The following is a 111,817-nucleotide window of genomic DNA, read 5'->3' as shown; positions in this document are numbered from 1 at the left end:
GAGCTCCAGCTGCCCAGAAGGGAGTATACCGTCCCTGGTTAGTTATACAGGAATTAGGTGACCAGAGCCGTGGGGAGTAGTCACCTTAAGCACCCAATATATACTCAAGAATAATTTGAGAGCCAAATACATTCATGACACAGTGAAAAAATCAGGTTTGAAGTGTTAGCAAGCTTATTCTTTGCCTGAAAGCTATATTTTGCCACAAAAATGCTCATTTAGCACACGATTAGTCAAACTATCTGCTCTTTGCTGCTTGATACTACATGCCTTTTATACTCCCAAACCTTCCAAACAAAGTCTCACTATGGCCACTGTAGCGCACTAGACGTCAGAAGCTCAGACCCTATACAGATTAAGGCATGACAACTGGAAGATAAGGGATTTAGGGGGTAGAGTCGGTACTCAAATCTAATCAAAAGATAAGGTAACCTTGCAGAGCCATACCTGATGAGTCAGCTGTTAATTTGCTATTGAAATCTGACAAACTTGGACTAGGATAATTCGAACTCCCCATTAACTCAGACTGAGTTTGATTTTGCTTTTATATTAGAAATAGTATGAACAACATCCTAAAGTAAAATCAAGTATGTTTTCAGGTCAAAAACCTTAACCTGAGGTGCCCCACTACACTTTCTTTCATTAATTATTTTTTAGCCGAACAAAAGGTTTTTTTTTTCAAATAAAGTTTAAAAACAGTCATTACTTCTTTCAAAACCCCTTGAAATCCTTTAATTCAACACAAAGAAAATTTAAGAATTTCTTGTGATGTTTGAACCCAGCATTTCAACTTGCAAACCTTTGCAGCAGGTTCACAGTATTTCAAGTTTTGACACAATAGTACAGCTTTCCATGGTCCATTCTAAAGCTTTTGATGGAATTTGCAAATTCCATTGCAAATTTCAAATTTTTTTGAATTTCATCATTATTAACAATATATTAAGCCATTTTGTCATTTCCTTTGCAATTTCCCTCCATTGTTATTCATATTCTTTAGAAATTTACAATTTTATAGTACCCAATCTTTCTTTATTATTAGAAGTATAGGACATTGTACATTTGCAATGTAAATGATTAATTTGAAGTTTATTCTTTAACATACAACTTGTAAAAATATTCCATAGTATTGAATACATTAAAAATATTAAAAATAATTCTCACAAATGTACTCTCTGATCCTCAGACCATCTTCTGGTCCCTCATAGGGGGGGGGGGGGGGTACATCTGGCTGATCATCCTCAAAGACAACCCAAAGGGGCGGATTGTAAACATCATTCCTCATAATTGCAATGTTGTGCAATACTGCACAGGCCCCTATCAGGAGGGTTGCCTACAAGGGAGCCATCCTGATCTCTGTATGCGTGAGATGGAATCTCCGCTTAAATACGCCAAGTGTCTGTTCAATCTCCACCCTTGTCTTTCCCAGTGCCTCATTGTAGGTGGGGGTGAGGGAAAGAGGTCATTAAAAAAGGCTTGCAGCCATACCCACTATCACCAATTAAAACACCATCTTCAATGCTCTTGTACTCTGCCTGAAGTTTGTTGTGTATTCCACTATCTTGAATAATAAAAGAGTCGTGGGCATTTCAAGGCCATTTGGTTACAACATTGGTGAATAGAAAAAGTGAAAAACAAGGAAATTAAAAAGTATTCTTTCTATTTATTACAAAGGATCTTTTTTCATCTCTTATAATAAATTTTCTTTAAAATAAAGATAGTTCATTTGACAGTAATCTTTGATCATGGAGAAGTAATGATATAAAATACCGTAATTACAAAAGGGTGACCAATTAGGGAGCAGTATGGGGATCTGATCTAATGAGGGCTGTTGTATCCAACAAAATTTAGTCACCCCTTTCCCTATACATTTATATAAAGATTTTGCTCATTAACTTTCTTTACTCACATTAAACTTTATTTGAAATGAACATTTAAAATAAAACAATAAAAAGTGAAGCAATATTGGATTATATGAAATTTCATCTGCAGCTGAAGGAAGGACCCTCCCCTCCCGACTACCCTTATTTATACCAATCTTTACTCACCTTTGTTGTCACAAACGGCTTAAACGTTGATGGAATGGAAGCCTTTCCTGCTGACAAAATGGTTCTCGTTCCTGAGAGGTCCTTGAATGCGAACATTTGTGCCGTCGATGCAGCCTATCACTCCAGAAAAACCTTAGTGTGCGAAAAACGCCTCTTTGATTGCTGTTTTTTCCTCGTTACTTTTCGGCCAAACAATAAACTAGTCGTTTTTGGACACGTCACGTCAGTGATACAACGTGAGACTGTAGACTTTGGAAGTCCAAACGTGTCACCAATAACCTGTCAAGAAAAATTACCAGATGCAAAGTACCGAAGAGCAACGAGAACTTGCAAGGTCGGACTCAGTGCATGGTTTCGCTTTGTGCTTCTCACTAATTGTGGCGAAAATAGGTAATCATCTAATTCTATGCGGAAATGACGGAACCGACGCGGTTGAGCAGGACTTCCGGCAAGATTACCAAACAATAACATGTCCGCCGTTTTGTTTGTTGCTTTTATTCCCGGAATAGCGAGTTATACCCTTCTCGCTAGGTGGTATAAAATTATGCCGATTTTATGCCTGGATTAGCGCTATTCCTGCCTTCAGGGACGCGATGTAATCCTGGTTTTAATCTATGCCTAGAATAGAGCAGATTTATGCCTAGATTAGCGCTATTCCTCTTTCCAGGAACCGGCCCCTGGTCTCTGAAAGCCATGTAGAGAGGCACATCAACAAAACTGCTACACAGCTTTTCAAAACTAGATTAGCTTTTTGATGTTTTTTTTACCCATGAACCCATGAAATAGATGTATTCTAATTATTCTTTTAATGCAGGACTTTAAATCATGGAGCAGAAGACTTAGTCTTGATGACATTGAAAGGATGTCGCAGCTACACCTTGAAGAGACCATGGCATCCAGATGACATGACTTGGCTACACCTTGAAGAGACCATGGCATCCAGATGACATGTACTTGGCTACACCTTGAAGAGACCATGGCATCCAGATGACATGACTTGGCTACACCTTGAAGAGACCATGGCATCCAGATGACATGTACTTGGCTACACCTTGAAGAGACCATGGCATCCAGATGACATGTACTTGGCTACACCTTGAAGAGACCATGGCATCCAGATGACATGACTTGGCTACACCTTGAAGAGACCATGGCATCCAGATGACATGTACTTGGCTACACCTTGAAGAGACCATGGCATCCAGATGACATGTACTTGGCTACACCTTGAAGAGACCATGGCATCCAGATGACATGTACTTGGCTAAACCTTGAAGAGACAATGGCATCCAGATGACATGTACTTGGTTATACCTTGAAGAGACCATGGCATCCAGATGACATGTACTTGGCTACACCTTGAAGAGACCATGGCATCCAGATGACATGACTTGGCTCCACCTTGAAGAGACCATGGCATCCAGATGACATGTACTTGGCTACACCTTGAAGATACCATGGCATCCAGATGACATGACTTGGCTACACCTTGAAGAGACCATGGCATCCAGATGACATGACTTGGCTACACCTTGAAGAGACCATGGCATCCAGATGACATGTACTTGGCTACACCTTGAAGAGACCATGGCATCCAGATGACATGTACTTGGCTACACCTTGAAGAGACCATGGCATCCAGATGACATGACTTGGCTACACCTTGAAGAGACCATGGCATCCAGATGACATGTGCTTGGCTACACCTTGAAGAGACCATGGCATCCAGATGACATGTACTTGGCTACACCTTGAAGAGACCATGGCATCCAGATGACATGTACTTGGCTACACCTTGAAGAGACAATGGCATCCAGATGACATGTACTTGGTTATACCTTGAAGAGACCATGGCATCCAGATGACATGTACTTGGCTACACCTTGAAGAGACCATGGCATCCAGATGACATGTACTTGGCTACACCTTGAAGAGACCATGGCATCCAGATGACATTAACTTGAAGCTATTAGATAATTCACTCTAGCTACAGCTTGAAGAGACCATGGCATCCAGGTGACATGTTTTCGGCTACACCTTGGAGAGATCATTGCATCCAGATGACATGTACTTAAAGCTAGATGACATGTAGTAAAGCTATTAGATAATAGTGCTATGTTAGGCTCGTAGCCAGGATTTTGAGCGGGGGGGGGGGGGTGGGGGGGGGGGGGTTCGTTTACCCATTTAGCGGACCATTTTCTGTTATGTAGCTCGTCCCAGCTTGCAGTAGTATGTCCACCCTAGCTTAACCTTGAAGAGACCATGGCATCCAGATGATATTTACAAGCCATAAGATATTTGTGCTATGCTTTCTATAGCTGCACTGAAGAGACCATGACAATCAGATGACATTGTAAAAAACAATATACACCCGATACGCCTGTATGAATAAAAACGTTTCTTGGCATTGAGCAAGACGCTACTCGCTTACCAGTGTTGATTGAGCAAGATGGCAATTAAATTTTATTTATATTAACGGAATTCCTAGGTCGTTTGTTTTTAACCTGATAGAGAGGGAAGCGGGGTAGGGGAGGGGGGCATTTAATAGAAGTGAGGTGCGTTTGTTAAAGAGTGGCGTTCAATACAATCTTGTAAGCTTAAGCCCTGTTCAAACTGCACCCGCCAGCATTGCTGGCCGTTAAGCCGGTGTGCAAACTGCCCCAACAGCATGTCGGTTATAAGTTCACGTTTGATAAGTTCACGTTTGACTTGCGTTTGATGCATGACGGGACAAAGGCAACCCAAGACTCCATCATTTTACTTGTGTTTTCTCAAGATTCCGCTGGATTCCGGTTAAATTCGGGTATATTTCGTCCCTTGATGTTGTAGCGGTCGTCGACGACTACAAGTGATAAGAGGACGATAAAAACAATTGGATTGTGTACTGTACGATACATTTCAGTCATATATCGGTTTCACGACCAAAAATTTGCGATGTTTTTTTTTTTATTTTAGATGCGGTAACGTTTATTCTTTTAGAAATGATAGCATAATTCGGACGGAGTTATTTTTTTCTATGCAAACGATGCAAATGAGCCCAGCATTGATGGGTTCGTGTGCAAACTGCGCCGGCTACGCTGTGATATGCTCGAATGACCACGAGACAAATGAAACGCTGGCCAAATGTTTGAACTCAATCAAAATTTCGTCAACACTCGGCACCAGCCAGTACCTCCCAACACAGTGTTAAACAGTGGGCTAACGTCTTGCCAGCGTCAGTTTGCACGGAGCTTAGGGGGCGTTCATTGGATAGGAGGCGTTCTTTAGATAGCGGGCGTTAAATCATTTACCATATTTTTTTCCTTAGCATTAGACAATCGTGTTATCCAGGCCTTTGCTGGACGTCGTTACCCCCCCCCCCCCCCCCCCAGTGGGTTAATTCGGAAATTCCTGTTTTGGGGTAGCGGATTTTTTGCGACTCGGGGATCCTGAACAACGAAAATACACAGAAGAGCCGGCTTGCAGGGTATTCTGAAAGTAGATGTAGAACTTTGTATCGATTTTACAGTTTATTTAGGAACACGACACCACGTTTAGAGCCCCCCAAAATTAAAAATTATTTTGATGAATTATATTTTAATTGATTAGTATTATATTTTGTAGCCTTATTATATATATTTTATTATATTTTAATTGATTAGTATTATATTTTGTAGCCTCCAGAAATAGCGTAATTAAAACCGTTCGTTTCTTAGACTTGAAATTTGATTTAGAAACTCGACACGTCATTGAGAACCAATTATAAATCCTTTGGTAGTCTAAATGATACATTAAGTCATGCGTGCAGAACCTTTCCCTTTATTGCGTGCCTTTCAAATTTGATTTCTATAGCGGGGAGGGAGGGGGTCGGGGGCGTTTTGTGACACATGACAGTTGTCAATTTGCGAACACGAAGGTAACGATTTCAGCTCAAGGTCAAAAGCTAGCCCATCTTCCATTTCTATACTGATCATATTCAGCCATAAATACGCATAGTTTTTAGTACCCCTCTCTGTTGACATGTCAAAAGGCACTTTGCGGTGTTATTTATTGTCATATTATATTTTCTCAAAAGCACTCGAAGGGGCAATAATCGTTAATTGCTTACTCTCTTGGTGCCAATTGATTATACATGTGATAGCATTGTCCCGGTTAGCCCTTACTGATTATTTAAGGACCCTGTTGTCCCGGTTGATTGGACAAAGGTTCTCGCGACAAGGCAGGAAACAGGCCACGGAAAAAGAAGAGAAGCTGTTGAATAAGACGGTAAGAGAAATTTGGATATACATCCAATTGTAAGTGTTGTTATGATATTTTCTATCTAGTGCACGCTATAATTGAAAACGAGACAATTTAAATCACAAGAAGTTTTGGAAGTATGCGTCCGCCCCTCGCCACTGAGCGTTTATCTTATGTTTTTTACCCATTTTATTAACAACCTTAATTGCTGCCTGACAAATAACACATACAAAGTTTCTATAACCTTTTTATCTCCGTTAAACAAGCACCCTTAGTTGTAATTAATATCATGGTAACGGTTATGAAAGAGTATCATTACACTTGAGCCTTGTGATTCACGAAGTCTCCTTAAACGAACGCTCTCTTATCCTCTTTTAAAAGTGTTAATAAAAAAAAATAGATTTGAAGTTTTTTGGCAAAAGAATATTCAAAACCTTTTTAAGGGTTACTTTTTTCACTTTACCGTAAGGAGGATTCATTTCTCGTCTCTAGGCAACTTTTATGGCAACCAATTATTTGCAATAGTCTTTGTTTGAAAAATTTTGAGACCTTTATTCTTCTTTCTCACCATAAATTTATTGACCTACATTTAAGTTGCCTGTATCTTGCAACAGACAATTCTCTTTCACCTACATATTAACAGGGTGGTAAAGGGTATTTTCGTGAAACGAGATTTGGCTTTTTTCACCCTACGAGAAATGTGAAAACGTCCATTCCGACGTCCGTGAAGTGTGATTTCACTATTTAAAAGGCCATTTTTCGTTCCGTGAAACGTGAAAAAGACATTTTGCCCGGTCCGTGAAACGTGATCCATACCCTACCCTTTACCACCCGTATCAAGTTCCCAAATGAGGAATTGTCTAGAACTCTTAGTTGCTTGCATCACACAAAATGCAACTGTTACTGCTTTCATTTATAAAATCTTCAAAAGATCTACGCAAAGGAAGACTCTTAATTTAAACTATGCGAACTGCATAATTTGTTACGAGGGGCGTATTGTAAAAGTTAAAGATTATTTAAGAAGACTGTTTTGGGGGGTCGAGTTGGGGATGTGCACACCTCTATGCGCCCACTCCTATATCGTCACCCCCTGCTAACAGCTAGGGGAAAATACGATACGGATAGAAAGGATGCTTGCCGTGCAGAGCCGTAGCTTAGGCTTTTCTTCAATAACGCTCAGTGGTCACCCCCCCCCCCCCCCAAAAAAAAAATTATATATATATGTTCCAGAACATTTATTTGATTTTAGGTATCCACGCCGCTGCCGTGGTAAATTGAGGCCAATATTTATCAATTTTTATCTATTCAGATGCATCTCACTTTCATCTTTCCTGCATGGCGATGGTAACAATTTTTATCTATTTAGATGCATCTCACTTTCATATTTTCCTGCATGGCGATTGTAACGTTAATCAACGTTGCCTCAAGCAAAGTCGTCAACGATATACTGCACGGAAAGTTAGGCAAGCAATTTCTTCGCTCGTCGATCATTCAAGACGACGGTGAGGAAGAAGACCGAGAGGGAACAAAGGAGTTTGCTCGAGAATGCGCCCTGCCTAAGCCCTCGCCCCCGCAGCCAGCACCGAAACACCCATGCGCCAACAGCAACAAGACCCACACGGTGGTCACACCAGACGGGAAGAAAATCCAGTGCATTGTACCTGATGAGAAGGAACTCGTCAAGAAGTTGGAGGGAATAGGTGGATACAATCGGCATTATGTGGCGGTCACACTGGAAGAAGCAGAGGAAAACTTTGATGACCTGCTCGAAAGCGAGGTAAGTATAACTCTATTTGCCTTATAGAAAACAACGTGATGCGGTTTGGGGTCGTTACCTTTAATGAAGTTAGTAAATAATCGGGCAAAATAAAGAAAAATAGCCTTCTGACGGTCGAGGGGGGTAGCCTATGCGCCCCACGCGACTGATTTAAAAAAAGTGGGGTAGGAACACAGACAAAGTTCTTTGTTATAATTTCATTGCCACTTTTCCCCAATTAAACTTGTGATGGTGGAATTATGGGTAGGATATGTGAAAAACTTTGGTTCTTTTGAACGACCCTCTATTAGGGAGGGTAGGGATAGAGAGACAAGAAGTTCTTTGTTATAGTTTCATTGCCACTCTTGGGGTGAAATTGTTTCTTAAAACTAGGGATAGAGGGTCGGTATGAAAAACTTTGGTTCTTTTGAGCGACCCTCTGGTCTATTTCCCAACGTCAGACACAAAGCAATTTTTAATAGTATACTTTTTTAAATACATCCTTACCTTTTTAGAGTACTGAACACAAAAAAACAAAGAAAATCAGCAAAAATTTCTGGAGCGTGATGGTCCGAGAATTGCTCTCCGTGAAAAAAAAAGTCAGCTCCGTGCTGAGAGGCAAGCGGCAAGTTTCAGTCAACTGCCGTATGATGACCACAGCTAAAGGTACACACCTCTGCCCCGCCTGCCAACATGTCACCAGGCTTGATGAAAGCATGTTTCCAAAATACATCAATGAGCTGAGCTGTGCTAAAAGCAATCCTGCCGCATACGCGGACAGCATCCGATGCTTCTATAACATGGGCAAATGCTACCAGGAATCAATGAGCGTCGACCTTCTTACACGCACTGGCAACTTCATCCCCCTGGGAGACAATAAGTACCAGGAAGAGTGGGTAAAGAAAACGCAGAAGATCAAGACTTGCTGTGAATGTGTGCGGAAGTCTTAGATTTAACTGGAACTCATAGTTAACGCTTTGCAATGCAATTATACTAAAAAAATGTCACTTTAAAATTAGTGGAAAGTGAAAGCGATTGGCGTATTTCCACGCACCGATTTGTCTAGCCAGAGCATTTACAAGCTGCGACTTTTCGTGTCCAAGATGCGGTCTAGAAGAAAGACCGACAACGACCTGAGTCGCGCCATAATTTCAGAAGGCACTGAAAACAAACACACAAAATCGGCCTGACAAATCGGTGATTGTAAACAAGCCTTTGCACTACCCAGAATGCTAGCCGCTCATATAAAATTATTATAACATAAATAAAAACACATAACTATCCTATTGTTCTCTTTCATTCTGACAAATGTTTCGAGTGAAATACAGTGAAATTTGATTTGCTGAACATATGAACATCCATGTGCGACTGGAGTTCAACTGCCAAGTGAGTGGTAATACTCAGCACCCTATCGCTAGACTGGGCATTACCTGTAGAACTCCACAGAGGAAAGACGGTATTCTTGCTATGTAGCGCGTTTCCTTTGTGGGTACCTATGAATATGAAAGGACACTCAGATCAAACGGAAACTTCCATAAGGGGCACCCACCTGGTAACATTGGCTTGGTTGCTGTAAGCATGCTGTCTAAGGGACTGTGCAATAATTATCAGGAGGGGGGGAGGGGGGCATAAGAGAACTTTGAATAATGAAACATTACGTAGGAACCCCCTCCAACAGCGTCAAGTTTATGAGTTTAGCTTTGACACCCCTCATGTTCTTAAAAAATTACCTCTCCCCTCCTACATTCTACCTGTATCCACTTGCTTCCTAATGCATAAGGATAAACATCAGCACCGCATAGGGAAAGTTGCTGAATAATAATTTCCTGTCTATATACAGTTAAGTACCTACAAGCGCAAAGCGTTTTATTGGAGAATCTGAGAATTTTCTTTTTCTGGAAATGGTCCAGAGTTGGAATTTTCTTTTTTTTTGTCTAATAATTAAAATGGATCGAGTAATATTTACCTAAAAATAGTTTAACACAGGCCCATAGACCTGCGATTGTTATTACGCGGCGGTTCGTTTTGTTTTATCTAAAAGATACCTCCACTTCAAGAGTGATGAATCTTATCCATTTGTCGTCTTGGGATGGGATGAGAGATATGTAGTGATTAATAGAACAGGGTGGTCCTTACTGAGACTGAAAAATTTACGTCGATTCTGTGCTTAAAGGGATAGGTGACATTTTTAGTCATTTGATAGATACAAAACAAACATTTTGATGTCAATTTAAGTAAGCCCTTACCCCCCCCCTCCCCCTTAATAATTATTGCACAGTCCCTAATCCTCTTCCAACTTCTCCATCCGAAAATTCGGCTGCCTCTTAAAGACATTTATAAATAAATGCTTCATTTTAGGCGATAATTTGACAAGAACTATAGTAATCCACCGGATGCCTGACAGACCGGTTGCGTGAGCTTACCCTCCGGCGCAAGACTGTGTCGCTCGTTTACTTTGCTCGTAAAGGCCCTGTCACACGTAGACTTTTCGGCTGCAACTTGTCTCGCAAAAAAAATGTTGCAGGTCTCACGCGCGCGCTGTCGCACGTGAAGTGTGAAATGAAGTGAGAAATGCAAATCAAGTTGCAAAATGCGCGTGCAACCTGCAACAGTTTTTTTTTTGCGAGACAGGTGGCAAGAGAAAAAACGTACGTGTGACAGGGCCTTAAACAAGCGACACAGAAAGCTCTGCGCAGGAGGGTAGCGTGACCTTCACCGTACAAAAATCCAGGAAAAAGTAGCTGTGATTTGTGGATTTGCAGGTTGATTCGGGCCGTGGTTGCGAAAGCATGGAGCGATTCGGAAACACGCTCTCAGATCCCCCTGTCAGCCCTGTATATAAGAACTTCCAGCCAGAGATTTCAACAAATGTTTATTAGTCTAATGCATTCAATAATATTTAAGATATTATTGCTATTGATGATTTGTGTAATATCTTCCATGACTTATATATGAATAATTTTACGCTGTGTCTACTTGCACGGCTTCCGGTAAAGGACGAAAAAAAAAACTAGCTGCACGGCTGTCTCCCATTTTCTCGATTTTTAGCCTAAATAACAAATTTTTGGCTTTGAAACACTTCCACGATTATTAAGAACAGTCAAGAGATGTTTTTTAGCTTGAAAAGCTGTGCATTGAGTGACCCGCAAATGCTCGGCACAGTGTGAACGAAGCGTGGAGTTCGACACCTAGTTTTCGCCATAACAGCTGTGCAAGGAAAAAAAAAGTAGATGCACTAGGGGGGGACTGGGTCATTTCATAGAACGGGCTGGGAGGTGCGCCACGCCCCGCCGAGCCCCCCACCCCCGTTTCAAGGCTGGGAGGCGCGCCACGCCCCGCCGAGCCCCCCACCCCCGGCTGGCCCCCTTGTGTGGTAACATGTGGGAACCTTGCAATTAGACCCTCGTCTGTCCTATAGTATACCGAGCATCCAAAGGATGAAGCGCGGAAAAGATTACTGCGGGTGGCTAAAGGTCGGCCATGCAAACACGTGTGGCCAGAGGTGCATGGACACCTACTGCAAGGTGCACCTCCAAAGGCTCCGTAAGGGCAGCCCCCTCCCCATGCCGTGCAGGATCTGCGGCATAGGGACGCAGTCGGAGACGCGGTTGTGCCGCCCCTGCGGAGCGAATCGTGTAGGGCAGAGGATGCGCGGCACCGAGAGGCGCGCTCGGGAACAGTTCGCACTCGTCCTGTCTGATATCGTAGCCCGCGATACGGGCAATTAGAGACTGGGTGGCAAAAGGCATACCCAAACACTCGTCCTGTCTGACATCGTAGCCCGCGGTACGGGCAATTCGAGACTGGGTGGCACAAGGCATACCCAAACATGGACGCTTACATAGAGGAGATTCTCAATAGCATGCCTGACAAAGAGGCGCCTGCCGCACTAGCAGGGTTGGTCCAGAACATCCTGGACGAGGACATCCCCGAGAATTTCAGGCACAAGCTGCTTAAGCCGCTCGTTCCGGCAGAAGCGCGTCGGCGAGAAGCTGACGAAGAGGCCGCGAAGCAGGAGCCGTGGCGCGAGTTCGACCCGCTTCTAAAGCAAAAGGGCCCAGAGGGTTTAGATCCCGAGGAGTACTATTCTCTCTTCGTCGGCGGCGCCCACCTTCGGTTCCCAAGCGTGGATGCCACTCTTCGGGGCCTAGACATAAGCGACGGTGTTTACCAGGAGATACGAGATCTTGGTGGAGCAGGAGTCATTGCTCCAAAGCCGGTTATGCGGGGGACTGATATCGATGACGATGGCTCGGTGTGGTGGGTCTCGCACGAGCGAGTCTCTGCGGGCAAACGCAGTGTTGCCACCGGTGCTTGAGATGGTAGACCCTGACCGGCGTTACAGACTCTTTACGGACGTTGTTAAGGCCCCCGCAGAGCCATTGGCGCCAATCACAGAGGAGGAAGGGCGCTCGGAACACAAGATTGGTGGGTCATTAGTCAAAAGAGGAGACCAAATCGCAGTCGGCGCCCTGGAAGGTATCGATGCGGGTATTTGGGAGAAAGGACGAGAGTACCTCGTTTACGTGAGATACGAGCTTAGCCCTTAACCTGAGCAAAATGGGGAGCCTGGGCCAATGTTTGAGCGAGAGGGAGTGACGCCTTCGCTAACTGTGTTGTGAGTTATGTTGCCGGCTTTTTGAGGAATCGCAGTACCTCACGCTCCCTTGGTCTAACCAAGACACGAGGCAAGATCCCCGATCCCCGAGCGATTGGACAAGAAGCTGGCTACTACGGTATGCACCAAAGAAGACCTCTTTGAGATGGAAAAGAAGCTCGAGATAAAGCTAGTAGCCGTGGACGCCCTGGGCAACGTTATGTGGGACTCGGGGAAGTACAAGACTAATGCGAGGTTCACTGTCCCTTGCCACAATAACCACGCCTGGGCGGAGCTTTCGACTGAACCACCTGCGATCACGAGCGTCCACGGCCTAGACTTCGAGGCTGAGGATGAGCTTCGTTCGCTACGTCAGGAGAAGGCTTAAACCAGTGCCGCCACGAAAACGCGCGAGGCAAAAGTGCGAGAGGCGCTCATTCGCTTTATAAACAGGGCGATCCCCAGAAGCACGAGGATCTGGATATGCGGGCGCGTTATAGTCACGCACGAAGGCAAACTGTACCGATCGGAACGGGACAGCGTGGCTATCGACAGGGCGTTTACAGACGAGACGGGACATGATCCTCAATGGCTCCCAGATGATCACCCAGCCTACCAAGAGTACATCGAAGCTACGCACTCGATGGGTGGCGCAATAGGGTATCGTTTCAAGAAGTGGATCCAAAGAGAGAACATCAGGCCAACGCCTCTTAAACACAAGCGGCGCAGGTTGAGTCCAAAGTGTGGAATAGCAAGGAAAACTTAGGGGCGCAGACTCATGCGCACATCGAAATGCGTGCGGCGTACCTAGGATGCGAGGACAGTGTCTTCGGCGGCGCCTCGGACGCCGTTGACCTGGTACGGAAATACGGCTTCCCTACGAACGTGTATCGTATCGCGGATGTTGTGGGACGGCCATTGAGCGAGCGAGGTTCTTCAACTAACCGGGGTCATTCAGCTGACCGAGTGGGAGTTCTCTGAGTTCTCTGAGGCCTGCCACCCCTACACTTCCGGGAGGGTAGGGCAGCACTTGGAACAAAACGAGGGCTGGATCACCAAGCCAGAGCTCAAGGACCTGTTAGACTCGGGTGACCTCGTCATGGCCACGGCAAGGGAGGTATTGGATAGCGTCGGAAAAAAGGACTCCATCAGGTTCCCCCACTCTAGCGCGAGTAGCGAAGACTCGCAGTATCCTGAGGTCGAGATCTCGCTGTCCGTTTCGTAGGCAAGTGCGCTCGCCATGGCGACGAGTCCTCGATCGTAGTTCGCGACCGTGAAGAAGCAGCGTATCTGACAAACCTCCTTGCGGGCACCGACCACTTACTTAACTTCGAGCATGCCGACGGGGCCCATCTGATCCAATACAAAGACGTTGTCCGACGCTCACAAGGTACCATATCAGGGCCTTCGTCTTGGCGTACACAAACATAGCGTTGCGACGCATGTTGAGGCGGATTCCTCGCGAAGACGTCCTCCGGGTGTGCACAGATGCCATATACGCAAAGGCGGTGCCCAGTGGTGTAAAGCTCGTGGAGCGAAATCCGAGGTATGGAGAGTGGCGCCACAAGAAGCCTGGGTACGAGGCGGCTTGGGATCCGAAGAAGTCGGTGAGCTTGGCCAAAGAGCATGTGTAGGCACTTGGACTTATGCGCAAAAAAGTAGAAAAACGGTCATAAAAACGCTGCTGCAAGATATTTCCTGAGTTCTGCCAGACGTCAAGCGAATTCCTACCCCAAAACCGCATCCTGACCGTCATGCATCGCGCGGCGTCTGGGTACGAGACTGAAGCTGAAAGGCTTCAAGCTGGCGATGTGGTCAGGGGAACACAGAACGAGTCCAAGAGCTGCAAGGGGTGGTAACCACAGACAGGCAGACCATCGACGACCCTAACACGTCAGAGAGTCGCCGCCAAGAGGCCCGTGAGCGCAACGAGGAAAGGCTATCCGAGATCGACGAACTAGAACGCAAAAACCGAGAGCTCGAGAACCAAAAGCCGCTCAGAGAGCGCATCAAAGCCATTTTCAAAAAGTACGGCTTTACCGTCACCGCTATCGGGTTGGCCGTAGCGACGACGATCGCGGCCATTGTGACGTCGCTCGGCAAGTCGCTCTCCTCCGTGGCCAGAGGGGTTGGTAACGGGCTTAAGGCTATCGGGAAAAAGCTAGGCGAGCATCTCACTGGGCTAGCAGGCGGCATCGCGAACTTCGTGTTTAAGGCTGCTGGAGAAGCGGTGAAATTCCTTGGCGAAAATGCGTGGCTGCTCATTCTAGCCGTAGCCGCATTCTTGGTCCGTCGAAAGCAAAGCAATTATCGGAACAAGTAATACGCCGCGGTCACCGCGAGTGCCGACCCCCGCGATAGAGGAACGGACGCTCACCTGCGCTCCAAGCACTGTGTAGACGAACGCCTCGACCGAGCGATCGAGTCTTCCTAGCCCTGCTTTTGTCAACCCCTCACCTTTGGGAGGCGAAAACCAGCTATATTTCACGCCCCCGTGGTCGTCGTTGCGTATGAAACCCACCTGCTTCCCACTATTGTACGTCCCACCTTTGTCGCTAAACAGATTGAGGTGGCTCGGGTACTCGTCCGCCGCCGTGTCGTAGCCACGGATCACGTGCACGTTGCTACCCCGGGTAGAACACAATCACATCGCCTAGCCCGTGGTTCCGCCCGCCTTTCCATCGGAAGCCCGGCTTACGCGGCAAACCGAACTTTATGCATAGACGCTAGATAGCGGCTTTCTTGTAGGGGTTATCTTTTTGCGTGAACGGGCTGTCGCCAGGCAGGGGGGCGCCGAGCTCGTAGAGTATCCTCCGCGTGGTAAAGTAGACGTGAAACCTTAGAAATCCCCTGATGACAGAGGGGAGCGTGGCGAAAGCGGGGTCGGTTAGGGACACCCCGCATCCAGCGGTTGCGCACCAGACCACAAAGTTGAGTTGCTGTGGCCAGTACCCATAGGAAGGCTCCGATAGCCACCAGCGAGACTCCTTGGCGGACTTGTTCGTGACTACCGTCTCTTTGAATATGTCCTGGACCCTAGTCGTGAATGATTTGTCCTCAGCCACGTGTATCTCTAGCTGCGTGAGTAGTGGGGTGATGTCTGAGGCCGTGCTCTCCACGGGGGTCGCGGGCACTGCGTAGAGCAGCTTTTGCCCGAGGGTCAGAGATCTAGGGAAACCGGGTTTTGCGTGTTTGATTTGTTCGGCTATAGCGTGTTTGATATGTTCGGCTATAGAGGCTCCCGTCGCAGTTCTTGCCTTTTTCGTCTCTTCCGTCCCTTTCGCCTCCTCGTTCAGCATCCGCCAGCCTTCCCAATCCATGCTCAGTCCTATTAAACACGAAGGCGGGCGGTGTTCAATACAATGGTGGTCCTACATACTGTGCTCACCAAAGGCGAACAGGCGCTCTACTTCGAGCGGCCGATAAGGCACCCACGCTTCGTGGCGCTCCGGCACGTCTCGCTGTTTAACAGCTGGTATAATCTCGAGCGGGAGCATCAGCTTTCGACTATATCCGCCCTCCCGCCCATCGCTACTCTGCCAGCCGGACACCACACGGCCGAGTCCATCGTGGAAACGATCAACCGCGCTGAAAGCAGGATTCTGACCGCGAAGCTGGATCTCCTCACCGGGAAGATCGCGCTTATGTCCAATGGCGTTGCGTTCCTGAATGCCGAGCTTTGCGCACTATTTGGCCTAGAGGCTGAAGACAATCAGTTGGGGGAGCGGGGCCTCGCACTGCTCTTGGAGGGACCCCCACTTAAGGTGGCTTTGCCGAAAATAGAGGCCCTCTACATCTGCTGCGATATCGTAGACCGCACGCAATGCCTCGCCTTAGACGAGCCTTCAAACGTTCTCGCTTGCTTAGAAACCCGCGGGAGGCCGCACGAGAAAGTTGTCTATGGGCCTGACATCCCCGTTTGTGTCGCAGCAACTTCCTCTGAGTTTGTCTCGAGTATCCAAATATGGATAAGGGATAACTACGGTAGACGGGTGGACTTTAAGGGCAAGCCCGTTCGCCTTGTATTAAAGCTAACCTAGCTCCGACGTAACAAACATGGCAAACAGCGACGTTAGCGGTGGTGCCATATACCCCTCGCTTCCCAGTATGCACAGCGGCGGCGACGTGCAAAGCTTCCGACTCCAGAAAATATGTGACACTCAGGCGGTTCTAGACAACGAGATAACGCATCATCGACAGGTGCGGAAAAAGTATAAGCGCGCTTTTGCCGTTACCCATGCTGTGTCTGTGGCATCCGGCATCGCTGCAGGGGCGCTTTCCAGCGCCGGGGTAGGGGTCTCTTTGAGTGGGATAGGGTTCTGATCGGCGGTCCGCTGGCAGGGGACGCTAGGCTGGTCGGTGTCGTGGGCGTAGGCGTAGGCGCAGGGATAGTCTCTAGGAGTCTTACGAGCAAGGTGGCTAAACACGAAGATACGATGGTTTTATCGGAGAGTAAGAAAAACTCGATCAGCGAGCTGGTCTCTAAGGCTCTGCAAGACGGGCATATCTCAGACGAAGAGTTTCAGCTAATACTTCGGGAACAAGAGAGATACTACGCGCTCAAGGCCAATATCAGAGCTCGACACGGCCTCGCATCGCGTGAGAAAAAAAGCAAGAAAGGGACCCCGAGAAAATCTCTGGAGACACGTGAAAAGATGAAAAAGAGGCTGCGAGAAATTCGCGAAGAGTTCGGGAGCGAGGTGTTCGAGGTGCTCGGCAAATAATGAACGATGCATAAATGTCGAACTCCACGCTTCGTTCATACTTTGCCGAGCATTTGCGGGCCGCTTGTTGCATAGCTTTTCAGGCTAAAAATCGTCGCTTGGCTGTTCTAAATAATCGTGGAAGTGTTTTAAAGCCAGAAACTTGTTATTTAGGCTAAAAATCGAGAAAACTGCAGACAGCCGTGCAGCTAGGTTTTTTTCCTCCTTTACCGGAAGCCGTGCAAGTAGATACAGCGATAATTTTACCTTTTCCAAGGAGTTTTGAGGGGAAAATAATTATTACAGAAAACTGCTTGACGTGAAACAGGTAACGGGTAAAAATACCCGAAGAAATCGATTTTGGTCCGAGTTTTGAGTTGCTTAGGGCTCGATGGTCATTTTTAGTTTCATCAACTAAACTGTGATAATAAAACATGCAGCTCTAATAAAACTTTGGTAAGCGTGGCGTTGTGTTGTTGTGATTTTTTTTTCTGAAAATAAGAAGGCTCAGAATAGGAAAGTAAATTTAACAAATTTGTCTTTTTTTTTAATTGACGGAGTGTTGAACGGACGAATATTACTATTATAGAAAAGGAAAGATGACTTGAGCCGTATGCGCCTCGTGCATAATTAATAACATGTTGGGAAATGGTTCAAGCCTTTATCGATATGTTGAGCTTCACAGAACCGCAAAAACTCGTTGTCTTTTTACTAGATGAAAAAAAGATAACATTCGACTCATTTTTACTTAAAAATTATTCATTGAGGCAAGAAATATTCCGTATCCTTTATCCCATTTTATTGAGACAAAAGAAAAAGCCAGCTGTTAAATATTCACTGCTCTGAATTTAATTGAATTTCAGGCGGCGTTCCAATTGGCTAATATAAACAAAATAACATTTTTATAGCTTGTGATTGGTTGAAAATGACAAACTTGAAGGATGATTGACGTATGAAGTATGTGCGTGCAAGCTGTGTATTCCAGCTCGTTTGTGAGTGGTGAAGAAGAGTGTCGAGCAGCCAGTGGCGTTCGATTTACAACTCGCGTTTTCGTTGGCTGTTCCAACTCAAACGAAACACCGGTTAGCCAACTAAAAATCGAGAAAGGTTTGTTTTACCTTCACGCCCTCCACCAATTGCAACTTAGCTCAAGAGATCTTGTTCTTTGGGGAAATTTAGGCGGGCATTTATGCGTTTATCCGGTTCGCTCTTTTATATTTACTTCACTAAGTTGATCAAGCGGCAAACGCCATTGAAGCTTTTCGCTTTTCTCGCTTTAAAACCCTGTTTGAGTCGCTGTTTTTCGCTATGTAGGTGCCTTGATTCACCATTCATCGACTAGAAGAAGAAGTTAATTTAAAAGTTAATCAATAGTATAACTATTTTCTATTCCTTTTTGAAATGTCTAGGAGTCTGATTGTTTGCCGACATGGAATCGGCCGTAGAGGAAAGAGAGGCAGAAAGGCTGAATACGAGCGTCCAAGACACACAGGGACCTAATTTCGCGCCAACTGCATTGCCCATTTACACCCAAGCTGGACCAGTGGCCAATGGCACTGAAGTAGCGATAGGTACTGTACCACAAGTGATAGAAAGTCATCCAGAGCAAAGCGATGGGAATCAAGGCGGGCTGAGCATTTCTAGCGCGACCGCAGTACAAGTCGCAGTGGCTGTGTCTTCAGGGGATGGAGTGAGAGCTGAAGATGGTGGTGGCGGCCTTGTCACCGCTATACCGGCGGAATATGGACTCGCAGCTGGTTTAGCACCACAATACGTGATACAACATGACAGCCCAGCGGATGGTAAGATACTTATTTTATTTTGTGAATGTAATTTTATTGGCATTAGCAAAATTGAGGTCTGTATCACAAATTTATTATGGTTTATTCTAATTGGTCAGCTACCAATTAGATATAAGGAGTACATCCCTACTAGGAAAATAATTTTACTCATTATTGTATTTATTTTTTATTGATGTGGAACCCTGCTTTAAGGGAACTATTTAGATTTGAATGAGTATAAATTTGTTATGACTAATCCAGTCCATGCTCCACACAAAGGGTACATTCAGTGCAAGGGGTGGGCACAAAGGGTACATTCAGTGCAAGGGGTGGGCACAAAGGGTACATTCAGTGCAAGGGGTGGGCACAAAGGGTACATTCAGTGCAAGGGGTGGGCACAAAGGGTACATTCAGTGCAAGGGGTGGGCACAAAGGGTACATTCAGTGCAAGGGGTGGGCACAAATGGTACATTCAGTGCAAGGGGTGGGCACAAAGGGTGAATTGCACCCCTGGACTACAAAAGAAATGTTCTTTTTATATTGAAGAATCACCAAATCTTAAACTTTTTGTAATGGTGTCTTTTTTTAATACCCCTTGGCAAATTCTCTATGCCCATCTCTCAATTGTTTATACCCTAACAAATAGTTGCAATGTCATCTGGCCCTAGTAGGTAAGACTTAAATGCACAGTGAGTGGGGAAAGGCCCTATGATTGTCAGGTGTTGCTCAATCACAATGTAGTGAAGAAGACTTAAGAAGCCATTTTTGTCATTGCTTTTCTTTTTGCACTGAGATATCATTTTGCTACCACAAGGGAAGAATCTATTATCTTTTAAATATCCCAGGCAGATGAGTAAAAGAACCATGAGCCATTCATCAGACTAGCTGTTGCCTCCTGTTAGGGGTAATGTTGAGTAAACCCTGGTATTCTGAGGATGTAGCTCCTTTTTACTCTGTGTAATTGTATTCATAAACTTGTCTACTATTAGAGTCATGTATAGTGATGGTTACTGTATCTATTTGTAAACATACCCTACCTCATGGTAAGGACAAAGGACCCCCGGTCAACTATGGTCTGTTTCACATTCTGATAAAAAAACATGAATTATATAAATGTTCCTCATGGAATGGGATTTAACAATAATCATGAATCACACACAGGTTGTGAATTTTCATGGGGAAATTTTGTTGGAATGGATAAGAGAAATGGAAAAAATTTTCCTGAAGTAAAGGTCCAATATTTTTGCAACATACATTTATAATCCCTATAGCACTCACTATTTTGTGCTTTCAATTTGAAACTTCTGCACAGGTACAGTAACCTTAGTAACCTCAGTTACCTTATTTGAGAGTTTGCTGTGGTTTGCGCTCCCCTTCCCCCATTATGCCCCCCTAGGGAGTAGGTAGACAGTGTTCTTGTTTCACTTTAAATCAAAGAAAGCTGGTGAATGGAGTGTTTCCTTTTTTTTTACATCCCAAAATTCTTTTGTAAGTTTTATGTGATGTATCAAAGTGACAAATCAAAATTGAATATAAGTTCTATGTAAGTTCTATGTTGATAATCTGTTAACCCATCTTTCTTTATATACCCACAAAGGGAATCTTATTATAATATTATAGTTTCAATGAAATTGCATATTCCACTTTGATTTAGCAACAGCTTGGATAAAAAACTGATTTAGTTTTTTCTACCTGAGCTTATAAATTTTTGATTACCCCCCATTAATGCTCAGCATAGAGCATTAATATTTAACTATCATTTGTTTTGCTACACTAGTTGAAAACTGTTATCAGCTAAACCATAGGAAAAATATCACCTTATTCTTTATTTTTCAAGATTTATCCATAGACAAAAATTATTTTTATAGACAAATATTATTTTCAGGTTACTTTTGTCCAACCAATGTTTTCTTGAATATATGCCTGTGTGTCGTTTTCTAACCAGCCATGCTCAATAATGCATGGGGCAGTTGAAGATAAAGAGTGGTCCATTGCTCCAACATAAATTTTCAACAGATTGGCCAATCAGAAGTCCTTTTTTCATTGTCCTAATAAAAGCTTATCATTAAAAACATACTCTAACAAGGGGCCCCTGAAAGAATTATCCACTAATTAGGCAGCCATTTATTAGGAGTTCTAGGCTATATGAAGATTATACACATGACAAGAGACATGAATATGAACATGGGATATGGAATGCAATATCCTCCACTGGGCTATGATACTGGGTTTATTCCTCAATTCAACCAGCTTTCATTCCCAAAAGGTTGGTTGACACAGTTTGTTGGAGTTTTAGAGAATAGTGGAATTTATTGAAGAAGCTAGATTTAGAAGGTGCTTAGGGTTTCTTTATGATTGGCTGGGGTTATAGATGAGTTTGTCTGGCCTACCAATAGTCCCTGTAAAGTTTTTATACTTCCAATCATTGTTAATAGCTTCTTGTTCTTTAAGATTGACAATATAAAAGGATTCCACCCCTTTGGCCCAATAGAAAGATAAATTTTCTAACTTTTCCAATCAAAGCAATGAAATCCCCAATAAAAGGAAGTTAAAATCATTTTGTTCTTTCAGCCTATGAAATATCTCTGCTCTAAGTTGATTTAGACTGCTTTCTCCCCTTGTGAGGGTATTATTTGTGATGTTTCAATCTAAATCACTTATCCACCAAAATCTACAGAGTTCATAGGAAAATACCCTTAGAAATGTTATATATGAAGTGCTGTTAATTCCTTACAGAATGATATAAAAGTTGTAACTAGTATGATAACATACTTCCTCTTAGTGAATTTCTATCCTCCAGTAACTTGTCAGAATTATAAATCACTTAGAATTCACATGTAGTTGAATTTTTAGGAGAAATTATCTATGTATTTTTCTAGGCATATGTTCAGGGAACTTTTTATATAATGGTAGACTTTGTGTAAAATGATATTTGTTGCCTTCAACCTATTTTTACCTATTTTTATGTTTTGATTCAGAAAATAAAAGTGCTGGAGCGGTAGCATAAAATTTTCACTATGCCAGAGTCCAAATTAATTAGTTAAGCTACGGATCTAAAGTTTTTATCTGCGTGCCAGAAATAATTATTTAGAAAACACTATGTTTTGTTAAGTTTATTTTCATTACCCATTGCATAAACACTTAAAGTAAATGGTAGTTGAAATGTTAAACATTGTTTTTTTATTGCATGACACTTGTGTTGATTGCCTCCCTAGTGTCCAATTGCAATTATTTTTAACCATTTTAAAAATTGTTTCTTCTACTGACAGCATATTTAGAATTAGAGTCCTTAGTTTTTATCTTAAGATAGCTTGGTGATATGGTAGGTACCATATCACCAGGCTAGATTTGAACACAGTTTACCTGAGAAAAAACATACAAAAAGGGATCCTATGTACCCTACATTTTTTTTTTTCATTGTTTAGGAGGCACACATTTCTAATATAATTTTTTTGTGGCTTTAATTTATTACACATGTTTGAGCAAACCTTGATTTTACAGTATTACCTCTCCATTGTCTCATTGTCTTCATCCAAATAGAGAAGAGAAGTACAAGTAAGAAGTTGTAGTTTTGGGAATGTTAACTCAAAACACATTCCTGCTTACTTTGAAATCTCTAGCTGACATCTTTTATCAAGTCAGCAGGATTACCTATATGATTGACTTATCATAATGAAATGCCATCCGAGGAAAGGTTTGCCCAGGAGGCTTAGACCATATCTTTTGATTGAACTCTCAGTGTACCACTGCAGTATTAATCAGTTTGACACATCAAACATTAAAAACACCCTCTCAATGTACAGTAGCCTGAATAACTGAGCAGAATATTTCTCCTGCTAAAACCAACTGGCAATCAAGATCATTTGGGAGCTGGCAGAAATATCACGAAATTTTTATATAACATATCTAAAATTGTTATCGGATCTCAAAATCTAAGTGATTTGTACAATGTTAAATGTGAGGCTACTGTAAATTCTGTGTTCTCTTTTAGGGTTTGTGTTTGGATGCTCCATAGAATCCTTGTGTTTTTTTTCCAGGGGAGGTCACTCTGTAGAGGCCGCCCACATGTGAGGTTTGGGCTGTGGTTGGTTGCCCTTTAGAGTTTGCCCACTGCCCTGTATTAGCCTGTCCACATGTAAATGTTTAGGCTGTGTTGGGTTTCTCTGTAGAGTCAGTCCTTTTTAAAAGGTTTGGTTTGTGGTTGTTTTTGAGAGAGGGTAGCTCTGTAGAGTCAGTCCACATGTTAAGGTTTGGTTTGTGGTTGTTTTTCAGAGAGGGTCGCTCTGTAGAGTCAGTCCACATGTTAAGGTCTAGTTTGTGGTTGTTTTAAAGAGGAGATCACTCTATTAAGCCTTCAGCATGTCAGAATAGGTCAGGATGAAGAGAGGATACTGATCACAAATTATAGATCTATTTTTCAGGCGTTCATGGACAATTTTAAATTGTACATTATAAGAAAAGCACCAAGTTGAAAATCGTGAATCATGGCACTAAAAATCATAGATCATGAATTTATTGACCATGAAATTTTTGTGATTGCAATTGGTTAAATTGTACAGCATCAGAAAATGACAAAGTTGAAAATCGAGAATCATGGCAGTAAAAATCATGGATAATGAATGAGGCAGCTATCATGAATCACAGCCTTCAGTTTCACCATTTTCACAAATCACAATCCTAAATTTTAACTGATCACTAACCATGAAATAGCTCTTCACCTTTACTGTACACATAAGGTTTGGGAAGGTTGTGGTTGTTTTCTAGAGGAGGTCACTTTTTAGAGTCTTTCCACATCTAAGGTTTCTGTTGTGGTTGTTTTCTAGAAGAGTTAATCTTTATAGTCCATCCACATCTAAGGTTTCTGTTGTGGTTGTTTTCTAGAAGAGGGAGCAGTAGGGGATTTAGATGGAGACGATAAGGAATCAAGAGAAGAAGTTTTAAGAGAACAGGTTAGTTAAGGTGCATGACTAGCCTCTGAAAAAGGTTGAAAACTTTTGTCACGGAAGGATTATGTGTACGTGTATGTGTATGTGTACCCCTATGGTTGCCTAGATTACATCAGAAAATGGTCTTTATTTCCTGCTAAATGCCTATCATAAACATAGGTTGTCAGAAATGGCATGAAGACATTGTGATATATTTTTTTACCTGATATGCATCCATTTTCTACAGAATTACACTTATGTGTTTTAAGTAGGTATTGATTGTTTTGATTCGAGAGAAAAGGTGATGTAAAAAAGTCCAACTGCTGTATTCACTTTACTTATATTTATTACATCTTTTTTATTTCAGGATCGTTTTCTTCCCATTGCAAATGTGGCTAGGATAATGAAAAAATCAATACCTAAGACTGGCAAGGTTTGTACCTACTGTTTAACTTATGCTACCAAAAGGCCAAAGATACTGTACAGTACTTAAAAACAAGTGATACAGTACCTAAAATGCTGTGTTACTTAATAAAAGTGCTAGTTTTCTCCTAGTTTTTATTGCAGGCATTCATATTTTAGAGGGAACTTGTTACTTATTCACTGATAGGCTACTCTTTTGAATATTTGTACAATTAATTTCAGCTATTTACAGTGCAAGAAAATGACAAAATTCTCAACAAAACATGCATGTTTGAAAAAAAATTGTTAGGAAAGAAATTTTCCGGTGAATGAATACAAAATGCATTACTGTGATTGCTTTATAGGTCTATTGTGTAAATAGTTATCAAACATCTGTTAAATCCACAGATTGCTAAAGACGCCAAGGAATGTGTACAAGAGTGTGTATCAGAATTTATTAGCTTCATAACTAGCGAGTATCCTTTGCATTATTACTGTACTTTAATCATCATAATTATTATTATTATTCAGCAATTTGAATAGCAAATTGTTACATCACAAAGCATCAGTTAATTATTATAACTGGCTGTCAGTGATGATGATAATAATAATAATAATAATAATAATAATAATAATAATAATAATAATAATAATAATAATAATAATAATAATAATAATAATAATAATAATAATAATAATTATTTATTTAAACACAGTAGGAATTACAGCATAGCTGATTTGGTTGCGTAAACAGCGGTTAGTAAACCAAAATGTTAATCCCAATTAGGACAAGAAATTCACTAAATATGATCAAGAATTTAAAGTTTACAGTACTAGTTAACTAATACAGTTAACTTTGTAGAGCTCTGGGAATATCAAGGCTAAGGTTTGTTGCGTCACCAAATTCTTTGTCTGATCTAGAGGTGATACTTAAATTGGACGTCAGATCTAACGGTGCAGTGGTGATTGATGACATAGATCTAGAGCTGCTAAATGAAATACATAACTGATATTGAAAAAAAAAACCTGCCTTTACACTGTATGCTGAGAATCCTTGACCAAATCTCCAGAGCAAGTGAGCGGTGCCACCAGGAAAAGAGAAAGACAATCAATGGTGAAGATATATTGTTTGCAATGCAAACACTCGGCTTTGATAACTACGTTGAACCACTCAAACTCTACTTGCAGAAGTACAGAGAGGTTTGTATAGCACTGTACCATATTAGGAATAAAGTAATCAATTAAGTAAATTTCAAAAGGGGCTGGCAGAATCCCCCTCCCTCCACTCCTTAAAAACAGTGTGTAACATGCTACATTGGCCACTATTTTAGTTAGAGTGGTTTTGAAGATCCTGTGCAACAAAATGTTATTGTTAACGTATAATAGTCAAGCCAGTACTAAATAAACTAAATAGTATTTCACAGGTTTTTGAAAACCACTCTATTTGGGAAATATTGTAAGTATGCAACAAAAATATCTACTATCTGACTGACATGGTCTTGATTAATGCTGAACATCCGGAAATATTGTATTCCACAGGTTTTTTCACAGTCTGTTTTGTAGGTTCCTGAAAAAAGCTCTAAAGCTAGGCATTTATTTTTATTTCTAGTCAATAAAAGGTGACAAGTCATTATCATCAACAACAGAGGGAAGACAGGAAATGGAGGATGAGGAGCATGTACAACAGTTCCAAGTCGGTGAGTCTCGCAGCCAGTTATGTACACTCATCTACAGCTCCACCCACTACTGAGCGCGCACATAAGCTGGTTTGACAGCTCAGCAGCACAACCAGGCCATATCTAGTTGTACATTTTCACCCCATCTTTTCAGTAGCTAGCACCATCAATAAGTATAATATTGTAAATGATGATGCTTCATATATATTTTGAATGCTATTGCTTCATATATATATATATAATATATATAGCATTCAAAATATATATGAAGCAAAATCATTCACAATATTATACTCATTGATGGTGCTAGCTACTGAAAAGATGATACTACTTAAGCTTCATGTATATTGTGTATACTCATGCTTCATGTATATTGTGTGTACTCATGCTTCATGTATTATATTGTGTATACTCATGCTTCATGTATATTCTGAATACTCATGCTTCATATATATTCTGAATACTCATGCTTCATATATATTCTGAATACTCATGCTTCATATATATATTGTGTATACTCATGCTTCATGTATATTGTGTATACTCCTCATGCTTCATGTATATTGTGTATACTCCTCATGCTTCATGTATATTGTGTATACTCCTCATGCTTCATGTATATTCTGTATACTCCTCATGCTTCATGTATATTGTGAATACTCCTCATGCTTCATGTATATTGTGTATACTCATCCTTCATGTATATTGTGTATACTCATCCTTCATGTATATTGTGTATACTCATGCTTCATGTATATTGTGTATACTCCTCATGCTTCATGTATATTGTGTATACTCCTCATGCTTCATGTATATTGTGTATACTCATGCTTCATGTATATTGTGTATACTTATGCTTCATGTATATTGTGTATACTCCTCATGCTTCATGTATATTGTGTATACTCCTCATGCTTCATGTACAGTACCGCTCACGAACATAGGGACAACGTTCGCGAAATTCGCGAACATATAGACTGTTCGCGAACAGATGCAAAATAAACGGTTTGACGAACGGTAACGTGTGATCCAGGGCTTAATAACAGCTGGAACAGCGAGAAGCCATTTATTTGACAAAGACTTGTATTAGACAAAGAATTAGTTTGGGGAATGAATGCCGATCGCTTGATATTCCTTGAAGATTTTCGAATGTGTGTTAACTGCTAGCGAATACTTTTAAACAGCGGGAAGCCATTTATTTGACAAAGCAAAGACTTGTACTAAACACGGGAGAATTAGTTTGAGGAGGGAATGCCGATCGCTTGATATTCTTCGAAGATTGTCGAATGTGTGTTAACTGCTAGCGAATACTTTGAAAAGCGGGAAGCCATTTATTTGACAAAGCAAAGACTTGTACTAAACACGGGAGAATTAGTTTGAGGAGGGAATACTACGGAGCCCGGGAAGGGACATTTGAAAAACCTACTGCAATTTTATTTCGTGCGGTATACTTTTCGCGTCGTGAGGACTAGTTTTCAATTTTGCGTGTCTTTTTTTTTCGTGAGTTTATTATTTTTTTTCGTGAGTTTTAATTTTTTTCGTGAGTTTTATTTTTTTCGTGAGTTTTATTTTTTTCGTGAGTTTTATTTTTTTTGTTAGTTTTATTTTTTTCGTGAGTTTTAATTTTTTGTGAGAGTGTTAACACTTTATTTTCATTTGCATGAATATTAAAAATCAGCAAGCGTAGTGGGCCTACAAGATATTGTTCTGGATTGAATCGTAATTAGAAAGTTTCACGTTCGCCGTCTGAATTCTTTATGAGCGCAATTAGGAGACAGGCTAAGGGAAAAGGTAAAAAGAGGTACCCTCAGGCTAGACCCAATTCAGGGAGGGTTGGGGGGTGGGGGTTGACAGCAGCCTACCACCTAGAATTAGAAAAAATATATTAAATATTTTGAATAGCTCTTAGTTATGAAACTAAATTCGACGAGAACCACATCAAACAATTCCCATCATTTTATCTAATGCTCTCAGATTTTACACAGCACTTTTAGAAAAAAAAGTAAGGTGTTCAAAATCAGAGGGGGTGTGGGGTATCAGACGGTGACCGTCACCTCCTTCATCCAAATTGCAAGTGTTTTAATCTGCTCCCTAATATGCTTCGTTCCACACAGAATTTTAAGAAACAAACGCTGCGTTTCCATGTGGTAACAACATTTATTTTAGTAAGAACAAAATCGCGTTAAGCTTGTCTTACATTTTTCCTAACACAATCAGAACCGCGTGTAAAAACTTTTGGGTTCAACTGGAACGCAAATACCGACAAAATGTAATGGAATATCTTCTATCAGTAAAACGAAGTGGCCTACTTAAGTGAAGAAAGAATAGTCTATTTCCATAGGCTGCGGTAACAATGTACAACAAATTACTCGCGTCTGTGCGGAATGATTTAAACTGGAAAACAGCAGAAAGTTACATTATTCTTTCAATCTCGTGGATAAGAGTAAGATACAAAGCTCGTGCATCATTGCCATTTTCTGGCATTCTTAATCCTTCTTCCCTCATGATCAGTTCAGCAAGTTCAGTAAAGTCGGGTGATGAATTTTGGGGCAAATCATGGCAGCAAAGTTCTCTGGCAACATCTAAATCATCGGCGTCAACATTAAATCTGCATTCTTGACCTCCAGTCATCTCGGGATAGTGGTAAAGAAAGCAGGGTCGACCAGGAGGGGAAATGTTGCTTCTTGTTGAGGGTCGAATACGATGGATATTCCACCGTCTTGCTACACTTTGAAGTTCGCGTTGGAGCACTCCCATGTAACAAAACTTTAGACACTCTACGTGTACAGCATCCGCGTCACAAAAAAGACCCCTGTCTCTTAAATCCTTGAAATGTTGTATCCACCACTCAGATGAGCCCTTTCTTAATTGTCCCCACCACGCCTCGATCCTCTGATTAGAAACCGATCGTCCATAAAGGAAACTTTTTTCTCCTGACCAACTATCTTCGGCCTCATCCTGTAAAAAGCGCTGAATAGCAGCTACTCTGCCATTCTCAGTACCCATATCTCCACGGACAATTCTTGCCGTCCCTCCTACACTTTCAACACAGTCAAGAAAATAACTTGCTACGACACCCGGATGGTTATTCGTACGTCCAACTTCTAGCCACATGATTCTTCTCGAGTAACCGTCGATGCAGCCATGTATACAAAATCCGTAAGGTTTAAGCTTATCGTAACCATCCAGGTGCCAAAAGAAGTTGGCCCCTTTAGCATGATACTGCCGTCGTCGAAGTCTGTTTCTCGAGCGTCTCTCAACGCCATCCGGATCTAATATGAGTAACGCGTTCCTCACAAATTCTTTGCTAACAGACAGGTGATGGTCAACTATTAGTTTCTGCCACATAGTTCGGTACCCGACAATGCTACCGCTTCCTTTAAGCTCGTCCTCAATTGTTTTTATTATGTCGTCGAAGTCACTGAAACGCCGTCTTCCGAGGCTTTGCTTTGCTAAAATTCTTTTAATCTGTCTTTCGCTAAGCTGAATTCCATGGTCAAACAGCAAGCAACTAGAAATCTCCTTGCAGCTGAAGCCCATATGAAAATATTCCTTTATAAAACCGTCGCGGAGATTTCTCAGTGCAGCAGCCATGTTGCGCGTTTACGTCTATATAATGCTTTTTTCCACCTATCACCTGACCCACAACGTGACCTACAACAGAAACTCGCTAAAAAATTAAAACTCATAAAAAATATTTAAACTCACGAAAAAAAAAATAGACTCACGAAAAAAATTAAAACTCACGAAAAAAATAAAACTCACGAAAAAAAATAAAACTCACGAAAAAAATAAAACTCACGAAAAAAATAAAACTCACGAAAAAAATTAAAACCCACGAAAAAAAATAAAACTCACGAAAAAAATTAAAACTCACGAAAAAAAATAAAACTCACGAAAAAAAATTAAAACTCACGAAAAAAAATAAAACTCACGAAAAAAAATAAAACTCACGAAAAAAAATTAAAACTCACGAAAAAAAATAATAAACTCACGAAAAAAAAAAAGACACGCAAAATTGAAAACTAGTCCTCACGACGCGAAAAGTATACCGCACGAAATAAAATTGCAGTAGGTTTTTCAAATGTCCCTTCCCGGGCTCCGTAGAATACCGATCGCTTGATTTTCTTCTAAGATTTTCGAAATGTGTCAGAAAACTGCTAGCGTAGACTTAATAACAGCAGAAAGCCATTATTTGACAAAGACATGCAATAAACACAGGAGAATTAGTTTGAGGAAGGAACGCCGATCGATCGCTTGATATTATTCGAAGATTTTCGAAATGTGTGAAACCTGCTAGCGAAGACTTAATAACAGCGGGAAGCCATTTATTTGACAAAGACATGTAATAAACACATGAGAAATAGTTTGAGGAGGGAATGCCGATCTCTTGATATTCTTCGAAGATTGTCGAATGTGTGTTTAATGCTAGCGAATACTTTGAAAAGCGGGAAGCCAATTATTTGACAAAGCAAAGACTTGTACTAAACACGGGAGAATTAGTTTGAGGAGGGAATGCTGATCGCTTGATTTTCTTCGAAGATTTTCGAAATGTGTGAAAACTGCTAGCGTAGACTTAATAACAGCGGGAAGCCATTATTTGACAAAGACATGCAATAAACACAGGAGAATTAGTTTGAGGAAGGAACGCCGATCGATCGCTTGATATTATGGCTTTCCGATGTTCAAAATTCTTCGCTAGCAGTTTTCACACATTTCGAAAATCTTCGAAGGATATCAAGCGATCGGCATTCCTTCTCCCGTGTTTATTACAAGTATTTGTCAAATAGAATTTCAAAATTCTTCGCTAGCAGTTTTCACACATTCGAAAATCATCGAAGAATATCAAGCGATCGGCATTCCTTCCCCAAATTAATTATCCCGTGTGTAATACAAGTATTTGTTAAATAAATGGCTTCCCGCTGTTCAAAAGTATTCGCTAGCAGTTGTCACATTCGACAATCTTCGAAGAATATCGACATTCCTTTATTCTTCGAGGCAAGCTTTTCAGAATAAACTAACTAACTTTTTTGCCTGTGTCTGCCCTCGTAAACCCACGGTCGAATCCTTCGCATGCTTTGGCTTTCATCCGCCATCTTTATCGTCTTTATTTCTCAAACTTGTAAGTGTCTTGTCTTGATCGTCTACAAATAATTGAACTGAAGGCATATCAGACTATAACTGAATTTGTTGTTTCTGATTTTAACGATAACCATAGCTCTCAGCTGACTTTTACACGAACAATTTATTTGAATCGCTCGCAGAACTCCTGTATGTATTTTAAGTGAGTATCAGTACTGTAAGTCTTCGGTTACACGGTACGAGTTCCCGTTTGTCAATCGGTTTGTCCCGGTCTGTTCGCGAACACTGTGTTCGCGAACATCAGCTGTTCGCGAACGTTGTTCGCGAATTTCGCGAACGTTGTTCGTGAATTTCGCGAACAATTTCGCGAACATATGTCCACATGTTCGAGAGCGGTACTGTATATTGTGTATACTCCTCATGCTTCATGTATATTGTGTATACTCCTCATGCTTCATGTATATTGTGTATACTCATGCTTCATGTATATTGTGTATACTCATGCTTCATGTATATTGTGTATACTCATGCTTCATGTATATTGTGTATACTCATGCTTCATGTATATTGTGTATACTCATGCTTCATGTATATTGTGAATACTCATGCTTCATGTATATTGTGTATACTCCTCATGCTTCATGTATATTGTGTATACTCCTCATGCTTCATGTATATTGTGTATACTCCTCATGCTTCATGTATATTGTGTATACTCATGCTTCATGTATATTGTGTATACTCATGCTTCATGTATATTGTGTATACTCATGCTTCATGTATATTGTGTATACTCATGCTTCATGTATATTGTGAATACTCATGCTTCATGTATATTGTGTATACTCCTCATGCTTCATGTATATTGTGTATACTACTCATGCTTCGTGTATATTGTGTATACTCATGCTTCATGTATATTGTGTATACTCATGCTTCATGTATATTGTGTATACTCATGCTTCATGTATATTGTGTATACTCATGCTTCATGTATATTGTGAATACTCATGCTTCATGTATATTGTGTATACTCATGCTTCATGTATATTGTGTATACTCATGCTTCATGTATATTGTGTATACTCATGCTTCATGTATATTGTGTATACTCCTCATGCTTCATGTATATTGTGTATACTCCTCATGCTTCATGTATATTGTGTATACTCCTCATGCTTCATGTATATTGTGAATACTCCTCATGCTTCATGTATATTGTGAATACTCCTCATGCTTCATGTATATTGTGAATACTCCTCATGCTTCATGTATATTGTGTATACTCCTCATGCTTCATGTATATTGTGTATACTCCTCATGCTTCATGTATATTGTGTATACTCATGCTTCATGTATATTGTGTATACTCATGCTTCATGTATATTGTGAATACTCCTCATGCTTCATGTATATTGTGTATACTCCTCATGCTTCGTGTATATTGTGTATACTACTCATGCTTCGTGTATATTTTGTGCTCCTCAGGTCACATGCACCCTACCATGATAACATCTGATCAAACTCCGACCACAATTTACAGCACACAATACCAGACGGCAGTAAGTACAGTCATTCCTTTACTAGATTAAACTCATGTACACCAGCCTCTTTTTTGTTACTGTTTGGAATATTCCTAATTCCAAAGTTTTCAAATAAGCCCCCTTCCTTCCCCTTAAATGCACATCAAATGTAACAAAACGTAACATAAGCAACACATACTGTAACATTTCATTTGCCCCGAGGGAGCTTATTAGAGCTTTTAGGGTAACCATATTTTACAATTGATGTCATATATTCTAGTAATGATATCTTATGAGCTCATCTCGTTTAAACGAGCCAATAAAAACGTTGTGGAAAAAGTCCTTCTTGGCAATACTTAGTGTAATTAAACAAAAAGATTTCTCGTTGCTTCATTTTAAAAATTTAAAAATTTCTTCTGACTGTACAACTCTGTATGTTTACATATTATTATTATTTTTTTTTCTAGATGCCCCAGCAGCTACACTTCCAGTAGAGGTTAGCGTAGAGAACTTGTAAAAAGTACGGCTGCTTGTACATATTATAAGCTTTAATATTATCTTTATTATATATTACTAACAACCATGCTAAGACATGTTTTTACATCTACGTGTGCTATCTGATCAAAGTTGGTTTTCAGGTCGCAACACACTTTAATTCAATTGTTATTTGTTTGTTTCTTATTAATATTAGTGGATCAAGGGAATGAATAAACATACACACTATTTTAAAAACCAAACCGATACAGGGTTCAAAAAAAAAATTTCAATCTGATAGATTTTGCCGAATTTGTGGATTTTGGTGAAAAAAAGGCCTGAATAAAAAGAGCCGGCAAAGACTAGAAAACAGCCGGCTAGCCGGCCGCTATTTTGAACCCTGGACTAATAGTCCGATCATGACTGGGAACAAAAGAATCTTTCTTATCTTATATTTTGTGGGTTTTTATTTTAGTGGCAAATGCCCTTCAGATTGTCGCGTTAGATTTCATGGACACTTTTTTTTATCCTGTTAGTCGGGTGTCCCTTGCGTTTTTTATGTGATGCTTGTTGTGTTTCACCCCAAAGACAATCATAATCTGATATCAGACTAGATTTGTCGACGGCCTGCCGATGGTAGAGATGGCCCCATAACCCCTCAAGCGCTTTCTGATTATTAAAAAAACATTATGAAAACTTGGACCACTGAAAAGCATTTTGCAGTGCGACGCGTAAGAAAGTTGGCCAATTAAAAATTCCATCGTGCTTTCATGTGCACCGGAACGCCGATGCCAATCAGATAGTATGTTTCTCCCATTGGCTTCCCCGACAAATTGTGGTGGCCACGGTAGCGTGCAGTCGTACAGTCGTATTTTTACAATACGACGAAAAGAGTACAAACATTTCAGTGAAAACCGCAACTCTTCACAGAGCTTAAAACGTTTTATTTTTCGTTTTCGGCTGCTGTCATCCCCAATAGTCCAGTTTCGAGTTCCTTCGTGCCCGGTGGACATAGACACTAAGGACGCATAATCAAACCTCGGTTTGAGGCGAACCGTACGCAAATACCACGAGATCATAAAGAAGTTTTTACATTGTTTTATTCTAAGCTCCAAGGAAGTCACGCTGGTATACGCATACAATTTGTCCTAAACCGGGGCTCGCATTGTATTTATACGTTCTTAGTCTTTCTGTTCAGCGGGAATAGCAGAATTTAAAACTGGCAGCGGCGTAGCCAGGATTTTTAACAGGAGGAGGCCCAGAAGAGACTTTTTCAAGGCATTTTCTCCTGTATTTTAGATAATGTCTCATACATTTACAGTATTTTTGGCTTCTAAAAGGGGGCCCCGGGCCCCCTAGACCACCCCCTGGCTACGCCCCTGACTGGACCGTTAATGTTTTTAGTTAAAAAGCACACATATATCTAAATAGAATAGAAACTACTATCTAGCGTATTGTTTATTCTGGATAAGTTGTAAAAAAAACTTGAAAATATCAGTATTGCTATGATAAGGATTTCGAGTCTTTAATTTATATACAATAGCACTCTTTAACCAATATCCTACTCTTTAACCAATATCATTATCGATACTCATTTTAGAAGTAAATGAGAAATAGCTTAACATTGAAGATTGATGTACATTTATAAAACTCGAGTACAAAAAAGCAAATGGAATAAACGTTAATAATCTTTTCTGTACTCTCATTTCAATCTTCCATGGTATTCCAAGGGACAGCGATAACTACCGTACATGACGTAATAAACGCCCGGGCCGGCCAGGATCAAAATTATAGCCTGCGTAGCAAGCGTTTACCGTGCGACAAAGGCAATGATTTAACGGTGCAAGTATGCGGTAAACGTAAACGAGAATTAGGCCTTGTTATTCCTGAATGCTACACTGCGAGGACAAAACGAAAGAAAATTGCTGACATCCTAAGCAATGGGGTCAGGAACGTTAGAGAGCGGTACCCTCATTTTGGACTTGATATTGAACGATACGCTACTCGCTTACCAGTGTTGATTATGGCAATTAAATTACCATTTATATTTCCAGGGGAGGGGAGGGGGCGTTTATTACAAACTTGTAAGCTTGGGGGGGGGGGGGGGGGGGCGTTCATTAGATCAGAGGCGTTCTTTAGATAGGGGGCGGTTATTAGGTCATTTACGGTAAATTTGACAGGTTGCGAAGTAACATAGTACTGAGTAACTCTAGAACCTAGATAGATTAGCGAAAAATTTAAACACATTTTATGTATTTATTAAATTGCAGTGTGAATTGAACATATTCATTCACCAAATGATGTGATGCAGTTTGAACACGTATGTGTCCTTCAATGTGTGTATACGGGTTGGAACTTTATCAGTGGTAGTAGGAGAAATAGAAAAAGTAGAAAAGGTTTAATAATGTGCATTGTTGGGTAAGGCTTTAAATGTATTAGGAGCAATTTACACTATTAAGAGAAGTAAAGAACAAATGAGTCCAAGTGTGCACATTAAACAACATGGATAAAACAAACCACTGTTATGCAGTCTTGTTTTTACTGATAAATTTTTATTACATTAATTTCATTCTCTTTAATCTATGTTTATTTAACCCCTCGACTAGCCTGAGTATCAGGCGATTTTATTTTTCAAAATTCGGAGAGGAAAAATAAAAGTACGCCTGACACAAATACTAGACTCAAAGCCTGCCGCCCCTTTTCAGGCCACTGTCAAAATACGTCGGCTGTCAATTTTCCAACGACTCGCGTCGTGGCACAATCAAATGCCCAAATCAAATTATAAACAGCATTTATGTAAAACAAAACTACATTGGTGTTATATGCAAGGGTAATAATTTAAGTAACGACGAACTCCGGTTCGCTTAATGATTTGAAACGCAAAGATAGTTCACGGCTCAGGAGATTTACGATTTAAGTATATGACTGCAGATCCACACCACTAAATTACTACCGGATATTCACATCACCAATTTACTACAGGCGTTTTCGTCTAAATAGACAAACCGCTGCTTGAACACAAATGCCATTATTTGATAAGCTCACAAGTCGCGGGAAGTGCCGCAAACAATCTTCGTGCTCTCACAGACAAATTTCTCGAATATTCGGCGCCTGGTCATGTCTAAAAATTTGATAGCTACTACTAATAATGACCGTAGAATTAAGCAACTTCTATGACATCCAGTGCCTTTGATATAACTAGTAGATCTTCGCTTCGAAAACGGATACCAATGAGAAATAAACATACGCAATGAACGGCCTGGGCAAAACATTTGAACATGTAACCTGAGTATCAGGCGGGATTTTTCCGAAGAAAATGTTAATTAATGTTATAGAAAACGATTTCTCTGATTCTGCTAACGCAAGGTCAAAAGCACTTTTGATGTCCGCCATTACTCTGAGAACGAGCAGTCGACGGGTTAGGGCACTATATATAGCTGAACCAATCAGCGCGTCCCATTCGAGTATCCTTAGTTTTTTCGACCAATCTGGAGCCATGCCGGAATCCGGCATGAGAACATGCGATTTGAACAGTACTTGTATCAGGCCCTTGTCTTGTTTCTAGCCGGTGCGATAGAAACATAGGAGGGCCTGATACTCAGGTTACCCCTCGACAGGCCTGTTAGGTGTGTAATAAATGACCGTTTACCAATAAAATCCTCCTTCTGACAGAAAATGTAGGGGAAGAGATCCACATATTCATCTTTTTCCAATTTATATATTGGGGCCTCCCCCTTCGGAATAGTGACCCCCACCCATTCGAAAAATCTTGGATCCGCCCTGACATGGTATAAGACTCGACAGAAATTATCAGGGGTAAACCCCTTGTGGTTGGCTCGTTCACAGATGCCCATCTACAATGGGATAGGCAAGGCTTGGAGCATCTGGAGCATTGAGGATCACTTGGATGCCGTACTTGCGATCACATCGTCCTCCGTGTTCGCCGAGCAGCGCCCGTCATCTTCCGAAAAACACGCTGAACCAAAGAAAAACAAACAAGCTATAAAACATCAATAAACAAATTTAAGTTAAGAAACACACGGATAAGTAAACCCTACCTACACTGCTACCTCGCAGATACTGAGAACACCCTTACTTTGCATGGCAAACACTGCGACTTCACAGATACTGAGAACACCCTTACTTTGCATGGCAAACACTGCGACTTTACAGATACTGAGAACACCCTTACTTTACATGGCAAACACTGCGACCTCACAGATACTGAGAACACCCTTACTTTGCATGGCAAACACTGTGACTTCACAGATACTGAGAACACCCTTACTTTGCATGGCAAACACTGCGACTTCACAGAAAAACACCCTCGCCTTACCTGGCAAACACGGCGACCCTCACAGATACTGAGAACAGCCTTACTTTGCATGGCAAACACTGTGACTTCACAGATACTGAGAACAGCCTTACTTTGCATGGCAAACACTGTGACTTCACAGAAAAACACCCTCGCCCTACCTGGCAAACACGGCGACCCTCACAGATACTGAGAACAGCCTTACTTTGCATGGCAAACACTGCGACTTCACCGAAAAACACCCTCGCCTTACCTGGCAAACACTGCGACTTCACAGATACTGAGAACACCCTTACTTTGCATGGCAAACACTGTGACTTCACAGATACTGAGAACACCCTTACTTTGCATGGCAAACACTTCGACTTAGCAGATACTGAGAACAGCCTTACTTTGCATGGCAAACACTGCGACTTCGCAGATACTGAGAACAGCCTTACTTTGGCAAACACTGCGACTTCACAGATACTGAGAACAGCCTTATTTTGCATGGCAAACACTGTGACTTCACCGAAAAACACCCTCGCCTTACCTGGCAAACACTGCGACTTCACAGATACTGAGAACACCCTTACTTTGCATGGCAAACACTGCGACTTCGCAGATACTGAGAACAGCCTTACTTTGCATGGCAAACACTGCGACTTCACCGAAAAACACCCTCGCCTTACCTGGCAAACACGGCGACCCTCACAGATACTGAGAACAGCCTTACCTTGTCTGGCGAACACTGCGACTTCACAGATACTGAGAACACCCTTAACTTGTCTGGCAAACACTGCGACTTCACAGATACTGAGAACACCCTTACTTTGCATGGCAAACACTGCGACTTCACAGATACTGAGAACACCCTTAACTTGTCTGGCGAACACTGCGACTTCACAGATACTGAGAACAGCCTTACTTTGCATGGCAAACACTGTGACTTCACCGAAAAACACCCTCGCCTTACCTGGCAAACACTGCGACTTCACAGATACTGAGAACACCCTAACCTTGTCTGGCGAACACTGCGACTTCACAGATACTGAGGACACCGTCGCCGATTTTCTGTATCGACACATATCTTCCCGCGAGAGGAGGCGAGCATTGCGATGTCCACGTCTCGCCTCTCTTGACCTGTCTGAGCCGGTCACCGCACATCGGGTTGGTGTTGAACTTGGCCCGCTCCATCCCTACCCGGGTCTCGACGAGCGTCAGCATCGACCTCTCTTCCTCTGAAGAAAATTAGCCGAATTAAAAGCACAACCGAATACCGTTAAAAAAACATGGTCAATCTAGTTGGTAGCTCTGTCGCATTGTTGCTCTTTGGCTGCAGCCCCAAACTTGCCGCCAAAAAAAATACATCGAGCAGGAGAAATATCAACAACCTGGCAAACGGGATAGTTCTTTAAATGGTCGGGCCCTGACTAGGGCCGATGGGCCTTCCACTACATCACGTACCTGCAATACTGACATCTGTAACGATGTACTCGCGCTGTAAGTCCACTCGCCACCAGGGATCCGTCTCTGACTGGGTGGCTATACACGAGCCCTCACTCAACGACGAGGACATGTCACCATCCACAGCCCGGTCAGCGGTCATGGCGGTCGGGGTAGCGCCTTCCTTTAACGCTATGCTTGCTATGCTCGATTGTTCTGATGGCTTGTTGAACGCAATATCTATAGAAACGCACGAAAAATGATGTAAATGATATTATTTCAAACTCTTTAGGCTCAAAGAAATTTAAGAGTATCGTTAGGCTATTCACAAGCTTTATAGTGAAAACGCCTGAATGCATTTTGCATTTTGAAGTGACGTTCACGTAAATAGAAATTATATGGAAAGTTTTGTTTGGTGGCTTGTCTCTCTCACGTAAAGCACGTCTTCGTTCCGTCTAACGATAGAGAAAAAATTACGGAATTTTACAGAAAAGGATAATGTGGCTACCGATTTCTTAAATCCTTGAGCTAAACCCTTCCTTTTTTGTGACCTAAAACGAAAACCACAAGATAACAATGCTTTTCTAATTATACTGATTTTGTATTGATACGACCCATCCCCTCATTTTAGACCCTAAAAATACAGCGACCATCCCTGTACAAAAAATTAGGGAGTATCCCATCCCCTCCTCGTCACAGGGAGAGCAGATGCTGCTGTGTCTTGTCGTGGTCGACGCCATTGTAGTGAGCGTTTTTCTAGCGATTTAATATAATTCTAAGCACGACTTTATCAGTGGTCTATAAGCATGTCATAATTCTTGCTTGCACTTTTTATTGTATCAACATTTGTACGTCTCATTCGAGCGCAGCGTTAGCCCTATATATTAGACCCACGGATAGCGTTCGTTCATTTTTCTTTCGTACGACACTCGACCGTTTGATGGCCTAACGCAACACACCTGGAACAAATCTGTCGCAAAGGCTTCTTTGAGCGGGGTCTCCTTCGATGCTCCAGCTTTGGCGATCAGAGATCTCCTCATCCTCATCATCGCATGCATCAAGATGAATACTCGAGACGTCATCGATATCTTCTTTTACTGAGAGATTGGAAATGTATAATATGAAACTTAGATATAAACAATTGGGTTAAAAAACGACATTCAATCCCTCCATGGTTTCCAGCGCCTAAACACACAAAAAAGGGGGCAAAGTTGCAATAGGAAAAATAAAGAAGACGTGCACCCCCCCCCCCCTCCCCCTCCACCCCCTTGTGCGCTATTTCGGTGGCGTTGCCTTCAGAAGGCCATGTAACACGAGGCAATTACTCCTGCAATTTTTGTTGCGTTACGAGTGTCATGAAAATTTCCGTGTAACATCTTTTTTCAACTTGCAATACATTTTTTTTGTTGTGTTACGAGTTGCAAGAAAAGTAGAATTCGTTTCTACTTTTTCGCAACATTGCGGGAAAAATTATCTTGTGTATCATATTTATACAATCTGCATAATTTATATTCATTACGTCTTCTGCTAAAACAGTCTACAAATGTGGCCGCTTTATTACGTCTAAAACTTGCAGTTTTTAAACAGCATAGAAATATACAAGGAGAGGTACCTGTTTCTGTAAGGCATAAGGTCTTGTCTTTTCTAGGCATGACGCGTTTCCCATTGCATATGAACTTCTGACTTTTGGCGTTCACCTTGCATTTGGCGAGCTCTATACTCTCGATGGACTCGTCGAATGTGAGGCACTCGCCAGTATTCAGATGCTGAGCGAAGAATAAAGCAATAGAATGATATATATATATAATCTCATAATCCAGGTTTAATCGTACGAAACCTTGGGGGGGGGGGCACAATACAGAAACATTAAATAAATATTAATACTAAATAAATATTAGTACTAAATAAATATTTGGGGGCACAGCGACGCCCCTACTGGTCATTTCCTTATAATATTTTAACATATTGGGGGGAGGGGGGGGGAACGTGCACCCTAAACACTAAACACATTGTCGTATTAGGCAGATGCACGCAAAGTTTTATGTCGTATGGTCTGTTTTTTATGTCGCATATTTTTTAAACGACAGATACAATGAATCCCAGTGTTCCCGGTAGAAATGGCTGACCCCTCACCATAAGTGCCCCGGTAAGGGTGAACGCCCATCCCGTGGATGATTGCTCGCAGGGTTGAAGTATGGGCGTCTTGCTCCTTGCCGCGTAAGCACTGGTCGCCTCCTTGATTCCGACACATTTGCGGCTCTCAATACTCATCAGCTTTATCTCCCCTGAAACAAAATGCTTTATTAATCAAACCTTGCCAGAGAGTGCAGTTGTTCAATGTCATATGGTCTGAATATTGTGTTCACTAATACCATATATGGTGTAGTACCGTGCTCTCAATTCCATATATGGTGTGGATACCGTGCTCACCAATACCATATGGTAAGAATACAAACAAAACAACATTCAAAATCATATTTCTTGCATATGTCTTGCTTTTTCTTTGTGTGTGATGCGTACCTGTTTGATTTTGTACTAGTCAATTTGCATTATCGCTCGAAAATGCGCGAAAATATCCATGGCAGTAATTCTGGCAGCTTACCCGATAATAAAAAGTCTGATTTTCCACTTGGTAGGTCATAGCTGGGCTTGGAAAACCTCTTACTGAACAATTCCATAAAGTATTCCAGTGCCCTTTTACCGAGCCTCATGGCGTTCTCGAGGATGTCCTCCAAATTGATCTCAAAGTCGAATTCACGTCGCGCCTGGAATATCGTAACATCAGCAGACCCGTTGACCCTGGAGTCGATACTGGGCGAAGCTTTGATGTAAAATGACAGGCGATGAATGTATAGGAGGTTCTTTGTGATGTGTGGAAGCGCTTGCTGCACCCAGTAAGCCGAACGCTCGATCGCGTACAGAGCACCGTGCGCCAAGTCCAAGCTATGGCACACGCCCTTCGTGATGTGGCCCGCTATGCTACAGGTCCCTAAAGTCATGATCAAATGGACGCATAAGCAATTCATATTTAAGTCTCCCTGAAGAAGTATTATCATAGGCTTATCAAGAGCCGTAGCAGGCCTCGAAATATTTGGGAGGGGGGGGCACAATACAGAAATATTGAAAACATTTGAGAGGGCACGGCCACGCCCCTACTGGTCATTTCCTTACATTTTTTAAAATTATTGGAGGGGCACGTGCCCCCAGTGCCCCACCACTTGCTACGGCCCTGAAAGACGACAATTTGGCAGAGTTGAGTAACAGTTTTTGGTGAATCCTATTCATATCAGCAAAGCATTAGATCCAAGCTATAGCATACACCCATTGTGATGTTGCTCGCTATGCTCCAAAGATTTACGTGATCAAATGAATGCAAAAGCTATTCATATTTAAAGAGATGGTATAAGATTACATTAGTATAGTATAGTAGACATAAGATCCAAGAATGGAGCATACCCTTCGTGGTACATGCTACAAGTCCATAAACATTGAAAGATCGTGGGCGATAATGGTACCTTTATTACATTAGAATGAAATTTGGAAAGTGCCTGGAATATTAAGATTCCGCTGAATGAACGTCCGTTATGTGAAGGTTACATATTGTATTCATATTTAAAAAAATAACATATAATACACATAAAGCTCAACCAAGCAGCTTTACCTTCGCAAAGATCTTGGGATATGCTGAGGACTTTCCCAAGGAACTTATCACAGATGAGTTTACTGATGAAGCGTCTCCTTCTGACGAGTGTCGCACCACCTCCTTTCCTTCGCAGTAAGTCAATGTACCTCTTTGCTCTTGAGCGTAAGAACGCGGCTTTAACTTGCCTGCCTATTGCTCTCACCTTAGCGCCTGGCAGGTAAGGGCAAAAATGTGAGTATTGAGCAGTGTCAGTTTGATGAGGTTGATGGTTGGGATACGTAGTAGGGGACGGGATAGATAGTGGTGATGAGGGGGTGCATCATTAATAGAGTTGTCGGTTGAGGGTTGTGTAGATGTCTGATGAAATGCCGGAAATCACTGATCGGGCCGCCAGCCGTTGCCTTGCATATGTCGAAAGCTGTTACATCCTCCTACAGAGAACATCAAACCCACTGTACCTGTCTTTATATACTCTATGCAGTTTTCTATGTATGTCGAATATAACCGAACCGTGAGGGTACTTGTCTTGTACATGTTGTATGTAGACCAGTCAAAAGTAGTTTCTTACATGTATGTCGGAACTCGCCGAACTTGTCAACTGTGCTTGTCTATACATATCGCATATCGATAGTAGTTTCTATGCATGTTGTCGGGACTCGCCAAAATTGTCAAAAGTACTGTATATAGATATCGCATATCGATGGTAGCTGTCTATGCATGTCGCATGTCGGAACTCACCAAACTTGTCGACAGAAGCCCCAAGGAAATGCTTGAACTGATCCATAGCTACCCTACACTCCTCTTGTATTTGACTCTTTGTTATTTGCTCGCACACATCACAAGCACCCGCGGCTTTCTTCATACAAGTCTGCTTCGCGTCTTTAATCCTGCCTTTAGCATCCTCTATTCTCTTACGGGCAAACTCCAGTTTCCCTGTCAGGTATTCCGTGGCATTCTTCATTAGTTCCTGGATATCAGATTTGATATCAACACTTGCCTCCACGCCCGTACTCGAAAGACTTCGCCCGTACCCGGCCGATAGGCGCACACGGGTCTTAAGGTATGAGAACAGGTTCAAGTAGAAATCCGCTTCGATCTGCTCCATCGTCAGGTTGAACTTGGTTTCCGTCTCAGCGCCAAAGATCTTGAGAGCCCCATGAATGTATACCTGGTAACAGCAACATTATAGAGATTCTGTCAGCTCGTGTCATTTTGCAACCATGAGCCACTGGGAAAACATAATCTACAATCCTTGGGAAATTGTGAACAGCTGGTGAACGGCTGAACTCAGCCTTTATGTGCTAGCGTAGTGTCCCGTAGCTTATTTTGTGAAAAAAAACCCACAAATTTTGTGGATGCAATTGCTCGCGCTTTGTGGTACTTGTCTATAGCAGAAAGGGGTTCCCCGGATAAATTATCAAGAAGAAAAATGTCTCATTTAGGCATCAAATTTTTATACGACATAAAAGGCGTCAGTGGGACGTGTCAGACAGGCAGACACCCAAAGGGTGGGTACCGGACAAAAAATATGTATTTGCATTATACCTGAAAAATGGTGGCCGCGGACGGTTAATGTAAGAGTGACACAATGTTCAATGCGTGAAATCAACTTGTTTTTGCTAACGTGCTGGTTCACAACACTTTTATTTTATTTTATTTTTCGCAGATAATGCGGCCTTTATTACGATTTCTATCATATGACGTTTAAAGACAAATTTTCGTTGTTTTTCCAAGTAATGATTGAAATATGGATAAGGGGACGACCCTATAGCAACGAGATGTATTCTTTTATAGAAAAAACCTAAATCAAAACCTTTAACAAAACTACGAAGGTGACCGCTTATAAAAGATGCGTTGTATCACCTGCGCTTGCAGCGGTTTACGAGTTGCGTTGACTACGATCTTTGGTCCCTGCTTCATGTCCTTTAGTGACCGTAAGATGTGGATTCCTCCGGCAAACCTGACTGGATCTAGTTCAGCATCAAAGAAGATTGCCTGTCAAGACCAATTTTAGAATCATCAAACACGGCACAGTGCTCAATCGGGCTTTCTTTTTAAGACATCATCCAACTTGGCTTTCATGAAAAAATCGTTCAAATCGAGGAATTTTCAAACAGGATTTATTTCTCAAAAATATAATCTAAATAGAGACAAACAGGCTTTAATTAAGGGTGAAAACATAACCTTAACGGTTTAGGGTGTTTTTTCAAGACTCAAAACAAAATGAAATAGGAGTGGTAGGTTTGCTCGTTTCGGCCAGTTTCTCTTTAAATGATGGTAGATAAATAATACAAACTAGAGTATGAGCGTCATTTAATGATAATGGTTGGACACATGACAATAGTTTTTCCGTGATGTAAGCATCCTTTAGTATCGGTGAGCATTTTGTACCTCTTCAGTTATCCCGATTTCCAGTTTTGGGGTAAACCCCAAGATGTTGACCATTCCCTTGAAGTATATTCCGCGTCTTAAATTCTTTATTGCACCATTATACTTGACGTCCTGATTTGTGGAAGACGCCCAGATCTACGAGTAAGAAAAAGATTAACACAGCATTAGCAACAGCAGGCCCGTACCCAGGGGGTTGCAGGGGGTGCGAACGCACCCCCCCCCCACCAACAGAGTTTGTTTACTGAGTTTCTCAATAGACAAACTCAGTAGACAAAACTATAAAGCAAAAGCTAAATCACTCTGGTATGTAGCCAAACCCGACAATAAACGTCCCGTGGAGATAAAACTGCAAAGACATGAAAAATCCCCCCTAAAAAAATCCCTCTACCACCCCACCCCCCCCCTCCCGGAAAAATTTGGTCCACTTTCCGTCTCGGATTTCTAGAACCAGCCCCCCCCTCCCCCCCCTAAGATAAATCTTGGGTACGGGTCTGTACAGTGTCTCTCTGTTTACATTTTGCTTCCTCGCGGCATAATGGGAAACACTTGCACATGGTACTGCATACAATACTATGCACTAATACTGTCAAGCAGATTTTGGCACAGCAAAATTCGACCTGATCCATTTTGGCACATATATACTTTAAAAAGGGAGTCGCATCAAGTTAACAAAATATATTTGATTTAATATTTTGTTCGCTTTAGCTTTCTATGCACTTGAAGGAATTGTCTACCTTATGAGAAGTGGGCTTATTTGAAGCTTTTTCCGTCATTTCCTTCCTCGCCAGTGGATTAAATGGTATCTCCACACGAAGTCATATGGTAGTTCCTTATAATTTCTCTGTTTGATCATAGCATAGTTTACTTACAACAGCTCCCTCTGGAAAGCCGCTGTCCGCCACCACTTTAGGTATTTGCAACTTCGATCCAAGCATCCTGAAAATCTTGCCAACAGTTAGAGCAGAAAACTCGGCAAAGAAATAGTCTTTGAGTGGATTAACGTTTACTCCAGCGATCACTCCCGCTCCCAAGCACTGCCCATCTTTGTCAAATGCCTTAGATCCATAGCAATTAGTGCCCAGCTCCAAGCGGCCCTTGATTTCCAAGGCTTGTGGAATCCCGTCAGCTAGTAGAATAGTCACTCTGTACGAGAACAACATGAGACATGCGTGAAGATAGGGACAGGGTCTGGTGGTGCGCGCAACTCCTCGGCCACCAAAAAGCGTTTTGTTCCCATCGGAAAATCGCTGATATTATTTTAGGTATGTTTGTGCACACTCTTTGCAAAGCCTAGCAACGCACCTTCGAGGGTTTCCGCCGGGAGAGAGGGATGTGAATGCAAGACAAACATGTAGTTGCTGGTTTTGGGATAGGGATGACAAGGACATGTACGCTATGCCAGTAAAAGTCAAATCAGTACAGCAGTAATAAACAAGCAATGGTGAGCTTATAGGAGAAATAAGGAAAATAAGTCAAGATATTGCCCTATCCATCAATTGCATTCAATTAAGCTAATCAAACGTATGGTTTGCCAGCAACACCCACCTGGAAAATGTATAGCGGTCTCCTTACCCTATTTTAATGTCACTGATGGATATGAATGAGATCCCAAACACACTTTCCCACTTGCCATCCATGTAGACTTCTCCTGTAAGTGAGCCGAGTCCAGAGAGCTTAAGGGTCCCGCCCACGTACAACTCGCCTTTACGCTCCACGCGGCCATCACGGTACGTGTTGCCCTCGACAGGGATGGCGAGCTCTACCGTGAAGCCAAATACCGGAGGGGAGGTCAGCTTGTATGTTATCTATGGAAGAGCATATAGAATTAAACACAAAAGTTGCCAAGTGTCCGGGGGCAAGATGCCCGGGAATCCAAATACCGGAGGGGATGTCAGCTTGTATGTTATCTATGGTAAAGCTTATAGAATGAAACAAAAGATACCAAGTACCCGGGGGCAAGATGCCCGGGAAGCCAAATACCGGAAAGGAGGTCAGCTTGTTTGTTTTCTATGGAAAAGCATAGGATATAAACACAAAAGGTGCCAAGTTCCCGGGGGCAAGATGCCCGGGAAGCCATACCAGAGGCCAGCCTTTGTGTCATCTATAAAGAACAAGATAGAGAATTATAGCGATAATGGCTATAAATAAAGCTAAGGCGCAAAATAGCTAGAAAGAGCCAAAAAGCTTACCTCCATAAATAGTTCAATCTTGCTGAGCCTAAACTTGCCCTTGTTAGACCCCTCATTCCGCTTGGTCACGCGGCCCAGTACCTTAATCTTTGACGACCATATATTTGCCATGAACTCAATGTGAGTATTCTCGCCGAATAGCTTGACAGCGCATTTACACAGGACGTCCGTACCGCAGTCATCTGGGAGCTTAGCGCTAATGGCTATCACGAAGCTGTTGGTAACCTCCATACCTAGCATTGACTTAAGGGGGTCCCGTGTGAAGTGCGTGGCATCAGTGAGCTTAAACCCTTCTTGCGCAAACGCGAAACCGATCTGTAAGGTTAAGCTCATGTTAACATTGTCATATAAATGATAGCTGCGGTGATGAAAAAAAAATATCATCATACTCGTTATCATCGTTGCCATCATCCTCTTCGTAATGTTCGTTATTCGCACCATCATTACCCTCGTCGTCATCGAATTAGCTTATCGTTATATTAATTATCATCTTCAGTTTCATCATCATCAACAACATACTTATTATCTTCACCATAACTCAACATCACCATCGACGTTGTCGTTTCAACCTCATTATCGTCATTTTTATCAAGTCTTTGTACTTTTATCATCATCGTCACCATCACCATCACCACCACCACCACCATCACCATCACCATCACCATCACCATCACCATCACCATCACCATCACCATCACCATCACCATCACCATCACCATCACCATCACCATCACCATCACCATCACCATCACCATCACCATCACCATCACCATCACCATCACCATCACCATCACCATCACCATCACCATCATCATCACCACCATCATCATCAATCATTCACCTTTACTAACACTAACATCCTCTATATCATCACTTCAACTAACATTATCATCATCATTACCATTAGCATCGTCATCATCCTGATCGCCATACTTACTGCTGGGTCTCGTAGCTTTCCGAAAATGTTTATCTCCCTCTTGAAGAGCTTTTTGGTAAGTGCGCCAACTTGAGCTCTATCCACCGTGATACCAACAGCAAATATCCCTTTCTTTACTATCTCAAAATGTATGGCTGCTTCAAAGCCTAGAATGGGCTTAGCGGTTCCTGTCGCCCTGACTATTGTGCTATTCTCCTGCACGTTGATCCCCAGTGATGCGTTCTTCACACTCAAAAGAGGTAATCCCATCGTCTTTAAGGAATTGTATACATAGCCTTGAATATCCGCTCCCTGGAAGAAGCTTATAATTCCGGTTTCTTTCTTCTCATCTTTTTCTTCGTCTTCTTGTGCTAGGCCAGTTTCGCTCATACCTCTAACCCTTTTCTCTTCCTTGTCTTGACACAATGTGTCTCCAGCTTCGTGGTAATTGTGGAACTTCCTCTGGAACTTCCTCTTTCGTCTCTTGATAGCATCGTCTTTAGATGGCAAAACTTTACACGGTCTACGGGACTTCTTTTTGAAAGATGGCTTCGGTCGTATGAGCTTTGCGGGTCGACGGCTGTCTGCGTGCGCTGTTGAATTGCTATCGAAATTCCACTCTTCCTCCTCTAGCCCCGACCCTTCTCCCCAGTCGATATTTCCCCAATCGATGTTATCTAAGCTCCCCTCTCCATCAGTCAGAAAAATATTTTCTTCTTCTTTGTCCTCGAGCGTCGGTGCGGCGAGAGCTTCCTCCAGACGGGCTGGAATAAACATAAACGATAGCATAAAATAATTGGCTGTTGATGTTTATTTCACCCTATGGGCAGGCCCGTACCCAGGATTTTTCTTGGGGGGGGGGGGGGGGGGGTTGCGAAATCCGAAAAGTTCGTTCACACCCCCCCGTAACCCCCCTGGGTACGGGCCTGATGGGATCACTTTAATCAATTTTCAAAAGACAATAAATAAACATTATAAAAAAGAGAATGGCACCGTCGTTTGACTTTTAATGCCATATGTACGGATGTAAAGATGCACTTTTCTGAAATCTTTGAAAAGCTAAAGGTGTTGTAACAAAGATCGCATCCACCAAGGTTACAATTCTAGTAAGGTAAGAGCCTTAGCCTGCGTGGTGGCCACATAGCAGTACTGGCCTTACGCCCACATAAGGGTACGCGGAGAAATATCTCAACCTTTGCCCCTATAAAAAATGGCCAAAAGCAATACATGACGACAACCTACCTGCCGGTACGGATTCCTCTGTCGTCCCGACAGCCTCCAGTTCGTCGTCACTCACCGCTGATACCTCCATGTCAAACTCGACTTTTGCCACCGTCTTGAACCCTCGCACGTAAAACCGCTTGAATTCCTTCGTAACTTGAAAATACAACTCCGCATTATCGATCAAGAATTCCTTGGGTGAGTACTCATCGGCACTGTCGAGTAGGAAGTTCCCTGTGACAAAGCATAGAGCATTTAATAATTATATCCTAATAACATATTATTGAATTGCTGAGTCCCCCCTCCCCAATGTTTCTCTATCGTGTCCCCCTCCCCAATGTTTCTCTATTGTGTCCCCACTCCCCAATGCTTCTCTATTGTGTCCCCCCTCCCCAATGTTTCTCTATTGTGTCCCCCCTCCCCAATGCTTCTCTATTGTGTCCCCCCTCCCCAATGTTTCTCTATCGTGTCCCCACTCCCCAATGCTTCTCTATTGTGTCCCCCTCCCCAATGTTTCTCTATTGTGTCCCCACTCCCCAATGTTTCTCTATTGTGTCCCCCCTCCCCAAGGTTTCTGTATTGTGTCCCCCCTTCCCAATGTTTCTCTATTGTGTCCCCCTCCCCAATGTTTCTCTATTGTGTCCCCCCTCCCCAATGTTTCTGTATTGTGTCCCCCCTCCCCAATGTTCCTCTATTGTGTCCCCCTCCCCAATGTTTCTCTATTGTGTCCCCCTCCCCAATGTTTCTCTATTGTGTCCCCCCTCCCCAATGTTTCTCTATTGTGTCCCCCTCCCCAATGTTTCTCTATTGAGTCCCCCCTCCCCAATGTTTCTCTATTGTGTCCCCCCTCCCCAATGTTTCTCTATTGTGTCCCCCCTCCCCAATGTTTCTCTATTGTGTCCCCCTCCCCAATGTTTCTCTATTGTGGCCCCCCTCCCCAATGTTTCTCTATTGTGCCCCCCCTCCCCAATGTTTCTCTATTGTGTCCCCCCTTCCCAATGTTTCTCTATTGTGTCCCCCTCCCCAATGTTTCTCTATTGTGGCCCCCCTCCCCAATGTTTCTCTATTGTGGCCTCCCTCCCCAATGTTTCTCTATTGTGTCCCCCCTCCCCAATGTTTCTCTATTGTGTCCCCCTCCCCAATGTTTCTCTATTGTGGCCCCCCTCCCCAATGTTTCTCTATTGTGCCCCCCCTCCCCAATGTTTCTCTATTGTGTCCCCCCTTCCCAATGTTTCTCTATTGTGTCCCCCTCCCCAATGTTTCTCTATTGTGGCCCCCCTCCCCAATGTTTCTCTATTGTGTCCCCCCTCCCCAATGTTTCTCTATTGTGTCCCCCCTCCCCAATGTTTCTGTATTGTGTCCCCCTCCCAAATGTTTCGGTATTGTGTCCCCCCTCTCCCCAATGTTTCTGTATTGTGTCCCCCCTCCCAAATGTTTCTGTATTGTGTCCCCCCTCCCCAATGTTTCGGTATTGTGTCCCCCCTCTCCCCAATGTTTCTGTATTGTGGCCCCCCTCCCCAATGTTTCTGTATTGTGTCCCCCCTCCCCAATGTTTCTGTATTGTGTCACCCACCCCCAATGTTTCTGTATTGTGTCCCCCTTCCCCAATGTTTCTGTATTGTGTCCTTCACCCCCAATGTTTCTTTATTGTGAACCCCCTCCCCAATGTTTCTGTATTGTGTCCCCCCTCCCTAATGTTTCTTTATTGTGCCCCCTCCCCCCCAATCTAACGTGGCCTGCTCTGTTCTCGGACTTGAAAATCGCAGTTTTGGCTGTACTTAGCTCTTTAAGCACAAATTCAAACAAACAACGCGAAAACCCAGAGACGCGAATCGGCAAGTACTAAAACAAAGATGAATGGAAATGTTTGCTAGCATTTTAATTGCAAATTAACAACTGAAATTGGATTGAACCGTAGAAGATCGATTGACAACGGTGACAAATGTAAGCCGCATGCGCACTTTCAACCCACATGGAAGACTTCTCTGATAAATCTGGCTTATAAATACTTTACGGCTATACTCAGCAATGACCGTAGTGGTCACAGGTCGATTACAAAACCCTTTAACAGTTTATAGTACTAGGCTTTTTAACCGGAAGTTGAACAGCGAAAGTTAACATATGGTCTAAGAATTGCTGTGTTGCTAAAGCACAGAAAGACCACAAAAAGTTTACAGATGATCGATCCGGCCATCCAACTATCCGATGATCAAGTGACACAAAAAGTCTCTCCAAAAACTCGTATTAACTCGAGTTAAAAAGGACGCCGTTTTTTTTTAGCAATACAAAGTGCGCGCCGTTCCTGATTCTTTTTACCTGAAATGAGCTTTTTGTCAAGCGTAAGATGGAAGAACAGGATGGGGATCTCGTAGTCGTCATCAGGCAGAGGAAAGTCCGGCAGAGCTGGGAGATCACGGGCGTCAGGATAAATCTTCTTCAGCTCAGCAAATGTGATCATCTCATCAGGCTCGATGCAGACCTTGAGCTTCTTGCCCTTCTTTAAATTTTCTACTGCAAAGTACCCTTCCTTCAGGATTGGAAAAATCCTTTCGAAATTTTCATCGTTCAGGATAACTTGGACTGTTTCATCTTGGGATTTTGAGACTCGGAATGCTTTCCCTTCACCGCATGCGTAGTAGAGTTCACTGTCTTTTTCGATCTCTTTGGAAAATTTATCTTCTTTTGGGACATCTGAGAAAAAAATTATTACCATGGTTACATCATAACCTTCATTAAGTTTTATGTATATGATAACATCATTGTTACCCTTTGGGCAAGAAATAATCATCATCATCACCACTACTGTATCATAATCTTCCCCATATGAAATTTCTAATACCATCACCACCATTATCTCATGGCCTGCCATTTACCTATGCAATTCTCTTTGGGACACTCTATAGATTCTGAGTTCAGTCCAGGGCACTTATCTCCTCCATCTTTTGGCTTGGGACTGTTGCATTTTCTTTTTCGGACTTGATCTCCCTTGTTGCAGTACTTATGCTCTGTACACTCACTCCATTCTCCCCAATCTCCCCAATTACCATTAACCGCATCTGAAAAAAGAGAAAATGTGAATTAATTTCATTATCATTGTCGACGTAGTTGTCGTTGCCATCATTATCATCGTCATCATTACTTACAACCAAATAGTCTATGGCAATGTATTTTTTAGCGAGAACCGTGTATATTGCTTTAAATCCCTATAGCAAAGCGTTGACGCAGAATCAAGTATGCCTAATAATTGCGAAATAAACATCTTATTATCGTGGTCATAATTATTGTCGTTATCATCATTACAATCATCAACACGATCATCAAAATAGTCATCATCATCATCATCAACACCACCACCACAACAACTACCATCATTTTCATCATCAGCAACAGCAGCAACAACAACAACATCATCATCGCCACCATGATTATCATCACAAGGAGCGATCTGATCAACACTTACCGGGACATTTGCGTATTTGACAAGGCTTCACATCTTTTCTGTCCCCTTCGCATTTCTCCCCGCCGAAACGTCTCTTGGGATTGTCGCACTTGCGCCTTCTGATGAGTTTTCCAGGTCCGCAAGTCTTGCTACACTCGGCCCAGGCCCCCCACTCTCCCCAGCCGCCATCAACTGGATAGACCATACGTTTATTAGACAAGAGGGTAAAGCTGGACATGGCACTTGGTCAGGCAGCCTCGTACCCAGGCTACCCTCGGTCAGATTTTCTCATAAAGACGAAAGCAATGTACTAACTTGGTCAGGATTCGAGGAAAAAGCAATGTAAAAACTTGGGCAAGTTTCTTGGCTAACACAATGTAAAAACTTGGGCAAGTTTCTAGGCTAAAGCAATGTAAAAACTTGGGCAAGTTTCTAGGCTAAAGCAATGTAAAAACTTGGGCAAGTTTCTAGGCTAAAGCAATGTAAAAACTTGGGCAAGTTTCTAGGCTAAAGCAATGTAAAAACTTGGGCAAGTTTCTAGGCTAAAGCAATGTAAAAACTTGGGCAAGTTTCTAGGCTAAAGCAATGTAAAAACTTGGGCAAGTTTCTAGGCTAAAGCAATGTAAAAACTTGGGCAAGTTTCTAGGCTAACTTGGGCAGGGTTTAAAGCTAAAGTAATATACTAACTTGGACAAGGTTCGAGGCAATCTTGAGCCGTTTCTGTATCATCGCCAGGACAAGTCTTGCCGCCACGTGCCGGCTCTGGATTGGTGCATTCTCTTGACCTCGATATGACGCCACCACCACACGTCACGGAGCAGTGAGACCATTCGGACCAATCAGACCATTCCCCGTCCCGTGGTCCGGCTGCATGAAATAAATAGCATTGCATGGAAACACTGTAAATTATCACAGGGTAGGGGTGACGACGGGGTCAGGTGGGATGGGAAATATGGGGGGGAGTTAATATACAGCACTACTTTTCTTGGAAATCTTTGTGGAAGAAAGAGGCGCAAAAAAGGCGCTGGAGATTTCCCTGATTTGTAACAGAGGGATGTGCAAAATCACTCACTTTCACAAGGTTTCGTGCAGTCTTCCTTGGTCTCCTTGGCGTCAGATGGTTCGCAAGGCTTCCCGCCATTACTAGGCTCAGGACTATTGCACTCTCTCGTCCTTGTCACCACAGCTCCCCCGCAGGTTTTACTGCACAGTGACCACGAGGTCCACGCACCCCACCCCCCATCAACTGCGGATGAATGACACTGATATAGATTGTGTGCGCAAGTAGCATGGAATTGAGGCTAAAAAGTGTACGTGAACACGAACAAGAAGAATCGAGTTTTTGTTATCTTTTGTCCAACAGCTAGAGCATGGCAAGAGACGTTTAAAAAGAGCGCCCAATCAAAGGCACGCCAAGGTGCGAGATACATAAAAAACACAGACAAACAGAAACACTCATAGAGACGACAACAACAAAGTTGTCGGCAATGACAAAAACAACATAAACAAAAAGAAGGGAAAAAAGCAACAGTAACTTAATTATACATAATCTAAAAAAACAAATTTAGAAATTACAAAAAAAAACACACAAAATAACATCAAACAAGGACACAGCATCAAACTGTCCGCCTCCAAAGTAACATGAACAAAAACAAAAACAACAATATTAGAAAGATCTTAAAATAATCTTACCAGGACAATTGATTTCTTCAAAAGGCTTTCCTTCGCATGTTTTCCCTCCTCCTGATGGAGTCGGGTCGGTACAAGACCTCGTGCGAACTTTTTTACCCCCTCCACACAGCTTGAAGCCACACCCACCCCATGAAGACCAAGTGCTCCAGCTACCATGTACTGAAAGAAACCAAGAGACATAAACAACTATTTACGCTCAAGTACAATAAACAAACAAAACGAGACTGTTTGTTCAAGGAACCTTCATTGAATGATTAGAAACATCTTAATTAGTAGACGTTTAAAGCAAACTCTTAACGCCTATCCATATACCAATCCTAAGAGCTTTACAATTTAGACTTTAAAAGCACACTAGCATACGCACATTGGCATCAGTCGGCCAAGACGGGACGCTAGCACAGTCTATTACCCGTGCAGTTTCGCAACCATGGACAGCTGTCGTCCTTATTAGGACTCGTCAGCATGGCATAGCCGGTTTGCCTCAGTTAAACTTCATCGGCAATAAACTGCAGGGCGACTTCGACTCGAACGAAAGTCCATGGTTGCCGAACTGCAACTAGACTGTGCTAGCGTCCCGTCTTGGCCCGACTGATGCCAATGTGTGTATGCTAGTGTGCTTTTAAAGTCCACATTTACAATTAAGGGTGCAAGGAATGTCACTTTAGAAATTTCATATTTTGCGCTTTTTGGTGCGCTTATCGGAGAGGGGGGGCTGTAACGAGCATTCACGCTATATAATTTAGCGTGATGATGAGGTTGATATGAAGATTGAAGTCTAAATAACGAAAGTTCGTTTTACCCTGTGGCTCTGCCAGGATCACCACGCCTTTGTTACTAATCCAGTCATTGTAGGGAAAGGTGTAGACAGGCCCTTCATTACGATCTTGTAGGACCAGTGTTACCTGAATGAGAATGTGTGAAAGTCAATAAAATATACAACGGTACCATTATAAGCTCGCGACAGCCATAACAAACAACACTCAGAGCTGTTGATAAGTAAGAGCTGAAGAGCAAGTGTTTTGTGCGGGTTCCTCGAGATCACACAGTTGGCAGATGGGCTGTGGAGGGTGAATACAACATGCGCAAGAATGTGTGCGTCGTGTTCAAGGAAGGGAGGGTGGTTGTGTCAAATCAGGCAAACCCCTCATAATACCTTCTCTAAATACCACTTGTCTGGCAGGAACTCTTTCTCTTTACGAACGCTGATCTGTATTGGTTTCCCGATGGTTCGTCCGTACACCTCGGCTCTGTGAATACTGAGACGACGCAGTTAAAACTCAGTTAAAATTAGTGAGGTCATGATATATAAAGCAACGAAAAGTGGTTGCAACAGTAGCAAATCTTTATTGGGGGACGGGAGGGGGAGAAGGGGTGGACGAACATGAATGCAGAAAATATGTTGCACCGTGTCAAGGGGAAGATTGCCAGCTTCTTCTACGATTCTTCTTAGGACGCTTTCCTATGAAGTGAATATGGTGATTCTATTATTTGAGTTATTTTGTTATTAATCATTTTATGGTTGAGGAGACCGTTTTTATATAGTTAAGTTAATTTTTAAATTTAGTTCGTTAGTTCCTTACGCTCATTATGTTATCTTATGGTAAGTTAGGCTGGTAATTATGTAATTGTAATTATATAATTGTAATCAAACATGTTTGTGAGCCTCTAGTTTGCACTCCCCGGTATTCCGTATCCGGTATTAATTTCTTTTGTTGTCATCATTATCTTACAAGTTGTAAATATCTTACAACCTCTTCTTTTCTATTGTCTCCCTTTCCTCTAGTTTCTTTCTTAGCTCTTCTTTTATAGAATATGAGATTTCGGATTTTCTGGAGCTAAAACAGCAACAATTTTTACCAGCTAGCGAAAGTGCAACGCGAGATTCGAACATTTTGTTGCGTATGTACTTTAAAGGCGAAGGGTCAATATTCAGGTCCCGTATGTTCTATAAAGGCGATGGGGGAGAAAGTCAGTAGCGAGGTCATTTCACTTTAGAGCAAGTTGTAATACCTTCCTTTGTACCATGTGTACATGTGTACTAACTTATTGTAAGTGTTGTAAATTATTGCACGCTCTTATGAAGAATTTGTTTCCTTGAGTTAAAATAAAATTTGCTCAGATAATGAGCTATCACCATTGACAGGGCCGTAGAAGGGGGTACAATATTTTCAAATATTATAAGGGAATGACCAGTAGGCGCGTGACGGTGCACCTCCCTTTCCGAGTGTTTTCTTAATGCTCTGTTTAAATTCCCCATCTACCCAGGTATCTCGCGATATCCTGATGATGGGCTCCCTGATCCTGGCAATTTTCTGCAGCTGCATCGCGAAATGAATGATATGATTAGAAACCGAGAACTCCGTGAGAAAGGTGACCACACCAAGAAGAGACTTGGTTGGCCTGTGATAATTATGGGGCATTTGAATCGATTTACATAACAACACAGCTAGACCCCCTTATCCCTCCAAGTATTTCCTGTCCCAAAATACTTTGTTCAAAATTGAGTTTACAGAACCATTTAATCCCGTGCAGGGGTGGCCGAGTGGTCCCAAGAGTGGCGAAGAGTTGGGGGGAGGGGGTGGGTAGTGCGGTTTCAGGAGGAGGGGTGGGTGGTAATTTCTAAACTGTTCAACAAATTTGCTGTCGGTTGCGACTCCCGTGTGGTTGATCAAAGTCACGAATCAAAGTTACGAAGTATGCATCTGCGCATGACTGTTCAGACATTAGTTAATCGGAAGGGGGGCTGCTTAGTTGATTTTTTTGTGGTTCAAAATGTCGACCATCCCCAAAAAGCAGTAAACATTACACTTCGGCCCTAAAAATGTTGGCCGTAATCTACTTGATGATGCAGTGTGGCCGCTTAACACAACGTGACAGCTTAAAAGGTGGTCGCTATATGGAGGTAAAACTGTGGTGGATTTGTGAGCGTCATGCCTCGGTATAAAGAGACAAGAAACATGCACTCACCCTTTCTGTCCAGCCGTGCGGAATGTGAGCTCACCCAGTTCCCCATCGTCACCGAACAACTTGATGTATATGGGTACGTCAGTTGATGCAAAGTGCCTATTTCCAGTTTTAACCTCAATGAAGAACAGATAGGCTGTCAAATAAGAATTATATTAAGAATATAATCAATTATTTTGTTTGCCTGTCGCGGGCGATGTATCAAGTCGTGACCGCCAGCGTAGTAAAAATGTGTTTTTTTTTCATCGCCCTATAATCACTTTGGAACTGAACACGGTAAGCTGAAGATGCAAAGGAAAACAAAAATAAAAGAGGGGTCGACTGAAATCCTTTAAGAACGATTCTCGGGGGTGGCGCGGGGGGGGAGACGATTGCAAAAAATCACTGGGGTTGGGGTGGGGGAATTAACAGGGTTCGAGATCGCTTACATAGCTGACATCTACTCACGGCCTTCTCTGTTGAAGCTACACTTATTGACGAGATTGATGATCTTCCGCTCACTAAGGACTCTCGTGTGGATTTCAAAATTATCCATGCCTCCCTCAAAGTAATCGTCTGTACTCATCTCCGATTTCTGTCGAAGGCGCTTGTTGCCTATGGACAGGAATGTCCCCCATTTGACTGGCCCCGAGTCTTTCTCGACTTTCTCGTCATACACATTCTCGCCGTCCATGTAGATGTTGACCTCTCCCGTCTCACTGTTGAATGTGGCAGCTATGTGCGTCCAGAACCCTAGGAACGACAAACACCACACAGGGGCATTGGATTTGGATTTCGTCTATTTGGAGTTGGTGGTCTGTCCGTCTGCCCGTTGTCTGTCTTTGTTTCCATAATCCTACGTTTAAATTAGGCTCTAGGCGTTTACTTGTACATAACACTGTGTTCTTTAAAACAAACAAAATCAAAAATCTGACATTATAAACTTTTTTTCACTAAAGTACATGTAAAAGTAATGAAATTGATTTGACCCGTCCGCTTGCCTGTCTGTACCCATCCGCTCTGACTGTACCCGTCCGCTCGCCTGTCTGTACCCGTCCCCTCGCCTGTCTGTACCCATCCGCTCTGACTGTACCCGTCCGCTCGCCTGTCTGTACTCATCCGCTCTGACTGTACCCGTCCGCTTGCCTGTCTGTACTCATCCGCTCTGACTGTACCCGTCCTCTCGCCTGTCTGTACTCATCCGCTCTGACTGTACCCGTCTGCTCGCCTATCTGTAGCCGTCCTCTCTGTCTGTCTGTACCCGTCCCCTCGCCTGTCTGTACCCGTCCGCTCTGTCTGTACTCGTCCGCTCCGTCTATACCCGTCCGCTCGCCTGTCTTCTGTCAAACATACCTGCCCTAACGATCATTTTCGTCTTGACGTTGAACACATAGCCTCCATCCTTCCAATACTGCCACATGATTGGTCCATTTACGTAGCTTTTATACCCAACCGCCAGGGAATGCTCCAGGTCGTTATCTAGAGTCCCGTATATAACGTTCATCCGGGAATTACGCTTGACTTGGACCCAGGCTGCTACGGTCATGCCATGCGAGCCCTTGACGCCCCGTCCGTGGAGATCCTTGACGTGGATATAGCCGTGCTGGTTGAGCTCCGCCGTGTGTCCACACGCCATTGACGCCCACTCGTACTTCGAGACGCGGCCGAGGACCGCACCGTTATTACCCGTGTTAGAAGTGTCTTTTACCTCGTTTTTTACTTCTTCGAAGTTGAATCTTAGGACCAGCGGAGTGTCTGAGAGAAAAAGAAGAATATGGTACGGTCAGATGCACGGTACGCCAAAAGCACTAACAGATTACACGCATCTATCAGGCGCGTACCCAGGACTTGCTGAGGGAGGATGCGCAGTCATAGGAAAAAAGGATATCGCAGGAGACGGGAGGGGGTGTCAGGTGCGCGCTTATGGGTGGGGGGGGGGGGGTTGAAGAGGTGCGCGCGTACGAGGTGCATCTCTCAAATGAGAATGAGCACTGCCGTTGAGAATCTTCTAGTCGCACCCCGTAGTGATTTATGGGTAACGTACTGAATCACTGTTTAAAGGATATGTAAATGTACTTGCACGGTGATGTACTACAGATCGCGATATATAGATTCCCGATTGCAACCTAGGTTCTCTGTCAGTAAAAAAAAGGTTTTAAAAACATGCATTAAAATTTATTTCGGAAAAGAATGATGAATTTATGAGTACAGAGTTTTTATTTAATAAAAGAGGTAGGGCGCACGTGTAGGTAGGTGATTTACTTATAACGCAAAATTAATGTCAAAATATCCACTTTCACAGTGTAAAATATCCACGTTTATGTGTAGTTACGGGTATTTTAGTTGAACTCACTTCCAGTGCCAAAGTCACACTGCCCCATTAGCTCTTGAACGTGTTCCCTAGTCAGCGCTTCGTCATATATTCCAAACTCGTCCATGGACCCGTCGAACTTCTGCTCCTCATCTTCAGGGTTTGTTCCTAATCGAAATGTGCACCCCCATGATACGGTATCGGCAGGTTTTACTGCTTTATCCATTGATACTTCGTCTCCGTTTACATAGATATGAAGGGCTGCGTTATGGGCATCAAACACTGCCGCTATGTGCGCCCATTTACCTGAAAAAGAAGATGATTTCGATGATGAAGCTGGTGATAATGATGATACTGATGGTGATGTTGAAGGTGATGGTTTTGATGATGGTACGGCTGTTGTTTTAAAGAAGACTGTTGTGCCGTATTGTGTTGCATTGATGCCAATATAGTGATGCTGATAATGATAATGCTCATAAAACATGTCTTACCAACTGGTATGACTCCTTTGGTCTTGACCGAGAAGATCTCTCTCCTTGATGAGCTATACCGCCAGATAATTCCACCCATTTTGTCATCCTTGGGCTTCACTATCTTCAACGCGTGCCCGGCTTCGCCTCCCTTGCATCCATATATGGTATTATCATGAGACAAAGTATCAACGTTCACCCAGATCGTAACGCTGAGTTTTTTCATGTAGGGTTTTTCTTTCAGCGCATCGCGTCCGATTGTGACAAAGCCGTTGCGAAGGTCGATGCCATATCTGCACTCGTCGCTCATCTTCTGGAGCCGGTAATCCCCTTTCATCAAGCCGTACACATACCTTCCGACCATTTGCAGCACATTCCCACCATTTGTGCTATCAAACGAAAAGAAAACTCTTGGCTTGGGCACTGGAAAAGAGAAATGGAGATGAATATAACCATTAAAGAATACAGCGCGACCAAAAAATTCGCTTTACTTCTCAAATTCGCTTCATTTATCAAAAAAGTCTGTTCAATAATCTTTTAAAGAGCGATTGAGCAAAGAATCCAAGCGTGCTCCTCCAATTTGTAGTATGGTGAAACTATTCCTCTGGTCCCTCTTCGAACAAGAGCCTTAGAAACCCATCCTTGGCCTGGCGAAGGGCACTTCCATACGCTCCCAAAAATGTGTAAAAAGAGATCAATAGCATTTGGGAAGCTAATCACTTTTCCTGTAGCTTGAATGCTGAATTAAAGATCGTAGATGCAACGAGGAAGAGTCGAAGACATACCTTCGCCGTATCTGTCCTGTTGACACTTTGAAGAGTAGGAAACACAGCTTGTATTCATGGTAGCGATTGCCGGCCTTTTGATGTCGTCTCTATGGAGACGGTTACCATACCGATCGGCGTATAGCGCTCGGGTACTCGTGAAAGGCCGGTAGCTTGACGGGCTGTAGAAGTCGCTGGCATTGTGCTCTACGATAAAAGGAACAATTTAAAGTGGAGTTGGAACACGCGATATAAAATGTCTAGCTATACGAACAACTAAAGCCCAAAGTGGGTGTTCATTAATTACACAGAAAGGGCGGGGTGGGGGAGATATTGAGTGGGGGCTACGAAATTTCTTACCTCCAAAAGGGGGGGGGGGGGGTTCGAAAATAAAAGGTCATCTAAAGGAGGGGCTCCGATTTTTTTAAGAGCCGTACTCAGATTCTGAATTAATGATGAATTGACTGGATCATCAGCTCGGACAAGGAGGGCAACTTCGCAGTATTCACTTTCCAGATTTAAAGACTTTTCATTAACTGAGGTCGTAAAGGGGGGAGGGGCTATGGAAATTTCGGGGTTCCGAAAGGGGAAGGCACCAAAAATATGTTTACAATGGAAGGGGGCTGTCTTGAGTAAAAATCTTCCTTCCCCCCCCCCCCCCGTGTATTTAATGGACACTCCCTAAACACGAAAAGAATTTTATTATATAATTATCATTGTTACCACAATACACTCTATTATTTTATAAGAACGTCTAATCTTCGCTGAAGTGGGCCGTTCTTATTTTTGTAGTATTTTAAGGCTGAAAATGTCCTTAGCATATATCTTAGATTCTAGGGTATATGAAAAATAAAGCACACAATGAAATATTGGAGAGAACATACATATCATCAATAGAAATAATATTCAACAAGGTAATTATTATGAACACAATTCGATTCTGCATTGGAAAAAGCATCACACTAAAAAACAATGCTATCTGAGACTTGACATGTTTTTTAGCTTTTTAAAAAAAATTGGCAAAATCTCAGACTTGACGTTCTTATAATAAAGGTTTTATCAATAAATCTTGGATCTGTGTGTATTATACAGCGTAACATTCAATATGTGTGAAAATACAATTTGAGATTAATTAAAGGAACTTTGTTCACTTGGAAATGATTCATTCTACTGACCTGTTGTGGCTGCTGTGAGGAGAACGGCGCATAGCATTACACCACAGCGCAACATGATTACCGCTACAGACACAACAAAACATTAGAATGGGCGGATCTAGGGAATATGATCACCGCTACAGACATAACAAAACATTAGAATGGGCGGATCTAGGGAACATGATCACCGCTACAGACACAACAAAACTTTAGAATGGGCGGATCTAGGGAACATGATCACCGCTACAGACACAACAAAACTTTAGAATGGGCGGATCTAGGGAACATGATCACCGCTACAGACATAACAAAACTTTAGAATGGGCGGATCTAGGGAATATGATCACCGCTACAGACATAACAAAACATTAGAATGGGCGGATCTAGGGAACATGATCACCGCTACAGACACAACAAAACTTTAGAATGGGCGGATCTAGGGAACATGATCACCGCTACAGACATAACAAAACTTTAGAATGGGCGGATCTAGGGAACATGATCACCGCTACAGACATAACAAAACTTTAGAATGGGCGGATCTAGGGAACATGATCACCGCTACAGACATAACAAAACATTAGAATGGGCGGATCTAGGGAACATGATCACCGCTACAGACATAACAAAACTTTAGAATGGGCGGATCTAGGGAACATGATCACCGCTACAGACATAACAAAACATTAGAATGGGCGGATCTAGGGAACATGATCACCGCTACAGACATAACAAAACTTTAGAATGGGCGGATCTAGGGAACATGATCACCGCTACAGACATAACAAAACTTTAGAATGGGCGGATCTAGGGAACATGATCACCGCTACAGACATAACAAAACTTTAGAATGGGCGGATCTAGGGAACATGATCACCGCTACAGACATAACAAAACATTAGAATGGAGGGATCTAGGGAACATGATCACCGCTACAGACATAACAAAACATTAGAATGGAGGGATCTAGGGAACATGATCACCGCTACAGACATAACAAAACATTAGAATGGGCGGATCTAGGGAACATGATCACAGCTACAGACATAACAAAACATTAGAATGGGCGGATCTAGGGAACATGATCACCGCTACAGACACAACAAAACATTAGAATGGGCGGATCTAGGGAACATGATCACCGCTACAGACATAACAAAACATTAGAATGGGCGGATCTAGGGAACATGATCACCGCTACAGACACAACAAAACATTAGAATGGAGGGATCTAGGGAACATGATCACCGCTACAGACATAACAAAACATTAGAATGGGCGGATCTAGGGAACATGATCACCGCTACAGACACAACAAAACATTAGAATGGAGGGATCTAGGGAACATGATCACCGCTACAGACATAACAAAACAGTAGAATGGGCGGATCTAGGCAACATGATCACCGCTACATACACAACAAAACATTAGAATGGGCGGATCTAGGGAACATGATCACCGCTACAGACACAACAAAACATTAGAATGGGCGGATCTAGGGAACATGATCACCGCTACAGACATAACAAAACATTAGAATGGGCGGATCTAGGGAACATGATCACCGCTACAGACATAACAAAACATTAGAATGGGCGGATCTAGGGAACATGATCACCGCTACAGACATAACAAAACAGTAGAATGGGCGGATCTAGGGAACATGATCACCGCTACAGACATAACAAAACTTTAGAATGGGCGGATCTAGGGAACATGATCACCGCTACAGACATAACAAAACTTTAGAATGGGCGGATCTAGGGAACATGATCACCGCTACAGACATAACAAAACATTAGAATGGAGGGATCTAGGGAACATGATCACCGCTACAGACATAACAAAACATTAGAATGGAGGGATCTAGGGAACATGATCACCGCTACAGCGTGATCTAGCGGATCTAGCGGATCTAGCGGATCTAGCGTGGACCAAACCCCCAACTGTGTTGGAAATAAGACGTTCCTATTTTGTTCAACAATTCCTCCCTTACTTTGAGAGAAAACACGCCACCTTGCTGGGTCCCTAAACCTGAATATAGTCCTCATTCTCCCCCGGGGGACTTCCCTATAAAATGTCACACATGCTTTACATGTGTAAATTTTGCCTAAAAAGTGCAATATAGAAAATCTGCTGTTAGGGCAGTAGCGGATCCAGGGGGAGGGTTTATTGGGTTTGAACCCCCTCCCTATTTGAGCTACCAGAAATCCATATTTAACAAAAAAAAACCTGTTTGCCAACCCTCTAGCCAAACCCCCCTTCCCCTTTAGAGAAAAGCGAGATCCGACCCTGTAGGGTCAAAAAATGTGCTATCCCTTAGGGTCAAATATACTTTCTTTTCTAGGGTCTTATAGAAAATGTGCTATCCCTTAGGGTCAAATATGCTTTCTTTTCTAGGGTCTTATAGAAAATGTGCTATCCCTTAGGGTCAAATATGCTTTCTTTTCTAGGGTCTTATAGAAAATGTGCTATCCCTTAGGGTCAAATATGCTTTCTTTTCTAGGGTCTTATAGAAAATGTGCTATCCCTTAGGGTCAAATATGCTTTCTTTTCTAGGGTCTTATAGAAAATGTGCTATCCCTTAGGGTCAAATATGCTTTCTTTTCTAGGGTCTTATAGAAAATGTGCTATCCCTTAGGGTCAAATATGCTTTCTTTTCTAGGGTCTTATAGAAAATGTGCTATCCCTCAAAAGTCTTCTAAAAATAATGCTATCCCTTAGGGTCTTCTAGAAAATATACTATCACTATAGGTGTCTACAAACCCGACCCAGATACAAATCGAACTTCCTGTTAACCTTAGTAAAAGTTCCTGTTTAATCACGAAGGTCTCATGTCCGTACAACAGCCTTGTTGCACCCTTAGTGGTCCACACGTTCGCCATATGGGTATGTGCCCATTTTTTTTTAGTTAAAAATACATTTTATCAATAAGCATAAAGTGACATTTTTTAGAGGAAGTTTCCCCTGACAAAGCAACTACACCACCAACCACAGCAGGGAAATGATCTGAACAGCAACCTACCCTTCAAACCTAGTAGTTTTCCATATAAGTGCCGCAACTCTTCAATAATCTAGCCAAATACCCTTGGCCAAAAAAGATGAATGTCTTACGAAGTAACTGGTGTCCGTGTCTGTCGAGGAAAACACCGTTGGTTCGAATAGCGGCGGCATACCTCTTATGTCGACGGCGTTGTTTGATCACTTGATAAGTTTGGCGACCTTAACTGGTAGCAGTCATTTCACCCAGACAGTAGACTTGCACATTATAGAGGGGTTACCATAGCCATTTATCAATATATTCGCGATTTTTTTTATTGTAACTTGATTATTTCCCTTGCTTTTTTGTTGTCGAAAGGGGAGGTTGGATGAAGCGCACGTAAATTTGTTTGTCTCAAACAGTTTTCAAACAGTAAATATAAAACACCAAAAGACGTCTATTGAGTTGATTTATCACATTCTGGAGTTAGTTAAGCATTATCATATTCCGTTTAGCTTCAAAGAGATACATGGAAAGGAAGTTTTTAGCCAAAAGCGGTTGTTCTAAATATGGTGATCATTCCAGGCCGCTATTGGTCCAAAGGATAGCGACATTCCATTACATGCAACGCGTTTCGCTCAAGTAAATTTTAGTGTACTTACCGCCCTTTTTCTGGAGATATCGTCGTCGTTAATTTCGATGAGTATGTTTAATGTTCCATTTTTGTTTTGGCGTTATCACTTTAGATGTTTTGTCCTTGCTACCTTAGAAATATCACAGACGGGTACCACTAATTTCTTTTGTTCCGCTCTGACGGGTACCTTCATTTATTCATGAGAAAAAAGTGGTGTTTTTCGGGAAAATCTATAAATCTATAGTACTATTTGGTTACCCGTGAAAGATTCACGATTCTTGGTTGTATAAAACTTTTTTTATTAGGGTATATTTTAGTCCTTCAATGTACTGGGCTTCCTGGTGCTTTAGGGGAATAGTATGCGTCGTCGTAAACATTAATTAAACAAATGCCTCCGTTTTGCTTCCCCAATTTATTTTATATTTTTCTAGCCCAGCCGTTTTTTCGTAAAAGGTGGTCAACAGTCCATTCCTTAGCGCATTATATATAGTATTGATAACGCGTCTTTTCAAACCCCATGTTTGCTATTCTCGAAAGCGGACATTTCTCATAAGTTCCCAATTTTTTTTTTTCTTAAACGGAAAGTCCTGATATATTGAATAGTTATTAAACCGAGCGTGAGGTCTGTAAGAATATCAGACAGGGGTAAATTGGATGTACAGAATGCAAGGCCGCAAATGTATCAAAATAGAATGAAGAATTGCTACCTGTACAACTTATTATTTAATTTCAATTGTTTGTTTGTTTAGTGTTTGTTTGTTTGTTTGTTTGTGCTTTTTGCCTAATATTTATTGTTGTTTCAAATGCACGTTGTGAGTTGTTTCTTCGCTTACAACATCTGCTCAATTGTTTTAAAAGTTCAGTATCTCGTGGTACCCTGCTAGCAGAGCTTTCTTCGTGTTTGATTCTACAGCACACTTATCCGTGTCGCGAGTCTGTTTTTTCGCTGCCGACAGCCGCTATCGAATCCCATTGAGCATGCGCGAAAGTATTTTTGCGGTTACCATGGCAATTCTCGTCACGCGAAGCTTTATTTTGAAATTCCCCGCTGCAGCCGCTCTGATAGTCTTCCGCTCAGCTGTTCTTTGTGTCGGTCACGCAACGCTCCCGTCCCTACTAACAATGGGAAAGGAATCCGAGATTAAAGAAGTAGATAATGCAGAAAACTTGTTCAAACAAATTAAAAGAAAACTCCCCTGAGGTTTCCATGCAGATACTTGGGAGCTGGCGACAATAACTTTCCCTTATAACGCCCCCCCATTTGTGGAAGTAATCAATCATTTAACGCTATACATCACAGGGAAGCTTTAACCAATGGAATTTACGATTGTTACCTTATTAGATTACAAAGCACGGGGAGCCAATAGTCAAATCTGAAATATGCGAGTGATACAAACTTAGAACAGTTTTTTTTTTTTTTTTTAGAAATTCCGATTAATTTATTTATTTTCGTCAATGACCAAAACAGTCACGCACACAAACCTAGAATATTCCACACATTTATTTTGATAAATAACCATTTTAATAAGCTCTTTCATAAACATAACAGACTCAATCATGTTTATTAGAAGAACCAGAATAATATCCATTCATAGAGAAATAAACGTTCTTCTTGTATCCTTTTCATCATCACCATCATTATCTTCGCCCGATTCAATTTCATGCACTACAAAATCATCCTGTCCATCAGAATCAGAATTATCATTACTATCACGATCTTCTGATTTACTTTCAACACGGTCTCTATGATAAACAAGCGATTCAGTGTATTACTAAAGCCAGTTAGCCTCCACCCCCTCCAATCTCCCAAATTTACTTCAATTTACTTCCTTATTCTGAATTGCATAAGTTTGTGTCCTCGTTTATTTCAGAAGGAAATCCTATTTTCAATATTAATTTTTCTACTGAGAAAGGCCAGGTGGGATAGGAAAACTCTTCGAAGAAGCATTTAAGGAGAAATCACTAAAACTTGAAATGAATCTTTTTAAGTTTAAAAAAATTCAAAGCAAACACGATCTTTTCATCCTCAGGGTCGGGGGGGGGGGATTGAAATAGCAAACAAACGAACAGACAGCAAACGTTACCCTATGGTGTGGACAGAAATATTACGGTAATAATAAAGACAGCGAAAGTAGTTAATGTTATGTGGACATTACTACGAGTAGCCGTTACTACGAACGAAAACATCTGCGTTTCAAGTAGCATCCGAAAATTGAATCAGTCACCATGACTGTAAGAAAATATGTTTGTTTTGTTAGGTTAAATAGGTTCTTACGTTTTAGAAATTAGTGGAATTGAATAAAACATTTTATTTGCTCAATAACACAACTAAAGGCTATATCTTAGGAGAATATGTTGTCACGGCGCATGCTTGGTACTGTTGGCTCTAAGCAGGTCCTTGCCGCTGGCACAAAGATACGTGGGCTCTGGGAATGAGATCGAAGCAGGTGCTGATGTGACACGCGTTTTGCGCTATTTTAACCAGAGAATTCTAAAAATAAAACTTGAATTAAATTAAATAACCCTTTTCCACATAACTCTAACATACATCTTCATAGCGTTTGTAAAAAAATGTTATAAATCAAATTTTCTTTCCTAGTCTCAAAAGTGCGAGTTCAATAGTAATACTTCAATACTTAAAAAGTGCACAGAAATAGATTTGAGGATACGTAAATGTTCCACTTCAACAATTGATAGGCATTAAAACACAAAATAAAATTACAGATACATAATTTTTGTTTTTTGATTTTTCGTGCTTTAACGAGAAAAAGTTTTTTTTCTGTGCTATCAATACAATTAGATATGCATTATATATCCACAGCTCTGCATTGTTAACTCCCGTGGTTTAGCACCAGGAGTTTATTTTCCTTGTGCACCGTTAAATATGCCGCTGATTCCCGCTTTTTATTAGTTCTAGGTGGTAATTTTGCATTTCATAATTGGAAAATAGTGTTTATGTTTAAAAAAAGGCCGATTGCATGAGGTTTGCGTTTTTGTACCACGAATTTACGTCATATTGATTCCGTAGTTGCAAATGTTCGTGGCTATATCTTAGGAGGATATGTTGTCACGGCGCATGCTTGGTACTGTTGGCTCTAAGCAGGTCCTTGCCGCTCGCACAAAGATACGTGGGCTCTGGGAATGAGATCCAAGCAGGTGCTGATGTGACACGCGTTTTGCGCTATTTTAACCAGAGAATTCTAAAAATAAAACTTGAATTAAATAAAATAACCCTTTTCCACATAACTCTAACATACATCTTCTTAGCGTTTGTCAAAAAATGTTATAAATCAAATTTTCTTTCCTAGTCTCAAAAGTGCGAGTTCAATAGTAATACTTCAATACTTAAAAAGTGCACAGAAATAGATTTGAGGATACGTAAATGTTCCACTTCAACAATTGATAGGCATTAAAACACGAAATAAAATTACAGATACATAATTTTTGTTTTTTGATTTTTGATTTTTCGTGCTTTAACGAGAAAAAGTATTTTTTTCTATGCTATCAATACAATTAAATATGCTTTATATATCCACAGCTCTGCATTGTTAACTCCCGTGGTTTAGCACCAGGAGTTTATTTTCCTTATGCACCGTTAAATATGCCGCTGATTCCCGCTTTTTATTAGTTCTAGGTGGTAATTTTGCATTTCATAATTGGAAAATAGTGTTGATGTTTAAAAAAAGGCCGATTGCATGAGGTTTGCGTTTTTGTACCACGAATTTACGTCATATTGATTCCGTAGTTGCAAATGTTCGTGGAAACTTGATTGAATTTTGACTTGTTTGGTTCAAATCAACAAGATGTGGGATAAGGTAAGCAATACTAAACAGCCAACCTTTTTTTTAAGTTTGTTAAGTTTTAAATGTTTTGAGTTTATAGCAGCTTAAAGCAAATGGCAGGAACCGCATTGTATACAAGTATTTTACTCTCACTCGATAAAAGGAATCCAAAGACACAAGAAACACAACATTTAAGAGTAAACTATGAATTTTACGGGCACTTCTGGCTTGCGAGTCAGTGATAGCCTTTTTTTTCTTTTTCTTTTTGTTAAGTAAAAATTCAATTAGAACTACTACTATTCAAACACTTCAAACTCAGTTAACAATCCCAAAAAAAGTTTGCTACAATGCAGATTTTACAAAAACAGCCTGTTTTATTTTATACGATTGTGCTAAACATTTTTTTCATGGCCGGATAATCTAAGAAATCTGATTAAACAATTATCGATAAAATCCTGAGTGTGTCTTCTTTTTTTTATGACGGCGAATGAAGGCCGAAGGTTTTTATGATGGCCGAAACCGAAGTTCTGAAACCGATGTTCTGTTCTATCTAGTTCTATATAAGATGTTTTGCGATTTCTGCCGGTTTTCTCTATATTTCGCCTGTTCAATCAAGCATCAGATTTGACGCGCTAAGCCGCGTCACGTAACAGGGTAAATAGCCGTACATTCTGCGCGATGAAAAAAAAAATGATGTGCACCATGGCATATTTGGGTTCAAGTCAAACATACGCCCTTTGATAGCAAGATCAAAAAAGATATGCTTAAACATAGACATAAGCCCCATAGAAATATTTCTCAGGTAATAAAAAAGATACGGTTCGGGTTGTTTTTATCCCCTTAGTATGTAAACGCTCTGAAGATGTTTACTTCGACGGTATTTATAAAAGTGTTCTATTTCAGATTTTTATGCCGTGTGTTTTACTCGTTCTACTGATGATTATGGAGGCTAAGGCATGCTCTAAAACAGACCTTACCGACAGGCGGAAGGATAACCATTACGCGCCCAGTCCTAGTGAGTGCGACAACAATCTCGCCGTTGGGACATGGTACAATTTCAAAGACCAAGCCGGCACTAACATCGGCACCAGGTGCGTTGAGTCGGGTTACTGCGAAGCCGAATCGCCAGGTTGGTTCCTTGGGGTACACCCTACTGAAAAAGAACAGACCACTGGAAGAATTTGCTTCCGTGTGGGAGATGACTGTTGTGCCCAAAGTGTTGCTGTGGACGTGAGGAAATGTGGAAATTCATTTCATTACAGCCTCAAGGCAGCGATAGACTGTTCTCCGAAGAAACGAATATGTGGATCCGACCAGCCTGGTACGTAAAGATAACGAATGTATAGTTTATTATTTAGTATTACTACTTATTAGTAATGTTCGGAAATGAAATATATTAGAAGGATCTAAGAGTATAAGAAGGTTGTATTTCAATAAAACAATAAACATAAAACAAGCTTTGCGGGCTATGAATAAAATACTCTTCTACATTTCCGTCTTCTCCCTACAAAGCCGTTCTAAGCTCTGGCGTGACACATTGTGCTACTGCTGTCAAAACGACTGGGAAGAAAACACATCATTTCACCGTTTATTGAAATAGTAGTTAATAGCTACAGACATATCTGCGTACAAAAGCTTATCCCGAAAACTAAGTACTGCAAACATATTTTATACATTAACTAAAAATCTTCAACTTGTGTTTAGTGTCTGTCGCCGACGCGTGTTCTCTGGAGCCTTGCCAGAACGGTGGAACATGTGACGCATTAGTTCAGCTTGACTTGTCTAGTTACACGTGCACCTGCCCTTCTGGGTATACAGGCAACGATTGTGAAATAGGTCCCGCATCGAAAGATTACTCTACATCTACAGATAAATCGACATCAATAGATACATCTACATCTATATCAACAGATACATCGACATCAACATCTACAGATACATCGACATCAGCATCGACATTTTCAGATACATCGACATCTACATCAACAGATACATCGACATCGACAGATACATCGACACCGACATCTACAGATACATCGACAGATACATCAACACCGACATCGACAGGCACATCAACACTTACATCGACAGGTACATCAACACCGACATCAACGTCTATATTAACAGATACATCGACATCAACACCTACAGATACATCGACATCAACATCAACAGATACATCGACACCGACATCAACATCTACATATACATCGACATCTACAGGTACATCGACGTTTACAGATACATCAACACCGACATCAACATCTACAGATACATCGACATCAGCATCGAAATCTACAGATACATCGACATCTACATCAACAGATACATTGACATCGACAGATACATCGACACCTACATCAACATCAACAGATACATCGACATCTACAGATACATCAACATCAACAGATACATCGACATCTACATCAACAGATACATTGACATCGACAGATACATCGACACCGATATCAACATCAACAGATACATCGACATCTACAGATACATCAACATCAACAGATACATCGACATCAACATCTACAGATATATCGACAGGTACATCAACAACAGATTCATCAACATCTACAGATACATCAACATCTACAGTTACCTATTCACCAACATCTACATCAACATCTACAGATCCATCAACATCTACAGATACCTATTCACCAACATCTACATCAACATCTACAGATTCATCAACATCTGCGGATACCTATTCACCAACATCTACATCGACAGATTCATCGACATCTACCGATACATCGACATCTACAGATACATCAACATCGACCGATACACCAACTTTGGCATCTACAGATACATTTACATCTACAGATACGTCTACATCAACATCTACAGATACATCAGAATCTACAGATACATCGACATCAACAGATACATCAACATCTACAGATACATCGACATCTACAGATACCTATTCACCAATATCTACATCAACATTTACAGATTTATCAACATCTACGGATACCTATTCATCAACATCTACATTGACAGATTCATCGACATCAACATCGACATCTACCGATACATCGACATCTACAGATAAATCGACATCTACAGATACATCAACATCGGCAGATACACCAACTTTGGCATCTACAGATACATTTACATCTACAGATACGTCTACATCAACATCTACAGATACATCAGAATCTACAGATACATCGACATCAACAGATACATCGACATCAACAGATACATCAACATCTACAGATACATCGACATCAACAACGGCATCTACAGATTCATCAACATCTACATCAACATCTACAGATTCATCAACATCTACGGATACCTATTCATCAATATCTACATCGACAGATTCATCGACATCAACATCGACATCTACCGATACATCGACATCTACAGATAAATCGACATCTACAGATACATCAACATCGACAGATACACCAACTTTGGCATCTACAGATACATTTACATCTACAGATACGTCTACATCAACATCTACAGATACATCAGAATCTACAGATACATCGACTTCGACACCAACAAATACAACATCTACAGAAACATCGACTTTGACATCAACCGAGACGAGGTCAACTTCATTACTTGCCTCAGCATCTACAACACTGCAACCTGCAAATAAAACACGAAGTTCTGAAGAGTTTATAGGGCTGTTGCCACCCCCAACCGCGTACTCGCTGCTAAAACCATCCTCACAAGGCCAAACAGACACCAAACCGCTAACGAAAACACCTGATACAAAAGAGATCTCGATGACAGCTCCAACGGGCCCTACTGGCAAAAGCGGTGCAAGCCTTGCCATCAAAACGCTCACAAATCCGCAAGATTCGTCTGTCGCTCTTTAAAAGAGAGCTAATCGATTTTAATAGATGTTAAAACTAGAAAAATAAGATGGTCTGCGTAGGCGTGGTGTAGACAATGGATAAATCAAACAGAATATAAAAAGTATGTTGTATGCCTCTGTGAAACACAGTTAGTTGTGCTGACGTTTCAAGCGTTAGCCCTTCGTGTGTGACTTCAAAAGTACTGTAGCTGTATCTTTGCACGCATGATCGATCACGTATCGCAGTTCCTTTCTAACTGCCAACATGGGTTTATGCGAGGGCGCTCAATAGTCACCCAGCTTCTAGAGTTCTTGCATTCTGTTGGCAATGCTCTTGATAAGGGTCAGCAGTGCGACGTAATATACCTCGACTTCGAAAAAGCGTCTCGCACGCCCGGTTGATACACAAGCTACATCATTATGGATTCCGTGGCAAAGTCCTAGACTGGTTCACGCACTACTTACCTGACTGAACCCAGTGCACAGTAGTCCAGGGAGCAACATCTTCACCTCTCCCAGTACTCTCCGGTGTACCTCAAGCAGTCTACTTGGTCCTCTACTCTTCCTAGTATACATCAATGACTTACCGGCCCTTTTGGACCCTGGTACCTCACTTAGTCTTTTTGCAGATGACACCAAATGCTACCGTACTATCAGCTCTCCCTCTGACTCTGTCAAACTGCAGAGTGACCTTGAAGTTCTACCAGAGTGGAGCCGAGCGTGGAAGCTGCGCTATAACATCGACAAGTGTGAGGTCCTGCAAGCGCAGCCCCATCGAAACGAATTATTCGATCTATGGGCACGTACTTAAGCTGACTCCAGCTCAGAAAGACCTCGGAGTGGTGGTAGCCAGGGACCTTAAGTGGTCCGAGCAGTCCTCTATTGCCGTTTCCAAGGGATACCGAATGCTGGGGTTCCTACGGCGAAACGGTCTACGTGACTTCGACACAGATGTTGGAAGATCTCTTTATCTGTCAATAGTTAGACCAATAGTGGGATACGCGAGCGAGGTGTGGGTACCTCAAGCAATTACGGACATGAGATCGGTGGGGGCTCTGCAACGCCGTGCGACAAAAGTGATACTCACAAATAGCGCTGACCTCACCTACCAGGAACGCTTAGAACAGCCAAATTTGCTACCCCTCTCCTACTGGCATGAAATTAAGGACCTTGTTTTTATGTATAAATGCCTAAATGGACACTATAATATTCCGTCCTCGCATTACTTTAAACCATTGCCATCACTAAGATCGTCCCGCCACAGGAGCAGCCTTGATGAATTTTGAAAAAAGCTTTTTCAAAATTCATTTTTCAATCGAATTCCGAAGGTGTGAAATACACTTAAAAACAAACTAGCAGTAAGATATAGCCAGGCGCTTCAAACTACTTTCAATGCCGAAAATGCAGTTACATAGAAATCAGTTTGTAAGTAAGTAAGTAAGTAAGTAAGTAAGTAAGTAAGTAAGTAAGTAAGTAAGTAAGTAAGTAAGTAAGTAAGTAAGTAAGTAAGTAAGTAAGTAAGTAAATAAATAAATATTTAAGAAGCAGATATTTAGGAACTTTGCATAGTGGCCAGTGAACAGAGGTTTTTTATTTTTAATATTAGTCCAGTCCCCGTTTTTTTTTTTTTTTTTTACTACTACCCTGTATAACAATAAAACATAGATCACTTTATTTCACGGGTTTATGAAAGCACTTTCTTTTGTCTTAACTATATCGTATCTGCTTGCAGATGGGGGCTGGACAGACTGGACTATCTGGACACCTTGCGATAAATCATGTGGGACGGGTTTCCAGCAGCGCAAGCGCACTTGCTCAAACCCGAGTCCGCAGAACGGCGGTGCCCTCTGTGCTGGAACAAACAACGAGACGAGAGAATGCAACACCCATCACTGTCCAAGTATGAATATTTTACTGCCACTATACAAATGCCATGTACTATTGTATGTATGATTTCAGTGGGGAAATTAACCCGCTTTGGAACAGGCCTATACTAAAACCTTCAAATTGCATAAATAAACCAAATTGATCCTTTGCATAAACTCCCCTATAAGAAGATTTGGTTCATTTCTATTTATTACACTTGGGCGAGGCAATCAGGAAGCTTTAACGTTGTTTTGTTACACAATTTTTCATATTTTATTAAAATTATTAAAACAAGCGTGCGAGGACTCCAAGTGAAAGAGCTCAAGGGTTGATCTCAAAGTTGAGATCCATACTAACGGTTAGGGTCAGTTCATCAATGGGACAAGTCTTTGATTTGAGTTTTAGAGGGAGAAGAGATGAATCAAGTCTTAACGATACTACAACGAATCATTCGAAGTGGACTAGTGACGCACTGATCAAGGGTTGAGCTTTCAAAATCACATGATATAAATGAAAACAAGAACAAAAAGTTATAAAAGGAGGATAACATTTACATATATTGACTTTTAGTTAACGGGGACTGGACTGAGTGGAGTTCTTGGTCATACTGTAACAGACCGTGCGGGACTGGGTACGAAAACAGGACGCGTTCTTGCACCAACCCGCCCCCGAAGTATGGCGGGAAGGACTGCGAAGGGGAGGATCATCAGGCAAAAACTTGCAACACAGACCCGTGTCCAGGTATTAATATCAGCACAGACCCATGTCCAGGTAATAATATCAGCACATACCCGTGTACAGGCAATAATATAAGCACATACCCGTGTCCAGGTAATGATATCAGCACATACCCGTGTCAAGGTAATGATATCAGCACATACCCGTGTACAGGTAATAAAATCAGCACAGACCCGTGTCCAGGTAATGATATCAGCACATACCCGTGTACAGGTAGTAAAATCAGCACAGACCCGTGTACAGGTAATAAAATCAGCACAGACCCGTGTCCAGGTAATGATATCAGCACATACCCGTGTACAGGTAATAAAATCAGCACAGACCCGTGTCCAGGTAATGATATCAGCACATACCCGTGTACAGGTAGTAATACCATCACAGACCCGTGTCCAGGTATTAATATCAGCACGACATGACGGAAAAACATGACTTGACGCTTCAAATAATCAAATATTCACATCGAATAAGGCGGATAAGTTCTCTGAGTACTTAGTAACTTATAGCAAACAAAATATCAAGTGCGACGTTTTTACTCGGGGTTCCTGTGGAACGCCGAGTTTAGGTTTCGGCCTTCATGGTAGTCGCATTTGGTACACAAATTGTCTCGGCCAAATTAGAATGCACTGGGTACGAATCACGTGACAATCACAACTTCCATGTGCTTTCTTTACATGGTGTCGTCGAGGTGTCGTCTTTATACGAGATGGAAGACATGAATTCAACTTCAAACACGCTCAAATCTCTTACAAATCCACTCACCATTCGCGGTATAGCCACACTAAAAGATGTCGAGCGTTTTTTGAAAGGGCATTTTGAGAGATACCGCGAATTTATCGAGAAATTTATCGAGAAATATCTATCAAACAAGCTACCAATCTTATCAAAAGCGAACTCTATACTAACTGATTCTACAGAATCTGAAACTACAAAGGACTTCTCTAAGGAATGCGAACAGAATTCTACTGAGGAAAAACCGACGATTGCAACTATTTTATTTAGCAGAGAGGATAAATGACTCTTTATAGTCTGCCATGTGACTATCAAAGTGAGGAGAGCTTGACAAAGACTATCAATTCTTTCTTAATGCTAAGTACATTGCTTCTGTTATTGTTTTTCATTCAAGGAAATATTTTTTGCTTTACCCTTTTGAAAGTATTGATATTAACTTTATTAGGGTTCAATACAGTCCAATTCTTCGATAACTACACTCAAACTATTGTCACTTCATCGTTTAGTGATTGTGATATCTTAGATAAAACTATTTGTATGACTGTTTATGGTGTATACAATGATGCAGAAGTTACAATAAACATTACAAGTACTACAAGATCTCGTTATTCAAGGTTTGTTTATTATAATTATCGACATGTACGTTGTAGTCGTAGTCGTGAGCCCAGTAGGATACCAAAACGATTTCTAAGACGCTTACATAACAAAAGTAGAAAGCTAAGATGGGTTGTTTATCATCGAATCTGTCGCAATATTCCCAGATCTTCTAATTTGCATAACTATATCAACTTCGGAAGGCTTAGAAGAAGGTACTTTGATTAAAAATTAAAGAGGATTGATACACGAACATGTAGATCTCGAGGACAAAATTTAAAATATGAAGCTAGTCGTTATATGTCTTTTCTTTCTTGTAACAGACCGATGTCTCTTAATAAGACCCACTACTGTAAGTGTAAACTACACAATGATATAGAAAAGAATCCTGGACCAAATAATATACAACTTGTTGATCCTAGTAAGACAATACGAGCACCATATAGCCAAGGTAATGCTGTCATTTGGACAAAATGCAGGACAACAATGTGTTGCTATGAGTTTGTGTTCTTTGATTTATAAAAATTATAAAACAAAAATGAATTATTTTTTCAAGGCTGCTTGATCTGCACTACATCATTTTCGACATAAAATCACCTATGAGAACCCCGAGTTCACGCAGTTATGCGTCTAGTTTAAATTATGATGCGACTTTTTGTGAAGTGTCATTGAAATTTGAGCTTTTCGTACCTGAGCTGATGTACAGGGCAAATGATGATCAAGAAAAAATTATCTTAAAAAGCCAAAATCTGGTTAGGTGAACTTTGGCCTCACGTTATTTGTGTTTTGAAAATCAGTCCGTAGAACAAGGAACCTATAGCCATTGTAATTAATTGTGTCTTCTCTCTCTATCTGGAATTGCGCGTTTTCCAGGTTTTTCCGTCATGCCTATCAGCACAGAACTGCACAAAACCATTACCTGTTTTTTTTTTTCTTTTCTTGATAGCCGTGGTGGCATATTATGAAGTCAGGTTCACCGAGGAGATTTACACAGAAGAGTTACATTCGAACTGCAGTCAACCATATGTCTCACTTTCTAACAAGATAAAAGAAAACGTAAGTCTTGTTACGACTAAATGCGTTCCTAATCTATCTGATTCATGTTAACAGGGAAGTATTTTGGTTAAAACCAAGGCAAAAAAAAAAAAAAACACTTACCTAAAAAAGCATTTTACAAACAAAAAAAACCAGGCAAAGTTTTCAGCCCCCAAAAATCTGAAGACGATAATTCCATACCTCAAAAAACCCCTTGCCCTACCCTGTGTCACAAACATACATTTTTTGAGGCGAGGGAATGAGTTTAGGACTTCCCACCCCCTCCCGTTACGCGCATATACGAGTACACCCTTGAGCTCTTGTGTATCTTATTACCTTTGCGGCGAGGGAATAACTTTAGGATTCCCCCCCCCTCCATCTCCCGACACGCGCATATACGAGTACCCCCTTGGGCTCTTGTGTATCCTATTACCTTTGCGGCGAGGGAATAACTTTAGGACTTCCCACCCCCTCCCGTTACGCGCATATACGAGTACACCCTTGAGCTCTTGAGTATCTTATTACCTTTGCGGCGAGGGAATAACTTTAGGATTCCCCCCCCCCCCCTCCATCTCCCGACACGCGCATATACTAGTACCCCCTTGGGCTCTTGTGTATCCTATTACCTTTGCGGCGAGGGAATAACTTTCGGATACCCCCCTCCATCTCCCGACACGCGCATATACGAGTACCCCCTTGAGCTCTTTTGTATCTTATTACCTTTGCGGCGAGGGAATAACTTTAGGATCCCCCCTCCATCTCCCGACACGCGCATATACGAGTACCACCTTGAGCTCTTTTGAATCTTATTACCTTTGCGGCGAGGGAATAACTTTAGGATTCCCCCCCCCCCCCCTCAACCCTCCATCTCCCGACACGCGCATATACGAGTACCCCCTTGAGCGCTTTTGTAAATTATTACCTTTGTGGCGAGGGAGTAACTTTAGGATTCCCCCCCCCCCCCTCCATCTCCCGACACGCGCATATACGAGTACCCCCTTGAGCTCTTGTGTGTATCTTATTACCTTTGTGGCGAGGGAATAACTTTAGGATTCCCCCCCCCCCCCCCTCAACCCTCCATCTCCCGACACGCGCATATACGAGTACCCCCTTGAGCTCTTGTGTGTATCTTATTACCTTTTTGCGAGGGAGTAACTTTAGGACTCCTTCATTAGATGAACAGCGTCTATGGGAGTGGGAGCACGAGTGTTATGGACATAGAGATCATCTATTTACGGTAACCTTGTCCTGCACTTCAGAAGTCAATTAAGACCCATGATAAACGCTGCTGCCCTGAATAACTAGAATTGCTGGCTTTGTTTGTGCACGTTGTTACGAGGTGATCATAGAATATTTATGATTTAGTAATAGAATAGACCCGTTTTAATTGTCCAAATTAAATGTCTTTCAAGATGATTGAGTTTAACACTATGTTATATATCTAAAGGAGATATTGGTTATAATTCTCGACGTAGTAACATACCTCACAATTTCATGATTGACTCTAGATAATAGGCGATTACTCACAGCACACTGTTTCTATAGCAACGGCAGCGTCATCAGTGGTTTCAACGTGAGCTACTCGTCTGTGGATTCCCTTCAGCTTGTACGGCCACTAGAAGCAGTCGACATGACCGGGGCCCTGGGGACCATGCCGGCGCAGGTCATTGCTGTCATTCCAGATAATGGTATGTTTAAGTGAAAAGTTAGGTAGAGGTCATGGCTGTCATTCCAGATAATGGTATGTTTAGGTAACAAGTTAGCTAGTGGTTGGCTGTCATTCCAGACAATGGTATGTTTAGGTGACAAGTTAGCTAGTGGTTGGCTGTCCTTCCAGATAATGGTATATTTATTTGACGTGTGGTCATGTGACTTTTGCCGGCGGTGTGGTAATGTGCAATGACTTGTAGTGTATACAGGCCCGTAGCCAGGTAGGTAGCTGTGCTGATATTATACAGGCCGTAGGTGGTACCTCGCAGTGGTACTTAATTTTCCTTCGTGATGGCGGACCTTCCATTCGAGTGGGGGGGTCTTCCGAGCCAGGGAGGGCCCTGGCTACGGGCTTGGACCGGGTTCCTAGAAAGCAGGTTAACATTAATTCAGGGATGAATGCCCTTTATATCCAATCAAATGTCAAGATAGCCTTATTTAGTCCTGGGTTTGCACTAACCTGCTTTCTAGGAACCGGCCCTTGGTATATAACCTTCACCTAGAAGTCTATCCTGGGTTTGATTTGTTGTTTAACCATGGTAGTGTAAAAGTGTAATTTACCTCCACCAAGAAGTCGATCATGAACTCGACTTGTTTTATTCCAATAGTTCCAGCTACTCCGCCCACCTTGACCCATTATTCGAACAGCAGCTCCACCAGCATCTTGCTGCAGTGGGCAGCCATCCCCGCTTCATCCATAAAAGACGGCGCCCTCCTCGGCTACAGAGCCTACTACAAGCAGCCAGGGGCTCAGTTTACGGCCAATCAACAAATGGCTGTGGCGGCATCTGCCAATCAAATGGAGATCAAGAGCCTGAAGAAGTACACGTTATACACGATAGTACTTCTGGCTTTTACTACACTTGGTAATGGGGTGCCAACAGCAGAGGTCACGCTACGAACAGATGAAGATGGTAAGAGACATTTGCATAACATCCAAGAGGGAGTTTAAAGATCTATGGATAGTGTTATTTATTAATAATAAGATATTCAAATTTTACACAAGTGTAATGCAATTCAGATCCCCAGTATTTGAAGGGGCAGGGTCACACGTTGATGTTAAACTGTTTACACATGTTCCACGTGATGGAAGCATGCACGAAGTGTCAAACATTAATCTTAATTGTTTATGAAAAACTATTATTATTGCATCGTTATTGCCTCTCTTTAGTGCCAAGCCAACCACCGCAAGATTTCAAAGTCCAAGCGGAAAGCTCCACCATGATATATGCCGAATGGAAGGCCATCTCTAGCGAGTCAGTGCACGGAATCTTACTCGGATTCAACCTGAGCATCGGGAGACACGGCCAGGGCTCCGCACACTGGACCCACAAACTCCTCCCCCCCAGCCAATACTCCCTGATGTTCGAGGAGCTCTCCAAGTTCACCGAGTACACCCTGGCGGCTTGTGGTTACACCTCCAAGGGCTGTGGCGTCATCAGTCACGTGACCGTCAGGACTCATGAGGACGGTAAGTAATCACTGACATTAATTAGACTGCATCATGGGATCGAGAAGAGGACGACAAAGTAATCAGTCACGTAACCGTCAGGACTCACTGACCTACAACCAGACTACATCATGAGAAACGCGAGGGCAAGTGCGACACGCGCTAAAATTTGTAACAACCATATAATAATTTCCTGATGAATTCTTCTTCTGCTATCCTTAGTACCCAGCCTTCCGCCTCAACAACTCTTCGCGGCCAATCTAACGTCCCAATCAACCATAACGCTCACTTGGTCGCCAGTCCCACGCGGTCACGTCAATGGCGTTTTGCGCGGTTACATCTTGCGCTACAGTATGACGTCATCTGCTGATATTCGGGTCCGTAAACCGAAGACGCTCGAGATGCGAATACCCCCCGAAAAAACTCGGATTGAGCTGAGTGGATTACAAAGTTACTCCTTGTGGAAGTTTCAATTACTGGCGTACACGTCTGTTGGGGAGGGACCGGAAACGGAAGTAATTGTCGCAGGTGGGTCTAATTTACCTACAATAAAACCTTGTTTTCAGGACAACACCTTTTATCCCAGATCTTTACTTTCCGTGAACCGCTTACTATGGACACAGCGCTCACAACGGCAGCTTTGTTAGTCCAAATGGTATCCTTATTGAGAAATTCCATCGTATTTTAGATAATGATTAATAAGTCCCCGCGGGCCATTTCACCAGAGACCATTCCACGGCCTTAAACTGCCATTTGCAGATGGCGTGGCCAAATAGTGAGCGCGGCGTGATGAATCACTGATAATCACCGATAGATCTGGAGGCTCGATAAACACATGTTCGTAGAGTCTGTCAAAAGTATGTTTAAGGTCCTATTTTGATTGCAGAAACGTGCCGCTGTCCTAAGACCTTATACTCCAACTTCTACGTGAACCCCCCCTATCTAAGCAAATCAGACAATGGTAAATACGGGGGGGTATTCTTCAACGTGTCCTCCCGAATGCTTGCTTGGGCTTGCGGGAACTGCGCTAACGGTCACGGTGTCACTGTCATTGACCAACAAACGAATGGCAGAGGAGAAGCCGCAAAGAAGGACTACCCTCCACAAGTTCAACTCGACATCGACGAAGTTCCGCAGATCAGCTTCCCCATCCTCGGTTACCCGCTTGACACTGACTACCTGGGCATCTACAAGTTCATTTACCTGATGGAGTCACCAGGGATAGCGTTTATTACCATCGCGGACCCCCCTGGCTCGGCCGCTACCCGTATGGTGCTGTCCGTGTTTGACTGCATGCCTCTCTTCGTTATGGCAGTTCTGATGAATTTGTTGGCTGGAATTATCATGTGGGGACTGGTAAGGAGTTCAATAAGTTTCGTCATGTCTAGGGTCTTAATTCTATATTCCTCGATTCCTCACAATATGAGCAGGCAAACATCAATACGTTATTTAATATAGCAATTTCGTTACACTGGTAAACGACTTGATAAAACGTTTGAGTTTTTTTACTAATATGGTTCAAGTGACATTGATACTCTCGCGTATAATATTCTTGTCCCGTTACTTGTTCTTGAGAACTAAAATAAATTATCAATCTTAGGACTCGAGAGCCAACCCAGAGGAGTTTAGCCCCAAGTTCACCTCAGGCGTCGGGTCGGGATTCTGGTGGGCGTACATATCCATGACAAGCGTCGGGTAAGTAGCCAGTTGCATCATGGGTATAAGGAACTTTCCCTTTAGAGGGTCATATGGTTGCCTAACAGAAAATATGGGGAAATAACGACAAATCTAAATGAATATGGGTTAGTTATAGTCTACTTTTACAATAATAAGCGTCTGTAGTGTAAACGGTCTGATTGGTACGGCATGACGTCATCAATCTGCAATGGCTACCAGTATCAGAAAGAAAGCAAAACATTTTGAAAACTGGAAAATTGTTTTTGATCAGCGAATCTAAGTACTTTGAATGCCACGACGCAGAGTACAGATAATGCACAGAAACACATTTAGTTTGGTTTGAGTGGTATTTTTGTGTAGGTATTGCGATAGCTCAGTAACAATTGAATACTCAACAGTGTCTGTGTGTAGGTATGGCGATCGCTCTCCAGTGAAAGTGTCTTCGCGTCTGTTTGCAATCATCTGGACATTAGCAGGGCTAGTCCTTACCTCTCTACTGACCGGCTCAATAGCAACCAGCCTAACCACGGCAGCCGTCAGCACTGAGGTCATACTATACGGTGCCAAGGTAAAATGAATAACGTGTAACGCAGCCATGCCATCAAACAGACAGGCATCAGTGCTGAATTAGACATGACGGAAAAACCTGGAAAATTCGTAATTCGAGATAGAAGACACAATTTCTCACAATGGCCATCGGTTCCTTGTATTTCGGACTGATTTTTGAAACACAAATAACGTGAGGCCGAAATGCACATACCCAGATTTTTGCTTTTTAAGATATTTTTTCCTTGATTATCCTTGCGCTAGGTATGAGCTCAGGGACGAAAAGCTCAAATTTCAATGACACTACAAAAAGTCGCATCAATTTTAAGAAATTAGCATTTGATATTTTGTTGGCTCACTAATTAATTCGAGAAATTTTCCGCCTTATTAGATCTGAAATGAGCTTATTTGAAGCGTTAAGTCATGTTTTTCCGTCATGTCGCTGAATTATGATTACTTGATCAAGAGTTAAACATTTTTGTCTGCCTTCATAGCGTTTTAAAAACCTAGGTGTTTTTTTGTTTGTTTGGGAGAATTCGAGAGCGGGTCAGTAGAGCACGAGACTGCTGCTGCTACTGATAGCCGCGCGTGTCATCCTCGGAAACCCAGAGCGTCGAAGTCAGCGTAACGAGGCGGCGTAAGAATGGGGGGGGGGGGGGGGGGGGGTGGGGGGAGAAGAGAAAGGAGGGAGAAGACATCAACCCTATCCTCCTATCCTCTTCCTCTTCCAATCCGTCGGATTGGTTCCGACTTGTTCTCACCCCTCGTTACGTTTACCTCGACGCCCTGGGATCCAGAGGATGAGCCCGTGTAGACATTACTCAATATTTCATAGGGTCAATATACGCGCCTGTGCGTACAAATAGTAACTTAGTCACTTAAATTCGCGGATTATAAAAAAGGAGAAACTCGATTTGATACTATGTCTTGCGAGGAATGACGCACAATTAATGTTCTATTTCTTTACAAATTTGATCAATCCACTTTTTGTACGAACTCCCAGGATTTTTCTTCACGTCTGACGTCAGGTATCGTTTAGGGTGCTTATCACTAGGTAACAAAAAGTTACAAATTCGCGCTTCAGGTCCAATTCTCAGTCCAATTCGTAAAAAGCGTGAACGCACATATTGATACACTCCCTCTAAGTTAATAAATTGTCGTCGTTGTTGTTTCTGTTATCGTTGTTGTTGAGGATGTTGTTGTTGTTACCTGTCGTCGTTATCCCTATAGCTTTGTTTATTTTTGTTCTTTTAATATAGGTTGGAGCAATACATAACTCGACAGAACACAGAGTTGGAATTCTAAAGAACGCGCGAATGAACGAAGGTTTGCTTATCTATATGATTCATATCGATAAAGGATTTGTGACTGCACTCTGGGACGATTAGACTTTTTACAGCAAATAAATAATCTAATAAGCAAACTTTAAAGGGCAAGAAGTATGTTTTCTCGGAGTAAAAGTAATTTTCTCGGAAAATAAACGAAAAATGCTTTGGCACAGCCATCCATTGGACCAAAAGAAATTGAATTGATCTAATATCAACATGAGTTTTTCTAAGTCATTTTGCGAGAGGGCCGCCAAATTCTGTTGTTTGATAAATCTATTTATTGGCATTTTCGATCTGTGTCAGCCTTTCTAAAAAAGGGAGTCACTATGACCACCTGTAGCCTGCGTAGCAAACAGCTCAAAGAGCTTGGGAAGATGGTGGAAGACCCCACGCGCCTGGAGAGAAGGACGAAGCTAATCATCCCCTATCCCTAGCGCGCGCCTCGTCTCCGTCTCTCCTATTTCCCAACCCTTTGGGCTTGTTAAGTGTGTGTTCCTTTATTTTCTTCAGACCAGCAGTACAAAGACGTGAGTGAGCTTCGGCGCGCTCTAGAAAGCAGGGAAGTGCGGGGGATACTTCTCGACGTTTTGGTGGCGGCAGAGTTCCAAGAGGACCTGTTTCGACCAGGAATTAGAGTCAACAAGATCCTGGACAAACGCTTTGGATATGGTATCGTGCTGTCGGGTCAAGCGGCCATCGTGCACGAGCGATGTAGGGACTATATCCAGAAAAACATCAAGGACATCACGGAATTCATCGTCAACTCCACGAAAACCCTCAAGGTGAAAACGATATGAAACCATCAAACTAAAACATAATTCTTGAGGCAACATTTTTGCTCTTGCAAAAGTTCCTGACAAGTTTATTGATAAACTAGAACAGAACTTGAGGCAACATTGGAATCTCTTGCCATTATGATGCGAATTTTTTTGCGCATGTAATTTTCTGTCAAAGTAGAACACAAATCTTGAGGCGACATGTTTGACGTGTGTTACGTGTCTGCCCTGAATACCAGCAGCAAACCGGTGCTTGAGCCCGTACAAGATGCTTGTTATTTCTGTTCTCTAGTTCAGCATATGTTGTGCCCTGTCCAAATGGTCTGTGGAGTACTTTTGGACGAGACCGCGAGAATGCCTGATAATGTAACAGAAGTGTCCCTTGGGTCTATTCAAAATGGCTGCCTTGAAAAAGATCTCTTTAGAGTTTACGAGAAAGCTAGATATTAAAGAGCTTTTAACGGCCAAATATTAAACAAATTGTGGATTTGCATATATGTTGTAAGTTCTTTCCTTATGACGCGACTCAGCGATAAAACAAAGGGCAACTATGCTTGATATGATACACTTACATACACAGGAACCAGAGAGCATCGAAGAAGAAGATAACGCGAACTTGTTTGACGCCAACTCGTCGCTGTTCCAGGAATTCCTGATGACATCTCTTGCCATGTTGGGAAGCTGCTGCTTGCTGGGATTCCTGTGGTACTATGGGTACTACAAAAGAACACAAGTCAATAAGGGTCCAAAGGGTACGTTATATGGTGTGCTATAAGAGGACACATCTAATGACTGCCTTTCGCTGTCCCAGCACACTTTTTCATTTTATGACCCCAGTTTTTATCTAGATAACATGGGATTTGTTTAACATAAATTCATATAACAAAATACAGTGAACTCTCTCGTAACCGAACGTTCTTTTGTACTCAGGCGAAATAGTTGGAACAATGTATTCAATGAGATAGTATAAACGGTGCTCTAGAAGAATGGCAATAATCGAGGATTGCATAATGGTTTCCTAATGCGCTCCCTCGGGTTTCGTTATAGGACGAATAAAACATTATAATACATATGACATTATAATATTCACCGTAAGTTTGCCCTGACAATTATTCGACCAAGGGGAGGAGGATAGTAGTATAAGATAACATGTCTACGTATTTCAACTTTATTTTTTTACTCTCATCAAAAGGAGACACACCAATGAACACATTACGCCAAGAGAACATCAAAGAAATGAGAAACATAGTCAAGGAATTCTACCAACGCCTCGTTGCGAAAATAAATGATTTGAAAATTAGCCATAAAAAGTACCTTAAAGACTACATAAAGCAAACAAAATCGTGGAAGAAAGGAGAGGTTAATGAAAGTATTGATAGTGCTGATACGTGTAAGACGGCCTGGAGCAACGACGATAATGGCGATGACCAAGAGGGCGCGGAAAGGGGTCAAATCAGCTCGAATCTCGACTCGAAGTTGACGATTTGTAAAGGGAGTGTTCAAAGTCCTAGAAGCTTCGCTTGGAGTTCATAGCGCGAGACAACCCAGCACTGTCAGATGATGAAAGAACTGGCTTTTAGTTAGAAAAACCTGAAGAGCGGCCACCAGATCACGATTCAATTGACGACACTACCAAATCGACGCGGCGTTGACACACCCGCTGTAGGAAAACAATACCAAAAACTACAGAGGATCAAGATCAGTATAAATAGAGCATGCAATGCAAAATACAGAGTCTTAAAGTTGTAGTAGCTTGTTTGAAATGCACGGTTTAAGCTGGATTTTATTTTATCTCAGCTATCTCTTCCATCGTAATGAAATGCTGGACCTCCTCCCAATCAACACTTCTTTTGCAGCTTAACAAAAAAAAAATGTTGCTGATATTTTACTTTTATTTATTAACAGTGCTCTGTGTAGCTTCGTTTGATAGACAACTAATACTGAACAGATATTTCCTATTTTACATTTCTATAATCAAATAATCTAACATATATGTGCCTTGCCATGTACAGCATTACTCGTTTTTTTTGTTGAGTACAGCTTAGAAGATCAAGAGACTTCAGCAGATGTTTGCAGCAAGAGAGCCCAACATTTTGCACCCAAAAATACCTATGATGAAAATTTTCAGCCATTTTTGAAACACAGTCCGGGTGTACCAAATTGCTGGAAGATGCAACTACAAATCTTTGTGAATACAAATATTTCAATTCACTATCCTTTTCCTACTCCAGTCTAACAGCACACTTATATAATTCTTAAATGTTAACCTCCAAGTTAAAACTCCAGAAAAAGTTAGCATAGATAAGAAAAGAGAAATCCTATTTTACAGCATCCACTAAGAAGTGGGAGGGCTCCTCATAAAATAGTCAGATGGGGTTGTTTGTCCTATCTAAAGGGTGTGAAATTATGCTAACTGCTTTTCCTTAGGGAGTGTTCAAAATGCTTAGGGAAAGAAATTGCTTGACCACACCTAATGTGCTACCTTATGGGGTAGGACTTACTGACCACAACCAAAGTGTTATCCCTTAGGGTTGAGATCGATCATCCCCTTCTGTTTTTATGGGAGTCTCTTTGGGTGAATGGGTATGGTAAACAACAATTTTACCCAATAGCAGATATGGCGAAAACGCAGAAATGTAGGTTCTGAATAAATTTGAATGTATCTATTTTATAATATCTTAAATGCACAAAGAATGCTAAATAGCGAATCAAATTATTGCTACTCATAAGTAGCTTGAATCCCACAAAAGAATAAAAAGAGCATAGCACTTGGGGCACCCCCCCCCCCTAATAAAAGAAAAAAGAAATCACAGTTTTGTTTATTTTATTTGCTAAAATTTTAGGGCAATATCAACCAAACATAAAAAATATTTTTCCCAGGGGGAGAATGCAGATTGATTGAAAAAGAAAAACATATTTTAAAGGGAAGAAAGGAAAGCTAAATATTTTGCTAAAATATGCTGCTCATCATCCATGCCTTTATTCAGTCTCACATCATGGCTTTTGGGTATTAACAGTTCACCTGAATCAGAAAAAAATTGCTCGCTGTTATTTCAATTTTCTAATTTTCTTAAAACATGAGAACAAACATAGAGGAAAACAAATGATGATTAGATTAGTATCCTTACCAAACAGAAACAGATCAATATTGGCTTTAAGTATATGAGAAAGAACGAGATATATAAATTTTGACGTTTTTGTGTATTTAACATGAAATTTAGGACAAAAACAGCATAGACAGGAGATGAATTCTCAACTTAAAAATAAGCTTAATGATACATAGTTTTACTAACACAACTGTGTATACACGAGTCATCAAGGTCGTTCTTACCTGAGCTAGATAGATAAGTCTTTATTTGTAGATGTATTTATCTTATTTGAGGAAAAGTTTCTTTTACGATTATAACAGAACTGGGAAGCTGTTTTAGTGCGTGCCAAAATAGTATCCAATCAGCGTTCAAGAAATTGATCTCTCAGCCAATTAAAAACACAGTGGAAGCAAGATGATTGAATAGTGACACCGGGAAAATCAGAGAGGTTGTAAAACGATGAAAATCGTTTTGTTTGAGGATTATTATCAGAAATATTTGCAAACAAAAAGAATTACACTTAAAAGAAATATGACAGGAATTACGTTTTGATTCATATATTCTATTCACATTATTTTGAATTGAAATATTCGTCCGGAACTCACCTTGACTGTCCATGTTGTTTGGCTTGTGGTGTTCGCTCGTTTAGGAGAACAATTCCGTATTTTAACTATCATAAATAAAGCTTTTCTTTTTTGATTTTTGCTCTGTGACATCATGATGAGAATAGTAGTGCAGAGCCTCGACAATTCCCTGATGATGATGCTGGTTTTGTAGCCTTTTCCTTAAACCATAAAGTTTTCAACCATCGCACCAGGTGAATAAGTCGAGCCGATATTCCGAGCTTGTAAAAACAAAGCAGTTCCTACAAAGCATTAGACAGATGTATCCTTCAAATTCTTTTTTTCATATGGCCATTTGACTGGATAATTAGTTGCATTTTCTCTATTAAACACTTTTTTCGTCAATTCTTTCCTGCCAGCTTGACCGTTGATTGTTTAATGTCGAAAGTCAGAATAGGCTTAGTCCCCCCCGGCTTTCCAAGCCCCCCCCCCCCCCCCCACCCCCAGTTCCTGTCGGAGCCAGTCTGTCATTGGTTTAGAGTGATCAATCAATTAGCTGGCCTGGTCGCATGAGCTGGTCACGTGAGTGGTACAGCCAGCTGACAGCGTGTGACATGACGTAAGAGATTGAGGCTTTTTTCAGCATCTCTTCGCAGTGCGCATGCGCAAAGTTTTCCGTCAAATCTTATTCAGTCGTGGTTTGTATGCAAGGTTTTTTTTTTACACCTCAAAATGAAATAAAATTCCTTAGTATTGTCTGAACCTTCAGCGCGGTATCCGAATAAACAATGAGCTCGGGTCGCGCAATTGAGATGTTTGCCTTGGTGTTAGCGCGGGTAAACCTTTATTTGCGGCTGTCACTTCTGAGTAGTAGAGACACGTTAAGTCCGACTTTACCTTTTACACTCGAGGGTTAGGACGCCAAGTTATATTCACTCGCAATATTATTGTCTAGCCATGTTAGTCGGTATAGCTAATAAGATACTACTTTGAGGTCAGTTAATTAAGTGAAGGAGCCCTTTAGATTATTAAATAGCTGGAATGTGTTATCTTGACCTTAAAGTATGCAATATTAGACAGAAATATATATAGTATTTTTAAAGTATTTTTATTTTTATTTTAAGTGAATTAAAATTAACATAACGACAAAAATTAAATTATATCCTCTTCTTTTAAATTTCTAGCTAAAAGACGCGTAGAAATTTTATCTAACGTCTCCCCTTAGAATTTGTTGCTAAAAGACGCGTAGAAATTTTATCTAACGTCTCCCCTTAGAATTTGTTGCTAAAAGACGCGTAGAAATTTTATCTAACGTCTCCCCTTTGAATTTGTTGCTAAAAGACGCGTAGAAATTTTATCTAACGTCTCCCCTTTGAATTTGTTGCCAAAAGACGCTTAGAAAGAAAATGTACAGTGGGGTTAAGGAATGGCTACTTGTACACAGTTCTCTTGCGATTTGCTTTGGACTGTTTACGATGTCTGTTAGACGTCTCCCGGCCCGATTTAACAGTCTCTTCCTCTGTAAACCTGACCTCTTTCGCCTTCGTGTTATACGGAGTTATCTTCACTGGTCTATACACGTCCTCGCTCATGTAATGGCTCAGTATAGCATGCAGATCTGGCGTCTTCGTGCGGGCTACTGAAGGAATCTTCTCGGTAACTTCTGTTGACTCGTAATCCAAGAGACTCTCACCCGGCACAGTACTTGCGCTACTCGTTCGAGAGGGCGGACTGTCGTCCGTGTTTACCCACGAATTGTACTTCATATGTTGCGGTTCACTTCGATTAGTGAGTCTAGAGACGGCTCGTACCCTAGGAGAAGGGGGGGACTTTCGAAATTCAAGTGAAGTATGCGGCCGCGTAGGGGTACGCGGCGAAAGCGCCGTTGACCGCTCACTAATCTTAAGTCGCTCGATCTCTTTACGAGTCTTACGCACCCACTCCTTATCACTCAAGAAGTACTCGGTGTCGCGAATTCTGTCCGAAGCGTAGCCCTCGGCTTTCAAGATGTGCGCGCAGTAAAAGTGTCCCATTTTGGCCGCAAGTAAGTACGCGGAAAAGCCCTTTTCGTTCCGTACATCCACGCTTAATCTGTACTTGAGTAGGACAGCGAGAATAGGCCTTAATGCAGCGGCATTACCGGACATTGCGGCGTACATAAGCGGCGTATTACCGATCTCATCCGGGCAGTTAATATCGTACTCGATGTCTTCAAGTAGTATTTGGACGATCTTGTCGCGTCCATTCATGGCAGCGTAGGATAACGCCGTTCGTCCATGTTTGTCCTTTTTATTGACTTTTGCGCCCTTCTCAAGTAGCATTTTAGTGACTCGTAAACCGATGTGTTCTTTATCGATGAAGCAAGCGAGCATGAGAGGTGTCCTCGAGTCGTGATCCGGAGTATTTGGATCGGTTTCTATGTCGAGAAGAAGACGTGTTTGGTGAACGCGTGCGTTTGTTATAGCCTGGTGCAAGGACATGATTCATTATACGCAGTTAACAAATCCCATCGAGGCTGTCTGGTAACTCCACGTACATGTATCCGCCATGCCGGACATTCTAATCCCGTATGAGGGAATCATCGCTCAAGTTAAACAGGCTTTACTCCGGCTTCAGTCAGAACTGTATCGCTTTACATGCACCTCGTCTTTTCGCTATCCATCACCAAGCTTCAAGAATACAATAAACACATCACAGTGTGTTAATTTGCTGACAATGTCAATCTCTCCCTGAGCTTTTGCCGTAACAGCATCACTGTTTACTACCGTTATCACAAACAAAGCCACCCGGGTGTGAAATCACGCAGACACACTCGCATTGGAGGCTTGCTGAGCAGTATTGTTGGGTAATTGCTTTGTCTAAGCTCTTAAAATAAATCCCCCGAGACGTTGACAATGAACTCTCGGCACCCCGAGACAAATGACCTTATGGCCCATTCAGAACATGTCAGCAAAGCAAGAATAATTACTGTTCAAGGCGTTTTTAGAAGCATAAACCATGCAGCGAGACTAATAATATCGCGAAGTGACATGAGGAGTTCAGAAAATTGAATAAGAATGGTAAAAAAAAGTCTAACAATCATAAACCCATTTACGTTATAGTATCATGTTCATATTCAAGCCGTTTAGAGAGAAAATGCATTGAAAAAAAGTAAGAACGTAATGAACCGTTTGCTTAGTTCTTGGAAACCACACAAACACATAAAGACACATCAAAACTCTAGCGAACCTACAATACAATAGAAAAAAGAAAACATCAAATTTAGCGAAAAACTGTTTTCTTCTTGAGCCGCGGTCACGCCTATATAAGGAGAGTGATCATTACCTTATTCGGAATGAGTTCGCTGTGAGTTTTTATAAGGTATACTTGCCGCCCCACTTGGACCCCTATCAAGCAATACTATAATATAGGGGCAAGCACAGAAAAAACCTTCTGGATTATCTTTTTCCCTTCCCACTTTGAGAAGTATTTCAAGCTTTTAAAAATTTATTTCGCGTTTAAGGTCTTTGGTCATCCTCGGATACCCAGGACACCGCTCACTTCCGGTTCCGGTTGTCAGCGACGCCTTAGGTTCCCGAGAAAGAACTTCCAGCCCCCAGCGTAACAATTGTAGATTCAGCTGGGAATCGAACCCAGTCCACGCGACAAGGTAACGGCCGCGCATGCTCCAATACAACACTGTATCGTGTACAATGTGTTCGCTGGCTCACATCAATTTGTCATACTACAACGGGGCCATTTCGAGTCATGTAAGATAACGCGAAATGGCCCAGAATCTTTTCTTTCTACTTTCTTCTATTTCGTACGCTTTGATCATTTTTATTCTTGTGCCTTGTTTCCGCGATGGAAAAGCCTTTGGGTTGTTGTGAAATGGCACTCAGAGGTTTATGGGGAGGACATCCGCGGGGTTCGTAGATATTTCATTGAGAAAACAACGGGGGGAACAGCCGCGCCTATACTGGTAATTTCCTTGTAATTTTTGTAAAATATTGGGGGGGGGGGGGGTGTGCCCCCAGTGCCCCACCCCCTGCTACGGCCCTGTATGTGAATTCCGATGCGAACATGCCGCTATTTAGCCACTCATTTTGGCCTCAAAGAGGCAGGTATTGGCCTTTCGGAAAACAGTTGCTTTTTCGTCCAAACTCTCAGTACAATTCTCTAAAGTGTGAACGCGTTTCATACTTTCAAAGCTTTTACGACAGCCCCTAGCTTTGTTTTACTGGTAGCTGTAAGGCTTTGAATAATGACACAAGCCTACTTTGTGCCTAAAGGGGTGACACGCTTCTATTTGGTGTCTATCAGGGTTATTCTTGGAATTCTCCTACGAAAATCCCTGACCCAAATCGTTAGCGTACCTAGTCTCACTCGGTTTGTGTATGACTATCAAACACAAATAATATTTCTTTTCCTCGATATGGGTGTGTGCGTTCACATTTGACGGTGAAGGGGAGTAGGGGGGGGGAGTCGACAAGGGAACAATTGTTGTGTGTCGCCTTTGCTTTTGAATGTACCAGAAAGTTTTGTAGATACGATGATAATGTAGGGATAGGAATTCTCTATGCAATCTTAAATTGTGGGGTTAAATAATTTTTCTTAAGCCAAATATGATATACTATAGATATATTCTTAGTAATTTAACAGCTTTTTGGGAGGTATGAGTATGTATTTGGTAGATTTACAAACCGCGGGTTATGGACATGCCCAGCAATTAAAGACTGTGGGGTGTGAATGGGATCAGAAACGATGTGTTAAAAAAATGGGGTAGAGATAGCACATTGCAAGGATTTTTCGGGGAATACCAGATTAATGAGGTATGGATATGTAATAGAGCTACATATTATAGAGTTACTACATTTCTTAAAAAAATGCATTGTTGTATCGGTGAAATTGCATGAATCACAGTTGGTAGGGGCATTGATATTCTATAGGGATCATAGATTATTGAGGCATGGACATTTCCTAGAATCCCTATTATAGAGGAATAGATATTTCCTAGAATCACATATCATCGACGTATAGATTTCACTAGGATCACAGATCACACACCTCAGAAGAAGGGATATTTTATTCAGACGTTATTTAAAAAAAAAAGTTGGAGCGCAAAACAAGAGAGAAAGAATTGCTTGAATCATTTTGGGGAGGGGTATTGTGGGGAGTAATTCAGCAAAAGAACCAAAATTGTCAAGTAGCAGAAAGCTGTTTCTAATTACCCATGACCCATAAATGTACTACATGATTAAATTGGTTACATTTATATTCTATACAGCATATATAGAGCCAAAGTGCCAACAAATTAGTAACACAGAATGTTTACATATAGTCTGCTAGCTGCTTTTATTCCCAATGGAAAAAGCTTTCTCCCGAACATTGGGAATCCTGTGTCACACAAAGAAATAAGAGCCTAGCCTGCTAGCCGGCTCCCCGGAGATTCGGGATTCCTGTGGAAGAGGGAAGGAGAGCCGGCAGCAAAACGCTATGTTTTTGTTTCTCCTTTCCCCTTCCAAAGGAATCCTGAATTTCCGGAGAGCCAGCTAGCAGGCTAATGGGTCGATAATGAGAGCCAGCCAGACTACATATAACTGTACATGACATACCATCTACCTTATTAAAGGGAATAAACGCCACACAAACACTTGTCATGGTCTCCAATCAGCAATTAACTCCTCAACGTTGATGCTAAATCTTTACTAAATCTTTATTTCACCAACATTATTATGGGTTCATGGCAAATAACTGCATGCAACGGCAAAGAGCAAGTTTGAACAAGTGTAGTAAATTATTACTGAAAACTTTCTCAGTTGTGTACCAATCGGGCTGAACCATTTAATACCAGACATTCTCCTCATATTGTTTTTTTTTTGTTTTTTTTTTTGGGGGGGGGAGGGGGGGGTTTCCAGACTGGTATATATTAGGGAAAGGATCTGGGTTATACCCGGATAGTGGATTTTGAGAGGGTTAGGAGCGGGTATAGAATAGAAAAACCTTTTTGAAGAGAGGTTTTATCAGTACTTTTTAGTACTTTAAAATACTGTATATGGATGGGGAAACGATTTACATACAGTGAGATATGTATATTAAGATAATACAAGAGGGATATTTTCAACTGATAGACATTCATTAAGTTGGGTGTGATCTGTTAAGTGACTGCTCTCAAAAACACATTTCGAGTGGGGTTTAATGAAAATCACATCTCCAGCCTCTTTTCTAAATCAGGGTACCCTACTACAATCTGTTGATTCAGAGTATTTGCAAAACTGTAATAAGGTATATCTGCAAATGATTCTTGTGAAGTATGGGCTAAAAATTGATTATTGGATATAATGAATATAAAATATATGGGTTGGTAAACTATTTAAATAATACTATGTTTTATGTTGGTTGAATAAAACAATTACTGATATGTATATACCTAAACTAGTCCAAGGAGTTCTTATCAGGTCTTCACTGCTTGGAGATTAATCATAATGAAGTGCAGGGCTCTTAACCACAGAACACCTGATCAGAAAGCCTGGGATTAGACTTGTACTTCATCACTACTAATATGGTCCTAGTACTACATGATTTGGGTAGAAGCAGGAGGGTTAGAACCGTGGGCGTTTGCTTCCGTCATAGTAGGCACCACCCATCCCTAGCATGGGATGTTGCCCCATGTAGGGCATGCCACCTTCCAGGGCTCGCTTGGCTCCCCCCTGGCTTTCTGCATTCTACAGTAAATTACATGCATCAGTATAATGAGAAATGGATCTTTAGGGGGTAAGGGCAGGGGAGGGAACATCATTTGACAAGGGCAAGGGAGGTACTGACAACAAGAGCAGACGAAAGGGCACACAACATAGGACAATGAGTAACAATACAGTGGAACCCTGTCAACTCAAACCCCCAAGGACTTTGAGTTGTATAGAAATGACAAAACATTACTCTCAAACAAACTTGAAATCAGGTTGATTGAGCAGTGAGTTCAAGTTACCTGAGTAGAAATAACTGAAAAATGGTCTCTAGGGAATTTGAAGTCAGTTCCAGTTAGTGGGGAGTTATCAGGGATCCACAGTAATAACTTATATGGCATGTCTTAAAAAAAATGTAAAGTTAAGGTATAATAAGGTATGCAGTATTTGAGTGATGACAGTACTGAAGTACAAAAAAAAGAGTTTGACAGGGATACGAATGTGTACATCAGTATGACAGGGCTGGCAACATGTGCAAAGAATTAGGGCATCATTAGTATTCAAGGGTCTGTAAAAGGGCCAAAGGGTAAGGGCATCATCAGTTTTGAGGTGTCTGTAATACTTTCAAAGGGACAGGGCATCATCAGTTTTGAGGGGTCTACAATACAGCCAAAGGGATAGGGTATGGGACATGTATTGGGACCTCAATACTGGGGAAGTATATCAGCATGTTAGGACAAGTTTAAAATCAGTTAGAGAACTATGGCTCAAGCAGAATGTATCAGTAGCCTGGACATGAAATAACAGGGAGCTTGTATGATGTTATCAACACCAAAACTGCTGTATTCATACTTTGTACCTCTACGAACTGGTGCCAAATAAATATCTGAATCAGTAGAAGAGTAGTCTGGCAACAAGCAATAACTGTAGCAACAAAGCAAACAACAGTGCAGGCAAGACAGAGCACTTTATCATCAAGTATGGATCAGTAAGACATGGAAGAACTTGGTATTGTTTACCTGGCTGGAGTACATGACTGGTGCTGCTGAGTGCTGAGGGATGGGGGAAGGTGATGCAGTTGCAGAAAGTCCTATGTTCTGAGACTGTGAGTATGTAACAGCACTGGGGTATGCACTTAGGTACTGTCTACTGACAACAGCTGTGGCACTTCCTTGCTGCTGAATCTGAAGAGAGAATTACATTGAATCAGGCTCAATTCATATTACTTTGAGTTTTGTAATTATATATCACCACTTAATTTTAAAGATTTACAGAGTAATACATTACAACTTGCCCCCCTCTCCCCCCTTCCAAAAAAAAATATATATTTAATAATTCTAATGAATGAATATATCCTTTATATCTACAATATCCTACTGTAGATAAATTCCTCTCCCTCCACCACCTCCTGAAAATTTCTGTTGCATCTGCATTGTACGAAGCATCTAAGTCCCAGAGGATTGTTAAGATTGCTGTGATTAAATATGTAATACCTGGCCCAGCGGGTTTGCTGGTTGTTGTGGTTATGTGTATACCTAGCACAGAGGGATTGCTGGTTGTTATATGTAATACCTGGCCCAGAGGGTTTGCTGGTTGTTATATGTAATACCTGGCCCAGCGGGTTTGCTGGTTGTTGTGGTTATGTGTGATACCTGGCCCAGAGGGATTGCTGGTTGTTGTAGTTAAGTGTAATACATGGCCCAGAGGGATTGCTGGTTGCTGTAGTTATGTGTAATACCTGGCCCAGAGGGTTTGCTGGTTGTTGTGGTTATGTGTAATACCTGGCCCAGAGGGTTTTCTAGTTGTTGTGGTTATGTATAATACCTGGCCCAGAGGGATTGCTGGTTGTTGTGGTTATGTGTAATACCTGGCCCAGAGGGATTGCTGGTTGTCGTGGTTATGTGTAATACCTGGCCCAGACGGTTTGCTGGTTGTTATGTGTAATACCTGGCCCAGAGGGATTGCTGGTTGTTGTGGTTATGTGTGATACCTGGCCCAGAGGGATTGCTGGTTGTTGTAGTTAAGTGTAATACATGGCCCAGAGGGATTGCTGGTTGCTGTAGTTATGTGTAATACCTGGCCCAGAGGGATTGCTGGTTGTCGTGTTTATATGTAATACATGGCCCAGAGGGATTGCTGGTTGTTGTGGTTATGTGTAATACCTGGCCCAGAGGGATTGCTGGTTGTTGTAGTTAAGTGTAATACCTGGCCCAGAGGGTTTGCTGGTTGTTGTAGTTAAGTGTAATACCTGGCCCAGAGGGATTGCTGGTTGTTGTGGTTATGTGTAATACCTGGCCCAGAGGGTTTGCTGGTTGTTGTAGTTAAGTGTAATACCTGGCCCAGAGGGTTTGCTGGTTGTTGTGGTTATATGTAATACCTGGCCCAGACGGTTTGCTGGTTGTTATGTGTAATACCTGGCCCAGAGGGTTTGCTGGTTGTCGTGTTTATATGTAATACCTGGCCCAGAGGGTTTGCTGGTTGTTGTGGTTAAGTGTAATACCTGGCCCAGCGGGTTTGCTGGTTGTTGTGGTTAAGTGTAATACCTGGCCCAGAGGGATTGCTGGTTGTTGTGGTTATGTGTAATACCTGGCCCAGAGGGATTGCTGGTTGTTGTAATTAAGTGTAATACCTGGCCCAGAGGGATTGCTGGTTGTTGTGGTTAAGTGTAATACCTGGCCCAGCGGGTTTGCTGGTTGTTATGGTTAAGTGTAATACCTGGCCCAGAGGGATTGCTGGTTGTTGTAGTTAAGTGTAATACCTGGCCCAGAGGGTTTGCTGGTTGTTGTGGTTAAGTGTAATACCTGGCCCAGAGGGATTGCTGGTTGTTGTAGTTAAGTGTAATACCTGGCCCAGAGGGATTGCTGGTTGTTGTAGTTAAGTGTAATACCTGGCCCAGAGGGTTTGCTGGTTGTTGTGGTTATGTGTAATACCTGGCCCAGAGGGTTTGCAGCCTGTTGCTGGTACTGGTAGGCATACTGTGCCGGTGTGTATCCAGGGTAGGGCTGGTTGGTGGCCTGTCCCATCAAAGGCACTGGCTGCTGTGCAATTTGTGTCATGCTCTGATTCATCAAGGGAGCAGGCTGCTGCCACTGACTGTACGCAACTATAACAAAGACAAACATTTGATTGACTGTTAGAGATATGTTTCCAAGATTGCACAGACATATGTGTTGCAATAAGTATTTCTTATGCACATGAGAACAAAAATTTCTTATGCACATGAGAACAAAAATCTGGACAAATGTGTAAAAAAAAACTTTTCGGGTCTTGCAGTTTACTTATGTGTCAATGCTACATAGCTAAATGTCTGGCTATACAGTATTTCAACCGTCAGATTATTTATCACAGTGATATCATTTATCACATTGTTTTGAGTACAAAGCAATTATGTGGAGATTGTGAGGGGGTTGTGAGGAGATCTGGAAGGTGGAATCAAAGTCATTCTGGGCTATGTTAGAAGTTTTCATTGGCCACTGTTTAGTCAACAACTCCCTACAGAATACTGTAAGAGGGAAGGAAAATGATACACTGTATTGAAAGAATGTTACTTGATGTGGCCATGGGGGAAAACATACACTTGGCAAATACATGGACTGTGGTCACGCTTTGCGCTATGATGTCAGAGCAACATGTTAAGAGTTAAGGGTGTACCAGAGTCATGCTGTGGTTTCTCTGGTCATTGTTTGATAAGGCAACTCTTGCTAAGCACAACCTTTTGCCTGGAATGTGGCGAAGAGTTTGTTTATCAGTACTGTGACCACAACCCAAGTGTTCAACTGATTACATAGCCATTTAAGCTGCTTCAAGTTCTGTGTCCAAAGTTTGGACCCCATGTGTTAGTCCACAGGGTAAACAAGTTATGATTCCATTCAGATAAGAACTGTACAAGTAAAGTAGTCTTAAAGTATTTTACCTGCAGCAGACGAAGCCTGAAGAGCTGATGTTGACAATGATGGCCATTGGGTAGGGGCACTCATAGAGCTAGCCTAAATAAGAGACATATTTTTATGAGTATGGCAGAGGGCAATATGATCAGACACAATTGTGTGTAGCAAACAATAAGTAAAGGCCTTTCACCAATCAATCTATCTCTAGTCCCAGAATACTGGTATGCCTGTGCTTTCTTCAAGTAGACTAGCCCTAAAAGTTATGTGACAACAAATCTCATATTTTTTCAAGTATCTGGCAATTCCTTTTGGTGACAATGACAAACCTGCTGTTGTTGTGGTGGTGGTTGTTGCTGTGTTGCACCCTGTGCATGGTAGTATCCTGACTGCATCTGCTGCTGCTGAGGTGTGGTCACCATGGTCTGCATCTGAGGCATGGGTGTGGCCATCAGTGGCTGTGCTGGCATGCTATGTGAAGCAGGCGGAGCTTGTGACTGCACCGCCAGAGGCACTGGTGCTGGCTGCTGAGGTTGAACAGCGATAATGACTGGCTGTGGAGTTGGCTGCACCTGCATTAAAGGTCGCGGGTTGACCTGACTCATACTTTGTGAAGGAGGAATGGGTCTTCGATCAGCAGCAGCCTTCAAAGGATAAAACCTGTCAGTCCTCATGTTTGATCCCAGGCCCATAGGCTGAGGTAATGAATGTAAGGGGGCAGCAGGGTAATACAGACCGCAATAAGGTAAAAATATGTCCTTTCTACCCCTATCTCTTTTCTACCTTATTTACACATAGTGGCAAAAAGGAACAGCAAATTTTTAAAATAAGGCATACATAAGGCAATGTAGGAAACCTCCATCAAAACAGTCTAAGGGTGCCCCAGAGGTTCAAATCCCATATGCACATAAAAAGATCCAGAGTTTTATTATCTATTCACCAAGACAAGACGGAAAAACATTACCTGATGCTTCAAATAAGCTCATTTCACATCTAATAAGGCAGAAAATTCCCTAAGTACTTAGTGAGTAATTTTGAAATGCCTCTTTTTTTAATTGATGTGACTATTTTGTCATTGAAATTTGAGCTTTTCTTCCTGAGCCCATACATACCGCAAGGATGATCAAGGAAAAAATATCTGAGTATATGCATTTCAGCCTCACGTTATTTGTGTTTTGAAAATCATTCCGGAATACAAAGAACCGGTGGCCATTGTAAGAAATTGTGCCTTCTTTCTCTATCTCGAATTGCGCATTTTCCATGTTTTTCCATCATGTCATTCACCATACAATGTCAACACTAACCGGCTGCACCCCTAACGACTGATGGTAAGGTGTGGCTTGCATCTGAAGTGCTGTAGTTGCTCCCTGATCACTTCTGCCATAATGATTGTAGGCTGTTATGGCAACCTGTGGTTTACTCACAGGTAGAGTAGGTGTGCCATTCGTGAGAGACTGGGTCTGCTGAGGAGGAGTCCCTAATGTGTGGCGAAACTGAAAAAGGGATGGATATAGTGGTTAGAAATTTATGAGAAAATCAATGACAATAATAACAGCAATAACAACAATAATTGTCTGGCGTACATGTTGGTCATAGAACTGGTTCCCTGGTGGGGTGGCAACAGGTGGCATGTTCAGCAAAGACTGAGGAGGGCCTGGTATGTTGGGCGGGGCTTGCAATTGACTGGTCACTGTTGGTGCCGCTTGACGCAACATTTGTTGGCTTGGTTGAAAGGCAGATGTTGGTGCTGCTTGTCCTGGCATTTGTTGGACAGGATGCCCGACAGACGATTGATACCCCACAAGACCAGGTATTAACGGTTGCGGTTGCTGCGCTGAAGGTTGCTGCTGTACAGGTTGCATCGGTAGAGGTTGTGGCTGCTGATGTTGAGCTGTATGGGGCGGTGCAGCGCCCTGCCCAACTTTTATTTTGCTAGTGTTAACTGGCAACTTTAAGGGGAAAAAGAAAATTCACATTTGCATCCTCCTTAGATACTTGAATTTTTCTTTTTAAAACAAATCAGATTGTTAAACCCCATGCAAACTGCACCAGCATTGCTGGTAAGACGACGGCTAGACGTTGGCCCAACAATGCTGGTGCAGTTCGAACACCATTGGGACGTGCTGGCAAGTGTTGACGAATTTTGATCGAGTACAAACATTTAGCCAACACTTTGCCAGCATCTCCTTTGTCTCATGGTCATTCAAGTACATCACAGCTTTGCTGGCACAGTTTGCACACGAACCCAGCAATACTGGGCTCATTTGCATTGTTTTTATAGAAAAAATAGCTCGCATCCGAATAATGCTGTAATTTAAAAAAGAATCAACCTTACCACATCTATAATCAAAGAAAATGTCGCAAATTGTTGGCTGTGAAAACGATTTATGACTGAAATGTATCATACAGAACACAATCCCACGTGCTACTTTATAATTATCAGATTAAATTCATTGTTTTTAATAGTCCTCTTATCACTGGTAGTCGTAAAAATGACGGCCGCTACAATATCAGGGGACAAACAGATCCAAATTCAACCGGAATCCAGCGGAATCTTGGGCTGCCAGTTCAAAACACAAGTTAAATTATGTCTTGGGTTGCCTTTGAGTCTTGGGTTGCCTTTGGTACTGTCAGTCACACATGAACTTATTACCAACATGCTGGTAATAAGTGTTGGGTCAGTTTGCACACTGGCCTAACTCCGGCCCATCGCTCTGCCAGCATTGCTGGGCCAGAAATGCTGGTAGGTAATGGCGCAGTTTGCACAGGGCTTTAGTATTTAAATTATTCACGCATTAATTACTTTTTAAAACTGTAACACATTAGATGAGCTAATTGTCTAGAAGACCCTTTATGAGACTTGATAAATTATAGACTCCCAGCTCCTTATTTAGCAAAGATCTTTGGGACTTGAAAACTTTGTTGAATAATCAAATAAGCATTTGTAAGAGAGAGATTTTGAAAACAAGTTAACTCTAAGTACTAGAGCTGTCTGCTCAAGAGATTGCTGTTAACTAACAGGTAATGTGACCCCAACAACTATTGAATTAAAAGGGTGTTAACAGTGTGTGCTGTGTTTAATTTCTCAAGGAAAATTTTTGTTCTTGTTTTTGTAAAGAATTGACAACACTTTCCTGAATATGCCTGACACTTCTTTTACATTCTCTCTTTAAAGTTGTCACAGTTTGCTGTATGGCTTTGCTTTTGGCTTTGTTTTTTTTTGTGTCAGAGGTCTGCACCCAGTGAAGTCTAGCTGTGAATGATGATGACTTCTGCAAGAGCTTGCGAGAAAGGGGGCAGTACTATTACTTTTATAGTGCGCGTTTGTGTTTAATAGAGGCACCAGTGTAGCACTAGTATGTCCAGGGGGCTTACAGTACCTGTGGCTGTGGTGGTACTGGTACCCCACGGTTGCCATTCTCAAGCAAAGGCTGCGGTAAACCCATCCTGGCAGGAGGGCCATGGGGACGGAACCTGGGACGGATTCCAGGTGGACCTGGATATAAACAAGCAGACATCATGAAAGAGCAAGAGTAAAACCATAGCTGTCAGCTCTCCCGGATTAGGCGGGAGTCTCAAGATTTTGAACCTTTTCTCAAGCCTAATTTTCTTGAAAATATCCAAACATTTACTGTATTCTCCCGCTTTAGCTTATCTTGGTACTTCTGATACATTCATTGTATTTTCTCAAGATTTTTCCTAAAGCGAGGTTGGCAGCTATGGTAAAACTAAACCAGTGGTAAAGGACAAGGACCCTTATTATGTCAAAGGAATAGTCGCTGCTTTGAATTAAAAGGTTGTCTTCTGCCTTGCTAATCTTTATATGCAAAAATGCAATGTCCATTTTCTTTAAAAATATCCTTTAAAACAGCTGTTATTTCAATAACAATATTTGATTTCTAAAGATATCTAAAATACTTGCCTAAATAAGCTGGTGGAAATAGATGTCTACATGTTGTTCATACTGATAGTAATTCACATATTTTTTTGCAGAAAGCCATTGCTTACATACTGTAAGAGAGGTTTTGGACCACTGCATATAGGAGCTCTGATCGTGGCCCTAGGGTCCATCGTAGGGGAGTAGTGGGGGGGAGCTCGCCCTTCTTACCTAAGGGAGGTCTAGTAACTCTGGATATAAGACCTCTGATCCTGGCCCTAGGGTCCATCGTAGGGGAGTAGTGGGGGGGGAGCTCGCCCTTCTTACCTAAGAGAGGTCTAATAACTCTGGATATAGGACCTCTGATCATGGCCCTAGGGTCCATCGTAGGGGAGAAGTGGGGGGGAGCTCGCCCTTCTTACCTAAGGGAGGTCTAATAACTCTGGATATAGGACCTCTGATCGTGGCCCTAGGGTCCATCGTAGGGGAGTAGTGGGGGGGAGCTCGCCCTTCTTACCTAAGAGAGGTCTGGGAACTCTGGATATAGGACCTCTGATCATGGCCCTAGGGTCCATCGTAGGGGAGTAGTGGGGGGGAGCTCGCCCTTCTTACCTAAGGGAGGTCTAATAACTCTGGATATAGGACCTCTGATCGTGGCCCTAGGGTCCATCGTAGGGGAGTAGTGGGGGGGAGCTCGCCCTTCTTACCTAAGGGAGGTCTGGGAACTCTGGATATAGGACCTCTGATTGTAGCCCTAGGGTCCATTGTAGGGGAGAAGTGGGGGGAGCTCGCCCTTCTTACCTAAGGGAGGTCTAATAACTCTGGATATAGGAGCTCTGATCGTGGCCCTAGGGTCCATCGTAGGGGAGTAGTGGGGGGGAGCTCGCCCTTCTTACCTAAGGGAGGTCTAATAACTCTGGATATAGGACCTCTGATCGTGGCCCTAGGGTCCATCGTAGGGGAGTAGTGGGGGGGAGCTCGCCCTTCTTACCTAAGGGAGGTCTAATAACTCTGGATATAGGACCTCTGATCGTGGCCCTAGGGTCCATCGTAGGGGAGTAGTGGGGGGAGCTCGCCCTTCTTACCTAAGGGAGGTCTAATAACTTTGGATATAAGACCTCTGATCATGGCCCTAGGGTCCATCATAGGGGAGAAGTGGGGGAGCTCGCCCTTCTTACCTAAGAGAGGTCTGGGAACTCTGGGTATAGGACCTCTGATCATTGCCCTGGGGTCCCTAATGTGGGGCACTCGTCCATGCATCATGGGGCGTGGCATCATTCTAGGACCACAAGCCTGCAAACAAATTCAACAAAATTGACATATGTCAAAAAAAAATTTAATCCCTTTTAAATCCAACCAATCCATTATAAATGTAGCTTTTATTGCCATAAAAAAAAACTATGGAAATATTATTTTACCAAAAAGGATGGATTCATACTGAGAACCCATAAAACTGGATTCAAACCTGTTACTCATCGGTGGTTTCTCTCCTCGCTCGCCAATGGCCTAAGAATAAGTGGAAACCACTGCTCGCAAGGTAAACAACAGCGCTGTGCTAGCCAGTGTAATAGTATCTAATTTTTGAAGTTTTAACTCACTGCCTTTTTTTTAATTCCCAACTTTTATACTGCTCTGTATTTAGGTTCATTGTTTTCTTGATTTTCTACTGCAGATAAATTATAAGTAGCTATTGTTAAATAGCTAATCTAATGCAGACTTACCATCGCATGTCTCATGTGCGTCATATGCAAGCCTCTTGGTTCAACATTCAGAGGTGGAACAGGTTGCGCTGCCATCAGAGGTTGAGGAGGGTCCATGGGCTGAGGGACTGTTGTATATCCAGCCTATAAATAAAATGTAACAACTACATACAGGATTCATACATTTCTTAACAACAATAAACTACAACTGTATGTATACGTCTTGAATTATTTATAGTTTTCAAACCTCTTAAGGTTTGACCATAAAATGTGACTGTATAGTATGTTTGCTAAAATCAATTGTTGTTGTTGGTATGTTGTACATGTGCATGTCTGTGCAAACAGAGCAGTCTATCTGTTTTGAAAATTGGCCCTCCATTGTTTCCCTATTTCCACCACCCCTACGCAGACTACCAAGTTATTTTATCACATTTTCTAGTCATACCTGTGTATTATCAAGCTGACTGCCCAGGATACTAGCTCCGGTTCGGCCGGGGCTGCCATACGCAACCCGGATATTTGACCCCTCCACCTGCCTTCCATTATGAGCTCTTTGACCTTTCTCTGCCTCTTCTGCAGTGGCATAATCTACAAATGCAAAGCCCCTTGACCCGCCATTTGCAGGGTTTATAGCCACCTGTAGAACAGCAATAGTTAGGCTAAATCATGTTGGCAGAAAAATTAAATGTGCTTAAATAGATATCTTCTAACATGAAAAAAAAAGAGTGAAAACTAAAAAAGTGTATTTACCTGTGCAAATGTAACATTCCCTGTTTGGGAAAACAGCTCTTTTATCAGGCCACCATTCTTGAAGTCTCGTGGTAACCGATCTACAAATAGTGTCCTCGAGTGTACATCAGCATACGTAAGTAGATTGGACTCTGCAAAAGCCACCCTGAGAATTCTCCCACCAATATATTTAGAAGCTGTATTAAGTAGTTGCTGTTTAGCTTGCATTGCATTCTCTCTAGTAGCATACTCTACAAAACCATATCCTTTGCTATCACCAGTTACTTCACTTCGCACAAGAAACAGCCTTTCTATATTACCATATGGACTCATGAGATCTCCAAACTGTGTTTCTGTGAACTCGAATGGTAGATTGCCTACAAAAAGGAGACTTTCTGGTGGTGCAGGAGAAACGTTTAGAGTCTTGTCATGGTACTTGCATGTGTTCAAGAAACTGATTACTGATCGAGCTTGTTCAATACCTCCAAACACAACTGTGGCTGAAATGAGAAGTACATAAAAATATGAGCTTCCCATTGTGTCCGCATAGTAATTTCTAGTTTTCATAATTTAAAAACACTTATAAACCAGTACTTGCATAAACAAGACTATTTAGATTTACGCTAAAAGAACTCACAAACAAAACACATCTAGCTTTCAGAACTCACAACAAAACAATCTATATCAACTATGTGACATAATAATCCAACTGAGATGGAAAGACTTTAGCAAAGAGTGCTTTGCTTTCCTCCTTATTGGCTTCCCAATAACAGGTAAAAGATAGTATAAAAACCTGCTTTATTTTAGCTTAAATGCTGCACTAGTTGTTAAAAGACATGAACAACACAGACACTGTCATTTGGGCTTCAAATGGACTACAATTACCAGGGTTTTGTGCAAGGGAGGGAGATTGCAAGTCGAAATATGTGCTGCGCTCTGGTGCTAGTTACAAGTGGTGTGAAAAAGCCTGCAGTCTAGCAATAGCACCACAAGGAAAACCTAGGTTTCCGAATTCCCACTCCTCCCTTCTGTACGCTTACAATAAGTCATTCATTTGCATGCTGCGCAGCAAAACTCACACCAACTCAAATTTGTGTTTAATTGCTTGAAGGGATGATAATACTATAGGTCATGTGACTGAGGTACAAATAATAACAAGCATGAAACCAAGGCAGGATGGTGGATTATTCAAGCAACTTTCATTGCGACCAGTGAATGTGTTTTTTTTTTTGGCCTTTTTGATAATCGCTGTTCAAGGAAGAAACATGATTTTGAACATTATTTTGCAGAATGTATAATAAATAATTTCTAGCAACAAAATAATTACCTCCTCATAAGAATATTTAATTGAATGAGTCACATTTCGGGCTGTTCTTATAGTTTAGTTTTAGTTTATTATGTGAAGGCAGTGCGGATAGTGGTGAATAATGAATATTATATAATATATATACACATGTATCACATGTAGCCAGTTGTGAAAGGATTGATGCAAAATTATCTCTATTGTTAATTTCAAACATCTGGAAAAAAATGGCCAGCAATAAAATATGAAGTAGCCGGTGGATCTTCGACAGTCTCTGTCTTGTTTTGACAGCCCTGATGTATGCATGCCTCAGGTAATTTACTATACACCCCTTACCGGTATTTTTTACATGACCAATAACCAAATCTTTAACATCATAACCCTGGAAAATCTTGGATTTCAGGTCCTATAGGAAAAACAAATTCTTAACCAACATATGAAATAGTATGGCAAATACAACAATATTACTTTAAGAAATGGAATATCTTATCAAGGTAACTCCAGGGGAAGTCAAACTTGGATTTGTAAGGCGCGCACATGAAATGTGGTAATTTGAAATAGGACACAAATCAATCAATCAATCAAACATTCGCGGCGTCCGGTTATAAAGTTTTTACAAATTACTTATTCATACCTGTAGATCTACGTTATCTGGTAAGCCAGTAATAACTAGCTTGATCTTCTTTTGCTTTGAAAACTCGGCCTTAGATTTCTCAAGAAGCTGAATTTTTTCCTGGTCGATCGGTGGAGGTAAGGATCCTTCGACGCTTCCATTCTTATTGGTGACGTTCATTGTCAAAAAGGCCAGATAATTCTTTCTATATTACAAAAAAGAGAGTCTTGCTGTAACCGGCATCCAAACAGTTGAGAACTGTGAATTTGTCTCCCGTTGCCGATTGGTTACAAATACTAGGGAATTAATAAACTGTTTTAATCAAGTCATAACATTTCAGACGGTGAAAAGTTCAAAATAAATTCCATGTGATTTACATCCGGGGTATTGTATAATAAAATGTCCTGGGTACAGCACACAGGTAGCCAAACAATCCGCACGGAGGAGCAAGAATACAACATAACATACTGAACATACAATATAATAGTCTGGTGGCAGAGGCCGGAAAATAGGGGTTTTGCACAAGTCGAGAGCTAGAGAAGGTTTGAAAGCAGATTTGAGTAGATATTGGTCCCCTGAAGAACGCCTGGTAGTTAGTGGAGTCGAATTGTGGTATACGTTTTGAATTATTTACGTTTTTCTATTTCGGGTGAAAAACCACAGGGTACCCGAGTATGAATTTTACAAAATAATTTATTAAGCATACAAAATATACAATAAAGGCATGGAAACATCCTACAAATATACTTTCCATATGTTACAAGTCGCTCAAACTAATTCGGCCTTAAACCACAGGGTGCCCGAGTCATATATTTGCAAGGTTCTAGTGTGTTCAGGCATAAGTTTGGGAAATAACCCATAAAGTTTTCATTCTTCTGTCGTTTATAACTCAGAAGCTACCTAAACATGATACTCTACTACTTAAATTCTGCCATTTAGAGATCTGCACTATGCATTTCCTGTTGCAAATTATGGAAATTCTGAGTGACTACCGAGATGCAGACCCCCCCCCCCCCCCCATCCAGACTCTGAAAGAACAGACATACAAATGATTCTGCATGCTGCCTACGATGCAAGCGACTCCTCAACAGTCACCATTCAATCCCTAGATACAGATGTCCTCGCACTTCGTGTCACGCACTTCACTGCCATCGGATGTCAGGGGTTTGGTTTCGAACAAGCACTGGCGACCGCCAGAGACTTATCCCAGTCCACGCAATCCATGAAAGGCTAGGTGATAGGCTTTGCCAGTCACTACCAGCATTTCATGTGTTAACCGGGTGCGATTCCACAAGCAGCCTCTCTGGTAGAGGAAAGAAGAAACCATGGCTAACGCTAAGACAAAGAGCTGCACGCCAATCGACGCTTAGTCTGTTAGGTCAGCATCAAGCACTCGATAATGAGAAAGCAGCGAGGACAGAGGCTTTTGTTTGTGCTCTCTATCTGTATCAAGATTAGCTGACGAGCTGCGCCATCTGATGTTCTGCCAACATCAGACAGCCTCAGGCAACATATGGAGCGTGCCAGCTTCCAACCGTTCAGTTGTTGGCCAAGTCCAGAGGAACATGGATAAGAAAAGCAAGACGGAAATCTCAGGCCTGTCTACATGACGAAAGACCCAGATCCACCCAGTCTTATCGAGCCGACAAGGTTTGGATGGTTATGTCAACGGAAGCCTGTTCATGTATGGCTGAAGAGGCAAAGAGCCCCCATAACATGGCAAGCAAGTAGATGAGTCAGAGGACGAAAACAGTGATGATGGATAGGATCAAGTCCTGTTATGATAGTGCCAAACCTGAGCAATTACCTTCTTTTTCTTTTAGCTGAGATGCAGGATGAGAACAGGCCGGGTACCAAAGCCTAGACGGAAAGAGTGCTGATCTATGTTATGCCTAGCAAGTAACTTTGTTTTTCATTTTTAAAGAACTAATATTTGGGCTCCCTGTGGTTTTAATGTCATGCAAGGATAAACATTTGGTACAAAAAACGCAATTTCAATGCAGGACTGCAATTGCTAATATCGCATCTTTTCATAATAAGTTAGCATAGCATCCTGATCAAACATTCTCTGAATAATGATTTATGTGAGTCATTCATGCTATTGTTAGACTCGGTCACCCTGTGGTTTTAGGCTGTGTTAGTTGGAATTACTTGCAACATATGGGAATTATGTCTAGGATGTTTGCATGCTCATATTGTATGTTTTGAATGCTCAATAAATTATTTTGTAAAATTCATACTCGGGTACCCTGTGGTTTTTCACCCGAAAAAGAAAAACGTAAATAATTCAAAACGTATACCATAATCCGACTCCACTAACTACCAGGCGTTGTTCAGGAGACTTATATCTACTCAAATCTGCTTTCAAACCTTCTCTAACTCTCGACTTGTGTGAAACCCCCTGCTGCTACCAGATTATAATGTGTGAATTTTTTAAATGATCCTTGTCAACAAAAATATTGATCTTTGTCAACAAAGGGATTAAGGTACAATCATTTCAGACATTTTGGAGAATAGCTATGGATGGATTCCCTCAATATAACCTTTCTCTTCATGTAAGCAATGAGGGAACATAGACAGTATACAGGGGAAAATGAAGTTCTAAAAAGTTATTTCTTTGTCAAATTTTTTTTTTCAAAAAAGTAGATAAGGCCCTAAAACATGTGATGAACATTTTCTATTCAGGTTTCTATCCTTAGAATTACAATTTAACTACTGTCACTTTGTTAGAATACCCACCCACAAAGGGCATCTTTTCGTGATCCCGAGTTGAGCATGAACCCCTGGCAAGCAGCCTTACTCAGCTAGGTCAGTCCTTCTTCTCATAGCCTCCTGTAAACGTTTACATGAACCCACCTCTGACCCGGGTAATTTTTCCTCCTGGGGCAACTCCTCACAAGCAGCCAAAAGCTAGCCCAGGTTGAGAGCAGTGTAAAAAATGTGCAGGTTGACCTGGAGAGCCTGGTTGGCAATCAACCCAGAATCAGGAAAAGATACCCAAAGTTCACAATGGGACTTCGCCCCTCGAATTCTATAGAACAAGCCAGTAATTGCAATAAATATGCAAATAAGTGGACAGGTATTTTAAAGTTTAGCCATTTATTCCTGGTTTCTGCTTATTTTCTTATTTGGTTTATAATAATCCTAACTGTTTACCCTGGGAAGTCTGTTATGTAGAGACCTTTTTATAAGAAAACTGGGTCAGGATTGGAGGATTGTGCCCCCCCCCCCCCTGTAACCACCCTACATCACAGCACAAATTTGCCGATTGCAATGTCAAAATTTGTTGGATTTTTAGGATCAGTACTTTTGGTATCAGCCCAGAGGTTCTTTTATTTTCTGTTGTATTTTATCTTATCCTGCCCATACATTAACAATACAAAGTGATGCAAAAATAATGTTTATTAGCACAATTGTTATCCAACCAAGAATGAGTATTGTGCAGGTCCAAAATTCTTGTCTCGTATGGGGATAATGTCAATCAACCTTCTAAACCAATCAATGTTGTTTAAGTGTTTGCTGTCACATCATTTGACTTCACACAGCAAGGAAACGGATTGGTCTTGGTGGTATAGATTGACTACACACTATTACCAGACGATAAATGGATTTGATGTCTTGGCGGCCACATCTATGAGTCCCAGCACATATAAAG

At 41.9% G+C, this 111,817-nt stretch overlaps 7 protein-coding genes and 1 long non-coding RNA gene across 16 annotated transcripts; 3 read left to right on the top strand and 5 right to left on the bottom strand.

Moving 5' to 3' along the window:
- The first annotated feature begins 6,108 nt into the window (after positions 1-6,108).
- LOC5519025 lies at positions 6,109-9,302 on the top strand. Its single transcript, XM_001638880.3, has 3 exons — positions 6,109-6,290; positions 7,630-8,040; positions 8,535-9,302. Exons 2-3 carry the CDS (start codon positions 7,630-7,632, stop codon positions 8,967-8,969), a joined length of 846 nt encoding a protein of 281 aa, XP_001638930.3. The 5' UTR covers positions 6,109-6,290; the 3' UTR covers positions 8,970-9,302.
- Positions 9,303-18,273: 8,971 nt separating this feature from the next.
- On the top strand, positions 18,274-35,094 carry LOC5519012 (nuclear transcription factor Y subunit beta). 3 transcript variants are annotated; one of them, XM_032363951.2, is made up of 9 exons: positions 18,274-18,426; positions 18,729-19,121; positions 23,982-24,049; positions 24,393-24,458; positions 24,836-24,903; positions 25,498-25,627; positions 26,037-26,124; positions 32,674-32,747; positions 33,176-35,094. In XM_032363951.2, the coding sequence occupies exons 2-9, from the start codon at positions 18,749-18,751 to the stop codon at positions 33,200-33,202; spliced, it is 894 nt and encodes a 297-aa protein (XP_032219842.1). In that variant the 5' UTR covers positions 18,274-18,426; positions 18,729-18,748; the 3' UTR covers positions 33,203-35,094. The 3 variants fall into 3 exon arrangements, with proteins under 3 accessions (XP_032219842.1, XP_032219843.1, XP_001638931.2); XM_032363952.2 differs by lacking the exon at positions 18,274-18,426 and adding an exon at positions 18,452-18,629; XM_001638881.3 differs by lacking the exons at positions 18,274-18,426; positions 18,729-19,121 and adding an exon at positions 21,010-21,366.
- LOC116603023 lies at positions 28,241-29,857 on the bottom strand. The gene has a single exon (XM_032363949.2). It carries the CDS (start codon positions 29,695-29,697, stop codon positions 28,516-28,518), a length of 1,182 nt encoding a protein of 393 aa, XP_032219840.1. The 5' UTR covers positions 29,698-29,857; the 3' UTR covers positions 28,241-28,515.
- Positions 35,095-35,707: 613 nt separating the features above from the next.
- Positions 35,708-67,032, bottom strand: LOC5519016. Of its 2 annotated transcripts, XM_048731002.1 has the most exons (33): positions 65,699-67,032; positions 65,082-65,190; positions 62,077-62,139; positions 60,923-61,108; positions 60,159-60,560; positions 59,710-59,973; positions 58,710-59,111; positions 57,825-58,109; positions 57,381-57,513; positions 55,567-55,669; positions 55,213-55,315; positions 54,414-54,572; positions 53,794-53,967; positions 53,409-53,588; positions 52,743-52,913; positions 52,156-52,338; positions 51,599-51,973; positions 49,304-49,516; positions 48,083-48,825; positions 47,146-47,460; positions 46,529-46,761; positions 45,826-46,099; positions 44,957-45,091; positions 44,429-44,560; positions 43,304-43,733; positions 42,584-42,775; positions 41,525-41,911; positions 41,056-41,207; positions 40,535-40,688; positions 39,882-40,019; positions 38,944-39,162; positions 38,496-38,717; positions 35,708-37,158 (listed from the first exon to the last, which is right to left on the bottom strand). In XM_048731002.1, exons 3-33 carry the CDS (start codon positions 62,129-62,131, stop codon positions 37,082-37,084), a joined length of 7,191 nt encoding a protein of 2,396 aa, XP_048586959.1. In that variant the 5' UTR covers positions 62,132-62,139; positions 65,082-65,190; positions 65,699-67,032; the 3' UTR covers positions 35,708-37,081. The 2 variants fall into 2 exon arrangements, with proteins under 2 accessions (XP_048586959.1, XP_048586955.1); XM_048730998.1 differs by lacking the exon at positions 65,082-65,190 and having other exon boundaries at positions 65,699-67,029.
- Positions 67,033-69,316: 2,284 nt separating this feature from the next.
- On the top strand, positions 69,317-87,845 carry LOC5519017. The gene is made up of 17 exons (XM_001638883.3): positions 69,317-69,485; positions 70,356-70,773; positions 75,023-75,190; positions 75,727-75,897; positions 78,164-78,273; positions 79,428-79,489; positions 79,798-79,940; positions 80,571-80,876; positions 81,134-81,433; positions 81,635-81,940; positions 82,299-82,768; positions 83,013-83,107; positions 83,501-83,657; positions 84,895-84,961; positions 85,474-85,745; positions 86,320-86,491; positions 86,932-87,845. The coding sequence occupies exons 1-17, from the start codon at positions 69,474-69,476 to the stop codon at positions 87,270-87,272; spliced, it is 3,570 nt and encodes a 1,189-aa protein (XP_001638933.2). The 5' UTR covers positions 69,317-69,473; the 3' UTR covers positions 87,273-87,845.
- On the bottom strand, positions 78,157-108,545 carry LOC5519023 (bromodomain-containing protein 4). 6 transcript variants are annotated; one of them, XR_007312456.1, is made up of 18 exons: positions 108,184-108,545; positions 107,886-107,955; positions 106,268-106,746; positions 105,963-106,154; positions 105,539-105,661; positions 104,996-105,110; positions 103,321-103,436; positions 101,524-101,889; positions 101,245-101,433; positions 100,270-100,584; positions 99,970-100,042; positions 98,987-99,159; positions 97,076-97,240; positions 86,312-86,456; positions 80,524-80,857; positions 79,780-79,922; positions 79,390-79,438; positions 78,157-78,253 (listed from the first exon to the last, which is right to left on the bottom strand). XR_007312456.1 is itself a non-coding variant. In XM_048731042.1 (14 exons), the coding sequence occupies exons 1-14, from the start codon at positions 108,340-108,342 to the stop codon at positions 86,448-86,450; spliced, it is 2,544 nt and encodes an 847-aa protein (XP_048586999.1). In that variant the 5' UTR covers positions 108,343-108,545; the 3' UTR covers positions 84,023-86,447. The 6 variants fall into 6 exon arrangements, 2 of the variants coding, with proteins under 2 accessions (XP_048586999.1, XP_032219680.1); XR_007312458.1 differs by having other exon boundaries at positions 78,157-78,249; XR_007312457.1 differs by having other exon boundaries at positions 80,524-80,750.
- On the bottom strand, positions 87,614-89,878 carry LOC125570111. Its single transcript, XR_007312472.1, has 2 exons — positions 89,434-89,878; positions 87,614-88,761 (listed from the first exon to the last, which is right to left on the bottom strand). It is a non-coding gene; the product is annotated as an uncharacterized LOC125570111 (long non-coding RNA).
- Positions 90,484-92,148, bottom strand: LOC116602961 (ankyrin repeat and SAM domain-containing protein 3). The gene is made up of 2 exons (XM_032363791.2): positions 90,750-92,148; positions 90,484-90,699 (listed from the first exon to the last, which is right to left on the bottom strand). Exon 1 carries the CDS (start codon positions 91,869-91,871, stop codon positions 90,822-90,824), a length of 1,050 nt encoding a protein of 349 aa, XP_032219682.1. The 5' UTR covers positions 91,872-92,148; the 3' UTR covers positions 90,484-90,699; positions 90,750-90,821.
- Positions 108,546-111,817: the final 3,272 nt, after the last annotated feature.

This window comes from Nematostella vectensis, chromosome 1, assembly GCF_932526225.1.
Source record: "Nematostella vectensis chromosome 1, jaNemVect1.1, whole genome shotgun sequence".
Lineage (NCBI taxonomy): Eukaryota > Metazoa > Cnidaria > Anthozoa > Actiniaria > Edwardsiidae > Nematostella > Nematostella vectensis.
Note: the sequence above shows the minus strand (reverse complement) of the source record. Positions and strands in the feature narration are given on the sequence as shown.

What these genes read in the sequence shown, in the direction of transcription:
- LOC5519012 (XM_032363951.2), top strand. Translation starts at nt 18,749, where the DNA reads ATGGAATCGGCCGTAGAGGAAAGAGAGGCAGAAAGGCTGAATACGAGC. An exon ending in CAATACCTAAGACTGGCAAG is followed by an intron (nt 24,459 to 24,835) that starts GTTTGTACCTAC and finishes TTAAATCCACAG; the next exon opens with ATTGCTAAAGACGCCAAGGA. An exon ending in TGTACAACAGTTCCAAGTCG is followed by an intron (nt 26,125 to 32,673) that starts GTGAGTCTCGCA and finishes TGTGCTCCTCAG; the next exon opens with GTCACATGCACCCTACCATG.
- LOC5519023 (XM_032363789.2), bottom strand. Translation starts at nt 108,342, where the DNA reads ATGAACGTCACCAATAAGAATGGAAGCGTCGAAGGATCCTTACCTCCA. An exon ending in TGGTCATGTAAAAAATACCG is followed by an intron (nt 106,747 to 107,885) that starts GTAAGGGGTGTA and finishes TTCTCATTTCAG; the next exon opens with CCACAGTTGTGTTTGGAGGT. An exon ending in CTGCAAACCCTCTGGGCCAG is followed by an intron (nt 97,241 to 98,986) that starts GTATTACACATA and finishes TTCTCTCTTCAG; the next exon opens with ATTCAGCAGCAAGGAAGTGC.
- LOC116603023 (XM_032363949.2), bottom strand. Translation starts at nt 29,697, where the DNA reads ATGGCTGCTGCACTGAGAAATCTCCGCGACGGTTTTATAAAGGAATAT.
- LOC5519017 (XM_001638883.3), top strand. An exon ending in ATAGAGATCATCTATTTACG is followed by an intron (nt 79,490 to 79,797) that starts GTAACCTTGTCC and finishes CTGTTTCTATAG; the next exon opens with CAACGGCAGCGTCATCAGTG. An exon ending in AGTCAATAAGGGTCCAAAGG is followed by an intron (nt 86,492 to 86,931) that starts GTACGTTATATG and finishes TCTCATCAAAAG; the next exon opens with GAGACACACCAATGAACACA.
- LOC116602961 (XM_032363791.2), bottom strand. Translation starts at nt 91,871, where the DNA reads ATGTCCTTGCACCAGGCTATAACAAACGCACGCGTTCACCAAACACGT.
- LOC5519025 (XM_001638880.3), top strand. Translation starts at nt 7,630, where the DNA reads ATGCATCTCACTTTCATATTTTCCTGCATGGCGATTGTAACGTTAATC. An exon ending in ATGACCTGCTCGAAAGCGAG is followed by an intron (nt 8,041 to 8,534) that starts GTAAGTATAACT and finishes TTACCTTTTTAG; the next exon opens with AGTACTGAACACAAAAAAAC.
- LOC5519016 (XM_048731002.1), bottom strand. Translation starts at nt 62,131, where the DNA reads ATGTTGCGCTGTGGTGTAATGCTATGCGCCGTTCTCCTCACAGCAGCC. An exon ending in TGAAGAAATCAATTGTCCTG is followed by an intron (nt 53,968 to 54,413) that starts GTAAGATTATTT and finishes ATTCATCCGCAG; the next exon opens with TTGATGGGGGGTGGGGTGCG. An exon ending in TCAAATACGCAAATGTCCCG is followed by an intron (nt 52,339 to 52,742) that starts GTAAGTGTTGAT and finishes CTCTTTTTTCAG; the next exon opens with ATGCGGTTAATGGTAATTGG.